This window comes from Sprattus sprattus (assembly GCF_963457725.1).
Source record: "Sprattus sprattus genome assembly, chromosome: 1".
NCBI lineage: Eukaryota > Metazoa > Chordata > Actinopteri > Clupeiformes > Clupeidae > Sprattus > Sprattus sprattus.
Window position 1 is genome coordinate 39,332,022 of NC_137920.1, and position 144,179 is coordinate 39,476,200.

Sequence of the window (144,179 nt, forward strand, 5' to 3'; positions counted from 1 at the left end):
GACAGATTTTTTAGCTTACATTGTTTTACAAAAAGTTGAACGGAACGGAAGTGTAGTGCCCTGCACGGCATACTTAATGTGCTACTCTGGGGGTTAAGTGAAGTAAGCCCTCTGCTCGTCCTGTCAGGTGGAAACGCACTGCATTCTGGGTGTCAAATTGCTGCACATGCGTAGCTGCAGTTTATGCACTGTCTACATGAGAAATACCTAACGGCACCCCTCTTCCTCATATATGCATTTTAAAGCAGGATAGCATCAAGGTTAAATATTCCAGAAGGAAAAATGCAGTCAATAAGTAAGGACATTTCTCCCATGCCTCAACAAACAGCTGTGGTTACAGTCACACAACAAATATCATAGAATTATTATCAGCATTATCATCAGCATTATTGGTAAAGATACCTACTGACCAAAGAAGGAATGGAGTACAATATATTCACTCTCCACACACATTCCGTGAATGCTGTATGCTAGGTGTATTACTTCTTCACACACATTCTGTGCATGCTGTATGCTAGGTGTATTCCTTCTTCACACACATTCTGTGCATGCTGTATGCTAGGTGTATTCCTTCTTCACACACATTCTGTGCATGCTGTATGCTAGGTGTATTCCTTCTTCACACACATTCTGTGCATGCTGTATGCTAGGTGTATTCCTTCTTCACACACATTCTGTGCATGCTGTATGCTAGGTGTATTCCTTCTTCACACACATTCTGTGCATGCTGTATGCTAGGTGTATTCCTTCTTCACACACATTCCGTGAATGCTGTATGCTAGGTGTATTCTCATGTTCACAAACACATAGAGTTGATGCAGTATCAGTGCTACGCTAGCCCCCCTGCCGCACGCTAACTGAGATTTGATGGACAGAAGATTAGGCTCCCTCTCAGGCTCCTCAGCCTTTCTTCGTGCTCTGCGTCAGCGGCCCATTCTGTCCTGGCGGTGGGCAATGTGGTGCGGTGGCAAAGCAGACTGCCAGCTTTGTTTAAGGCCAAGGCAGCCAGGGTGATTAGACACACTCGGCAGGCTTTAAATCTCCATTAATCATCAGGGCCTCCATTCAAACTCTCAGCACTGACACAGATAAGGTCCTTTCGGAGAAAGGAAAAGGCGCGAGAGAGAGATAGAGAGAAGAGAAGAAAAAGAAAAGGAAGGAGAGGGCATGGAAGGGGGGGGGGGTGAAAGAAAAGTGAGGGAGAGAGAAAATAAAAGAGCAGGAATACAGGGGAGAGATCACAGGCCTGTTAAGAATAATAAGCCGTTGTAGCGATGGGAGCCGCTGATTAAATTAAAGACTCATTAATCAGGCTCTCCATGACTCCCTGGCTACTGCTCCTGCTACTGTTCCTGCTACCGCTTCCTCTCCTTCACTCCTCTCCCCGAGATAAACCCACAGCCAACACAGAGCCAACAATGGCAGACGGAGGCCTCGTAAAAAAAAAGAGCTTAATGGGAAAAAGGCGAGACGGTTTCTCACTTCAGACGGTCCGGAACGTCGTCACCCACTCAAGCATCGGATCCCATGACTGGCCACACATGGACCACCTCAAGTCCAGTTTAGCGCAGGGAATAGTTACGTTGGCTATCATTGAGCTGAGAGACACACTGTAACTGACATCCAGCCGAGGGCCAAGAGCCTGAGTCTGAGCTCATCATCCTCCACGCAGTCTATGCTTAATCTTATGGAGGCTGGGAGACATGCTGAGCTGTGCCTTGTGTACAAACAGGAGGCTTTTACGTAAAAAGGCTTATTATACTCATTTTGAAGAAAATCACACCATATTTGAAAAAAACTGAGGGATGAATATACAGCCTGTTAGTTAAAAACGCTCTCTCGTTTTTTCCAGTGACACAACACTGCCAAGAAAGGCCGCTTTATTTGGCTGGTGAAACGCCTTGTACAAGCCAAAATGATACCCCCAGTGGATGGCAATGAAGATCAAAGGGAGCTCTTCAAAAAAAGATCAGACTACATTGTCTTGTCTGTTTGTCAGCCCAAAAGCACAATACCCAAAGCATAACAACAACCTCCAGGCAAAACACACACCTACACACACACACACACACACACCAAATGCTACACACACGCCTTTTCTTTTTTCCAGGGGCTGCTCTGCGCTGTGTAAGTAATGGTTTCCATGGGCAGTCTGACCCCCCACATATCTAAAGGCACAGCAAACAAACAGGGGGAGTGAATTGACAAAGGGAGAGGAGATTGGAGGTGAGAGAGAGAAAGAGAGAGTGAGATGGAGGGATGGAGAGAGAGGGAGGGAGAGAGAGACGGGAGGCTGGCACAAGGGAGGGGAGGAAAAGAAGGAAAAAACAGGCACCCAGCCATGTGTGAAAGACATAATAGAAAATGTCAAAAGATGTAAGGGATGACAGCAATGAACTGGCTGCATAAGACGGCACACTCTGTCAAAGAGCAGCGTGAAGGCTCTCATCTTTTCTTTCCATCTCTCCACTCCTTCCCCTCTCTATCTGTCTCTCTTATCTTCCGGTATTCTTGCCGCACGTGCTCGTGACTTGGGCTAAGCTGTTGTGGAGCTTCTTTTTTGTGCAAATGTAACATGAATGGCTGTGAGTGCACTGAAACACCTTATCTCCAGATAAGAAAGAGTAGACAGAAAGAGTTTCAGTGTGGGTCATGCATCATGATGACGTGGTCATAAAATGCCACAGAATCCAATATTAAAGGAACATTGAACTGCAGTTGTTTTCTCTTCACTCTATTCCTTTCGATCACATCACATTTTGCATGCAAGGGTAAACCCTTTCAGGTAGATTTGCTTTTGGCTGTGTGTTTTTATTTTATAAATCAAATGCACTTGCCTCCGCTAGTTTGCATAATTAGCACTGGATTAACGATATTTGAGTAATTAAGACGCAACAAGGCAGGGCCACAGAGATGACAGTTGTTAAAGCAGCCCGTAAAAGATAATAGAGGGTAAGAAAATCACGCGGTTCCTTGGAAAACAATTGAAATGGAGATCAGTGACAATAAGCCTAATCATGGGGTGGAAACGTTATCATTATCATTTTGCCTATACAATTAAAGTGCATAACTAGCAAAGATTGCATCTAATTTATCAGACTATAATCAGACAAGAATTATAATTAGCACTGGCAACAGCACATTGTTAATCTATGAAAACTGTAATATATGGCGTTCTAAACGGAAGTTCGGGAGGAAATTTGTCACGCCCCTCAAATATCAATCACCCACACATAATATGAACTCCGTTCTCCTTATCAGCTGCGGCGCTTGCTTTAGCGCTCACTCTCAGCTCTTTGTCTCCTAACACAGAGTTGGTTTGCACCTACATACAGTAGCCTGGGACACTACTGCAGAAGAGTTACTTACTTGATGTATTTTTTCCCAGGCAAGTTTAGTCTGCACACTTGTTTTGTGCCGTGAGAAGTTTGGTTGAAACACACTACAACTTATCTAGCTTGCTGTTTGCCTGCATCCCTCACAAGCTAGCTTTTTTGCTAGGTCGCTCTTCCAGCTCATTTATAAGGATTACAGGGTAGTCACTACTTTGCTATGCTTGAAAAGGATACTTGTGGGTGAAAGCCACTCTCGAATGAAACAACACACTTTTGGTTGTGCTCATGATTGTATACATGACAAAGGGCTCTCGTTCACACACCCCTGCATGTTTTGGGGTACCATAAGGTATTTGGCAATTTAGCAATACTGCGCCTACATGCTTGAAATAGCCGTTAGCACTAGTCTACTTTGGACATCTGTAATGATTAATTTCTCTCAAGTCTAACGATGCTAACTGCATTGGAGTGGGATATTAAGCTGAGTTCTCAAAGGTGCGCCTGAGCGTCAATGAGTGTGCATCTAGAATGCCAACTACGGACTTTCCACCAATTCTCTTTTATTTTTCAATGTACGTACATCTAGTTGCTCATTTTGTGCATGGATGGTTAATTCCTTGGACACAAACCTTCACATAAACAAAAAGAGATCAACAGAGAGCTTAAGAATTACTTAACATCTGCATTGCTTATCTTTCAATGTGGTCTCTCTCACACGTACAGACACATCAGAAGCCTTGAATTTAAATCATGAATTTAACATTTAGTCTAAGCTCCATCTTCCCTATTCTGAATTTGCTTTACTTTCATACAGGTCATCCTTTCCTGCTTCTTCCTGGCTTCCTATCTGCTGGGCAAGTTAACTCCTCCACCTTGGCGGCTACAGTTTCCGTTTCTACGTAGTAGAACGTTTGCCCTGGTCAACCAACCCTGTGCTGTTTCAGGGTGCTGAGCAACCCCCATTCTGGGAGGGCGACCACATTTGTCGGGTTGTTGACCCTTCCCCAGGCAACAACTCTGTCCCTGTTTTGCCCCTCTTTCCCAGAAGCTGTGCCGCCACCGTACCCTGTCTCTGTGGCACTCTACCAAACCTGTCCTCCAGTTCACATCCAGGTCAATGTAGGTAATCTATGAAATGACAATTACAATTGTACTGCTCATCATGTTATCCCTCTGCAAAACTCTTTTTTTTTTATCTTCACAAGGTGGACTGTTCTTTGGTTAAGGCTGGCAGGGATAAGCCTCAACCGCTTGCGTCCTCTGGGGCGCCTACGCACGGATCCTGCTTGACTCTCGCCTGCACAGTGAATCCTGCTCAATCCTTGCAAAGCGTTTCAGACCCCTAGCCATAGGTTACGCCAGGCATGGTCTGTCTCTTAACATACATTTCTCAGCTAAGGATAATCCTTTTTCTACTGCTTCTACTGCTCATCATGTTCAAGTCCAACCCACTCTTGCTGAGACTTTTCTCACTCTCAGTTATCCCCTTTGATCTGATCACTCTCACCTTTTACCTCTCCTACGCTTATGCCTTCTGCGTAGAGTAGAGCCTCCGCCATTAAACTTTATCTGGCAGGTACACACAGTGTTTCTTGTATAAATAGGCTACCATAAGGCTCAGACAACCCAGTCTTCTCCAGCATCTGATCAAAGGTACCATGGGGTAGAAACCAGCCCCACCTGATCGTCACCTTCCAATAACTATTCTTAAACTCGCACCTGCCACATTGAGTTTCTCTCCTTGTTCGGATCTACACGTCTAATCATGTTTACATGAGCACACTTTGGGCTGGTAGATACATTGAGTTCACTATGGTTAGATCCAGACCCTTTATTCACATCCAGTTTGCAATCTTTAGATCTTCGATTCAGACGCCATCCATATTTTATTAAACTGTGCAAAACGGATCAGCTTAGGGAAGACCTTTGGGTTTCCATCAGTAGAGTGTGTTGCAGAATGCAGAATTGCTGCCGAATGCCAGGTGCTTCTCCTGCTGTTTATCTATGACTATCTATCATCTCCTCAAACGCCTCTGACAATAGCACAGCCTGACTCCTGCAGGGATTCCTGCAGATGGTGACTCAACTCACTCTTTAGGATCGGTGTCTCCACCACGGCAGCAAATAACGCTCTCTCGGATCATGTCCTGAAACTCTCAGACAGTGGTCATCTGGCACCTTCATGCCAAAAAGATTTACTGGATCTAAAACAAGATCAGAGCGCCCTCTCTTTCTGAGCTGTGCTTGTGTAGTCCTGGCCAGGTAATCCTTATTTGTGTGCATCCTTTGGGGTGTATAGACAGATTAACTCCTACCAGTGCAGTCGACTCAAACCCTGCAAGGTGTTTTAGGACCTTGGCCGGAGGCCACGGCAATAACGCTCTTCTGCTTGAATATCTCGTGCAAATTTGTAATTCAAACTTCAAACAACAAAATCATTAAAAACGGATATTTTTGAAAATGTGTTATCGTTTTGGCAAGTAGCTGTTTAATAAGCATCAAAATGTATAGTCTGGCAATAGAGGACGATACAAGTTCGATCCTGTTTGTCCTGTTGGGATTTATTTTTCAATAGATAGAACAGAGTTAGTAACTATATTTTTTACAATGGACCATGTTTATTGGGCATTGGTAAAACATACATGAACCCAAAATAAAGTAACAAACAAACAAACAATTTAAATTTAACGTTTTAATTTGTCCTTGAAACACAATGGTCTCAATGTGATGACCTTGACATATGAGACACGTTGCCTTTTGCTTTTTAAACTTATGCTTTTTTATTTTATTGCTGTTAAGCATTTTGAGCTGCATTGTTTTGTTTTGAAAGGTGCTATACAAATAAAGTTTATTATTATTTAATATTGCAGCAGAGCATTATAGACATAACAGACCACACGTCCCCATCTGAAGGAAACATGTGCTGCTATGGAAGGCTAGGGTCAGGGATAGAAACACTACTGCCAGTAGAGGACAACTGTTCCTTTTGGCCCATTCAGCCTCTGTGCTGTGTCAGTCAGTGTTCCATTCAGTTTGGAGTGTGTAGGTACCTTAAGTGTTCTGACCCAAGAAAAACAGCCTTTGATTCACATCAATAACCTTACCTTGAGTCAATCATGGTTTTCATTATTACTGCTTTATGAAAAAGCTCTATGTCATTTAAGGAAATGAATGGAACCATAACAGTCAAACGCCCTTGCTTTAGACCCAGACTTTTGTGTCCATTATGTGTATGTGGTAGTAAGTAGGCCTATTTTTGACAGAAAGAAAAAAAAAACATTTCAAAATCAATAACATCATAGCCCTGACAAAGATGAAAAGGTTTGACTGCTTAGCATGAATGAACACATATAAATACGTCTATAGAGTGATGATGTGGATTAACCCCAAAGGTGGAGTTGCACCCCCCACCCCAAAGCCACCTCCAGAGCATCCTCCTGCTTCCCGACAGCGCTGATAAATATTAATATCAGATATGGCAGCGCAGGCCAGACAACTATCTTAAACCAAAAAACCTAAAGATTGCTCAGAAGCGTTTCCTCTTGAGCTCTCAATCTTATCAACGGAGATTTCAAATAGACCCATTCTGACTCATGGTGCAGAGAGACACCGGGACCAGGGACTAGGACTGGTAGGTCACACACGGGCCTGTGTGGTCTACACTGTCCACACACACACATCCAGTCCTAACACCACTCACTGTCCACACACACACATCCACTCCTAACACCACTCACTGTCCACACACACACATCCACTCCTAACACCACTCACTGTCCACACACACACACACATCCACTCCTAACACCACTCACTGTCCACACACACACACACATTCACTCCTTACACAAGGGCCTGTGTGGTCTACACTGTCCAAACACACACATCCACTCCTAACACAATTAGCATCCTCCAACATCCTTGATGCCACTCAACAAGGCTCAGTGGTGGATAGATAGGCAGACACAGAGTGACTGGCGAATGGAACAGCGCTACTATAATAACCATACAACAGAATAGATTTGAGCAGAAAGAGGGAAAGAGCAGAGGAGTTTGCAAACCTTCGACCACAAGTGTACAGAATTGGAAGAACCGATGAGATGCAGCGTCATGACAGAGCAGCCAAGGACCATGTGGTTTGTGTCGCCAGACTCTACACTCAATCAAAGTGGAGTCCAGCGTCTTGAGAGGACGCCGTTCACCTGTTTTTATGAAGTCTAGCAGCAGCAACATAAGGGGCAAGTCTGAAACACAGCAGGTGTGGACTCCCATGGACAATTAGCACACAAGAACATTCCACATCAAGATGGTTTCATTCCACCACGACCAGAAAAACATCTTGCCTTGTGCCTCAAACAACAACACAACACCCCCACCGCGGTTCCCAAGACAACACTTCCCAAGACGACACTGACAGAGTAAACACAGTAAACACGGGGATGAAAGTGACATCTGCTAACGAGGTGACATCTGCTAACGAGGTAAGTGGCGGCTTTGCAGATGTGTGAGCTGCAAACGTGTGAGCCATGTAAACCACGCAATTAAAGAAACTCGACGTGATGACACCTGACCCAAGCCACATTCAGCTTAATGTGACCTATGCACCCTACAAGGCTCTCTCCCTGACAACAATGAAGAGATGATATAGCTCTACCCACCCATATCTGTAGACCGAGGGAGCTGTTTGAAACATAACCTTACATAGAGGCATCTGTAGCTTGCTGACTTCAGAAATAGTAGGCAGCAAACAGGAGCTAGCAAACTGACAGCTATGACAGCTTCCTGACAGACGACAGTATGAGATGCACACACACACAGACACACACACACACACTGACACACACACACACACACACCCACACGTCAGAGACACTCTTTATGCTTTACAACAGAGCATCACTATAACTAGTGATCCTGAAAGTCATTGCTATTCAATGCCTATTGAGGCATCTAGTGTAGTAGACTTTTTAGTGTGGATGAAAGGAGGCACAGCCAAAGTTGTTCCATTCAAAAGAGCGCAGCAAGGGGGGATACATGTCTGGTTCAGTCACAATATTCAATAAAGCCAGAAGGTCCTTCAGAAAATCAGAGGACATTTCATCTGCTTGAAAACAGTGTTTTAGAGCTAATACGTTTCTTTCATTCCGTGCAGAAAAAAAGAAGGGAAATGAAAAAAGGCAGGTAATTTGATAGAGAGATTCCTATGAGGCACAGAAAACACCTTTATAGCCTTTTCCCTGATTCAAAAGGCATTTCATCACACCACTCGATTTACATGATCAAACAGCACACGCGCATTCACAATAGAGACGTATTATGCATTTCTGTGTGTTTGACTGTGTGTGTGTGTGTGTGTGTGTGTGTGTGACAGTGCTTAATGCAACAGAGAGTAGATTAGTCAGAAAGCCAATTCGCACTTTTCCCTGAAGGTGCTTATTTGTCTTTTTCATTCTGCAACCTTCGAGTGGCCGAGTCTGTTTTCCCCCCTTTGTGCATAAACAAATACGGCAGGAAATTTATGGCATCTGCGAGGAAGCCCTAATGAAATGGCAGCGCATGCCAGCCCCTTTGAAGAGCTGTGAGAAGCCCTTAAGGATCAGAGCAGAGAACCTGAATTGTCTTTCCCTCCACATACTCTCCTTCTTCCTTTGTCCTCCTTCTTTCCCTCCTTCCATCTCTCTCTCCCTCTCCCCCACCACCTCCCTCTTTCTAATTTTCCTCAGGACGGAGGAGCCTGGCACATGACATTGATTTCTATCAGCACGCTTGGAAATAACCTCGCTGTTACCCGGGCAACCCACGTACGATTACCTTTCTCCCTCTCTCTCTCTTTTTTGCATTTTTCCCTGCCCCCTTTTTTGCATATCGCTGCCACCAGTTTTTTTCCATCAGCAGCGGCGGCCACGGGCCGTGGAGCATAGAGCCGAGGACGATGACAAATGTGCTCAGGTGGGGCGGCACTGGAGGAGGGAGGAGGAGATGGAGGGATGGAGAGGGAGGAGAGGGGAGAGAAGGGGGGAGAGAGAAGCTGACGGATGGGGGTGCCAGGCAGGAGACGGAGCGGGGCTGTGGCTGGCACTGGGGCAGCAGCGTGGCGGGAGGGGGGAGGAGGAGGAAGAGGGAGAGGTGGGAGATGGGGGCTGGGGCTGGAGATGGATCCCCCACACGAGAGAGAGGGAGAGAAAGAGAGAGAGAGAGGGAGAGAGAAAGGAAGAGGGTGGTGGGCAGGAGGTGAGAGATGGAGTGGTGGGGGCATGGACACCCGCAGCTCCCATCCTGCTAATTAACTGTTGCAGAGCGTGTGTGTGTGTGTGTGTGTGTGTGTGTGTGAGTGTGAGAGAGAGAGAGAGAGAACACACTGGCAGAGCAGAGCTATGAGGAAAAACCAAATGGTCACGCCGCAGCAGGTGTAAGACCAGCAGGATTCCCAAGCATTGCGCGTCTGAAGTTAATTCTCTTACCCCCGACAGCAGAAGGCCGAGAGGAGCCAAGATGGCCTCTCTCCTGTCCGACACCCCTGTCAAGAAGTCTGATTTAAATGCATTACAAATTCATCGACCTCTGGACCCCTCTCTCGCCTATGAGGCTGTGGACAGACAGAGAGAACTGAAGAGGGCTAACTGATGACAGCGGCGCGAGAGAGAAGAACGAGGGATAAAGTGAAAGAAAAACGAGGGATAAAGTGAGAGAAGAACGAGGGATAAAGTGAAAGAAAAACGAGGGATAAAGTGAGAGAAGAACGAGGGATAAAGTGGAAGAGTTACGGCTGATGGGGGGACAAGAAAGACACCCGGGGGCAAAAGAGGCAAGAGACCCCGAAAGAATCCGTCGGCTCGTCTACCTTTCCACATCATCGGCCTAGTGGAAGTGCAGCCGAGGGGAAAATTAATTTCTTATTACCTGATTATATTATTAGGCTGGGAGTGGAGAGTGTCTGTTAAATATTCCACATCAGCGTTTCAGTGGGCAGGCGGGCGGGCAGCGGGCGGACAGTCAGACGGACGAGCAGGGAAGCGGTAATAGTCTGAGATGTGCGTCTGTGACGGCAGGAATAAAGACTGGCGTTTGCAATATGCTGGCAGAAAGCAATTTGCTCAGGACCCCCCCCCCCCCACCCCCCCCCCCCACACACCTTGCGCCAAGTACTTCACCCGTCAGGCCAGATCTCTTTCCCTGACCCCCCCCCCGTTCGTTCCCATAGGCCCGCAGTCACGCTCGACTGCTCCAGTGGTGCGTGGAACAGGCTGGGCAGACGCTCGCTTTCCCCCCTCAAATCCACAGAAACTGACGGAATCTATCAGGCTGCGGTTCAGCTCGACAGCAGGGCTGATTGGGTAGCATGGTGCGGGCGGGGGCGTGGGGGGTGCAGGGGGGTTTAAGAGCTGACCTGAGAAAGAGGAGAGCCTCTCACTGTCCCCCCACCGCTTGCTGGACACAATGAAATAAAGGGAAGAGAGAAAAAGCATGTGCTGCTGCGTCTCCTCTTTCCCACTGTGAGGAGAGATTCTCGAGGAGGTTAAAGGCCCATTAGGCGGTGCAGGAGGCAGGGGAGTGAGACCAATGAGGAACGACACCTGGGAGCCACGGGCGTTAGACATGCCGCCAACGCGACCGCCACCGCACAGCGGATGGACGCACAGGGGCGAAGTGCACACAGGCTATTAAGTAAAAGTAGCCACGGCTAGAAAAAAAAACGCAGCGGTAAAGATTGGCTAAGGCCACCCCCTTGCGTAAATAAAAATGTATCATTACCACATTCATGAGGAGGAGAGAACACAGTGGAGTTGGAGACTGTTTTTCTCCTGGAGGGCAAAGTTATTATATTTTTTTTTAGCCCTCCCCTGCCAAACATGTGTGCTCTGTGACCAAGGAAAGGGCACATTTGCATACTATCCATACGGAAGCAAATCTGATCATATAAATGTAAATAAGAGAGGCTTAGAGTATGTTTTCCTTGAGAAAGCAGCGCATTGATAACATGAGTGAGAGGCAGGCGGAGAGAAGGCCACGGGTGGAGGCAGCTTTAAGGCTTCCCAGATCAGATACGCAGAGTGTCAGAGCTCAATTAGCCTCTGCCCACATGCTGGCTTCTATATACAGCAGCACATACGCTGATTGTAGGAGGTGGGATCAAACACTAGGGGGCACTGTTGCTACACTGGCATATGACTAACCAACACCGCCTCGTTTTGTGGTGAGAGGGCTGCCCGGGGCTGTGTTGCTGAAAATAGTGAGAGGAGAGTATGAAAGAGGTCACCCAGATGTAATGGCTGTGTTTTTCATTTTTCTCTGAATCTGACTCACTCTGATACAGCCTCGAGTTCTTGAAGAAAAACTATATAGTCATTGTGTTGTTTTTGTCCTGGTACATGTTGTTATTTTTACCCCACTGCAGTAGTCTGGCGCTTCGGCGTCTAAACAACACAACACTTTTTCAACGCTGGATGTTCCTGGCGGCAATGATAAGCTTTGCATGAATTCCACATTAGGCCCTGCTATGTGTCTTCAGAGGCACTGTCCTACTTAAGGGTTGAAGTTTGAGGACTTAACATAATCTAGTGCAGTCTACTATAGCTGAATAGCCAGCATTGGTGAATAAAAATAAATAAAAAATCCTAGGAATGATGTTTCAAATGGAGTGGATTGTGTCGCTGAAAAGCTTGAGTGGTTTCCCCTGAACCATCCTTAGTCAAGACTGGTTATGGCCAAACGCTAGAGACTCATCAAAACCATCAATTCCAACCCAAACAATAACACCCGTCCTCTTCAGCAATTCACTGATGGGGCCGCATATTCACCCAACCCTGGCAGCATGCCAACATACACCCCCCATCCCCGCCTCATAAACCTTAGTGTGTTCACCCTCCCATCCATACATCATGCATGCCGCCGCCACCGCCCACCACACACACACACACACACGCACACGCACATGCACACCCACCCACACACCCACCACCCAACCACCTCCACCCTGGGACCCCATCCTCCCACAGGACCAACTTCATTATTCCTGGTGTTAATCTGCTCAGCGTGTCCGACCCACCCGACAGGCTCTCTACAGCACCATGACTCCGAGAAGATAACAGCACGCTGAGCCCCATCACGGCAGTGACACACACACGGGCACAAACAGAGCTAAGCCCCGGAGCATCTCTCCCTCCATAGCCTTTACCTGTTCCATGGGCACTGAAACAAAGGCACTCGCCCACATGTACCTCTTGCCAGTGCCTCCAGCACAGACAGCGGCCCACACACACTCAATAACCTTGCAGGTACATCCGCCCCACCTCCCAGCCTCCCTCAGAGCACATTCCATCACAGGGAACTCCAGTCCCTCTGTATACTGCCATGCTCCCACTACAAGCACTGAACATTAATATAAGCAAATCGTCCCCCTCCAGAGAAGCATGTCATGTGTGAGTGGCTATCTTTTTTTTCCCTGTCTCTCTTTTCCTTTCGCTGACTTTAATTAAATTTGCAGCTGTCTTTTAATCAAAATGAGGCTAATTTGCATATGGGCTGGGCAGTAGTCACACCCCTCACACACACACACACACACACACACACCCCTCCACCCACTGTCTGAGGGGTTGGCTACAAGCCAGCAAATAAACATAGGCGAGCGTGTTGATGTAGGAACAGTCTGGGGAGGCGGAAAAGTGTGTGTGAGACACGTATGTGTGTGTGTGTGTGTGTGTGTGTGTGTGTGTGTGTGAGTGTGTGTGAGTGTGTGTGAGTGTGTGTGAGTGTACAAGAGTGTGTGTGTGTAGTGACAGGAGATGGAGGGAGGGGTCTGTGGGCAAACAAGTAAAATCTAAATTACGCAAACGAACAGATGCATGGCACAAATTAACATAGATCAACAACAAACAAGGACGCGAGCCCGAGGAGGGCGGAGAAATAGGCAGCGAAGTCCTTAGCACCGCTATTTTTATTTTCTACGAAGCGATTACACATAAACACAGGAACCAAAAATTACACCGAACACCAAAAACAGATTTCGCACGGCTAATTAACGGAACGAGGGGGGGTGGGGGGTGTAAGCGTAAGCGGGTGGTGGGGGTAATCCATGCACATTTTTTTTGAAAATGCAAAAGCCATTTAACAAAGCGCAATTAATTAGCGACAAATTACCTTGTTGTGGAGGCTGTGGACAGATGCAGCGACACCCTCGTGGGTTTTGGGGAGGAGGGATGACGATCTTTTGTTTAGTCTGAACCGTTTTTTTTTTTTTTTTTCGCAGACGCTAGACTGGGAGAATTCCTTCTGTGCTCTCTACCTCTCGGGAGACTGGGCAGCAATGGGAGAAGGGGTGAGCGCCACGGGAAAAAGCTGGCACACGTTGGCACAGAGCGGGCGAAACCTCACAGTGACTGTGAACATGAGGGGAAAAGACTTTACTCTTTCGATCAATCTATCTTTTTTATAAAAAAAAAATGGCAGCCGAAGTATATGGTCACAGGGAGTGCTGGTGGTAAAATGCCACAAGGAACGGACGTGGAATACAATGAACTAAACATGACCACTTTAAACACAAGAAACCACTTGTCTGCCATCCTTTGTATGAATACTAGATACTTTCATAGATAAAGAAAGGCATAAGCCTCAGTCCTTACAGTATCCACAGAAAACAATTAGTCTTAGTAAATATTTTAAGAGATGCCCAGAGACACACAGTGGTGGAATATGCCTGCATGGATCTGCATGTGTAAATTGGTGATTAAACTAAGGCTATCATTTCAGGAGGAAATCTGGCTCTGTTTTACCGTAGGGTTTCAGTAGACAAGACACTGTGTAAAACATACAAGGTATGTTCACACGGTCATTTTATTTTTCCGTGTTCATCGTAACATCCTAACTAACCAGACATTACTCTGCCCCTGTAAATTAAAGTCTCTTCTCTGGGTGAGAGCTTGAATGCAGTTCCTCTGAGCTGCAAATTAATTCAATTAAATTTGATTTAATCATGTAGGAATACAAAAGCAGTGCATTTGCAAATAAAAGGGAGAAGGGGTTAGTGAGAGAGGTTTTCTTTAAGGGGGGGGGGGATTTTCCCTCAGCCTCAGCTGCTCATTATCCCTTTTTTCTCTTTCTCTCTCTCTTTCTCCATCTCTCTCTGTCTGTGTATCTCACAGGGTGACCGGCCGTGAGGTGGGGAAAAGGAGAGACTGAATGCCAACGCTGCCACACAAGGTGAGGCGGTGAAAAGGAGGAAGGCGCCATTTTCTAAACTAACGTCTCCATCTCACCATCTCATGCCAAGGCTCCTACTCAGATAACAGACACCCGGCGGCTCCACGTGCACTCTAAAAGTTAACTCTGTCGGCTTACCATGAGTGCCCTACAGACATACTGCCAGGTGAGATGAAAACCAACACTTATCTCATCTGTGTTGTCCTATTTATACCCTAATTTAGTTCAGGATGCTCTCAAAAAAGAGGGCGAATGATAAGATATCTGGCAACAAACTCGGGGGGGGGGGGGGGGGGGACGGGACGGGACTGTGTATTACAGCCTTAACCGCTTCAGCACAAAATTAACTAGCATTACGACCCAAATGTTTCCTTGCAAGTCCACAGTTGCCAGTGGCATAGTTACCATAGACTGTTAACAAGACTTTCGAGTAGTATAACTTTGGATCATTTTTCAATTCTAACATTCTGGTATGGTAATTTTCCTCATTTGCTATTATTTGTTTCCGATCAATAACTTGTATTTGTTTGTCTTGTCCATTTCTCCACAAACAGTATTTGTGTAAAGATTATTAACATGATGGATGGTGGTTTGTATAGTGCTGTTCCTGGGACCTGTTTGCCATGCATTTGTCCATGTTTCCCCGCTCAGCACACACGACTGAACTCATCAGGCGTTAGCTAAATATACTTGATCTGTATTCAGTTGACAGAGCGCAGAGGCAGGAGCTAGCGTATAGCGTACCCTTTATTGATCTGGGCGTGCACTCACTGTTAGACGGACAATGCACAGAGGCAGGAGCTAGCGTATAGCGTACCCTTTATTGATCTGGGAGTGCACTCACTGTTCCAAGGGCTCAGGCCTCCCATGCATCTCCTACGGCCAGCGACTGCGAGGCTGCACCTGCCATCCTGCTTCACAACAGAACAAAATGAACTTGACACAGGTCTACTGGACTTCCAAGATATCAATCTGAAGCAACCAGGGTTTTAAATTACTTTCTCTGTCAGTGATAGTTAGATGAGAGGTTGCCGTTAATACCCCCTCAAACTGTGCCTTATCTAATTCCTCTTTTGGCAGCTGGACAAAGGTAAGGTGTGAGAGTGTTTCAGTATTCAATTGGACCTCATGGAAGAACCCTTTGTATGAAAAGATTTGTTCTTAATTGGCTTATGTGAATAGTTTTTAACGAGAACCGGACGCGTTTACCAATTGCACGCCCATAGAAGGCTTCTGTTCTCCAAATAGGGTTTTGCATGAGGCTCAATGAGTGTGTGTGTGTGTGTATGTGCGTGCGTGTGTGTGTGTATGTGCGTGTGAGTGTGTGTGTGTGTGTGTGTATGCGCGTGTGAATGTGTGTGTGTGTGTGTGTGTGTGTGTGTGTGTATGCGGGTGTGAATGTGTGTGTGTGTGTGTGTGTGTGTGTGTGTGTGTGTGTGTGTGTGTGTGTGTGTGTGTGTGTGTGTGTGTGTGTGTGTGTGTGTGTGTGTGTGTGTGTGTTGTGTCTGCCCACCTAGACTGTGCCATGCGGAGAGCTTTCACTCTCCTCTGAGAGATGTCCATCTCCAGCAGGCGTGGCAGGATGGGCATGGTGGCAGGTGGCACGGGGGTCTTGCGTGCCAGCTCCATGTTGTGCAGCATGCTCTTCATGTCCCACATAGGCCTGGCCTGAGGCGCCCTCTGCACTGGGCTTCTGGTGGTCACTCGGCTGGGAGGGAAGAACCCTCATTAGTATCCAAAGTCAAAATTGTAGCTTTTAATGATTAATGAAAAATACTTCAAAGCCAAAACAAATAACCCTGATGTCCAGACAGCATTTGGTTCTTGTTCAGACATCAATGTACAACATGGAGCCATCTAGTAGTGCATAATAATTCAGGAGCCAAGGGTTGGATTATTATTACTTAATTTCCTCAGAATGGTGCAAATAATTCTATGAAATTGAATGGGTTATCCCAACGTTGGAGGTCTGATATTTCTTCACTTTTTGTAGCGGAAATTCCGCTGCGCATCCCTGCAAATCCCTAGGCTTAGTATATGAAGAGACTGCGGCACTTCCTGATGCCCTTGGTTGGTGAGGGGCACTCTCTCCTACCCGCACATGATTCGGGGGGTGTCCTCTGATCCCTGGTGCCGCAGACGGGCGGGTGCTGTGGGGGGGCGCTGAAGCCGCGGCCGTGATCCCGGCTTTGGTGCCACCACCAGCCCATGGGACCTGATGAAGAGAGAAGGCTGCCGCTGGGAGTCACTGCTGCTGGGGTACGGCAGGATCAGTTGCACCCCACAATCCTCTCTGATCTGCAGGAAGCAGGGGTAGCATTTTGTTATTGATCTTCAACAGCTTTTCAAGAACACTGGTACTGGATCAAAGTACAATAATCTTTTCATAGTGACAAAATACTTTTATTGTTTATAATTTTTTATAACTTTGCATCATGTAAGTATGAATCTTTTGCATACATAACTCGTAAGGCGATGTGATGTCTAAAATATTACACAGTTTAAACCTACTTCTCACATAAATAAAATGTAAATAAATAATAAACTGCTTTTTGCTATTTTGCTACGAACCATATTAATTTACAGTACTGTGGCTAGAGCAACTCCTTGGTTGACAAAGTAAGTGCGTAACCCTGTGACTGACGGAGACCTGGCTCCTGTTCTGACCTGTTTAAAGAGGCAGGTGGTGCGGGTGAGGTACATGACACGATCCTCGTCAGTGGCAGCCTGCCTGGCGCTAAAGCGTTTCATCACCATGCGCTCATATTCCTCCAGCTTAGACAGGAAGGTGTGCACTTCATTCAGTGCCTGGCCATCGTTAAACTCACGAGCAGACAGCAGCTGGACATATAGACTGTGCCTGGATCAATAGGTAACAATATGCCCACGTTACAAAAACTGCACGCATAATGTGACTCAAAAAACTCAAACCAAAGCTGTCTCTTAAAATAGAACCTTTAAGAAGAGAAACTAGCTCTACTTAAAGAGAAGATAAGACTAAAATGCTGAAAGAATTGTCTTGTTTTAACACACTCCCACAATGTTCCATACCCTAGCTTCTTACCTAACTTGCATCAGTGCTTTATGGGCGATATACTTCCTCATCAGACAGGACAGGCGCTGGTCAGCTGCATTGAGAGAGTGCTTGATAGTGTGCTTTGCCAGTTGGTAGAGTTTGGAGGAAATGTCTGCATTTTGATCTGCCTGGTTTAACAACTTCAGGTTGTTCCTCTGTGCGTCGACGCTCAATCGGTGCCTCACTGCTGCCATCTCCTTCTTGATGTTCTCCCCGTCCTCCATCACGTAGCACTCCAAGTCCTCCTCTGAGAACTGGAGCGCAGGAGATGGCGATCTGGATGGCTGCTTAGGAGCTGGCTTCACCTGAAGGACTGAGCTTCTCCTTGGCTTTGGTTCTCTGTCAGGAGCTCTCTCCACCTTGGGTTTAGGCTGAGGCTCAGGCTCGGGCGAAGACCCTAGTTCCTCCTCTTCAGCATCAAAAGAGCGGATGTGAACAGACTCCAGGCTCACCACAGGTTTAGGTACAGCAGTCACGGAGGGCGGTTTCTCAGTGATGTTGAAGAAAGGTTGCTGAAAAGGTGGCTGTAAAGGTGGCTCCATTTCTGCATCAATGGCAGGAACAACCTTTGGAGCTGGCGGCTTCTTCTTTTTGATCTCTGGGGTTATTGGTTGCTCCTCAGGGGTGATGGTTTGAATTACCACTCTCACCTCTGACACGTGATGCACTACTTCTGGCTCCACAGCTGATAGTGCTGGCTCTTCATCCGAACTGCCCTCAGGTTCTATTTCAGATTCACTCTCATCCTTCTTCTCCTTCTCCTCCTCCTCCTCTTCCATCTCCTCCATTACTGAGGCTACAGAGACCTTAGGTGAAGGTGTCACTGTCGAGGGCACAGGTTTATAGACGGTGGCCGCTTCCCGAAGCCTCTTGATCTCTAGTGACAGGGTGGCGTTGTCTTGCTCCAAGCCGGAGATCTGCAACTTCATCTGAGAGATATCCTCGCTCTTGTTGTCGAGGTCTGTCTTAAGTAGTGCAATGTACAGCTGTTCGCTTGTGTCCACATGCTTGGCTACTTGCTCTTGAGCGTCCATGGCCTTCAGGCGCTCCAACTCATCACGAAGATGCTCAGCTCCTTGTGTTCTCTCCACAAAGGCCAAACACATGTTCTGGAGGCCAGTTTGCACAAAACCGAAGGCCATGCCCATTGCTTTCTTGCAGGACAAGAACTTTGCCATGTCGGTCAACATGAAGCACAGGGTTTTGGTGCTCTCGACTGCTTGGGATAAGTCCTCCGTCAGCTGCTCCACTGTGGGGGGCTGAAGTTCCTGGATCTTCAGAGCAGTTTGGCCACTGACTTTGGGCTCTCTCCACCAGCACCAAACACCTTCCTTGTCTGTGCAGATCAAATATTGTACAAAAAAAAAATTGGCATTAGAAAATGTAAAATGTACCTTAAGGGTTCAAGAACTGCTGTCAAGTTTCTTCATGCCAACCATTTGAAGTCTTACACACAGGGTGGTCATACTGTATAGTGTTTGTCAAAATTTTGTTTCTTCTTCTTCTTCGTCTGTACTTTTTTGGTCATCGTCATCATAAACTTAAAATTCACAAATGTATTTATTATATCAAGAACCGTTTCAAGCTAAAATTTGGGAAATTGCTAATACTTGGCTGCATTTGCACACAAGTTCCATTTAGCTTGCTCAACAAAATGGTTACCGACAGCAAGTGAAAATTCAGCAGCTAATACATACTTTTGTGAATGCCAATGTTAGTGGAATTTTGTATCCATAAAACTTGCTGCAGGTAACACCAGGTTTTTCTTATTTTTTTAGAATTTCACATTCTAGTCTGAGAGTTTTTTTTGTAAAATAGTGACCCCTCAAGTTGAAGCAGTGAGCTGTACCAATCAATTGTCATTACCTTTTGACTGTGTCTTGGACTCTTGGATGTCAGCTGTTAAAAACAGTTTACAAAGCCGATGCAGGTGCTGAATGCTTTCCTCTACATCGAGCAATGATGCCTCAATCTTCTCCTCCATCTCTTCCACCCACTCCTTTGTTATATCTGCTAAATCATCTCCAGCCCGCAGAGCCTCGACCAGGTCCATGTCTTGCAGAAGATTTTGTACAAAAGAGAAGAGTGGTTGGGTCTTGTATAACGTTAAACTGACAGCACCTTCACTATGGGCCAAATGCTTCAAAATATTTACTGCTCCAAGATTTTTTGAACCATCAAATGACCTTGAAAATGCTGAATTTGTAGCTAAACCACATTAACTTATTATCCCGTGCTGAAGACCTTATCTGAAAACTTCAAAGATATATTTGTGTAATGGAGTGCTAACAAAATGTTGCCACTGCATGTTTTAGATCGTTGTGGAAGAGCAGCAAGTAAAGGACTGATTTCCTGATGTCAGGAAGGCCACACTCACCAGTGTCGTTGAGCCACTCGAGGACAGAGCTCAGGTGCTCGTTCTTATTGAAGCAGGATAGAAAGCAGGTTTCAAAAGCGGAGCGTGCAAGCTCACGCCTGCTGTTCATATCCTGGCCCGCCGACTGGTCATCATCATCTTCATCATCTTCCTCCTGTTCGGCCTGCACCACAGTGGCTAGATGGAGACGCTGCACAGTGGTGTTCACTCTGTTCAGGATGACCTCAAGTCTTTCGGCGACTTCCTGAAATAGAGCACAAAGTACACCAAAAAGCACTCCCACAACTCCTCCAGTACATACCCATGACTTGACTGGTTTAGATGCTGGAACAAGAAACTGGGAACAAGATATTGATCAGATATTGAAGATGTTAAGCAATGTCACGAGACCGCAATTCATTAGGCCTACACTTCCTGTCAAATTCAGCAAACAGTCCTCTAGCTGTCAGTGTGTGCACACAAAATAAAAGCCCAGAAGGGAGGGGTGCAATATGATTGGCCATTGAGCTGAAATATCAATAGCCTTTTGCCAGAATCTGTGACTCTACCTTTATGCCCAAGAATATTACTTCAGTGGATATGATAAACTCAGCGAATAAGAGCATGTCTGCTCAGCTAGCAGGCCTCTCAAGGCTGTGGTTCACGACACCACTAATCACCTTTCTTTCTTCCTGCAACATACCTCTTGTACAAGCAGTTGATGGTGAAACATTCTGACATTTTGTTAAAGTTGGCTCAAATTTGTTTGAAGGAATCAGCACAAACGTGACTCGGAAGGAACTGTCTTCAGAATCAGCTGTAGGCTACTTTTATGCTGTGGCTTACACACAGAGTCAGTCGTATCAATTTCTTTACCGTTCATTACACTCAGGCACAAGCATTAACAAATTGATGGAACATTGCAAATGGCCACGGGCACAGGACAGAGGGCAAAACAACCAAACATTCGGGAAAAATTGGCATATATTATCCCAAAAGGCTCGCCAGCTCTTGCCCCCAGTGGTCCACAAGCCTTTTGCTATCAAAGATAACACACTTTTGACCGCTGACATTAAAGGTAGACGCTAATATCAAACAAAGACGGAAACAGGAGAGTCCTAACATTTACACGGAATTAATGTACTTAGTTTCACACCGCTTTCTGGCACACATCTATGCCACGCACACCACCCAACACAAGGTGTTTGCTGCACTCCAACATACCAATTTAATTTGATTTGATTATTTGATGAAGAGGGACAGTCTGCATTAATAAACATTTAAATGTAAATGCACACAATTGTAACCAAAAGGCTAGTTTTCATTGGCAGTCCCCCTGCCAGGGTGAAACTGGCTAAAGATAGGGAAGAATTACAGCATAACATTGGGGAGGGGAGGAGAGAAAAGACTACACCCAGACTATGCTCCTAGAGGAATACAGTGTGGGGGAACAGTAAAACACACCTCAGCACATAAGCACATAACTCACAAACAATACATACATGAATACAAAACACCAGAGCTACATGAAAAAGCTGCCACTTGCGTTGGCGCTAGGGATAGCCAGGAGTCTCATGACATACGTACCAGGACATGACAAACGAAAAGACTACACCCAGACTATGCTCCTAGAGGAATACAGTGTGGGGGAACAGTAAAAAAAACCTCAGCACATAAGCACATACAACTCACAAACAATACATGAATATAAAACACCAGAGCAACATGAAAAAGCTGCTGTTGAAAATGATCATTGTCAAACAGTGCCGTGGTGGTCATAGAGCAGAATTGCAGACAATTGTCATTAGGCCCGTGTGCAGGTATGGGTATCATGTAAGATCAAGCATCAAGGCCATGGTGCAGGTGCAGGCCAGTGGAAAATAACAAAGCAGTCAGGGGAGGGGGTCACTCATTCACACCCACACTCACACACACTATACACACGCATACAGAGATACACTTACACATACACACACACATATACACTTCTACATACACACACACATATACACTTCTACATACACACACACATATACACCACACACACACTTACACGCACACACATTCAAACAAACACTCAGTTACACATACACATACACACAGATTCACACACACCTACACACATGGATACACAATCACACAAATACACACATACGCACACAACCATACAAATACACACACACACGATGAGGCCTTTCAATGCCAGACATAGCCTTTCAACATGTGATAACCAAGAAAATTGGCAGGAGGATCTTTCCTTCTCAAAGCAAAAGTCCCCTCGCAACAGGTGAGCGAGAATATTCTGAGTGGCTAGAAATGTAGATAAAATGTGTGAAAGTATGAGGGAATATTCTGATTAGGTCATTTTTAGATAAGGCGATGTCCATGACTTGCATAAACTGACGAATTATGGGTATAAAAGACAATGCATTGGGTCTTAGATTCAGAGCTGTTCCATGGACCAACACTCTCACATTTGGATGATCTGTCTGCAGGACTAAATAAAACTTCAGTTTATCGGACTCCGGACCTCTGACTCTGATTGAATTGAAGTTTTTGGAAACAGTTGTAAATTCGCTACAACACTGCCTAATACAGTTGGGCTGATTACATTCCTTGGAAATGCCAGTTGGTCAATACAGTCTTCTCAGGCTGTCTCTGATGTCTTACGGCTAGAGACATTTTGTTTTTGCCTGAAGAAGAGTTTGTGATTGCTTTTTCTTCAAAGTGTGATTCTCACCTCATTGTCGATAAACTAACTGCTCTTAATATTTGTAGTTTCATTTTTGTATCTGTTTAGGCATTTATACAATGACGTGATTTGTATTAGGCCTATTCAAAATAATAGGCTACATGTTTATAATTTCAATTCACTAACAAAGTTGTGCTTACTACACACATCCAATATGCAGCGTAATTGGAAGCAATACAAATAGGCCCTACGTCAAATATTTTACCATGGTTTTCAGTTTTGAAACAAAGCAAAGGCAAGGCCAGTTACTTACAGCCTTGGCTCGTTGCAGTTTTGCCGACTCTATAGTCTGCAACACGATCTGTACAGAGTCGGGTAATTCTAGAGGATCCGAAAGTACCTCGCTCAACACGAAATTTACGTCCATTTTGTCAATTAGCTAACTAGCTAATTTCAAAAGAAGACAAATAAACTAATGGACTGACTGGCACCGACATTCTTTTTTTCAGTCAGGAATTATGGCGAGGCAGCGTCATAATTGAATTGCGTTACATCCAAAGCACGTTTATATTTAGTCAGTTCTGACATAAAATAACTTATGGTAGATAAAAAGATTGTTTCTTGGCTCCGTGAACAATCGACCAGTGCTATTTGTTTTTTCGGTAGCCTAGTAGAGCACAATAGAACTACACATACATTCCCAACAGCAGACACTCAATGATCACTTAACAGTAGCCTACGAGGTTCAATACAAGTGGTTCAAGGACCTATCTAGTGCAATCCGTTCCAGTGACAGCCTTGGTACATTTAAAAAGCGGTTTAAAAATCACCTTTTTAAACATCATCTACCTAATTAGGTTATGTGTGAGGAATAGGCCTACTTTATCATGATTATTATTGTGATTGTTGTTATTGATTGTTTTAAATTGCATAAAAGCGTCTGCTGAATACCCAAACCATACCCATTCAATAGCCAAAACACATATTACACAACCGTAGGTGAATGGTTTGCATGCTAGTTGCCTACTGTGTGAGGAGGGAAAAGGATGGAGCTCTTCAGAGTGCCGATGGCTATGGGGAAAAAAGCTATTTGTGAAGTCCTAGTCCTGATGGAAGGGACTGGAGGAGATCATGAGCTCGATGTGAGGGGTCAGAGATGACCATCTTTACTCGCTTTACAGTTCAGTGAGTATAGGCTATAGAGATTCGACCGAGAGGAGAGGGTTGCCTATGATTTTGGATGACTTGTTGACGAACCACTGTAATTTGTCCCTTGTGTGATTGACTGTGCTACCATAGAATACCGTAATCGCAAATGTTATGATGGACTTGATGATAGCTGAGTAGAACCAGACGAGAAGTTGATGACTGTATGATTGTATTTTTTAAGCTGCCTAGAAGTCATTGTCAGTGTTAGTTTTCCCTTCAGGATATTGCTGATGTATGTTCTGAGGAATTTAAAGGAGACAGAGTGGTGTCGATGGAGTCTGTTTATTTGTAAAGGTAGTTTGGTATTCTGCATGCATCGGAAGTGAATAATGTGTTCCTGGGTTTAAGCTGTAAGAAGTGACAACTTGGTCCACGTCAATGTCGTACTGGGTTTCACCATTGTTGGAGATGAGGCCTACAATGGTTTGTGTCGTCTGCATAGTTTACTATTTTCAGAGAATTGTCCATGGATGTAAAGGGGGTGGTGTGAAGTAAGAACAGACAGGGAGAGAGAATGCAGCGCTGAGGAGCTCCTGTACTGTGGGTAAAAGGGTGTGATGTGAGGTTATTGACCTTCACTTTCTGTGGCCTGTTCCACAGGATGCTTTGAATCCAGTGGCATATGGCTGGGGTCAGTGCTCATGAGTGTGGTAGAGTTTCAGTGGGTTGATAGAGGTCAAGGCAGAACTAAAGTCTATGAACAGGATGTATGTGTGGGTGGGTGCTGGGTGATTCCAGGTTTTCCAGAGCATGGTGGAGTGCTATGCTGACTGCATCCTCAACAGACCGGTTGACTGGGTCGGCAAATTGATGTGGGTCCATCACTAGGGAGGTAGCGGAATTTTAAGTATGACAGAACGATGCGCTCAAATGCTTTCATGGCCTCAGATGTTAGAGCAACTGGTCTGAAGTCATTGAGGCCTGTGATCTTTGAAGACTTTGGCACAGGTGACGGTAGATGGTTTGCAGCAGTACATTGACTTAGAGAGGTGTTAAATATGGTGGAAAATATTGGGGCCAATTGAGCTGCACAGTGGCATAACAGAGCAGGACTGATCATGTCTCTCCTGATGTTCAGCTTCTTGAACGCAGCTCTCATCTCATCCTCCTAGATGCAGAAGGGGGGCATTGGAGAGGGAGTGGGGGGGGTGGCTGGGCGAAGGTTTTTTTTAAGCCTAAACTTTGACCATGGAACAGTAACAGTTAACGTAATAAAAGTTGTCATCTCCATCAAAGGGAAATATGTCTTATTATCAATTTATGAATTAAAATACGAGAGGCCACATGAGCTTGTCCTCGATAACACAGCTACTACCATTGCAGCCAGTAGGTCTACAGCAAAATAAATGGTGGGCCTATGTATGAAGCCTATGAATGTAGCCTTTGAATGTAGCCTATGAATGGCTGTCTGTTGAGGTGTAACACCCTTTTTGAGTCGGATCAAATGCAGGCAATAACATTCTATGTCAAAAAAATGATATCCATTGATGTCAACGGTAATTCTAAGGTGTTGTAATGATAAAGTCTAGATAACAATAAAATAGCCATCTTTATTTCTTTGAATAATAACATATCAAAGATATATCTTATTACTGTATGTAAGAACAGATATCACAATACGTAGACTATACAACATTGAACAGGAAACATTTTTCCTTTTACCTTTAAACTTTGACTAAGTACATTGATTATCTGATGGCATTCGATGACAAGCCAACCAATCACTTTAAAACATGGTATTCTTTGAAAGGCACCTATGAATAGCATAGGCTACCAAGTTCAAATGAAAACATCTTAAAAAATGTGTTGAATTAACACTGCAGATTTTACATCATTCTCAAAAAGTACTATCTTGTCTTGACACGGTTGCTTGTTTTATGACATAAAATGTGTGATTGGATCCTCTCATGAAAACCCAGTGGTTGTTCTTAGACAAAACACATCGCACCTTTTTGTCACAGACACTGCCATTCCATCTCAGTTGTGAGGATGTCTATGTGCTTTACCCCGTGAGGATAACGCGGGAGATTAAAGGATCTGTTTTCTATGTTTACATAAAATGAATTCAATAAAACATGAGCTGCAGATCAAGCCTAGGATGCTACTGTCTGACATAAATAATGGAAGAACATGAAGCGAGTTACAGAAAGACAGAAACACCCACAAAAATATAACTATTGTATGATAGGGTTGTGTGTGTGTGTGTGTATGTGTGTGTAAGAGAGAGAGAGGGAAGGTGGAAGTTGTTAAAGGGTTGCCACCAACAGTATGGAGTGGGCATCCATTTGAATATAACACAATGACTTATAAATATTTATTTAATCATGAATCAATTCTATGTATCGGCTTCTCTTTCGAACAGAAAGCACATTTATTTGGTTTACATGGGAGTACAGTAGGCACAGGGGAATTAATAGTCCAATACGTGTTATGCCCACTGTCCTCAAAAAAACAACCTACAAATCAATAAAAACAAGATCAGTAACAACAATGCAAACACAACATAGACTGGTGTATATCATGGGCACAGAATACCACAACAGAGGCATGGGGCGGGGGTAATGTGGCGGCTCCACACTGCGTTTACCTGTAGCAGTAGACAAGTCTGCTCCTGCAAACACTAGACCCTCTATCTTCACAACACACTGCCACAGAGCACAGCACTGAACAACTCTACAGACCCTGATCCTACTTTATCCAAAACAACAAAAACAAAACAAACAAACAAACAAAAATCACGTGCAATCTGTGAGGTGTTATATTTTGGGAATATATATTATATACTGTATACTATACTGTATGGTACAGGATATATATTCTGGAACACATGGTTGTACTCTAGCGATAACCACCTAACCACAGTTACACATGACTCATGACTCACATAACAACATAACCAACACTACAGTCATTTTCGCCTCAGCGGTCACTTGATAATCACTCTGTGTCTGTAAACATTAAATTGGCAATGATGGACTGCAGTGGCATGGGAACACTACATAAGTAAGTGGTTGGCACTGATATTCCACATCTACAAGCTACCATCAGGGCTTCTGCCATAATGGACACCAATGGAAATAAGACAAAGGTCTTAAAACTGAGACACACATTTATTATACAAGACCAAAGTAAGGGAGCAAAGGTTTTGTTCTTAACTTTTTTGAGGATAATGAAATGGCACATGGAAAAAGATAGATACAGAGGCCTCAAAAATGAATGCTTCTGATACAAATACTATGATATGATTGCAATATGTTTTTTGATTTGGAAGAACAAGTCTGTTTGTTTTGTATGGAGGGTCCACAGGCTCTCTGGAGTGCATTGTTAGGGGGATTTGGCCGAGGGGTTTGGCCAAGGTGGACAAGTGGCCAGAGAAGAGCTCCGTCAGTCATTGGGACGGACGGACAGATGTCTACATCTCGTGGGACAGAACCTCAGGACCCGGGACCCCATTGGCCTGCAGGGGAGGCTGACCGTTGAGTTGGCCGTTGGGCTGTGTGTTGTTCTCATTGAGCCGGCGAACACGGTACATCTCATAGTGGATGCTGCTGGTGATGTCCTTTAAGTTCTGCATGTGGGTTCTGGACAGAAATAAACAGCAATCAACAATACAGTAAACAAAAAGAACAATCATTAACACTCTGCAAAACAACCACCACAAACAAAAACAGTGAGTTATTCAGGAAAATTAGCCAATTACCTGATGAGAAGATCACGCAAGTAGGCAAACTCACAGTGAGCCGTATTCTCAACTGCAAAGAGAACAGACAACATAATCTTTTAGGTTGTCATCGTTGTAACGGTAATTGGCATGACAAAAGAATTGACACTCAAACCTTAAGCGAGATTAAGAGCCCCCTTTTCAGCACACTTGGCAGAAACTGAGGCCAAACCCTCTGGCCAGTAAGCCGCCCAGTATAATGACAAAGAACATCCCCCTTTAACATAATGAACATGCGGACATTAATGGGTTAATGCGAGAGATGGGCCACTCCGTGGAGGCCAAACCCTCTAGCCAGCAAGCTATTATCAAGGAGAAGTTTATTTTTAATCGAATGAAAACGAAAAAGTAGAATCTTAATCTATGGCGAGAGAAGAGCACCCTTGCCAACCCCAGAGAAGTGATGGCACATGGACTGAGAGAAGCACTGAAAAGACAAGAAACGCTGAAAGGCCAATTTAGCTACACTACAATCAGTTCAAGAACTAAATGACAGTGTCTTCAAATACAGCATGTTTAATCCAACCACCTAGTGAACATTACAATGCTGATGGGAACTGAACAATCAAAAACCCTGCAATTCTCTTTATGACCACACGAGGGCACTGTAGTAACACAGGGGCCAGGAGTTATGACAGAATCAGACTTGACGGCAGCAGCAAGCAAGCAATTCCTTTAACCCAGGATTACAACAACCACTTCAAGTCACATAATATATTAAAAAGGCTCTTTAAAAAGAAGGCTGAAAGCTTAACATGACAATTTTGTGGAAGGAAAAAGTGAAGAACACGTGTATGAAATATAGATTATGTCAGGTTCACAAATGAGAAAATGAGGGCTCTTTATGTGACAGGGGAGTGCAGCTGCTTTGAAATCCTGGCGCAGGAAATTAAATTTCATTTGAGCGCTGTGCTGGAGCCGAGGATGCCATGGAAGCACACGGAGTGGAGTGCGCTGATTAGCTGAGCTGCTTTCCGTTTTAAGTTCAAAACACAGTGTGCTCAGCTAATGACAGGGAACCAGCCGTGTATATGTCAGCACTCTCACGCTCTGTGTGTGTATGTGTGTGTGTACTATGTGACACACACACACCGTCTTGTGCCATCATGAGAGGCGGCTGCTATAATGGATATTCAATTGGTCTCCAGAGTAAATTGGTCAGATAAACACACAGGAAAAACAAGGGATGGGGTGTGTCAATAATAGCTTTGATAACATACAACTCATACATCATTCAAGCTCATTTACTGGACAGCCAGCATGCGTTTCGAAAAAGCACACATCCACACCAGAACCAGGAAAGATGAGAAAGTTTTCCTATCTCTCTCTTTTTCTAATGATTGCCTCGCTGATTTCCTGTCAGCAGAGATGAGTCATGGCGGCGGCGGTCGCAGCAGGGAGCCTGAGCCGAGAGGAATGCAGAGTGCCTGGCATCACACAGAGACGGAGTGAGCGAGAGAGAGAGGGAGAGAGAGAGAGAGAGAGAAAGAGAGGGAGAGAGAAAGAGAGAGAGAGGAAGAGGAAGAGAGAGAGAAAGAGAGGGAGGTAGAAAGGGAGAGATCAAATAAAAAAGAGGGAAAGAGAGGAGGAGAGGAGGGAGACGGCTGGGAGGGAGAAGAGTGGAGCGGACCTCAGCAGCATGGGAAAACGAGGCCCAGCGGCTCTTTTTGACCGAGGCCTCAGTTCCAAATTTATAGTGGCACTGTGGACGTGCACAGTAGTGCGCTCCCACCGACTGAGTCACACAACTACTACGTCCACAAGAATAGCAGCCATTGTTTCCGGCTCGTTTTTTTTTTCTTCCTTCCCACCACCGGCCTTCTTGTTGTATTATTCCCCCTCTCTATATTTGTCTTGCTAATGGGCTCTTTCCAAGATGGCTTGTTTGTGGAGAGCCACGCAAGGGCCCTGCACTCCGCTGTGAAATTCTGCTGCGCTCATATTTGATCAGGGTTATTTCACCGCACGCTACATTCCACACGCTAATGAATTGTGCCCAGAACGTTCTTCAAATGGGGTTGTGTGTGTGTGTGTGTGTTTGTGTGTGTGTGTGTGTGTGTGGAGGGGGTGTAGCTTCAGGGAAGAGTGTTGGTAGCACGGAAGCCTGGTCTGTGAAGTGTGAACACACACACAGATGATGTCAACCTACTACAGAGGCTCAAAACAGACTTGGGTGTCCACAGTGTAATGGTTGTTAAGACAGCGGGGGACACAGCAAGCGCTCATCTCTCAGCAGTTGGACACGGGCCAGAGGGCAGACCAGACGCTGTGACATTCCTGGGTCCCCGCTCGCTCTGCCTCCGCTGTTTACCGATCCCACTGCCTTCCTAGTCACAGCTCTCTCCCAGAGGACGAGCCAAGAACTCCCAAAAGGCCGCACTCCTAGGTCCTGGCAGCGTCACAGTAGTGAACATGTGACAGTGTTTGCGTGCGTTTACTCTTGTGTGTTTCACTCTTTCTGGAACTCTCTCTCTCTTTTTCTGTTTGTCTGCAACTCTTTGTTTCTCCATGATGTCATGCATTTGGACTGTAGTGTGAACCTCAAAAGGCTCATCAGAAAGCGCCAGATCACACTGGTGGCAGGAAAATGGAGGACGTGGGGGTAAAGAGTGGTGGGGATGACTCAGACGAAACGCATTGAGCCAGACGCTTTAAATGTGTGTTGGCAAGTGCCCATCAGACTCTATACCTGACACCGTTGATTTCACATCTCTTTGTATCTCTGTGTGTTTCAGTATGTTTGGAGTACAGGGTTACCTTCTATGGTCTCTTTGTGTGTTTCAGTATGTTTGGAGTACAGGGTTACCTTCTATGGTCTCTTTGTGTGTTTCAGTATGTTTGGGGTGCAGGGTTACCTTCTATGGTCCCCCATTTTGTCTTCCTTCCCAGGAGCTTCTTCCCGTTGACCTGGTACTCCAGGTCACTTCCTACCACTGCAAACGGGATCATCGCCTGAGAGGGCCACAGACACAGAGCACCCAGTATTAACACATGACTAACTCTTATCCTGATAGACCCACAACAGAACACCCAGTATTAACACATGACTAACTCTTATCCTGATAGACCCACAACAGAACACCCAGTATTAACACATGACTAACTCTTATCCTGATAGACCCACAACAGAACACCCAGTATTAACACATGACTAACTCTTATCCTGATAGACCCACAACAGAACACCCAGTATTAACACATGACTAACTCATATCCTGATAGACCCACAACAGAACACCCAGTATTAACACATGACTAACTCATCTCCTGATAGGCTCTCAGACACAGAGCACCCAGTATTAACACATGACTAACTCATACAGTTATTACAAAGTCAAAGTAATTCATAAAAAATATACTTTTCTTAAAGATCCTAATGCATGGTTCATTGTTAATCTTGACACAAAGGAAAGAGTGCATTTAACCAAATGGTTGTCATGATGCATGAGTATGTTTTGAATGTGTTCGAGTTCAGGAGAGACGTGCACTCACTCTGATCTTCTCATTGATCACCCTGTCCTCTGCGTCCTCGTCAAACTCCATCTGGGGGTAGATGTCAATCTCGTTGACGCGCAGGTCTTCTCTGATCTGTGCACAGGAAAGCCAAACCACACTGTTATCAGCCACTTATCTCAAACAGTGTATGGTGGCCAGGGGGGAGAAAAAAACAACCATTTCAAACATGGCTTCCCTCCAGGACAACTATTTCCTCAGATGCCTCTCCCTGTGCGGGGGACACGGACAGCACAGGAACCGGGAAGGTGTAGAAGAGAGGGTCCAGCCCAGAAGAAAAACACTCCTGGCCGAGGACAGATGATGGAAAGAGGACGGCCCCAGAGAGTTTCCCGAGGGTGTGTGGTGGCCCCCTTTCAGCAGCGGATGACAGCAGTGATAACAGCGTCTCAGGAGGTCAGTGTCAAGCAAGGTTACTCATGACTTTCTCAAAACAAACCCAAACGTACAAAGCGGACAACTTTTGGCTGCATCCCAGAGAAGTGTCCTGCTCCTTTTTCCGTAGATTAGTGTTCCCCCACCCCCTGACCCCCCTCCCTCGCTCTGGTTTAGGGAGGCTAAAATAAGGATGAGGTTCTCATCTTGAACACAACATACCTCTACAGGGCTTTTCAAAGGTTGATTTACCTTGACGGTGAAAATAATAGGGCAATAGCCCTAAATACAGTTCAGCAGACCTTAACTCAATAAACAGACTGTGAATTCAAAACACTTAAGCCATCATGACAAGTGACACAATCTTCAGGAACCATGAAAAAAACGAAAACATGGCACCGACTCATAGGACTTCACTGGAACCGTCATCATCCCTTCAAACCACACAGCGCCGGGAGCTTTGGACAGCCTCGGCTTCTGCACACGCCTCTGCAGTGACTGCTAGAACAAGGACAAAGAAAGAGAAAGAGATCGCTGCCAACAGGCGAGCTTTAAATGAATGGCCAAACCTCGGCTGTGACTGCCCTTTCCTCTCCACAATAAAGACTTCTTTTATTTCTTTTTCTAAGCCGCTGTGTATACTTCTGGAAGCCTTGAATCAAGGCAAAATAAACGGAAAGAGAAGAATATAGGCTCCTTTGGCTCAAACCGAGTAGAAAGGAACATATAGTGAACTACCTCATCTTGACATTGAGATGACCTTGACTCAGAAGGCGTTCTGCTGTTCCTTTCTAACGTCTGTCCCCTGAAGGGCTTGGTAGAGCTGAAGAGAGGTGGGAAGGGTGGAAGACACCAGGGTGAGAGAGAGAGAGAGAGTATCCTTTATCCCAGGGTCACTTGTTACCCACGGAGCCAAGCCAAACAGACGGCAAACAAGGCTGCCGGGCCTCTCCCACTGCTCTCCATGTGTGCTTATTGACCAACGCCAAACCTGGAGGAAACGGTAGTCAGTGCACCCAGCGCATTTCCTCAGGATGCCAGAATGTAGGACACTCACCCACACACACAAACAAACACTCACTTACACACACAGACCAGAGTGTGTGTATGTGTATGTGTGTGTGTGTGTGTGTGTGTGTGTGTGTAGGGGGGAGTATCATCCAAACAAAAGAGATGACTGTTTGAGAACACTAAAGCCTGGTGCCAATGTAATAGTGGCTCCAAAAGGATGGTTGTGAAGGTGACTAGTGCCCTGTAGCCACGCAGTGCTTTCCTCAACCCACCGTCTAACCCAGACATGGGCAAAGTACGACCACACTCTGCCCCTGGCCTCAGAGACCACACTCTGCCTCAGAGACCACACTCTGCCTCAGAGACCACACTCTGCTCCTGGCCTCAGAGACCACACTCTGCCTCAGAGACCACACTCTGCCTCAGAGACCACACTCTGCCCCTGGCCTCAGAGACCACACTCTGTGAGTTGCGCTCAATCACTAGCATCTGTCACTGAAGTCAATTAGCCTGTTAAAAAACATCACCTCTTTTCTGTTTCCTCTTCAGTCAACAACTCAATTAGAAGGCACTTAGCAGCTCAGGCTGAGAGGGTGGAGTGGATTTCAGGGCAGCCTGGGCCTTCGGCAACAGCTGTCCTGGGCCCGTATTCACAAAACATTATCTCACCACTAACAACAGGCTACTCTCCAAAGGCGCACTAAAAGTTTCTAACTAAATGTTTTCTCGTAACTCCTATTCTTAAGCTGTCGAGACCAACTCTTACTAAAGAAAGTCCTCCTAAACTAGATGAAAGATGTCGCCATGGCTGACGTCAAGTCTCATGCACGAGTTTGCTTGCAGTGACCTTGGTCATGACTTTGATGATTTTGATTGGTTGGTGAAGAAGCCTTTTGCATTCCTTACAAGCTCTATAGTTATTCCCTTGCATATAACCATAACTTGAAACAGTACCTTTTTAGTAATTCTACATTCAAAAACATTGCAACTATGGAATGATAGAAGCTGCCCTGATAGCAGATCGCCAGTGGCCCACTGTCGGCCCACTGTCCGACCCACTGTCTGACCCACTGTCTGACCCACTGTCTGACCCACTGTCTGACCCACTGTCTGACCCACTGTCTGCCCACTGTCTGACCCACTGTCTGACCCACTGTCTGACCCACTGTCGGCCCACTGTCCGACCCACTGTCCGACCCACTGTCGGCCCACTGTCGGCCCACTGTCTGACCCACTGTCTGACCCACTGTCGGCCCACTGTCGGCCCACTGTCTGACCCACTGTCTGACCCACTGTCGGCCCACTGTCTGACCCACTGTCTGACCCACTGCATTCCCACTGTCTGACCCACTGTTGGCCTGATGTCTGCACACTGTGGGCCCACTGTCTGACCCACTGTCGGCCCACTGTCTGACCCACTGTTGGCCCGCTGTCGGCCCACTGTCTGACCCACTGTCTGACCCACTGTCTGACCCGCTGTCGGCCCACTGTCTGACCCACTGTCTGACCCACTGTCGGCCCACTGTCGGCCATTTGTCTGACCCACTGTTGGCCCACTGTTGGCCTGCTGCCGGCCCACTGGGGGAAGAGCTGGCGGTCCGCTGGCTTATTGCTCACTGGTTTTTGGGCGGTCTGCTGGTGAGTTGCAGACAAACGGCCCACCGCTTTGAAAACATGTATGGTGTATAGATGTATTATTCTTCAGTCATTTTCACCAACTCTTAACAAATTGTATTTATCGTCTCATTTTTCACCGAGAGCATTCTAGTAGACTAGGCTACCGTGAACTTCTGTTTTGAGGCTGATATTTCAAATAAATGTCAAGGATCAAATGTGAACCTTTTCTGGAATTTCTAAATCATGTTATTTTCTTAATATCCAGTTACACTAAAGATAATGGTGGTCCGAGTGTGGACCAGTTAGTTAAAGAGTCAATCTTAGTGAGTTAGAAGACCTCTCGACTAGGCGCTATTTTTCAGTTCTCCCAGACTTAAGTGCTACTTTTAGCGCTAAGGGACTTTGGAATTACTCTTACTCCAAAAATAAGGACTCCCAAAGTTATGACTGACACGGCCATTATTTGTAGGAATGTCCCCTAAATTGGCAAGTTAGGAGCAACTTTTAGCCTTGAGATGCTTTGTGGAGACGGGCCCAGATGTCCTCTCCGTTTGTTTTGAGTTCCACACTGTTTGGCAAGGCTACTACCAGCCCCCCCGTGTCCTACCAGCCTGTGAAGTTGCTGCCAGCTCGCTGCAGCTCAAACGGGAGCCGAAGAAAAACACCCCTGCAGTCGGTGCACTGTTTACAGTTAGGCCTACTAGGTGGAGGGTGTGTTTCCTCACCCGCACGAAGGCCGGGAAAACATTGACTATACGTACTATAGAAGCTGGCAGCCAACAGGATGTACTGTACATTACGAAAATAAAGTTAAAACCTTTTTGGAAAAGCTTTTGAGAAACGGGAGATAGAGCAGTTTATTTGCATTAAGAGGGACATTATTGTTGCTTTACCCTCTGTTTGAAGTAGTCCCTCTCCTCGAGGGTCAGTGTGTCTGCTTTAGCGATGACGGGGACGATGTTGACCACTTTGCTGAGGTGTCTCATAAACTCCACGTCAATGGGCCTTAAGCTGAAGACACAAGAAACAAACAAAGTGGGAGAGTTACGGACACAACAGTTACAGTCAGAAAGACATTGATATTTTGATTAAAGGCACTCAATTGTGTTTGAGATATTTTTATAGATATTTTCTCTCTGTCCAAAACAAGGCCACTCAAGCCTAGAAGGCAACATGACTGGGAAAATACCTCTGAGGCTTTGTGTGATGACTTCCTAAACTCATACTTAACACTAGAGGGCAGTAGAGCTCAGCACAATGCCCCTGCATACCGCTCTGGGTGGTTGTTTATAACCAGATTTTGGTGTTGGCCATTAGAAAGGTCAGACAAACTGGAGCAGGATATGGTCACACAGCTGCAGGTCACCTCAGTGGGGGGGGGGGGGGGGGGCTCATGTGCACCAGCGCGCTTGTAAACACACACACCACATGAGGCAGACTTTAAAGAGGAACACATTCAGTATACTTTGCTCAAGGCCTAATTTTGGGAGATTAAATTGATTAAATTATGCTTTTTGGATGACTTTTTACTTTGTGCATATGTGCATGTGCCTGCGTGCATGTGTCTGTGTGTATTTGCATGCGTGTGTGTGTGTGTGTGTTTGTGAGTGTGAGTGTGCACGCATGTGTTTATGTGTGTGTGTGTGTGTGTGTGTGTGTGTGTGCCTGTGTGTGCACACGCGTGTGTGTGTGTGCACATGCAAGTATTTGTGTGTGTGTGTGTGTATGTGTATGTGTGTGCGCACGAATGCATGTGTTTGTGTGTGGCACTACTCTGTTAAGGCAACGGCTGAGGGAGCCCTCGCTGTGTTTTACAAACATGGCTGCTCTCCATCTGCTGTGTCAGTGGCTGCCTCTTGTTCGTGTGCTGTCTGTAGTCAAGAGTGCTCTCTTGGAAGGGCCTCTGGTAAGTGCTGTTATTTTTCTCTCTTTCTCCCCCCTCTTCCAATTAGTCTTGTGAGGTCATGCGTCACATTTAAGAGCTGCAAACGGCGCAAGATGCTCCCTCGTCAGAGACAGGGCTTAGCCTATGCAGTTAAGCAAACAAGATTTCCTCCACAGCGATGCGTTAAACATGCACAGATGCACAGAAAGCAAGTGCTTCTTCACACGTTACACGCGAGCATACATCAAATGAAGGAAGACGCACACATGCACACACACAGACACACACACGCAGATATACAAAATGCCCCCCTCTCTCTCTCTCTCTCTCACACACACACACACACACACACACACACACAGTGTGACACACATACACAAACAATGTGACACACATACACACAAACACACACACACACACACACACAAACACAATGGCACACATCACATGCCAACGCAGGGAGGGTATCCAAGGGCCCGCGGCCATTCTGGAGCAGTGGTTATGAGGTCACATGACCCCTGGGGGAGCGGAGGGGTGCTGCATGCGAGGGCAGAGTGTTCTCAGCTGCGTGAGCACTGCCTGGGCGATTGCCACGGTAAACACATGTGCCGTCACTGCACATCACGTGTGAACATCACACCTCTCACACCCCCTCCACCACACACATGTGAACTTGTGTGGGTGTGTGTGTGTGTGTGTGTGTGTGTGTGTGTGTGTGTGTGTGTGTGTGTAATGAGTAGAGCACTGAAGCTAATGGATGCATGAAGGTACATGGAAACCCACTTTACTCCTTGACGTTCTCAGTCTGTGTTTGAAAGATCAAGTGAGGCAACTGAGTACAGCTGCCTCACCATCACAACCGACAGTATTAAAGGGAAATGGGTTTCCATTATGGGAACTATGGGTACAATGAACCCAGGAGCATAGTGATGAAAACGTGAACTACTCAAGATGGCAGATGTTTCGATCATTTCCTCTTTCAGCCCAAAGCCACCCAGAGACATGCCCAATTGGACTAATGATCCTTGCAGCTGCTGGACGGAGGACACGCCATGAGGACACCCAAGTGGGATGTGTGCGGGTTCCCCAAGTCATTAATAAATACCGGCAGATCGTTCAATAACTCAAGCAAATCTACTCAACCCTTGCATTTGCGAGCTCGTTTTCAACCCACTTCTAGTTTATTGCGAGCCCCCAGGCCCAAATGCTGACACAGAGATTGGTAATGATAGGTTCTGATGGGTTGATGCTCAGGCAAATTCTTGGGCCAATGGCTATGAAAACACATATCCCCAGCGTAACATGGCAACGCAGGCTTAGAGTTTTACTTAATATTTCGTTTAAAAAAAAAAAATCATTTTTATAAGATATGTGCTCATCAGGGCTGTGTGGCTCCAGCACAAAAACACTGTTTTGGCATTGTGGCACAGTAATTGGTAACAGACCCCCAGCCTTCAGAAAGCCGTTTTTATGAGCAAACTGAAATCGGAAAGAGACAAAGAATAATGGCACTCTTTGGTTTTGTAGCAGTTGTTCCAGAACCTTCTGCAAGCATGGAGCCAGGTTCCTCCTCCCGCAGTACAAACTTCCTGGCGTCAAAGAAAAAAACTTCCTGGCGTCTGAGTTTGAGCTGAACGTTCTGCGTGTTTCAAAAGCCCAGGCACTGATGATACATTTCAGGCTTCATAGACGAGTGAGTCGGACCATTTCATGTTGAAATGCAAGCTGCATCGACAATTGCATTGCTCATAGAAAGTCAAAATTGTGACCATTAAAAGCTTTTTCTCTAATAAAGCAATCAGAGAAGGTAATTCATCTGTTGATTTTCTTTTATTATCAAACACAAAGTAGGAAGTGATTTTAGACTGCTTAGGAAGCTTTTCCTTGTCACAATTTTGACTTTCTATGAACAATCCAATAATCGATGCAGCTTGCATTTCAACATAAATTTAAATTACAAAATCAATTATGAACTTTTCTGAATAGAGAGAGAATCGTTTTAGAGAGAATCGAGAAAAATCGAATAATCGATTTTTTTCCCCCACCCCTAATGGATGGATGGATGGGTGGAAGGGTTTTAAGATGGAATGGAGCAGGAAATAAGCAGATCTCGCAGAGAGGTGTGCTGTGTCTTAGCGACATAAGATCATCAGAACAGTAAAGCAGGAAAAGCTCCCCCCCACACAATCACACACACACACACACACACACACACACACACACACACACACAAATCCATATGCAAGGCTAGGCACACCGATACACACTTCTTCTCAGGCAACAACTGTGACAGGAGTCACAACATATAGGGAACCATATCCAATGACACATACACACACACACACACACACACACAATACAGGTCATGAAAATAAAATAAAAAAATACCTGCTTGACTTCACACATGCACACACACAACATCCAGCTGTGTTCAAAAGATACAAGCAACCTCTTCATCCCAAGGCAAACACAAGACACCATCTTCCCCCCCCCCCCCCCCCCAGCTTTTTAACAAGCAGTTCCCCACATTTCTAGAACCATTTAGTCGCATAACCATTTCCTCTCTTCCTTGTGTCTGAATAACACCAGAGATAAAAATAACAGCCATGATAAGATGCAGCTCCTGCCTTCACAGCCCAGCTGCTGCCCAAATGACAGGCTGGGTGGAGGGGAGCTCCACACACACACACACTGAGAGCCCAGCTGTGGCCTGTCTGCCTGAGACGTGAGGCTAGACTGCAGCCCCCTCTCCACAGAGTGGACAGGAAACTGACTGGGAGGTGGTCCGCTGGCCAGGTGGAGGTGGTCAGACCTCTCCTCAGGTATGGCCTTAATGGAGCACTGGGGGGAGGGGGAATGCCTGGCCGGGGTCTAGGACCTTATTATGGCATTTCTGTGACAAGCAGGGACATAGTCTGTGTTTGTGTGTGTGTGTGTGTGTGTGTGTGTATGTGTGTGTATGTGTGTGTGTGTGGGGGTGTTATGTGTTGTGTGTATGGTGTGTGTGTGTGTGTGTGTGTGTGTGTGTGTGTCTCACCAGTGCCCTGTGGGTGGGATGAAGTATATGCAGCAGTGCACTCTGGAGTCGGGGATCTGCTTCTTCCTGTTGATGTTGATCTCCTCCTGCAGATACTGCTCGTACTGGTCGTTTATGAACTTCATGATGGGCTTCCAGCTGTGGAGCAGAAGTCACATGGGAAATGGAGTTCACAAACAAACACTTGACGAATGGAAAAGAATGCCGTGGCTTGTGCAAGAAACTACACTAACCAGTTCTCGTTGTTGATCTGGTCCCCAAAGCCTGGAGTGTCGATTACCGCAAGCTTCATCCTCACACCCTTTTCTTCAATGTCTATATTAAAAAGTCACCATAACAGAAGTTGTTAGTAGATAGAACTGTTAGTGGACATTATTTTCTTCGATTGCTCTGTATACTCATTATGCATACTCATAAAGCATACTCATGAAGCATACTCATAAAGCATACATCATGAAGCATATTCATGAAGCATACTCATGAAGCACTCATTAAGCATACTCATTAAGCATACTCAAGAAGCATACTCAAGAAGCATACTCATTAAGCAGTCATGAAGCATACTCATGAAGCATACTCATGAAGCATACTCATGAGCAGTGGCGGTGCGTCAATACAAGGCGCTGGGGCGCCGCCCACCCTACAATTTTGAGATGAAAAAAAAAAAAAAAAAATGTAATGTCAAAAAATATTATATATCAAATAATTTAATAAGAAATGTACCGTTTTAAAGCGTTAAATGTGTGCCGGAGACCGTAAGCCCCTGTCAAAAAACACTTAAATATGACCAAATATAATATATTGCCATTCGTTATCATTGAGAGAGAAGCCACTCCCTCCTGTGGGCGCCGACCAAGTGGAAGTCTATGGGAGCCAAAAAAAGGGGCAGGAACATTTGAGCAAGGACAGCTTCTCATTGGCGGATGACAGGTCGAGCCCGGGGCACACATCAAGTGCGACCACAGCCAATGACAGGGCTTCTTATATATCATCCTGACAGGACTGTCCAATCAGAGACCTTTTGTTATTCCCTCACATCTCATTTAAATATCACATATCTACCGGAGCACCATAGCTAGGCTAGCAGAGAATTGGAATCTGAGAGTATGGCGACTGAAAACTCCTTAGTATCTATTCGTGGAATACCTTTTAATCGACGATCAGATGTCGATAAGAAGAGACTAAAAGACATGGGACCAGAATGTATGGATTTAAGCACTGACCGCGGGAGGACGTACCTCGACCGGAGCTGGGCTGTTCAGTGAGTAATGCTTGTAGCGACGCTAGTAGCTTGGTTGGCAGTAACGTTGATATTTACAAAACCAAGTAACTTTTCAGTAGCTAAGCTCTTTTATTGATCAAGTAGCGCAGTAGTGTCCTCGAAAGAATGTATCCTGGACCTTTCTAATGTTCATACATTCCCTGTATCCATCAAACAGACAAATTAAGCAGGACGTCACTTTAGTGGAGACTAGTGAAAAGCTAGGTATCGTAATTTCAAGTACAACAGACGCTGCTCATACATTTAGAATTAATTAATTTTAAATGGGTAGTTTGCATGCACATTCTAGACAACCGGATAACTAGAATGCTGTGGATATTCAGATACAGCTAGAGATGATGAAAGTTAAAATAAAATAAAGTAGAAATAAAGGAAGTCCATGCTGTCTGCTCAGGGTGTCGAATTGGGAAAATGCCAAAGAAAAGTTCCTGTCAACATAATGACATCCAACACAAATATACGAACACACGTACAGGTGATTTAATTTAATTTACCGTTTTTATCTGACTGACAGTTGTGTTGATCACTACAATTGCATTGACTTGGCATGCAGTTTGTTTAACTGAAAGTAGCTACTAAGTTATCAAACTACTTTTGACAGGTTTTTGTAACTTAGCTTGCTACTTCTTTATGAGGTGTATCTTCTGTGTAGTGAAGCTGAATGTATTGTAGAGTAGCTGATAGCTTTGCTCACTACAAATATCAAGAAGCTTGCCCATCACTGCAAATATTCTACTCAAAACCTGTTTTCTTCTCACTGTGGAGAGCTATTTAAACCGCGCCGCCAAACTGCGCCCCCCCTCAAAAAAATTTCACCAGCCGCCACTGCTCATGAGGCATACTCATGAAGCATACTCATGAGGCATACTAATGAAGCATAGTCAGCAAGTCATAAAGCAGCGCACCGTGACTGATGGACTTGATCTCGATGGTCTTGGGGATCCTCTCCTCCTCTTTGGTCAGCACTGACTTGCGGCTAACTTTGGACTTGAACAGGGTGTTCATCAGGGTGGACTTGCCCAGCCCACTCTGACCTGGGGACAGGGACAGAAGGCATTAGTTCATGCACAGAAACAGAAACATCAGCTCCATCTGAGACTGGGTGGAGGCCCCACAGCACTGGCTTTAGAGACAATAATGCAGAAGTGCATCTAGGTGTGTACATGTATCCTATGCACACATCTATGTCATCAACCACATTCAACCAAGGCGACTCTCACACACACACACACACACACACACACACACACACAGCTCTGTTCTTCTTCAGTACGGCCATGTACCTAAAGAAGTGTACAATAACCCTACAGAGATTGAGAGCGTGGGCCTACACACACTGGCACCAGATCAGGACCACTGTTGGCTTTCAGCACGTGCACTCCAGGCACAAGAGGCCAGACAAGGGTCAACCCAGCCTGTAACCTAGTCACAGCTGGACAAGCTGCACACACACACACACACACACACACACACACACACACACACACACACACACACACACACACACACACACAATGACAGAGCACCAGTTGCAGCCCATGAAAGACCTCAGTGTTTTCCTTCAGGGAACGAGCAGAGCGCAACATGGTCCAGCTCCCCGCTGACATCCATCACTGGGCCGCCAAACAAAGGGCATCTGGACGCCGGCCAGCTCGTTTAGCAGCCAGGCTAACCATGGCTAATGGCTGACACTGTACTTAAATGAATGACCACTTCAGAGAGTGCTTAAATGTGGGTTCCAGAGCCCATATTTCTCATCCTAGCGATTCCAAAAACACTATGGATTAATTGTTCCTCACTGGCTGTTCACACACACAAGCTCTTTTTTAAAAGAGTGGAGGCTGTCCCCGCTACACAAGCGCTCAAAGCTAAGCGCTGAGGGACCAGCCACGTTCCGGGTGAATGATCTTGCTCAACTCGACTCAACCCAACATGTTGGAGGCTGCAGGTGTCCTGCGTTTCTCTGCACGCTACCCAAGGGGGGAAAGAGAGCCATTCACTATTGTGCGGTCAGGATGACTTCATTCCCACTGGTGCTTGGAAATCCATCAAGAGCTGAAAATCTGCAATGCAAACCAGGACTAGAGAGAGAGAGCCAGAGAGAATGAGAGAGAGGGAGAGAGAGAGAGAGAGAGAGAGAGAGCCAGAGAGAATGAGAGAGAGGGAGAGAGCGAGCCATAGAAAAAGAGAGGAGAGAGCCAGAAAGATTGAAAGAGAGGGAGAGAAAGAAAGAGAGAGCCAGAGAGAAAAAGAGAGGGAGAGAGAAAAAGAGAGGGAGAGAGAGAAAGAGAGGGAGAGAGAGAAAGAGAGCCAGAAAGAATGAGCGAGAGAGAGAGAGGAGAAAGATTAAGAGAGAGAGAGAGAGAAAGTCTTGTGGGACAGTGCAGCAGGCTGATCTACAGACCTGCTGGGAGATGTGTGGGAGGTAACATCTCTGAATCATCCAGATGTGTCAGACCCCCTACAGATACGTGCTAACACGAGACCATTCAAAGGCCGCCACCAGAACACAAAGTCTTACACGCAACCTCCCATGCTTACAGCTCTCCCCTGTTGGAATGGCAATGCATCATAAAGCTTAAGTTAATTACTGCCCTTTTAATCCATCACTTAACGGTGGCCATGGGGGAAAAACACAACCGGTGGTTTTCCTTCTCAACCGCGTTTGCATGAGAGTCTGCAACCTGTGTGTCACTAAGACAGAGTGCCACCAGCCGATAGGCTTCATGTAGCCACCGCAGTTCTGAGGTTGTGTGTGCACGCGGGCATGCATCCTCTTTTGTCTGAGTCTCTCCTGTGAGCTGCCACCACAGCAAAGTAAACACGGTGCCATCACAAAGTCGTCCTTAGAAGGTGCAAGGTAAACAAACACCAGACGATGTTTACATTCGCGTGTTCAAGCCACAGGGTATACAAATCTGAGTTTCCAAATTAGCCAAATGCTGCTAACAACCAAACAAAACCTCAGCACACAATACAAACTCGACCACTGTGGAGATGAATTAAGAGCAAACCGATGCTTTCTCTCTGCACAACAGTAACGGCAGTTAAACTCTACATCAACCACATGGAGGGAGCAGGAGATGTCTCCAGCACAGATTCATTCCAGCAGGTTTAAGAAATATATACCGCATATTTAAAAAGACTCTGACATCGACAATCAACAGATCTTCACGCCATCCAACAGCTTCAGTGGGAGTTCTTAGGTTCCTGACAGGTTTACAAGTGCAGTGTAAGATCTGGCTGGTTGAGCAACTCATGCATTCATTCATCTCACCCACTGCAAGAAGGCACACGTTCTGTTCCACCGCTTGCCAGGAAAAACACATAAAGATGGCGATGCTCCCTACATCAGACACACAAAGTGAGGAAGACCATAAATCTACCATAGCTCTCTGCTACACTACAATTAAAGAAAGACAGCTATTCTGCCAGTGAGTGTGCGTTTCATTTTTCTGATGCAGACCATGTTCCTATATACTCCCAGGTAAGAGGAAGGTTAGTTTAGGTCGTTTAGTAATCAGAAGGTTGCTAGTTTGATTCCTCACTGTCGAAGCATCCTTGAGCAAGACACTGAACCCCTAATTGCTCCTGATGTGCAGTGTGCCATCAGTGAAGATGTAAAATGTATATACATCCTTGTAAGTCGCTTTGGATAAAAGCGTCCGCTAAATGACTAAATGTAAATGTAAGCTGACAGCTCACTCACTCCATAGAACTACCTTCTCCACCACTGCGAGGCACTCCTCGAGCTGACATTGGCTGTACTCAGCAGAATCCCACAGAAATGCCCACTTCACCACAGTCAACAAAACAAAAACAAGTTCAACAGCATTTAATATGCGCTGCGCTGATTAGATTTGAGCGTTTACGTTTCACTGCAGTTAGTCAGAGTGGCTCAGGCTGGTGTGGCAGGGCACTGACTCACTATCAGTCCTGTTCTCATGGGGTCATACTCACAAGCATGTGTGAACACAGTACACAAACACACAGAAAGACACACAAGAGCACACACACACTCACACATTATTGTCAAAGTTTTAAGCACAACAAAATTGTACATACAGAGCACAACCAGCTTTAATAAAGTCGCAAACAACTGTGCACACATATGTATAAGCATAAGGTCTATCTACTCATAAACCTAGAAATGTGAATCTTTATGTACTTTTATGCCTTATTCCCCCATCAGGATTAACGTTAGTCTGACTATTTGGGCAAAACAAATCCACACGTGCACCCAGACGGCCATGGACTCTCCGTCCACCATGATGTTGAGCTTCATAGCCTTTCTCCTAGACACACACACACACACACACACACACACACACAACCAGGCTTGGACAGGAGAGACTCACCGACCACCATGATGTTGAGCTCAAAGCCCTGCTTCATAGCCTTCCTCCTCATCTGCTCCAGGATGGCGTCGATGCCCACATAGCTGAAGTCCGTGCCACCCTTGTCCCCCCGTGCAGGCGGTGCAGGCTGGGGCGTCTTGGCGGAGTCTGACATGTTCCCGTAGATGCTCGTGATGACCTCTGGCCCTGAAGACACAAGGGAAGAGAAGAACATTCAGCTTTCAACCACACCACAGCGTTTAAAAGGAGATCTTCAGTTGGACTCCTCAGTACTAATAATTACTAGTTACTGTTAGGTGCTGTTGGTGCTCCTACATTGCTATAACTCGTGGCTTTCCTGAGCTAAAAGGCCAAGAGATCGCCATACTAGACAGAGCCAGACAGGTGCTAAAGAGGTGCTGAGTGCAGGAAAACCAAAATATACGATGTGGCCATTACACCACTCAGTGAGAGAGTTTCTCCAAAAGAACGTATTGGAGATGAATTTATTGGTTTCATGAAAGAGCAAACAGTGAGGAGAAGGAAGGCGAGGAAATTATATTAGTCATTCAGAGTCTGTCAGTTCAGTGCAATACAGGGTGTCTTGTTTCCCCCACAAGTCTCATTCAAATGTACGATATATGAATACGTTCTTTATGTTGCCAGTGGGGAAGCTACAGCAGGCATATTGAAGTCAGTATCAATCTCACATTAAATTCCACAGCTGACATCTGTGTAAAGCCTCAAGAAGCCCTCTGTCTTTTGTGCGACGGCGAACAAGAGTATCCCTGCGGCTCAGTCCGTTAGCATTCCATCCAGCAGACCCCTCTCTCACTGGGCAGGAGCCAGGATCGGTCCCTGGCTGCCCAACACTGTTGAAACTGTGCTAGTTTGTCTTATACATAAAGCTAACGTGTCTCAACACCCACATTCTGCAGTAATAAAAGAACATTAACTTTGTAAAAAGATTACGTCAAAGAGGAAACCTTTAGTCTTTGTGGTCTGTCTATCAGACTGCATGTCACCACGTGTGAGACAATTAGGAGACAAACATTTTGGAAAGCAAGAGCGACGATGCCCCTTTGTTGCAACAATACCTAGACAAGCACTCGGAGGACATAAAGCAAGATCAACTTACCGGAGAGAGGGAGAGAGAGTGAGCGCAGGGGAGCGAAAAGTTGAACAGGAAAACAAAGACGTACCGTTTGTGTGTGTGAGAGGATTCAAGAAAGCTGTGGTTTCCGTCAGTGCATTCAGTCTCCTCACACACACGCAAGAACAAACCCACACGAACGATACGTGTGTGTGTTTGTGTGTGTGTGTGTGTGTGTGTGTGTGTGTGAGGGGGGGGGGGGGGGGGGGGGGGGGTTATGACCCAGAGGAGGGAGGTGTATGTAAAGAAAGGGAAGAAACAAACTCAGGTAAAGAGCCATAGAGCCTCACTGGCTCAGACCAAACTAGCTTCTCAGCATTCTCCAAATGGTTACGTATCAAGATTGCTAGCACATTTCCAGGGCACAACAAACATACACCATCAGCTAAGGCCAAAGAAATATGCATATGCACATGAAACCTCTGCTGAACATGGTGAAAGTGCACGACAGCATGGAAACAGTGCTACGTTTGCTTCGCCATGGAAACAGTGCTAGGTTTGCTTCGCCAGCACAATCTGTACACAACTGGGCCACCAGCATGGGGAGTTCTGTGAGTGGATGATATTAGGATCAGTCAGGACTGGTCAAGCTGGATAGACCAGGAAGATCTGACAAAGTGATGTTCCATTTGAGTGTGTTTATGAGGGCTTTTGTTTTTGTCTTTGAAGTCAACGGTGGGGCTTTATCTGTGAAGCTGCTCAGCTAACTCCGCTTCTCGCTTCCTGTACTCGGTTCACTCTCTCCCATTTTCAACCTCCCACAATGCATGGTAATGAACTCCCTCACTCACAGGAAGTCATAGATATGCCAGATAACGGCAAAAAGGTCTGCGGTATATGCGTGTGTGCATGCATCAGGCACTCTCATTGTTTAATATAAAAAGTTCCTTCTCGAATATAGGCCTACGCTCTCATTCTTTCCTTTTTTTTGTCTTTCTCTCTCTCTCTCTTTCTCTCTCACTCTCTGTCTGTCTATCACACAGGAAGTCATGTTTACTGTCTTCACACAAGGCCTCATTTCCCGTCACTGAGTGATAGACACACACACACATTGATACTCAGCACATAGACACACAGCACATAGACACACACATTGATACTCAGCACAGACACACACACATAGACACTCAGCACATAGACACACACATTGATACTCAGCAAATTTGCAGTTTTACAGGGATCAATGCCTCCTGTAGAATTCTATGCAACTAAATTCACGGGCTGACGTTGGGCTGTCAACCAACCAAGAGCCTTGGTAAATATCCAAACTCCATTTATTTTCTGCATTATTGCTAACTCTAGCATTATAGCTAACAGTAGCATTATCAATGTATAGCCATGTTTGATGGCTCACCTTAAAGCTGGGTATAGACTCCCCAGTGCCAGACAGCTGGTGTGAGACAAATGAAAGGCGCGGGGCGAGACAGGGGCAAGCCCAGGGTAACTACACCCATTCCTCCTTTTACAGCCTGTGAACCTCAGGCGTCCCTCTGGAGGACTGCGGTCCTCCTCTGTCTCCCTGACACTTAATCCTGGGAACGGGGCTCCTTATAAACCGCACCTCCTCCCATCCCCAGACACTGGGCTGGGGTGGGGGTGAAGGATGGGCTCCCATTCAAAACCGACCAGACCATTCTAGTAAAAGATTTTACACATGCATATGCATACTCACACGCTCACACCCGCACACACACACACAAAGATGAATTATTCCCAGGAGTCTGATGTGAAATGCCAATTGAAACTGGTTCTTTGTACCGAATGGGATTTTCTGCTTCACCCGCAGATATGAGAGGACACAAAAGACCTTGAAAACAGAGAGGCCAGCACTCAAGCCCCACCCCTTGGAGGTCTTCTCTAACCAAACTCCAGCCTCCAGACGCACAATGATTGATGAAGTCCATGATTCACTTGGCCCAAACTTCCTGGAGACGAGGGGGAAAGAGACTCAAGTTGGAGCTACTAAAGCTGAAATGAATCAATCAATAAAACCTCACCATCACAGGATCCGCCCCCCCCTTCCTTATGGCTCCGTCAAGCTCCAGCACTCCCTTATTTTCTAACATTAACCTAACATTAATGGTTGAGTACTCAATCAAATATGTAATCCACACTGTGACCTAGTTAGAGGATAGGGCTCTTAAGCCAGCACAGCACTTCAAAATGTGCCCATCTTTATTCAGTGCTACTTCCCCTTTCCAACCACACGCTACCAAATTATACTGAGTGGCATACTAGCAAATGGCACACCATGCCTATGGAAGACGTAGGACTGGCACTCCCACGCTGGGGCTCAGCTGAGGTCCGAGTATAGGGTTTATACCCCTGTTTATGGGCATCTTATCAATGGCTGAGATACTGATAACAATGGGTACTTGTGCCACTCTGCTCAGAAATTGTTTAGTGCCCTCCTAGCGTGGGCGATACTGCCAACACATGCAGGGCGTCATCTGCTACATGATACTCACCAACTGGAGAGAAAGAGAAAGGAAGCAGATTAGGGTGTGTGAGAGAGAGGAGGGACCGTGTAAAACATGCAGCAGAAATGATAGTAATGCGAGATAGAGTGCCCACTTTCTCACCGATACGGAATAGGAGAACTTTCAAGAGACACAGTGGGAACCAGACCACCCGAAGAGTGCCCTGTTCCCTTTCGAGGGCAGACCCGACCATAAATATGGGTCTTAGTTCCTGCTTCTACTTCAGCCACAGACTTTGAGGTTGAACATATAAACACCTGAATCTGTCTGCGAAGTATCTCATGCAGATAATGTTCTTTTAACAGAAGGAAATGAAACACAACTTATGTTGTGAAAAGATTGATTTAAACATTTTTATGACTGAACTGTAACCAAAACAGTGATGGAATTCCACAGTTCCAAAATACTAAATTTGATGTTCCCTAGACAGTTGTGAATAGTGTTATCAATGCATAAACACTGCCAAATATGTGTAATATGAAGTATGATAAGTGGCTGGAGTTAAAAGATGGATCTAAAAACAACTAAAACTGTATTTCTATATTTAGTTTGATTGCTAGACAAATGGGATGGCAGGCTTGTGCTGGTCATTTAGACAGACAGACAGACAGACAGAGAGACAAGAGATAAAGTAAAAGAACAAGACAAAGATGAAAAAGACTATGAGGATGGAAAGAAAAATGAAGAACATGGTGATGAATGCAGAGCTGCACAGATGAACAGGCCCACATTTGAAGCAGCTATAGGCACTGCTAAAGGTCGACCCTTTCAGACTGTTTTCAACATGTACTTCACTTGATGGGCAGAACAACAAGGCTTCAGCCTCCACTGACTATCTGCCAGGATCAGCCAAGATACTCTTATCGACTGCCAAAGCAGATGATGCAGAAAACACACCAAAATACAAACAGATGCCACTGCACCAGACCTACACACAGACCAGGGCGCTGATGAGATGACCTGAAGCCTTACTTCTGAAGCATGCCACTGCTAACCATTAAACCACATGGGAAACATGTGGTAGTCTATACTACAAAAATATTCTACAATGTTGATAAAAACAATTAACTACTTGATTAAAGAGTCATGCTGCTGCTGAGACTTACATGGCAACACATACACCACAAAGGAGCTACACAGTCTCGAGAAAGAATGTTTATGGTTTCTGTGATGCTAGCTTTTCATCTGAAAAGAGCCCTTTTCTTCTACAACAGAAAACCATGTCTCTGACACAGAGTTGCTGCATATATATAGTGTTAGTTGCTCATTCAGATGTGAGGGTTTAGTAAAGAGGTTTCCAGACGGACAGTCTAAAATGGCTCTCCTGGGTGAAACAGTCCGAGTAGATTTCCGTCTGGTTATGGATTTTCTTTCTCCCTTCTGAGTGTAACTTCCTATCCTAAACCTTGATGTCTCTCTCTCTCTCTCTTTCTCTCTCTCCACATCTTAAACAAAACAAAACTTTCCCAACAATCTGTAGTCACTTAACCATCAGACAATGTTTAATCTGGTAGACAATTACAATGATCCAGATTTATAAATCCAAAGCACTCCTTCAACCCTGACCCAAAAATCCTGCAACACTGACCCAAAACCAACACTGCATGAGTCACATTCATCATGTCTGTTTTGAGCGACTCCATTTTGCTCAGACCCATGAAGGACTCCCTTTTCCAGAATCAAGACCCTACATTGTTGATTTCCTGTTTTCATTTCATTGTGAGCACCGCAAAGTGGGCTGGTCTGTCCTGAGACTGACCCAGCCTCACACAAGAATGCAGACCTAAAACGCCACAGACGGGGAAAACAGTGCGATAGGCATTAAGATGATTCATTCCATGAACAGTGTGTAATTTTACCCAATCAAGGGCTTGAGGATGTCATCTTGAGATATGTGGAACTGGACTCCTAGCATCTGTCTCTGGACTGGCAGGCCCAAACATGGCAAAGCTCATCCTAACGTATCGCTTGCTGTCCTCCATAGATATTAGCAATCCAACGTTTGCTGGATCAGTGTCCGTATGTTTAAGATGAAAATGCATCAGAGATGCATCCAGCAAACACTCCTGTCAAGCAATGCCGAGAATGTTCACTGCAAAACGCGCCATCTGTTTTCTTGTGACAAGCCTCTAAGAACCATATGCTTTTTTTGTTCCAAGGGACAGCGCTTACACTGATTCCAGGTCAGCTTGTTAGGATGCCTGCGCATTCCGATCAGCTGGCCCGTGTGAAAGCGTATGTCCTCTGCTCCTTAGGTGCACTTGAAGGAGGAAGTTGTTGACCGTAAAAGTTTTATGTCTTGCACGGTCCTGCAGCAGATATATGGAGGGATGGGTTACATGGGACGGGGCGGGAGGTTCACCGCGGAACCTCATTACAATGACAGCAGACAGCCATTACACTCCCCCTTCATTGAAGAACCAGATGCATGATGCTGGGTCCAGTACCATGACTGACCCGTCAGGATTGAGGAGCATACCTGATCAGTCAGAGCTATAGACACCCACGTGTGTAGTGGTGAAACATATACTACACACTATGTGTAATATGTGAAGGGATGACAGCAAGGAAGGACATAAATCAATCAGAGGTTTCAACTAATTTGTACTTGAACCAACTGGACCAGATGAAGGGGAGTTCAGTGGCATTCTGTTGGGTGACAGAGGAGGGGAAGAATGCTACTGGTCCACTTCATCTTTCACTTCTGTGTTCCCTCGTCCCCCCTGAGAATGCGACCTTTGCTACCAGGCTCCGAAAAAGCAGATGGTAATGCAGGGTGTTAAACTGCTGCTTTTCTCCACAGAGCTTTTTGGAAGCACAGATAATGGCCTGTCTCCGGCGATGTGACAGAGTGAAAAGAGGAGGACAGGCAGACTAGAAAGGCATTCAGAGGATGCCAGATACCTTTGTGGATTGGACTTCACAGAGAATATTCCATCGAGGAACAGTTTCTCACTGGGAGTCCTCAGCTTAGAATCTGTGGTCTGGGAAAATGACAAATCCCCAAAAGTTGTTTTTCTTGTAACCTTTGTACTTCTAGCTAAGCCATCGGTAGTAGGACAATACAGCTATGACTGCAAGAAAACGATAAAAAAAAGAGAATATCTCAAAAAAATTTGAGCTGTTTCTTGCTTTCACTCAGTGTGGACACATGCGTCCAATTTCCGATTTCAGTCCGATTTAAATTGGATATTGGACACATGTGACTCCCCAGAACTAGATTCATTGTGTCCAACTTGAGTCCGACTGGACTCCGATGTAAACCCCCAGACACACGATTCGATTCCGCTGGTAATTGGACTGGGCGCGCATGTGTCTCTCGTATCTGATTCAAATTGGACAACAACAACTTTTGCACGTGCTTGAGATCGTGCCCACAGACATATACATGCATCATATATAATGTATATGATATGATAAACGCTGCTAGACGCTCAGTTCTTGTGCTCCCTCTCATTCACGTTGAAATACTGAAAGAGAAAGTGAAACTTAGAAACTGGAACGCAACTGTTTGGGACAGAACGCGCTAATTCAGTGAACAAATATTTTCTTATTACTTTTCCACCCGTTGTTAGTCATGTAATCCATTCATATCGATGTGAATCAATCAATACTAATACAACTTTAACTGTGGTGTGTTTTTGTTTCATTTCACAACGTATTTACTGTATAATCAACGGTTTTGTTTCATTTCACAACGTATTTACTGTATAATCAACGGTAGCAGATGTAAACATTCCGCATTTGATTTGAACTGATCTAGTTTTGTCACTTCCATGTGCTTTGAGATAGAGCAGTTAACCCCCCATGGAGACCCCATGGAGAGAATCGGATAGGATCGGAGTGCTGCCATCATGTGCCCGCACTGACTATCAAATCAGTTCAATGTGCCTGTAAGCTAATCATGTCCTAACCACATGGACACGAAACATGCAATTTTCTACCATTTCAAAAGCCAAGTAGCAGCTGAGGCGATTTCTCCTGCAACATTAACAGGTCTTAAAAAGGGGTTGCAGATGTCTGGAAATCAATCAAACTTCCCATTACGTGGCCTTCAGAATCAGGATTGCCGTAATTACCCATTTGCTCTCTGTTAATGATCTCAGCGGCTGGGCCTTCCACAACATCCACACATGAGCACATGCTACCACTCCCCGCCAAACTGGGAAAATGTGGAGACACAGGTCAGCTGGCAGAAGATGATCGTGAAACAAGACACTGACACGGTAAACAGACATAAACCCAAGACTGACACGACAAAGCTACACTGTTTCTGACTGTAACAAACAAGCCGTTCTAAATTAATTTGAATAAAGTCAGGGTCTGCCAATGATCATTCACACTTGCTAATCAGGAGAGAACACCTTTGCACAACAGGTTTAGCAAAATCCAGCTGAGTTATTCCTCTAGCCTTCAGTTCTGGTCTGTTGAACATCTCATGTTCACCAAATAAGCTACAGAAAAACAGCACACAGCAGCGTGTGTTGCACGGTGGGGTGGGTATCATACTGCAAGAATGTCAGAGATAACCTTGTTAGACATACTTGATGTTTAGAAGTAGGTCAGTATAACATCAGCTAGCATGACTTGGAGCAGAGTTTGTGTTGCACAACTACATGCTGGCACATGCTCACAACATCATGAGACTGTCAGTGGCAAAATGACACATCTGCCTTTGCTCTTCCTTCATAGGACTTCAGTTACACCGCCCATCTTTCTGTCTTAACACCCCCCCACACACACACACCCCCACACACACTGGGTGTGATAAACAACAACCCCACAGACTGCCGTTAGCACCGTCCGCCCTGTTATTGAGACAGGAGAGCTGTATTTATGAACAGGCACATGCACACAGCACCGGTGTTTATGGCTCAACGGGCTTCAGTGGGGTGGTGGTGGCTGGCTTCAGGCTTCAGGCTTCAGGCCGGCCACCTGCAAATGCCCAGCGCTATGACCCCATACACAGAAATCACAGAGCAGGACTATTAAAGAGCTCTTCCTTTTCAACCATCTACTCATCCATCAATATTGACCAGCTGCGGAGATAATTTATAGCCCTATAGTAGCAGGGTTGACTGGCACACAGAGTGAGAGACTGGAAGTCACTTTTTAGTGCAACAACATATTCAGGAAAAAAACCTATTTATAGTTTGAGAAGACAGAAAAAAAAAACAGCCTGTGTAATTCAAAAAGCATCTCCACTTTGAACTCCTACCTCCCTGCTGTGTGGCCTTCCTTGAAAAAGTCTAAACTCAACCTAGGGGGAAGTCTCAAATGGCAAAACACACACACACACACACACACACACACACTTGACATTTCATCTCCCCTTGAACTTCTCAGACAAAATCAGGTGTCTCTGTTTCAGCTACGCAGCGACTGCCAAAACCCTGAATTACCTTAAAACTCTAACACCCCAGGCTGCAGTCCAGTGCACTGGATCGAAAGCAAACTTAGTAACCTATTAATGGACTCAGAAGGAGAGGGAAGAAGGTAACATTGCAATCTCTCCACAGAGCCAAAGCAGGCCCTGGAAACATTGAAGGCATTTATAACAAACATGATGCAGGCACACTCCCCCACCCCCGGATTGATTACAAGAAGCCTGGGGAGAGACGGCCCAAACAAAAGAGAGAGAGGGAGAGGGAGAGGGAAGGAGGGAGAAGAGAATGGGAAGAAAGGAGGAGGTGCTTGCTGAACCCATCATATGTTTCACAGAACAAGAGAGAGAGGCCCATCCTCCCCAAACAAATGTTCAACAAATGTTTGCCACAATGTTGTATTTTCTCTGCTACCCTTACAAACACAAATGCAGAAAGATGACACCTGAAAAACTTGGTGCGAGTAGAAAAAAAACCCTGAAACAACACTTTCTTTGTCTTAGATTGGCCTTCAAAGGAAGGCTTCCATGAACAAGACACCACAAGTAAAGTAAGACACACACAAACAGACAGACAGACAGACAGCCACACAGAGCAGAGGGACACACAAACAGCACAACTCAGTGAAACACAGCACACGGGGATTATTGGCAGCAACTCACCCTTCCCAGCTTTCTCTCTCTCACTCCCTCTCTCTCTTTCTTTAGCCCTCTCTGCCTCCTTCTCAGCCTGCTCCAGCTGGACTCACTGGTGCTCACAGGCCACACCCACTCCCTGGTCACATGACAGCCAAGCATTCCACACCCCTCATTCAGCCAGTGGCAATCAATAAAGAGCAACAGTGTGTCTGTCTGTATTTATGTGCATCCAGCCCGAGGGCAACGGATGCGTGCATACGCTTGTGTTTATGCAAATAAGCAAATTGGTGAGTGTTTGTGTGTGTGTGTGTGAGAGAGAGAGAGATAGAAAAAGAGCGAGGATTGAGAGAGAGAGAGAGAGAGAGAGAGAGAGAGAGAGAGATAGGAAGAGTATGTATATGAATCCATGCAGCACACATGCGAGTGTCCATATGCTAGGTTGATGGATGTCTACAGCTTGTGACTGCTCAGAGACATCTCCTCAAGGAGGGACTGCATATTAATCCAACACTAATATATTAGAAGGCTTACATACTGCATTGAAAACAATGTCTGATCCCTTATATAAGTGCATCTACTTTATCTGGCTGACAGCCACAGAGCAACTGTTGGGAAATAAATCATATGAGCATTATGAAAAGCACACGCGCATGCAAACGCATACATACACGCAAATGAGACTCTCCTTCTTGGTCCTCAGTTCAAAAACACGATTCGAAAAACAGAACCCTGGTGCAAGAAAAACACCTCTTCTGTTCATTTCCTGTTCAAGAAACCAACGACACCTATTTGCCTCGGTGGTTGGTGATTCTAATCCTTTCATCTTTCCAGCACAAAGTGTGTGTTTCAGTGTCTGTCTAGTCATGCACTAGCACATTTCAGCTTTGCTAAGCCCCGTGTGGTTTCCCCACCTGTGTGTATAGAGGTCTGTGGAGATAGACTGTAGAACGTGGATGAAATGGCTTACTTTGCACAGAGGACGCTAAGCCTGTTATGCTTATTACTCAGGTTGGAGGAAAGCAATCATCCTTTCCTAACACTTCAACTTTTAATGTTCAGGCCTGTGACACCAAGATTTGTTTGGCAGGGAGAGCCAGACGTGACTTCATCACCTCGCTACGGCAGTCAATGCTTGAGGCAGCAAGCTGAACACATCAGTAGGGCATGGAGAAAACTGTGGCTCATATGGTTACCACCACAGTCTTACCACTGGTCTGCACAAAAGCTTTGTGGACTTCACTATTTGAAAGGCTTCCTATATATGGTGACAGTGGTACAGGAGGTAGAGGAGTCGTTTAGTAATCGGAAGGTTGGAAGGTTGCTAGTTCTAATCCCCACTCCTCGTTACCAAGTGTCTAAGTGTTCTTGAGCAAGTCACTGAACCCCTAACTGCTCCTGATGTATAAATGCAAATTCCTTGTAAGTCGCTTTGGATAAAAGCGTCTGCTACATGACTAAATGTAAATATGAAGCCACAGTGTCACGATGTGTTGGACTGATTTTAAAATTTCAACCTATTGACTGTCTAATTGCTCCCCTCATTTAAGCCAGATTCCTACATGGTGGTCTTCAGGCACATCACCCACACTTAAGCCAGCCAAGACAGCAACGGCCTGCTCTGCAGCAGTCTTACTCTGTAATATGGCATGAAGTTAACTAAGCCATTGCGCTAACTGTTCAAAGCAATCACATCATTTAGCACAGTGCGACCAATTTGTGTCTTTCTCGGACACATTTCTTCCTGAAGAGCATAATTCAGCAGCTTCCGAGTACCCAAGTCTTCTGCACGATCCCTGTAACTGATTCAGGCCTTCAGCTGTGTTCTTCAGAGACCCGTTTGGCATCGGGAGCTTTTGGTGAGCGAGGGATGCCGGCGAGTTTCCTTCCTCATTTTGATTACAAACGACGATAACAAAAATGAGCCCTTGGAGCTTTGACAGCCCCAACTTCCTTGTTTGCAAACACAAACAAACATTCGAAAGTTGTGGTGCTGAGCCCTCCAGATTAAATTATCCGGTTCTAGGACAAGATCTGGGCTGGATCTACGCGGTGCCTCGCAGCACCGGATCCAATGGGCTTGTTTTTGCTTTTGTTTGTATCGTTTCCCCCCTCCCACGGCCATTTTGGGCTGATGAATATCCATGCAGAAGGGAACTGGAGACTAAGCAGAGCAAGCTCAGTCCCCCGGCGAGTTCTTTGTTGAGCATGAGATCAGGTCTGATAGTGGGAGGAAGACTGTGTGATTAAGGCATATGGAGCTGATTAGCCACCCTGGCTGAGCAGCTCTCAGAGTGACTCACCGTCAGGGCCAACCTTGAGTTTGAGAGAGAAAGAAGATGTAGACTCTCTGTAACATAAGTGCTGTACTTCACGTTTTTCCCCAGGTGTGAGCAAACACAGAATGTTTCACTGTTTCGTAGAATGTTGCTTTTATTCCAGCCTAGAAAGTAACCAATGAAAGACCCTTTCAGTTACGCTCGATGATACAAGAACCACTTTCAAGAGGGAAGAATAGGGAGAACAGCCTTGCTAGGCGTAGGCTAGCATCAGATGTTTGAGAATTTTCACAATGGTTTGGTTCCCCTGAGGCACATTTGGCTTCTTTGCAGTGTTTGACACATTTCTGATTGCCGAGTTTTGTCTTTCCCCTTGAAGGTTACAGGGTCTTCAGTCTTGTTTGCTTTTACGTGAATGCTCTTCTGCACTCTCGTAAGACCTGAGTGCTCTGCTTGAATAGCGACCACAAAGTTGATAAATTGTTGGAAATTTGTGGCTGGAACGGCGACATTGTTTGTGTAAGCAGAAGTCTTTTTCTTGCTGTGTCCTTTCACTATGCTTTAAGCCTCTGAAGCTTTCCCAGCTGTGGTGTGTGAAGCTCCAACTGCCAAATCCCAGGACACAGGGGAGAAGGGAAGAGGCTCTGTGGATTGTCAGTAATCAGAGACGAGTATGCCCCCCCCCACCACCCCAACAGCACATACAGCACTGTCCCACACTACAGGCTAACATGAACACAGAGTTGAGCCTTCAGACTTCCGGTCCTTGTTTGTCTTTTACACAAACGTTCCTGATAAAGAAAGAACCCGTAAGGCAGAAGAAGAGGAAAATTCACACAGGAAGAGGAAATTGACAAGTACACCGTCAAAGAGAGAAGGTCCCTAATCCTTTTTGGAGACCTTAGCTGAAGTTTTTCAAAACAGCGAGAGAAGCCAAGATAGCCACCCTGGGACAGTCAGTAAATCTTCTTCCCCCTGCACAGGGAAAGAGACTCCACATTGTAGCCATGTTTGCCTCTAATGCGAACCAGTTGTGCTGTCGCTCGCTTTGTCAGTGCTGCTGCCCACTCTTCCCCCAAACACACAGTCAATACTCACGCAGAGGCTCCGGCTCAGGGCTCTCGCGGATCTCCACACAGACGGCCGTGTGCTCCATTCCCTTTGCTCGTGGCTCGGAACTTTCTAGAAAACAAAGTGGCTGCTTGTCTGCTGCTGCTGCTGCTCTCCGGCGCTTCCCCTCAGCTCTGACAGCTGCAAGCTCTCGGGTCGCAGTGCACGGATCACTCGGGGGCTCTCTCACTCGCTCTCCGCCTTTAGCCACGGCGATAAACACCTCTTCTCTTCTCCTCTCTCTCCGCTCCTCTCTCCTCTCCTCTCCTCATAGCTGGGCCTTCCGGGGGAATCCCTGCCCCTAATTCAGAGAAGCCCAGGCTACAGGATGACTCACCCCCCCCACACACACACACATGGGGAGATGGACCCTGAGATTACATCCATGTGTGGTCGGCTCACTTATAATAATTATCGGAGTTAGGCCTGCATACCATGGTGATTCAGATTACAGGATATTTTTGAGGGGTGCGTAACCCAAAACTAAGAGATATCGAATACAGTACTAACACAATGTGTCTCTTTAGAAAAACATGTCAGTTGTTGGCGTTGGATGGGGAATCTGCAGTCCAAGCGCTGATCTGATTCATTCAGGAGGAGTAGTCTGGAGTCCCACTGGCTCCTCACTCTGCCGCGGACCTTTCAGCGCCTACAGCCTTATCAGCCACATGTCCATATGTGGAGACTGGCCCGACTGGCTTTCTCGCAGGAGTGGAGCCGCACTCCAGGGGTGTCTTGGCAAAGCTGTTTTCACCCAATAATTAGTCCCAGCGCATCGGCAGAAGCCAATGTTTATGCAACAGAAATCACTCCTCAGAATAGGGTGAGGTGTCAGTCAAGCGTGAGGGGGCATTGGCTACAGTGTGCCTGCTAATCCACCGCTCTATGATCTTCTGAAGTGCTCAAACCAGATTATGTCAGGTGCCCGAGCATCATTTTTGCAGGTTTTTTCAAGATCCTGAGAAATAGCATCCTGTCAATTACACGTTCACCACGTTCTTGTTAAGTATGACATTTGTCATCAAAGTTTGGATGCTAGCAAATTAGTTAAAATGATCACTATGCTTTCAAGTTTTGTGATGGATACATTTAGAGACAGACATCAAAGCCAAAACTAAATTAAAATGTGTCAGTTAACCTGCCATAACCAGGAAGGGATGTGCCTGCATTCATGTGTTCCGTCTGCATTGCATGTGTTCCGTCTGCATTCATGTGTTCCGTCTGCATTCATGTGTTCCGTCTGCATTCATGTGTTAAATACCATAAACACTTAATGGTTGACAGGCTCAAATCAACAATGACACAGGAAATAACTGAGACATTGTGCATGTTGTAGCAATCTCATATCCTTATATGATTATAGCACTAGAGTAGACTATAGTCCTGGCAAGGACATGTTCAATTCCCAGAAAACAGCTGATGAGCCTCACAATTTATCTTCCTGATAATGAAAAACAGTTCAGGCACTGTAATACATTCAGGATACCTGCCCAATGATTCTATGTAATGTCTCCAGAACACTGCTGGACCTTTTCGAGTGTGGGCCCCCTTCTTCAAAAACCCTGCTGTGACCTGGAGTCCTGGTTCATATCTAAAGGCAGCTGGCACCTCCAGCCTCCCTATCCAGCCCTGTTATTAATGGAGCATCTCAGCTCTGCTCTGCTCTGCTCGGCTCTGACCACTGTGTGGACGGCCCAGATCGAGGCCCGCCAGCCCAGCTTCATTTAAGGCTTAGAGGTCTCCCACATTAAGAATAACAGACATGGCCAACACTGCCAGGGCCCCGAGTTCAGCTAGTCCACCAGATGGCTTCAGTATGGTGCAGATGGCACCCTGCCACAACAGACACACACACACACGCACAAACACACACACAGACACACACACACACACACACACACACACAGATACACACACACACACAGGCACACACACACACACACACACACACACACACACACACACACACCCACACAGACACACAGAGACACACATCACGGGACACAGTCCCCACATAACAGCAGCTGCTGAGTGATAAATTCTACATTAAACAACACAATTAGTTTGTCTGGGGAGTGAGAATATCACTGTCAACGGCACTCTAATTGCCAAGTGCATAACAATGACAGTGGCATGACAGTTGCTGTGTTTCAGTCAGTGTTTATTGAAAAAGTTTGTCCTGCTACAGCCCCGAGACACCAAGACCTGTTCAAAAGATGTACTGTTCTTGTGACCGCATCAGAGAGGAAGAGGTCAGGTCAAACCAGGCCTTGGGATCAATGGAGGAGAGTTCAGACTCGGCCGTGGGAAGCCAAACAATGTGAAGGAGGTTTGTGCCACCTCCCAGTCTTGACCTGAGACCCCTGGCCTGACCTGCAGGGCTGGGAGGAGGTGGTCTCCATGCTAGGGCTGAACGATTAATTGCATTTACAATTAAATCGCGATATGGTAAGACACTATTTTCTAACGCAACGTCCGCGATTACAACGTGGTCTAAAAATATATATATACTGTATATTTTAAGATGGTATATTTTGCACTAATTGTTTAAAAAGTGCATGCCTTGTGATTATACTTACAATTACTTTGTTTAATTTACTTAAATGCACAGTGGAAAGCCACTGAAGCCCTACTCCATTCTGATACTGCTTTAGGAGCGCAGACAGCTCGTCTCCTGATCAGTGTCCCTACAGCTCTCAGTGACTCTGGGCTCATTGGACCGCTGTGTCTGATGAGGACACTGAACCTGCTGGAGCTGTTGTTGCTCCAGATAAGGCAAACCATCAGGGCTTCAGAATGCGCTCTATCTCAGACTCTGTACTCTCGGAGTCTGCTTTGTATCCACTGCGCTGAGCATTTCGAAGGGGGATTCAAGAGGGCCACAAATATAGCCTAAGTAAGTCTGTTCAGTAATGTTCAACGGAAATTCACCCTAGAAATATCACATTTCTTGCCTGTCACCAAAGTGTCTTCTTCGTATCTGGTGTCCATGTGAGGTGAAAAAGGCTAAAGGAAGTGACCAATGTCAAAACCCCCACAGGGGCTGACAGGATACATGGTTGGTTTGGGGTGTGTGCGCGCGCGCGCGTGTGTGTGTGTGTGTGTGTGTGTGTGTGTGTGTGTGTGTGAGGGGTGGGGGTGTCGTACTGGGAGACGGTGTAATATAGAGAGACAGAGAGGCCCCTGACTAGAAACAGGGGGTTGCAGCTTTGATAGACCTTCTGCTGAGGTGGGACCTGGTCTAACCCTCAGTGCTGAAAGACAGATAGGATAAACAGATGCTCCAGGAAACACCGTCTACAGGGGGCCATCCTCTCCATGCAGGGACTCCACTCTCTGCCCCACAGTGCAATGCAAAAGTACGAGTGATCTTGATTCAAGGATACAGAGAAGTTTTGATGATTATAAATCTGATTATAAACACAGCTGTAAATACACTATAATGAAGGATAACACAGTGGCACTTCTATTGAATTTGATCTCTGTCTATCCTATTCACATAGTATATATATACTAGGAATGTTCCATTTCCATATTTATTCACATATTTTCATTTTGACAGCAAAGAACAGTCATGTTCTTAATCACTGCAAATTACTCAAACCCAGCCTTACATCATTCTCAATGACATCACCAACATTACCTGCGTTGTAAGCCTTTGCAGAGTCACCTGTGTGTCAGCGCCACCTACTGTCAGGAAGAGCATCCTGCACTGCCTGAGGTGGCATCAGGCATCAGCTCTTATGGCAGCTGATTCTCACTCTGTGGTCCGTAATTACCTGCCTCCCTACGCTCCCCTCACCTCCCCTCCCCTTTCCTCCCCTCCCCTCCCCTCACCTCACCTCACCTCTGCACCAGCAGCCAGCTCTTCTAAAGAGAGCCCAATAAAGCAGGGGCCACGTGGAGTGCGGTGCTGTAAAGAGTCTAAAGTGGGCTCACATTAGCCATGATGATATGCTCAGCGGGGCACCTCCCCTGGCCACTAACCACACCTGACTGCACCTCCTCCCTCCCTCTCTCTCTCTCTCTCTCTCTCTCTCCCTCTCTCCCTCTCTTGTTTTCTCCCTCTCTTTCTATCCCCCTCTCGCTGCCTCGCTGCCTTCTTCTCTCCCTCTTTCTCTCCGTGCCTCCCTCTCTCTTTCCATCCCTCTCTCCATCCCTCCTCTCTCTATCCCCCTCTCTCTGCCCTCCTCCGCACCTCTCCTCTGTGCCGGTGTAATTATTATGTGGCGGGGTGGTGCTGAGTAATGGTCTGAGATCAGTGGAGCGTGCGGACGCCCAGCGCGAGGTTCCGACCTCGGCTGTGCCACCGCCTGAGGGCCCAAGGCTGGCCCCTTGGCTGAGACAGGGGCCCTCTGATGAGGCCATAACCCACGCAGGGGCAGCGTGACCTCATGGGGCCCAGTGCAGCGTGACAGAGATGAGGTCTGATAAATGTTTACAGACAGGAGGCCAAGAGGAGGAAGGACGCTGACTTTCAGCAGGTAGTGGTGCTTTGAGGACAAACAGTAATGAACTTAATACACATTTTCTCTCACACACTCACACACACACAGATACACAGATACTCACACACACACGCACATACACTCACAGACACACAGACGCACACTCAAACACACACACACACAAACACACACCGACAGACACACACACACACACACACACACACACACACACACACACACACACACACACACACACACACAAACACACACACACACACACACACACACAAACACCCAGACGGATTGCTCATAGAACACATATAGCCTTGAGGAGTCAAACATTTTATGTTATGAGTTCACTGATACCCTTCTTGGTTTCCCTCTGTCAACATTTACAACACTAATATAATGGCCTCGAAATCCTATTTTTTTAAAGTATTTCAACATAGCACAGTATAATAAGGATTCTAAACGCTTACACCTGATCAAACTTCCTTAAACGAGTCAGCTCAATCTTGTCGAGAGATAATCAGATAATCAAGCGTAGCACCAATCCTTTTTATTTAAATGGTTTACATTGAAAGGATCGCAGGATAGATAGCAGGAGATAAGTGGACAAGGGAAAGGGAGAAGAGATTATCCTGAGATATGGCTGGAAAACAGCACATCAGTGGAGACAGAAACAGCGTATCCTGAAGCTAACAAACTGCAGTAACTCAGCTAGTTGTTTGCTTGGATGTTTCTAGAAGAATCTCACGTTGTATTATTCCATGCTCTCTTCAGAGTCACTTTACAACTACTACATTCCCCCAGTGATTCTATGCTCCCATTCCTGACCCTCTTCTCTCTCTCTCTCTCTCTCTCTCTCTCTCTCTCTCTCTCTCTTCCCTTCTCTCCCTCTCACAAACCCAATCCCAACTCTCCTTCTGTTCTTTCCTTCCTCTGTCCCTCTCTCTCTCCGGGCTGGAGTGGCGTGGGGTTGCAGTGTTCACACTGTGACACACACACACACACACAGGATGGGGCTCAGTGCCAGACCAAACACAACGCTCTCTCTCTCTCTCTCTCTCTCTCTTCCTCACTCGTTTGCTCACTGGGCCTGCCAGGGAGACACTGCAAGAAGGGAAGCAGAGGGAAGCTGTCTCTCTATGCTGATGAGCCTCTCTGGGAGTGTCTTAGCAACTCCCTCAGGGATGGGGACCCAAGGCGCTCCAAAACCTAAACCAAGTCTAGGGTTACAGGTTCTGGGAGTGGTATTTCCCCTGAATTAATAAGGGTTGGTACTAGTGGGCTCTTTTCTTTCTGTTTGAGCCACTTTGGCAGATGAGATTGATGGTATTTAATAGACTGGCCCTGGGTCGGAAAGAGTGGATTCTGTCCTTTTACAGTGTGTCTGCGCTTCGAGAGGACGTCTTTATTTCTTGTGAAAACAGCCGCATCTGGCTGGGAGAGTAAACTCACACTGGGACTGGTATGTCGAGCTCCAGGCGTGCGTTGGCAGAGGCGCCTGAGGAAGCAGAGCTGAAGGGGGGCAAGCGGCTCAGACATAGCCCTGTGTGCCTGTCGCGCCTCCCATGGTGGTAGAACCAGTTGAACCCTTAAACCAGTTGTTCTCCATCCCTTGGTAATGAAACATCTCACTGCTGGTCTCGCCACCTGGGAAAATGATTTCCAATGTTCCAGAGAAGGTCACTGAGAGTTATAACACATGACAGTGTGACTTTTGACAAAGGTCTTAGCAGGAACGAGTCATGTGAAGCTCTTTTGTCTTTGAAGGTATTTTGTCTTTTCATTGTGAGACCCTGAATGAATAGCAGTGCTGTGCTGTGTCACTGGGGGCCTGAGGGGGTGGGGGCTGATGGGAACACGGCGGCGGTGACGTCAGTGTTACTCCTGCGGGGGCGTCGTAGGCAGAGAGGTCAGCGCAAGGGAAAAAGTCTCGCTCTGGACGTGAGTCAAAGGAAGAGAGGAAGCGGGGGGCAGAGAGTGAGTGTGTGTGTGTGTGCGCCTGTGAGGTCATTTCCTGTTGGAAGAACTGAATGGAAAGGAAATGGCTTATCTAATAGGTTCACTGAATCCAAACAGCTGAGGAGAAACCCCTCAAACCCTGTCAACAATGAAGCCTTTTTCAACAGATTGGAGATAAATCCTCGTCCACAACAAGTGATTGCTGGACATGGGCTCTAACACAAAACTGATCTACTCCAAAGTTAGAATAAGTCTTTCACTCTGTGTTTTGATCAGGGTAGCAAATCTAGAGGGCTAATTCAGTACATTATTTATGTCAATAAAATCCAATGAAGCATCACAATATCCCACCATGATTCATCTGATGATCATCTGGGAAAGACCCATTTGCTCTAATTAGTTGTTGATGTTGGTGGTTGCCTGATGCTATCAGTGCAGTCAGAGCCTGAGCTCCCTGGCTGGCTGGGTGGGTCTGAGCCCCTCCAGGCTGGTCACCCTTAATTTGAGAGGAAAGTGGCCTTAATAAGAGAGCTCCCCCCCTGGGCTGGTGAGAGGCCTGGACCCCCCAGGACCGGAGTGAACCCAGACGAGGGGCTGGGAGTGGGAGTGGGAGAGCAGGGGAAGAAGTGAGCGCTCAAACCAGGAAGGAAGGAAGGGCGAGCGCTTACATCAGGGGTGCCACGGCTGAACATATCACACATGGTTAGATAAGGATGGTTCTGAGCTTCTAGTATTTATTTGTTATGAGATGAAGTTACTGATGTACAAATGTAACTTGCTCTTACACTATGAGTGAGATACAGAATCTCCGCTGTGTCTGTGATAGCTGAGACCCATGTGATTCAGGTGAGAGTTGAAACGCAGTGTTGGATGATGAAACCACAGAGGTTCAGCCCTAAACAGAACTGTCGTCATCATGGCTGATCATCATTGCTGACTCGGCCCTAAGCAGAATGGTCATCATCATCATGGCTGATCATCATGGCTGACTTGGCCCTAAGCAGAACGGTCATCATCATCATGGCCGACTGTTTTTCCTCTCTTCCTCCCTCTCTGTTCTTCATTGGAACTCCAGTGAGCACAGGCCTCTCCCTGGTCACATGACGTGGCCTCTTGATGCGTCTTTTATTTTTCTGTCTGTATGGGATTAGGGAAGTGAAGCAATCAGTCTGCTCTCTCTCTCTGTCTCTCTCTATCTCTGTCTGTCTCTCTCTCTCTCTCTCCATCGCTCGCTCTCTCTGTCTCTCTCTCTCTGTCTGTCTCTCTCTCTCTCTATCTCTCTCTCTCTCTGTCTCTCTCTCTCTGTCTGTCTCTCTCTCTTTCTCCATCGCTCTCTCTCTGTCTGTCTCTCTCTTTGTCTGTCTGTCTGTCTCTCTCTTTGTGTGCACGTGTGAGTGAGAGATAGAGAGTGAGAGAGAGAGTGTGAGTCTGCATATATTATAGTGTTATTGCGTTCAGCACTAGATGTGCTAGTGTGTATTCATGTGAGTCTGCATCTGAAGCAGGAGGTAATGGCCTAATCAATCCCATGGGCTTGTTTTTCCTCGCTTGATGTGTGCGCACGAGGGAAACTATGAAGCGTTGGAAACAGACAAGCAGACGGAGGCAGACAGCGCTGCCAGACTCGACATCAGGACGCTTTAATCACACAGGCCTCTCCCCTTACCCAGCCTCCCTCGGGTTCCAGGGCTGCCCCTGATATGCCCCCGGAGCCTTTAGCTCTCGTTTCACCTATGAGTGTGTGTGTGTTTGTGTGTGTGTGTGTGTGAGTGTGAGTGTGAGTGTGTGTGTGTGTGTGTGTGTGTGTGTGTGAGTGTGTGTGTGTGTGTGTGTGTGTGTGTGTGGGTGTCTGTGTGTGTGTGTGTGTGTGTGTCAGTGTGTGTGTCAGTGTGTGTCAGTGTGTGTGTGTGTGGTTGTGTGTGTGTGTGTGTGTGTGTGTGTGTGTGTGTGTGTGTGTGTGTGTGTGTGTGTGTGTGTGTGTGTGTGTGTGTGTGTGTGTGTGTGTGTGAGTGAGTGTGTGTGTGTGTGTGTGTGTGTGTGTGTGTGTGTGTGTGTTTGTGTGTGTGGTTGTGTGTGTGTGTGTGTGTGTGTGTGTTTGTGTGTGTGTGTGTCTGCTGCATGAAAGCTAATGATCAGTCTGCTCCTTTTGCATCTGAAGTACCTGGAAAATCCTGACTATGGTTGCTAATGATCTGAGTGATGTGACTGAAACACCCATCAACAGAGGAGACAGGTCCATTGATGCCCTCATGTGCAGTGGGTACTAGTGATATATTATACCCTTGAACATGGGTGCAGTTCTGTATGAGGGCTCTTTTAGATGCTGTCTAACGTCTGTAGATGCTGATTGGATCCACATGGCCGTGAAGAGACTTCCTGTCTCTGATTTGGCAACAGGTTATTGCGCAAGAATTCTGTCAAGAAAGAATATTGATCTCTATGAACAATACAATGAAATGATTCACTCAATAAGTTGAAAATGTGTGGGATTTTCCAAGAGTCTGATAAGAAGAAGACATAATGTGGATGCCAAGAGTTTGCTTGTGATAGCGTTCGTAGAACAGTTGTGGGTCTTTTAATGTTGCCTCAGCAGTAAATCCCTCACATGTGAAACGGGTGCAGTCATACACTGGTCATTGTATGAACCCAAAGAAACGCCTAAATATTACTGTGGATCATCAATGCGAAATCTATCTTGTGTACGTTATTTCCCATTACTTAATACAAATCTGGTGTTATGATGCATTTCTTAAGAATTGTCAAATTAGTTTTCAAACATAAGATGCAATAGTTTGGTTCTCAACAATGTCCTTCCTTTTTAATTGTTAGGAAAATGACATAAACAAGCGCTGAACTGATGTACATTTCAGCCCCATGTATAACACTCAAAAAGCCTTTAAGAGGATCTCTCTAAAATACTCTGGGCCTTCATCCCATGTTTATGAGCCCATTCACATACTGTATACACTTGGGGGGACTGATTCCACCACAGTTCCCCCCTACCGTCAGAGAGCCCCCCCCCCCCCCTTCACCCCCACACCCCACTGACCTAGCTTCTCCCTGCTCATCACAGATAATTTGTTTCACTACTTTTTCTCACGAAGAGCCAATTCCGAAAGCTCAGTGGCCTGTGCTCGACTTCTACCAACCGCCAGCCGAGATCAAATGGGCTAAATTCTGGGGTTAACCTCCAAAATCAAAGAGAGACACGGAGAACAGAGACGAGCAGACACAGCCACCCAACAGTACTCGCTCCCTAAAATGGCACAGGCATTTCCCCGTGACGGCGGCCTGGCGGTTTGACGGTGCTGTGGAGGCTTGATTAAAAGACGTGAGGCACCGGTCGAGTGTGGTCTGACTGCCAACAATAAAAACATCTTTAAACTATACACTGGCTTCTACTCAGCAGCATACACAAGATATACATACAGAATCCACAATCCTTTACATAGCTACGCTGGTACTCTCATCGGCATGCAAGGGAAGTGAAGGGAAAGGAAGACCTGAATGTTCTGGATACTGGAGTACAGTATGGGTGAGCGTGGGGAAATGAGAAGAAAGAGGAGGTGAAAGATAGACGTCACAGGTGACTTACGGTGGCTGTCCTGCGGTGACTTGCGTGTAGGGTGGTTGGGGGAGGCGCAGCGGGTGCTGATGGTGGGGTGGTGCTGATGGTGGTGGTGGTGGTTCTCCTGGGTCTTGCTGTCGGGTGCTTTGGTGACGCTTATCTCTGGCCGCCGTGAGCCAGCCACCTCCCCAGGGCTGGGCGGCTCGGTCCTCCTGAAGGTGGTCTCGGGGAGCTTGGAGCTGGCGTGGGGGGCGGGGGCGGCAGCGCGGCCGGCAACGGGCGTCTCCAGGGGCTTGCTGAAGGTGACGGAGTGCTTCTGCATCAGCTCGGGGGTCTTGCTGTGGCCCAGGACCTCGGGCCGCTTCAAGGCGAAGCGGGAGATGCCTTGGCTGGGGGAGCTGTCCACCGACTTGCCGCTGTGGTTGGAGGAGATGTCGATGGAGAGCTCCGTGCGGCGGGACACGGGCTCCGGGGTGCGGGCCTTGGGTCGTAGGCTGTCCAGGGGCTTGGGGCTGCTGGTGTGGTTGGCACGGGAGCCCAGGTCGTTGTAGCTCAGGCTGCTGGGGGCGACGGCTGAGCGCTGGTGGGAGTTGGCGACGCGGCGTGTGTTGGGGGAGGTGGCGTCCACGTCTTCCACCTCAAACGACCTCTTCAAAGCTGTAGGGAGACAGTCGCCATTAACAGAAGACCAGGAACCAACCACATAACCAGCGTACCACAGCCAAAAAAAAGTCAGAGTACAGAGATTAAGAAAAAATCCTATCGTAGTAAATGTATTGTATTTTACTGACTAATTACCCATACATTTACATTTTACTGTAAAAGATCAAGCTTATTGAAGACAAATGTGATCAAAAGTGATACAGTGTGTTAGAAAGATAGTCTACAATATGGAACCATAACCAATTTATGAGAAAAGGGCAAACGGCAAATAGATTTTCCATCAGATCTGCAAAGAATGACTATAGCCAAGACCACAGACCTCCATCTTGTATCATCACATAATCAAGCAAGCAAGGCAATCCAGACTATTCTCAGTTGTAGTTCCACGTTGGTGGAACGACCTGCCTAGCACTACCAGAGCAGGGGCGTCCCTCTCTACCTTTAAGAAGCTCTTGAAGACCCAACTCTTCAGAGAGCACCTCCCTTCCTAACTGGCACCTTGGCTTAACCTGCAATCAAGCAGTAACAGGCCCGCACTTCTTTTTTATTCTTCTATGTCGTTATCTATTTTAATAAGCAGTATTTATTGTTACACCAGGTTCTTAATGCTCTTAGCTTGATTGTTCTCTCCCTTGTACGTCGCTTTGGACAAAAGCGTCTGCTAAATGACTAAATGTAAATGTAAGAGCCAGGACTCCAGAGGAGTATTTCATGCGCCACCATCAACTACACCATCAATTTTACAGTACCGACTCCTGAGTCCAAAACAGGAAATAGAAAGGGGATTGCACAGAGAACTACAGGCTAAGTCAAAACACTATCTTAACCTTCCAAAGACCATAAGATGAAAGCCGTATACATGAGCACACATAGATGAGCATACATAGATGATTTAAACCATCAACAAACATATCCCATCAAAACACAAAACAAACTGAGCCGCAAAGACAGTCTAGGAATACAAACTTACTGTGCTATCACTGACACACTCTCCCACAAGGACTGTGCAGCAGAACAAGAACTGCATGTGAGGAGGGAAAAATTACGGCTTCTCTCCGGGAAACGACGGGCAGCTCTGGACCCCTGCCAGTTGACATCACATCCCGGATGCAAAAGGAGTGGTCCCAAGCGGGTTGTGATGGCAATGGGGGGTCTGTCTGCTCATGCACAGTCGGACTCCAGTGTCTCGTACAGGCCTTAGTGTAGCATTGAGGCCCTGAGAAACTGACACTGCCTGAAGGCACAGCCACTCCTTATTCCCTGGCCTACATTCTGAGCTTCTCTCTCTGACACTCAGAGGCAGTTGATGATCCACTCATCTACAGTAAACATGGCCTCCATGAAGGAAGTATCAGAGAAATGGAAACTATAAGAGTGAATGTTGTGAGTGTATGTGTGTGTAAGTGTGTGTAGGTGTGTTCATGTGTGTGTATGTGTGTGTAAGTTTGTGTAAGGTGTGTAAGTGTGTGTATGTGTGCGTAAGGTTGTGTTAGTGTGTATGAGTGTGTGTATGTATGTGTAAGTGTGTATACTTGTGTGTGTGTGTGTGTGTGTATGTGGGTGTTAGTGAGTATCATTTCTCCATGCCCTCTTTTTAAACTTGGAGCACTTAATAATCGTGCAACAGAATAGTCACTTCAAAAGGCTCCCATAATCCTCTCTGGCCATGGCCCTAATCCAATTTGCTGCTTTAAGCCACTACATTTCAGAATCACTTCACTTGATACTTTATAACCCTCAGGACAAATTTCGTTTTTGCCAAATGCTAATTTGGCGAGCCAGTCCTTCTTTCCAGTTATCCATTGAACATTTCAAGGGTATTAGAACTGGGGTGTCAATGTCCCCCTGCATACGGCAGAAGCAGCTTAAACACCAAATGTCAGAGGTGGAATGAAACTTCCTCTGAGAAGTTCTCTCTCCAATTTTCCCCTCATTACTTGCCCCCTGGCAGAAGAAGACACTTAGAGCTTATAAAATGCATCAGTTACTTAAAGATTTCCCCCTTGCCCTGTGATGTCTAGATTTTCAGTCCTTCTAAACTATCAAAACAATACTGACACCCACATATTGTTTGGGACGAAAGGGCCTGTGAGATAGTGTTTGTTGTTACCTCAACACATGCTGTGACTGCTTCTCACACTCACACTTCATTCTATTCCAACCACTGGGAATAACTGCTGAGTTTTTACAGTGACAATAAAAGTTTCATTGCACATAAAATATAGCAGGCTGCTTCAGTTTAGCATTTATGTTGATTAGCAAACTTTTCATCTTGTTTTTGATTTACAAAAAGGATAAATTCAACTGTGCCTTATGAAAAAAGTTACAGATCATAAACGTATTATTTACAAGTCCAAACCACTTCAGAAATGACTTCAACTTCACTGTGAATGTTTTGATTATTTTCACTGCAGAAGCAGGGATGGAGTGATGTCTTTCCCATCACCAGGGCTGCTAAATCAAAGGCCTTTCTGTTGACTGTCAACAGGAATCAGTGAGTTGTTGCGACGGCTGACGCAGGACGAGCCGAAGCACTCCTGGCTCCTGCAGCTCTGTCTTAGTGTCTGTCCTCCTCTGGGGGACTCCTGCAGCTCTGGCTTAGTGTCTGTCCTCCTCTGGGGGACTCCTGCAGCTCTGGCTTAGTGTCTGTCCTCCTCTGGGGGACTCCTGCAGCTCTGGCTTAGTGTCTGTCCTCCTCTGGGGGACTCCTGCAGCTCTGTCTTAGTGTCTGTCCTCCTCTGGGGGACTCCTGCAGCTCTGGCTTAGTGTCTGTCCTCCTCTGGGGGACTCCTGCAGCTCTGTCTTAGTGTCTGTCCTCCTCTGGGGGACTCCTGCAGCTCTGTCTTAGTGTCTGTCCTCCTCTGGGGGACTCCTGCAGCTCTGTCTTAGTGTCTGTCCTCCTCTGGGGGACTCCTGCAGCTCTGGCTTAGTGTCTGGGGGAATCCTGCAGCTGCAGCTCACAGTCTGGGAATGCTGCCACTGCCACTGCGGCCACTGCTGCCACCGCTCTGGGGCTCGAAGTGCGTCAGGACCATACGCTGTCTGGATGAGCGAGGCAGACCCATTGGCTTACACACACACACAAACACACACACACTGGAGTTCCACAATCTTCTGAATCAAGGACATGATCGTCAGCCAACCTCAGTTAATGTTATCCTGGAATACTCTCTGGCTGTTACTCACAGCACGTAAACCAAGAATAGTCCTGACATAACAGGAGGTGACTGCATCGTTAAAGGGAAGAAATCAGATTTACGATGTAAACTCTTACACCCTCTCTCATACCGCTGTATCTGCTCCTGTGTCATTCTGTCTAATAGTCCACTCTCTCATACTGCTCCCTGTGTTCCTCTCTCCCATAGACTCATAGCATGTTCCCTAAGCCCATGCAGCTCTCAGCTGTTTTGGGAGAGCGGGGAAGTGAGTGGAAGTTTATAAGGCCAGCGCAAGGTGAGGGGAACATGAGAGTCATCCCGTGGGGGGGAGAGAGAGAGGGGCCCCTCGGAGCGCCGAGAACGGCTCAGTTCGGCCACGGTCGTGGATCCCGCCGTGCTGATTGAGGTCAGAGAGGCGAGCCGCGCTCCAGCAGTCACCTCGCGTCACTCCAGGGCAGAGGCTTATTACAGGAGAGCGGGAGCTTCAAAGGGCGGCCATAGCGCTGTCTAGCCTTCAGCTGGCCAGCACAGAGACCTAGCCAGGGAGCACTTGCAGTAATTGAAGAGCCTCTTTCAAGTGACTTCTATATTTATTCAATATGGCCACAGGACCTTGATGATTCTGGATAAGTATAAGTAATTCTTAGTACAGAGTATACACTACATTTGTATGTTCGGTATTTTGCAGTATTGGCACCATGATGGTTAAGAACACAGAGAGGGCATAGTATTTATATAGTATATACTATATACTATATTTATATACTTCTGATCTTTGGGCTTTGAACCCATGACAGCTTGTTTTTTGTCTGTGACATGCTCTGCCAGCTGATCTGCTGGAGTTGCTCTGTGGTGTTTAGTTTTGAGCGTGAGGGCTCGGCTGAGGCGGGAGTGTTTACATGAAACCAGAGCAGAGGGCACAGAACAGCACGCCGCCTCACACGCAGACGCAGACACGGGAGGCCCGGGTGCCCCGCCGGGTCCCTAAAGAACCTCCAGCGCGCCACAGGTCTGCCTCTCATCGCCAGCCAGGGAAGTCTGCCGCTAATTAGTGTCGCCACGGCGACTGCGTGTTTCCGTCGTCGTCTTGAGCTGAGTGACTGGATCCCCCGTGTGAGAGTTCACAACCCAGCAAGCAAGCCTCCACAGGCCCTATACGGGCCCCCTTAGGGCTGGCACAAGGGCCCTTTGAGGGCTGCCCATGCCGGGCCCCTGAGCTTTTGCTCATTGGCAAAGTGCCGGCCCCTCATTGCTGGCCCTGCGTGGGCAGCCCTAACACAGCCCACAGGAGCCCTCACAAGGCCCACGCAGGGCCCCTGAGCTTTTGTTCATTGGCCAAGTGCTGGCCCCTCAGTGCTGGCCCTGCCTGGGCAGCCCTAACATAGCCCACAGGAGCCCTCATTAGGCCCACACAGAGCCTGCACTCATTTTTGGCTCATTTATTTATTGAATATATTGATATATAATAGTAAAACATAAAAGTGAAAGTAAAAAACTGGCAGAGATAGTGGCACACACACACACACACTCTGAATTTGATCTCTGCATTTTACCCATCCAAGGTAGTGACACACACACACTCTGAATTTGATCTCTGCAGTTTACCCATCCAGGGTAGAGACTCACACACTCTGAATTTGATTTCTGCATTTTACCCATCCAAGGTAGTGACACACACACACTCTGAATTTGATCTCTGCATTTTACCCATCCAGGGTAGAGACTCACACACTCTGAATTTGATTTCTGCATTTTACCCATCCAAGGTAGTGACACACACACACTCTGAATTTGATCTTTGCATTTTACCCATCCAGGGTTGTGATACACACAGCACACAGTGAAGTGAAGCACAGCACATTTTTCCTGCCGCTTGGGGATTGAACCGATGACCTTACGCTTTCCAGCTCAACACCCTTACCAGTAGTCCACGTGAGCTTTGTCCACCCAGACTCAAAAGTTATACGTTTTGTACCTCGGAGTTTGGTTTGACAAAGCTCAATAATAATAATAATAATAATAATAATTCATTTTTTTATAGAGCTTTTCTGTATACAAACACACATACACACACACTTGTATTAATAAAGTCTTTAATTTGAATTCCTTTTGGCTATTGTACATTTCTGACTATACAGATGTTAGTTATGCTGTAACTGCATCCATTTAGATTTGCAGAACAAACACTTCTTTCTATTTTTTACTATCATATATAAATAAATTCAATAAATAAATGAGCAAAAAATGAGTGCAGGCTCTGTGTGGGCCTAGTGAGGGCTCCTGTGGGCTATGTTAGGGCTGCCCACGCAGGGCCAGCACTGAGGGGCCAGCATTTTGCCAATGAGCAAAAGCTCAGGGGTCCTGTGTGGGCAGCCCTCAAAAGGCCCTGTGTGGGCAGCCCTCAAAGGGCCCTGTTTAGGCAGCCCTCAAAGGGCCCTGCGTGGGCAGCCCTCAAAGGGCCCTGCGTGGGCAGCCCTCAAAGGGCCTGCGTGGGTAGCCCTCAAAGAGCCTGCGTGGGCAGCCCTCAAAGTGGGCAACCCTCAAAAAGGCCTGCGTGGGTAGCCCTCAAGGGCCCTGCGTGGGCAGCCCTCAAAGGGCCCTGTGTGGGCAGCCCTTAAAGGGCCCTTGTGCCAGCCCTAAGGGGGGCCATATGTGGCAGCCCGCACAGGCCCAGCATGGGTTTCCTGGGCAGCTTAGACTTTGTTGGGCTATCCGGTGACAGCCCGCAGTGAACCCAAAGCTGCAGGCCCCGCTTGGGCAAGCCCACACCGGGCCTGTGTAGGACTGGTGTGGGCTGGCCCTAGCCCACAGTGCCCACACCGGGCCTGTGAAGGATTGGTGTGGGCTGGCCCTAGCCCACAGTGCCCACAGCCTGCCTGCATGGGGCCGGTGGAGGCTTGCTTGCTGGGAAGGGTCATGCCAAGCAGGGGTCCCAGCTGTAGACAGAGCAGCCTCGTACACAACATCCCCCAGCAACACTTTACTTAAACACAACCAGGGGCATCTGCCAGGACTGGATTCTTACATACCACTCCTGTGTGTGTGTGTGTGTGTATGTGTGTGTGTGTGTATGTGTGTGTGTGTGTGTGTGTGTGTGTGTGTGTGTGTATGTGTGTGTGTATGTGTGTGCGTGTGTGAGGGTGTGTGTGTGAGTGTTAGTGTGTGTGTGTGAGAGAGAGAGACAGAGAGAGAGCGAGAGAGAGTGTGTGTGTGTGTGTGTGTGTGTGTGTGTGTGTGTGTGTGTGTGTGTGTGTGTGAGTGAGAGAAAGAGAGAGAGCGAGAGAGAAACTGTGTGTTTGTGTGAGTGAGAGAGAGAGAGAGTGTGTGTGTGTGTTTGTGTGTGTGAGAGAGAGAGATAGAGATAGACAGAGAGAGAGAGAGTGTGTGTAAGAGTGAGAGAGAGAGAGAGCACACCTCTCTCTGCTCAGCCTCCTGATAAGCATCACGAGGAGGCCAGCCACTAATGAATGACTGTAATGGCAGCAAACGTGCCTGACCAGCCACAGGCACACAGAGAGCTCTCAGTGCACCATACTGTGGTTTCTTCAACTAGTCCTTCAAAACTCACTCTCAGCGCTCACTCTCAACACCAACCTCTTCATCACAAACACCTTGTTATGTCATGTCGATCCGTTGTTAGCTTTGCTTATGCTACATGTAGGGGTGAGACTAAGTAAATGTGGGAAAGATGCTACACAGTGCTTTCTAACATAAAACAAGGATCTTGTGGGGTGATGATGCTAATGGCTAATGATGAACTGTTTGCTTGGATGCACCTATACCATCCTCTCATCTCTTTATGGACACCCCAAACGAAGCAGTAGATTCCTGCTTTATTCCCCCAGCATTACTAGACTACCAGAGGCTCCAGGAGTTCAGCCTCCCTCTTCCCTCCACAACAAAGGGACCTCAGGCAGGAAGAGGGAGTCGGAGTGAAATACAGCTTTCGGAAATATGCATGTTTGGCCCCAAGCTCCCTGCCCAGGTGAGGAGGGGCTGACTATACCTCCTCTTTGAACCCACAGGCCTGAACATAGGCCTGACACAAGCAGGAGTTCTGATTTACACTTTGGATAAACCACAGAGAGACGCTTCAAAAGACATAAATGCCACACTGGTTGTGTTTTGAATATGTTAGCATTTAGCCTTTAAGGATGGTAATGCTTTGGTGTACTTAGTATCTAGATTCAAATACTGTCTTTGGCAAGACGGCCGATACCTTTTGGCATTTCATAGGCTTTGCTGACGATGCTATTTAATCTGCTAACCAAGAGCTTTTTCAAGAGGAAGTCATTTTGAGGAAGAATCAGAAATGTGAAACCTCTGCTCTTCACATGTGCCCAGAACCAGCTTTGAGCACAACAACAGGATTGAAACCTCTGCTCTCTCACATGTGCCCAGAACCAGCTTTGAGCACAAGAACAGGATTGAAACCTCTGCTCTTCACATGTGGCCAGACCAGCTTTGAGCACAACAACAGGATTTTCCAGTAAAGCCGACAGCCAGGGCCCGTGATAAGACAAGAGATGTCAGGTTATCAGTTTCCCTCTGACATTTCCTCGTGCGCGAACCCGCCTCAGCTGGGTGCTAGACTGCAGGGGTGACATGGCCTATTCATCCGCTGGAGCTCAAACTCTGATAGCAGTCAGATAACGGCTGTCTAACCCGACAGGCTCTATGACAGTGACAGCAAAACGGCTCAGAGAGGAAATGAGGCAATCTCTAGAATCTTTCACTGAAATACGAAGATAAAGGAGACGACCTCCGTCAGAATATATACCAGCCTTTCAACTGTGTGACATGTAGCTTTGAAAGGCTGAGGAAAAAACAAATGCATTCAGGTGGGAGCAGCTCCACAAAACATCTTGTCAGCCTACATACACGGACCTACGTATGCACACACTATCACACACACACGCACGCACATACACACACACATACACAAACTTTCCAGAGATTGTGCATGCTCAGGAACACACATAATTTTTTGCCCGTTCTTGGCACCACAAAACGTACGCTTCCCATGGAATTTCCTCCCCCTGCCCAAACACCCCCGCCCCCTCCCCTCCCCCCCCCCCTTCAGCGGAGAGCCACACGGGCAGCCTGCTCACTGCAGGAGTCTGACTTCCCTCACAGCAGCTCCACAACACACAAGTCAACACGTCTCTCTATCAGAGCACACAGCATTGGGCTTCAGAGGCCCCAACTCCTTTTACAGTCAAGTGAGGGCATGAGGGAGAAGTGCCCATTTTAGGGAATAGCCTTAAATCTTTGTACTAAATGCACTCTAGTTTAGCCACTTGCGTACACAGCCTGTAACTTGTTAAATTCGGGGCAATAATACCAGTATTGAACATTTATTACAGTAACTGTTGTGCACTGCTAAATGTTTATGTTGAATAAATAATGGGAAACCATGGAAACCACTATTGAAAGCGGGGAAAAAAGGGACAAAAGCTGCCTTGGACTGCTGATAAGACTCGCTGACTTTGAAATTAAATGATTATACTTCTATTTGATCAGCATATCTCTTAGTTAACCTACATAGCAACCAATGTAAATGTGAAGGATCAACCAGCAGCTTGCCTTCACCCCATGAAATGTGCTTGAGCAGTTGTTAAAAAAAAAAACAGGTTCATGGATGAAGACTACAGTCTAGCTTGTCTCCTTCAGCAGATCTTCTTCTAGAACCATCCGACTGGAAAAAGAACCGGTCACGCTTCAGAGGGACAGACAAGCACAGCGTTCATTTGACCCCACACAGAGAGGTCAACTGGAAAGGAGGAGGGGAGGATGGAGAAAGAATAACAAAGGGGAATCCATGGACATGCCACGCGAATGGAGAAGAGAAAAAATGAGTGCTGCAAACAAGTGGAGTTGTGAAAGAGGAGGGAGAGTTGTGTATATGGAGGAGATCCAGGTGTTACCCTGTGGGTAAAAGTGCTTTCTTCTAGCACGGCCTCAGTGGTTTGATCTGGGGAGATTTCCTGTGGCCACGAGCAACTGTCAGTGCCGTCTACTATGGAGGTAGACATGGGGAAATCAATACCAGGCTAAATGAAGTAGGCTGAGGCACTAGACCCTTCATGACGTTATGATGCCCATGAAATTCACTCTGTCAACACAGACACAACAACAGGACAATGACAGTCAGTGAAGAGTGATAGAAGTTCACATATAGACTCCTCATACTTTCATACTCTTCATACTTATTACACTCAACAAACTCTAAAAGACACACTGCCGTTACAATCTCTAAGCCTATTCTCTACATTAAGTGGCAATGAAGAAAAGGAAGAATGGAAGACGACAAACCTTCAAAGTCAGATATAATTCCTTCCAAGTGAGCATTTACTGTTGGATCAGACATCCTTTCTTTAAACCTCGCCGCAGAGGAAGCCCTTCCCAAGGTATCACTGCAAAGGGCAAGCTCAAGATCTCAAACAAATCCCAAATTAGGAGTCACGGCAATTAGAAAAAAAGAAAAGTTTGAGCAGTGCAGCGGCAATGAGACAACTCTCTTAAAGGACCAGTTACCTTTCAATAGCGTCACACTCAGGGCTAAAGAGAGTGAAAGGCGATACCTCTCCTACCCCTCCCACTCAGACTATCTCTCTCTCTCTCTGTCTCCACTCTCATTCTCTCCATCTTCTCTCTCTCTCTTCCTCTGGTGTCCAGGAGTCAGTGAAGCCATACAGAATTGACATATTGGGAGCATGCAAGCTGTGTCTGATTAATGGTGTGACACAATGCTAATAAAGGGAAGTCATTTGGCTGCCATTATAAACATTACAACACTTTGTACCTAAATATGGAATTTAATCAAGTGAAATACACAAGAAATAAAGGCTTTGAAAACCTTCCAAATGACCTAAGTAGTGAAAATAAAAACTTGGGGGAAAGAAGAATGGCCAAATGCTGAATGATCTGAGAAAACAAGATGAATCCATTTTATGGCTGATGTAAGCAGGAGTAACACAACACACATGTGAAAGAACTGACGGACTCTGCAGGTGACCAATGAGGAGATGTCCTGATCGTTATGGTGCAGTGGGAGTCTAGAGGAGTTTAGAGGAGTACTTTAAATTCTTGGGCAGGCCAGATAAGTTTCTATCAGATATCATGAACGTCAGAACATCAGGCGTCAGAACGTCATGAACAATACACAATTGTGTAGCTGCTCTTAACACAAAGATGTAATAGATACCTCACTGCTTCTCACCCAGGAGTTCAGATTCTGGACACTTCATGCACATGTTTTCAGTTTTGACGGACCAATTAGTAAAAAGCAGAACCTTCTGACAGATACAGAAGTCACTATCATCTTCTTAGTCAGGATAACCGTCAGATGAGCTGTCTGTTAAGTGCTGTCTTCATATAGATGAACAAGAAGGCGGTCTGCACCCCCACCATGGCTATTTTAATGCCACACAAAAATACAGGTGGCAGTTTCAGGGTGTACGCATCATGCCAAATGTGGTGACACTGGGTGAGAAAAGGATATCAAAACAGAACAGAGGCCTCTCCATTCAAGGCCAGTCACCATGTGTAAACTGCTCCTTCCCTTCTATGTATCTGAACACCTGAATACGAAATATTCACGTTGACATCGCTGTCCTGCCAAAATAAATATTTATTAACAACATCATCTAATCTGACTATGTGACGGTTCCAAAACACAAACACGTGAGCCGATGTAAACAAGCAGACACATATGGACTTCTGCAGCCACATAGACAAACACTCACATATGCATATCCAAACAGCGCTTCTATAACAACTAACAGCTACGTGTTTAACAAATATACAGATTCATCTAAGATGCACCATGCGTACAAACATATTCAAGAACCCAAAACAACCACCGCATACCCTGCTGCGGTCCATTGAGTAACACTGTAGACGATAAACATAATAAATGTGAATTCTTAACCTCAAAGCATGGCGTGTAATTGAAAACATACAGCCCGTACAAACAAAAAAACACCAGCCAGAAACCACCTTTAAGAATGACTAGCTTTTCCAATTGTGTCATGCCTTGCCTTGTCTTCACGGCGAGTAAGTGAGAGAGAGAGAGGATGAGTTAGGGCAACTCTGGCCCTGACAGGAACCCTGCTTGTCTTGGCTGCTGTTTAGGTTGTCTCAGCCTGAAGTCCAAACAGGGCTGGATGGGCGCTGGCATAAAAATGCAGCAGTCCCTCTCCACCAGTCATTTCCTTAACCTGTGGATCTGAGTTACTCCTGGGCTATTGCACGGTTGAATCACTCTCTCTCTCTCTCTTTCTCGCTCTCTCTCTCTCTCTCTTTCTCTCTCTTTCTCTCTCTCTCTCTCTCTCTCTCACTCGCTCTTTTGAGTCTCTCGACTTTCCAAGAAGAGCGGAAGGAGTAGAAATCTGAGGATATTACTAATAATAGGGCGCTGAAACGATCTTGTCTACAAGTCTGCATTTGATATGCATCGCGGCCCTGCAACTCATTATTGGAATGACAGGCTGAAATGATAGATGACTGATGCAGGGAAAAATCAGTTGGACACAGAGGAGAAGAGACACCTACAAAAAAAAAGGAAAACCTTCAAAGGAAAAAAATACTCTTGTTGTTTCTGGATATAAAAACATGGATAACTTGACACTAGTGAGGTGAAATCAGAACTCTCTCAGCAATGAGATGTGACGATAGCTGCAAGGCTGTTGGTAGTTTCCTGTAGGGACTAGGGACAGTCTCCCACTTAAATGGCAGCAGCCTGGTTGACCACCCATGGGGCACATGTAGAAGAGTAGTCAAGATTGTTGATGTGTAAGTGGGACGAACTAGGAGAGGCACTGGCCAAGGGTGGGAGAGGTGTGCAGTGCGTGTAGGCTACATGCTGCTCACATTTGATTCCCTTGCTGAGGGTTGACTGGTCTTCAAGTTGGTGATCTTTCAGTGTGCTGTCAATTACAGCAGTTCAGAGGAGCCTGAATGGAGTGTTGTTCATTTCATGCCCAGTAATTAAGCAGAACACGAGTGAACAAAATCACCCTGAGGTAACTAGCGTTGTGCTCAAACCTCAAGCCAAAAAGAACACTGCAGTGTACTTACTGTATGCCACAGGTTAAACACTAGGAACAGCCACGCAATCAGGTTTAGGAAATTGCACATCTTCAGTCCAAACCACGCATAAGACTATTGGTGTTCGATGAAAGACAACAAGTAGTTCACCCACTCAAACACTCGACAGGCTTAGCGATCCACTTGGAGGTTTTGGTCAAGTCACACATCAAACGCCACAATACCCGTGGTCTGAACTGACCACCTCTTTCCCCACCTGTGCGTGTCTTGCAGAAAGGACACAGCTGCATGTACTGGACTGCCTCCCGAGTACAGCAGTCTCTCTCGCAGGCAACATCTGGAGGTGAGACACCACGCCAAAATATCCCAACCAGTTGCGTGTTTCAACAGGAACGGGCCATGTCACCCACAGAGAACCTGCACTCTAGCTGCAGGTGTCAGTCCAGCTAATGTATGGAAAACCTGATTCCGCTCAAGCAATCAGCGGATCACAGATTGCAAATGGCCGACGCTGCCATTGCAGCTTCACAAACAGAGCGTGTGAGTTCCTCTAATAGAAGTATTGCGCTTGAGGTGAAGCCAAAGCTTTGGTGCTTGGCTGGCCTGGCTGTCACATCTGATAACAAACCTATTTGGATTCCAGCGGAGCATCCAATGAGCATCTCTCCAACACAAACACCCCAGCACCCCAGTCACATTGGCTGTCCCGCACACAAATCAACCACATGGACACGTTCACAGGCTGCAGTAGCTACTTCAAATGTAATTGCAGTAAATGTGATGTCAGTACTTGTAATTCTGTTCTGCTCGACAGGCTAAATTACCCACCAATCATGTAAGTGCACTCTGGTTTCCTCTCGAACCAAATAGAGGGGATTAACTGTTGCCTTCATTGGACAATTCAGGCTGTTTGTTTTATAAACTTGATTATTCTGACCTTTCCAAACTCCAGACAGTATTAAATCATTTCTCCACACTGCTGTTCTCATCATAAAAATAAACCATAAAATGTGGCATTCCAGAATAGTGTGTGGTCCAACGGGATGGTAAAGTTTCAGGACTGTAAATTTAGAGTGGATGTCTTAGTAGTGAGGATTCTGTCACAACTTGTGTGTTGCTTCTGCTATCAGACAAATATTCCCACACCCATGCCATGTGTGCCCCCCCCCCCCCCAACACACACACACACACAGTGGCACAGCATCTGAAAAAAACCGGATCCACATACTACTTGCCCCGCGTACACAGGTTGGGCAGTACTTTCCCACATTAACACTCCTGGACATGGCGAGTTGCTTGGACAAGAACAGTGGCACTAAAGTGCATATCCTCAGCCAAAGGTGCGGTTTCCAAAGAACCCAGGTTTCCTGCATGATAAAGCCAGTATAAATGTTAATGTTTCTCATGCTCTATTCTTATTACATTAAGAATGATAATAATCTGTGTTAGCATGGGTACAGGAGGCTCAATCATGACTCATGGAGGATATCCCATACAGTCCCTCTATGAAACAGGGACAGTAGGCGAACTTCCTGCCCCTTTGCTTGGGATCAGCATGTTCCCTACTTTATGGCACCTCGGGAGCAAGTGTTACAACCTGACACAATGTATGCGGCCGTAATCAAAATAAAGAACTTGATTACGGAACACATTTCTATGGGCAAATGGGTGATGCTGTTACACGCATGTATGCACACACATGTTTTTATGCCTTCTCTTCATTTCTTTCCCTTGACATAAAACAGTGACCTCTAACACGCATGCACACACACACGCACGCACACACGCACGCACGCACACGCACGCAAGCACACGCACACACACACGCACACATACAAACACAGACAACAGGAGTAGTGCTCCTCCTCAGGTTTGTGTGTTGTCGGTGCACAGCTCCAATCACACAGCTGCTTCCCTCCTCCTCTCCGGCCCCCAGCTGCAGGACATGGACCCATGGACCCATGGACCTGCCCCTAACTAGCGCTGGTAAACACAGTGACCCAGGGACCTGTCCCTAACTAGCGCTGGTAAACACAGACCCAGGGACCTGCCCCTAACTAGCCCTGGTAAACACAGTGACCCAGGGACCTGCCCCTAACTAGCGCTGGTAAACACAGTGACCCAGGGACCTGCCCCTAACTAGCGCTGGTAAACACAGACCCATGGACCTGCCCCTAACTAGCGCTGGTAAACACAGACCCAGGGACCTGCCCCTAACTAGCGCTGGTAAACACAGAGACCCAGGGACCTGCCCCTAACTAGCCCTGGTAAACACAGTGACCCATGGACCTGCCCCTAACTAGCGCTGGTAAACACAGACCCATTGACCTGCCCCTAACTAGCCCTGGTAAACACAGACCCAGGGACCTGTCCCTAACTAGCGCTGGTAAACACAGACCCATGGACCTGCCCCTAACTAGCCCTGGTAAACACAGTGACCCAGGGACCTGCCCCTAACTAGCCCTGGTAAACACAGACCCAGGGACCTGTCCCTAACTAGCGCTGGTAAACACAGACCCATGGACCTGCCCCTAACTAGCCCTGGTAAACACAGTGACCCAGGGACCTGCCCCTAACTAGCCCTGGTAAACACAGACCCAGGGACCTGCCCCTAACTAGCCCTGGTAAACACAGACCCATGGACCTGCCCCTAACTAGCCCTGGTAAACACAGACCCTGGGACCTGTCCCTAACTAGCCCTGGTAAACACAGTGACCCAGGCACCTGTCCCTAACTAGAACTGGTAAACACAGTGACCCAAGGACCTGCCCCTCACTAGCTGGGACTTTTTATCTCCATTAATCACTAATCCTCTAATCGCCTACTCTAAACCTTCCTCTGCAGTTATTCTCCTTCCAACCGCTCCACACGCTAAGAACTTAAAGAAGTTAAACATAAGTGGATAGCAGATGGTTCGTCTACTATACCCATCTGAATCTATTACACCCAACAAGGAGGATGCTGGACACTAAACAGATGAGCACATTCATTGTGCAACACAGGGAGATGATTCTATCCAGGTTTATCTCCCACCACTAACATCCTCTTGATGTCTCTGTCAGAGACACGCAGCGATGTCTGGCATGCCTGTTCCCATAGAAACGCAGCGCCGTGGTGCGGAGCACGGGAGAAGGCCTGAGGTCAGCAGACATTTTGATCTTGTTTCATTAGCCGAGCATTTAGTGTTTATTTTCCATGAAAACCCTGACCACTGATTCATCTACCTTCTCGTACAGAGCAATGTGTTGGCCATATGGACTGATGATGGATGGGTTGCCATATTGGAAACATTAACATAATCCTACAGAAGTGAGGACATGGAGTATAGCTGTTACGCAGTAACATGAGAGCCAAAGGAAACACCGGGGGCCAGAGAGCTCCCACAACTCTCCGCCGATTCGCTTTCAAGACAGAGCCGACCTGTTGCGCTTTGGAGTGTGTCGCCAAGGCAACCGGACCAAACACAAAGTCGAACAGGACCAGGAAGCTGCTCAGCCCATGGCTTCCTTGATGAAAAAGTAGGTTCCACTCAGGATTCAGAACCCTTTATCCACACAATGCTAAGTTAAAGCGCTCTCACACTCACTCACACACAGACACACACATACACACACACTCACACACACAAGCACATACACTGACATTGAAAATTGGAAACCTTAAACTACCCACACTCAAGAGACTCATTTTAAGTGCATGTGGAAATGACCACATTGAGGCCACACTGGTCCTCAGGAACCCAAAAGCTCCAGCGCCACTCTGTGGTCATGCGCTGCACTGCAGCCCACGAGTGAAGCCTGGTGAGCTGACAGATTCTCTGGGTGTCTGCTAAATTTAACGGAAGGCGTCTTGTCACATCACTCCTTCTTCAAGGCCACCATAATCATTCCTGACATAGATTAGGTTTATCCTCTGGATATAGATGTTAGTGCTTCAGACAGCCCATAAACAGTCCAATAAACAGATGCGTCGGAAGCCGTGTGATTATGAGCTCCAGATAGCACAGCAACATTTACTAAGAAAAGCCACAGTGACCACCAACAGGAAATACATGTAGATGAGTGTACAGCCACCACTTTATGGCCAGAGCTATAGTTATAGCTTTATGTGCAAGCTGAGGTGTTCAAAATGTTTAATAACCAGATTAGAAATGAAGTCATTATGTCAGCCACTGCACCAAAGTGAATGTTTAAAAGTCCTTCATGTATTAAATTAGTCTGAAGAGTGAATAAATCAAACTAAACTCAAGACCCTTCATAAGTTACAATGTGCGAGTGTTTACCCTCATTCATGTACTTTGATATCATCCACTGTTTAAACGTAATAGCACCATAACACCACACATACGTACACATGTCCAGAAGACTGTGTGAGAATGAAAGGTGTCAGCTACAGTTTGCTGTCTGGATGAAGGGATCACCTTTCTACCACGTCTGTCAACTCTTCCCATTCAATGTGGGTAGACAGGAAGTGCCCATATACAGTGTCAGTGGAGACCTTCAGGACAGCTGAGGATTTGTCATAGCAACAGCGGGACCTTGAGCCATTCCAGCCATCCCATATTAGCTGCCCCTCCCAGGGACAGTTGGTGCCTATGGTCTCCCACACCCAGCCGCATCACCAGGAGAGTTCCACAACTGTGACTGGACAACTCCACTCCACTCCACTGGCCTCTTCTCACTATGCAAGTGTTGTGACAGAGTAGCGGTAGCTTAGCATTACTGGTGAGATTTAGCTCATTGATGGGGGGGACATTCTGTATGACTGCACACACTAGGGAATCATCCCTAGAGAAGTCTAATCCATTCAGTACAATCACATAAATAAAAAGGGAAGTCTGGAACTACTCAGAGTGGAAAGAAATCCCCACTTACTTTCGTGTTCCAGCTTATCTGCTGCTTCAACAAAAGGCGTCTTTAAGATTTCCTGTCAAATGTCTCCATCCAAAAATAGTCACCAGAATACTGCTCTACAACTCTGATTGTTGATTCATTCAACTCTCAAGCAGCTGTGCATTTTTCATCAAAAGACACTCCAAGTCAGAATAAGAAAGTTACGTTTTTCACCTTAATCCCCCCCAAAAACAGGAAGCCTCATTAATTTACTAAAATGATAATTAGTGTCACACATCAAATGAGATGAACAGCCCAGAAGATACGACTGCAAAAGCAGTCAGTCTCTGTCGAGTTTGCTGTGGTGAAGAACACTTCAGCTAGACTATCAGAAATCCCCTGACTGGTTTGGAGAGATTCTAAGGAGCTAAAGTTAGCTGCACAAGTTAGACTTCACTCACAGATCCACCAAAAAGAAGTGAAAAAGAAGTCTTGAACTTACCAGCTATTTTGTCTCTCTCCATAGCTTTAGCGTAATGTCAAATAGCCACATGTAGCGTCTGCTTTTTTCCTACCTCCTCTCCCCTTTTTTTGAGACTTCCCCTTTTCTCAGCTCTGTGTCTCGCAGCACTTAGTCACTTGCTCTCTCTCTCCCTCCCTCTTTCCCTCCTTCTCCCTCCCTCTGAGTGCCTGCAACATGTATTCTCCCTTTCTCTCTCTCTCCTCTACAACTTTCTCCTTCTCCCAAAAGCCAAGTTTCTGTTCCCTCTCTCTCTCTCTCTCTGTCTGTCTCTCAGCCTTCCTCTCTCTCTCTCTCCCTCTCTCTCTCTGTCTGTCTGGTTCTCAGACTCCCTCTCTCTCTCTCTCTCTCTCTCTGTCTGTGAGTTTAATGTCTTCAGTGTGCTGTCATAATGAAAGCATCCTAGATAACTGCGCTGCCATGTGCTGCTCATATGGACTTCCTCGCCTTGTTTTTCTTTCAGCCTCTTTTCCCTCCCATTTGCCCTTTTTTTTCTTTCTTTTCCTTCTCCTCCCCTGACACTAAAGCAGTATTGTGTCTTTTGAAAGAGAGACCCAGGCCATGTGACTCTGACGGGCCAACTCAAAATAGCCAACTCCACTTACGCTTGAGGCACCCAACATATCAAGCAGATATCTTCATCTTATTTGTCCATGCTATGCTAAGACTGAGCTGAGTATAGAAGCACTGCTATAGGAGGTTGATCTGAGGTGAGCAATGCTTCTTCCAGCCTCGCCCCACATATGACAGCCACGCTAAAGTCCTCCTCCCAAGTGCTTGAGGAAAGTGGGGCCTAATTTTGGCTCTGAGGTCCCTCATTTATCAGTCAAAGCAAACAGACGAGTCACTTGGCCCACCCCTCTGCATTCCGCCCGCCTTCCCCCGGTCAGATCGCCGCTATCCAAGGCGAGAAGGCGGTGATCCTCCGACTGGTGGCACCCGTCACAGACTTGAGTGGAAGGTCGGGGGTCAGCCGGTGAGGCAGGGTTCCGGTGAGTGCTGGCAAACACGCCGTTGTTTATGTCAAAGTTGCCAGGTTACAAAACTGGGTTTCCTCTTCCTCATTCCTTTCCCATCGCTTTGGAGCACACACGCACACACGCACACACACACACACACACACACACACACACACACACACACACACACACACACACACACACACACACACACACACACACACACACACACACACACACACACAGTCACACACACACACACACACACACACACACACACACACACACACACACAAACACACATACACACACACACACACACACACACACAGACACACACACACACACACACACACACACAGAAGCACACACACACACACACACACACACACACACACACACACACACACACACACACACACAGGCCACCCTCAGCCTGAAGGCTCTGCCCATGAGATTAAATTGAATCACTGGGCTAATGCATTCAGAGCATCCACACCATCACTGCAGTCCCAAACAGAAGAGCAACATGTCAACATGGCAATCTGTGAAATCACATTACAGAAACTCCCAGCCACATACCTACTCTTCCCTTTAAAGTGCATCTTCATGGGCAGAATATTCCTTATATCTTTAGGGATCAAGTCTCCACTGGACCACCGGTACTGAAGCGTCTTTTTCACCCCTGACCTCCGACCCCACTGATAATTACCTCATTAAAGGAGTCAGCAGAGGCAGCACAGCCGCTGTGGGAAAAGCTTTGACCAACCCAGCCACTCACGATAGTAAAGGATATTCTAATTGCCAGCTCAAAATCTTTGACAAGACTTTTCCGTTTTGACCCGCAGCTTAAAGCCAATTCAGCGGGAGAATCTGCGTCTGCCATATGCATCAAGGCCCACTAAATCATTCCCATGTAGCCCTTCCCCCGTGAAAAGACAGTCCCCAATCCCTATCGCTAGTAAAAAGGCTCTGCCATGTTAAATAACACAGCCAGGGCGATGGGACTTTGAGGAGGAGTTCAACTGAAAACACATGGCCTGGTGCGACCCCAGGACTCCCTCTAACAACACCCACCTTCATGTGTTTCAAGCTTACCCACTTCACCATGCAGCCCGGAGAGCTTCCAAATATGGGGCATTAGAAAGAGATACAGGTTAAGAGAGAATGCAGAGAGAGAGAGAGAAAGAGAGAGAAATTGAGTGTGAAATTTGTGCGGATTACACAGAAGCTCCGGAGGGCTTCAGCAGACAGTAGAAATGAAGAGAAGAAGGGTACATTCAAATGGCTGTTAGCCAGAAATGACTCAAATGGTGTCCATGCCTATTTAGGCTCTAAATATGTCCATCTGGTGCACCTCCATGGTTTTGGCCAGTTAAAAACAGATGCCCTGCTTCCGCTAATGATAGGTGTAGCCCCCACATACCTTCATATTACCCGAGCTTCGCACAAGACGAATGTTTACAGAAAGGGGCCTTCAAAACCACATCCAGTGAACTTTTGCTGAGGATAGAGACTTATTAGTGTGGACGCACAAAGAAAGAAAAAAGGTAGATATCATAAATTGCGCGGTGGAATGTCATGAATGCCTTCGAGCAATTGCTGTGATAACAGCCCCTTGCCAATCAGGAGGTCCACTCCATTAACGATTCCAGTAAGTCCGCAATTAAATCGTATTTAGACTAACTTGCTAGAGAAAAATGGGAGACATTTCTCCAAGGTGAGACGGACTCAAATTCAGAGAACGGAATTGAAATGGAGGAGCAGGTCTGGGTGGTGTTTGGATAGAACCAGGGTGAGCCCACAGCTGGAGGACACAGAGGCCGAGGCAGAGGCAGAAGGCAAGAGAGAGAGGAGAATAACCCTGTGGCTTTATCTGTGCAGAGTAGGCCTAGCTCATACCTTTCAACACTTCCATCAGGACAACCTGCCTTCCCCAGCACACAGCACAGCACAGCACAGCCCCCCAAGCCCCTCTCCAGCCTGTTATCCAGGCAGATTCCTCTTGCATGAGTGTACATCCTGTAAACATGCATCCATGCACAAGACAAGCACACATATGCAGACATACACACACACACACACACACACACACACACACACATACACACACACTCACACACATATACATTTGCCCTCAGTATATACACTTAACACACAGTAAAGCACGTAGTGAAGCGCGCGCACACACACACACACACACACAAACCCACTCACACACGCACATACACACACCCACTCACACACACGCAGGCATAAAGGCACACACAATATAGTTGTTTGATGTTAGGCACTAGAGCAGATGGGGAAGAGGCACAGGCGGACACGTGCGTCAGTGCATCCATGTGCATAACATGCAAGCACGCACACACACACAAACACACACATGCACACACACACACACACACTCTCACAGGCGCGCGCACACACACACACACAGCCATAAAACATTTAAAAAAGCTCAGAGGGTCGCATTAATGGAGACCGTCACTTTGGTACATGACCTATGAAGAAATGCATGACTCAAGCATGCAGATTCACTTACATAATGGTCAAGTGGCCGTGCACTAGACCAACCAGGACTAAAGGGATGCCTGATGGGCACCCATGGCCAGCCAAGCAGAGGGAACAGTCAAGAGAAAAAAGGAAGGAGAGCAGAGGGATCAGAGGAGAGGTGGTGAAAAGAGGAAGAGGGTGAGGCGGGGGGGGGGGAATCAAAAGAATGCTTAGGAGGAGAGACACAGGGAGACTCTGTCCTGGATATGGAAGCTCACATCTGCGAGAACAAACCCTTGGGGCTCCTGGAAGCTGACGTACATGCAACAAAAATACAGACGCATACACACATACACACACACACACACACATACACACAAACACACACAAACAAATACACACAAACAAATATAGAAGCGCTGATAATGCAAGAGGAGAGTGAGCACAGCGGCGATGAAGGGGGGGGGGGGGGGGGCAGAAGAGAGAGAAATAAAAACAGAGAGAGAGTGAGAGAGCACAAGTTTGGAAGCTGGTCACAGCCACAATGGATGAGCTCATCCTGGCCCCATAGTCCTCCCCCGGGCTCAGACGCAATGACGATCACCACATCCGCCACAGTCAGCGGTGTCCCTGTCATCCCCACATGATCACCACACACACACACACACACTCACACACACACACACACACACACACACACACACACACACACACACACACACACACACACACACACACACACACACACACACACACACACACACACACACACACACACCTCACCAGCTGAATCAACTGAATCAAGCCGATGGCTCTCGCACTGATGGCAGCCAAATGTTCCGGAGCTTGCTGATGGCAACCAAATGTAGAGCAGCCCCCAACCTCCTCTCCTGGACTTGAAGGGGTCTGGGGGAACCAAAACTTGCCTTTCCTCTTCCTCCCACTAACTGTCCTGCCATTTCCTGCCCATGGGAGAAGTGGCACAATCAACCTCACGCACCCATTGAACTTCTCACCACGTGAAATGAAGGAAAAAGAATCTAGGCTTGGATTCAGCCCAGCAGCCATATGGCTTAACCTCAAATCGTCGGTTTTCACATTGAGGTTTGTGTGACTGTTATTTCACTACTATGTTACACACTGCAGTGATGGTACGTCTTAGCAGAAGAGCTTTTACTCTAATTCACCATAGGCCTACATGTTTCATTTCAAATGCTTCACTTTTCTTTTGAAGTGATGCTGTAATACCTCGACTATCCAAAATAGGAGACCAAAAGCATATATCACGGCGTCAGAGCCGAGCCAAAGTACTTGAGCAAACAAACTGGAAACAGCTCAACAGGACTCCGAGAGGACTATAATTTCAGGTTAGAGGAAGGGAATTTTCATCCATAAAATTCAGATATTTGAAAAGTGCTTGGACTGCAGCTTGTTCCTCCTCTGCAAAACAGAGATTTCCTCGCCATAAGGTACTCATTAGAGCAATGGGGAGGTTGGCAGTGGAGTCAGTAGTATGGGATATCCTCGAGGCCATAGCCCCTCTCTAGCGTCTTTAGCTACAGCCTCTGGGCTCACCCCTAACTCTGCCTCACTGGTGACACAACACAGGAAATGCCATTAGCAAATTAGCCTCAATTAGCCATCAGCTCATTAGGCATTAGCCTCTTGTATGGGGAATGACAGGCAGCCTGAACACTGAGTCACTTTAATGAAGTGTTCCCTCCATTTAGAACTCGTCTGTCAAACTCCCAACCAAGTGGAACTCCAAATGAACAAAAGGCACAGCTAAGATTAAGCCATGGGCTTTTATTAGCATATCCACTGCTTTATCATTCACAAGATAGCATGACGTGCGTTTCGATTCCTGTGCAATCTTCCAGGTGTGAACAAATCCCTAGAGCCGGCAGAGCCGTAATGGTGATCAGTGGCCCATTCTTCTCCTTCCTAAAAGCTTTTTCCTCTTCGTAGCTCTGACACGTGAGGCTGTGGGGGAAACCGTGGTGGCCGGGGAGCCTCTTTAATCAGTGTGCCAAGCTCCTGATGTCTAAATCAGGCCAGGCTGCAAACACAGGGTTTCCAATTCCAGACTCATGAGTTTTGTGGTAACCCTTGTGGCACTTTTGGACCTTGGCCACAGCCTCTCACATTTTGGCAGAGCTCGCAGTGACTGTAAGATCTTTGAATGTAAAATACTCCATACGTGGCTTGACCTTGGGAGCTGTATAGACACTTACTGGATACTGACATCGATTGCATTTTAGTACGACTGAAAACACATATTCATCATCAAGCTGTGGATGACAAAAGCCTGAGAAGCATGCCATTGCTCCTATAACACATTAGTGATTAACGATGTGTGTGCTGGCATCCGCTGGGTGTCTTTAAAAAGGATCTAGGCGAGGAGGGTTTAAAAAAAAAAATCATGTTCACGGGTAATGATTTCTTTCTAACATGATCTTTAATGGCATGGCCTATTTTCATCCAGTCTTTTCGCCTGACTGAAGATGACACGTCATCCTTAAACCATATGCTGCATTAGATGACGCGTCATCCTTAAACCATATGCCGCCGCATTAGACCTATTTGTAGATGAACTCTGACACAGTAGCAGATGATGTCATAGCGCACGCCAGTTAGGATAAGAAGACTCATAAACCTGAGGTATGGTCAGATTCGCTCAATTCAGACAGCTAATCTTTCAGATGAAAGCTTAAGCACCAAGAGATTAATTTGGAAGTTTAAAAGAAATATGCAAACTGCTCTCTCTCGTTTCTACTCAAGAAGTGGTTGCTAGGGCTAAACTGTTGCAGTTCTTTTGCTTTGGAATGCTAACTTGCACTGTCTCTGCAGATGAGCCTGTGAACGGCCACTGTGAGAAGGTCTGAGGGAATGACTGAATCATTGTTTGGGCGAAATAAAGCCGATATTTGATTCTGACGTCTCTAGGAGTCATTTCTTTGGAAAGGCCAATTACCCAAGTGGGCCAGAACTGAGTTAAATAAGGTAACATAACAACCCAATTCTATTATAAACTGAAAGGAAAAGAAAGGGGGAAGGGATGGAAAGAGACAGGGGACATACAGTGCAGTGAAACAGGGGGAATAATGCTTGGTACTTCTAAATGTCTAATAATTAGACTCTAATTGACAGGCAGAGCATCTATATGAGCAACTCACTAGTAGTAGCTGACTTATATGCACAGCCATAAACATATTACAGGCTAAATAGAGGCCAACACAGTCCTCCAGCTAAACCCATAGTCAAAGCTCTGACCCAGCAAACCATCACACAAGTCATGAGTCACCCACTTTAACATTACAAACATCTTTGAGCAACCTCATGGCAACCCCTGTCACTCCCTCTCTCTCGCTCTCTCTCTCTCCACTCCCTCTCTCTCTCTATCCCTCTCTCCACGCACATCCACACATGGTCTCACACATGTTCCACAACACACAGCTGTCCCCGCAAGCAGGGGTCAAGTCATAGTCCAGTCAAACAAAAATGCACTTCAGCAGTTGTTTTTAGAAGGCCTTAATTTGAAGACATCGTTGATACTGTTTGCCAAGTCAACCCAAAGAAACAGCAATAAAGATGTTTCCAATAATATCACAGCAACGCAGGTGGAAACCATTCAAGCAACTGCAGTACCACAGCCAGCGCAGCAAATGGAAGCTCAAGACGTCCATATGCCTTCAAGCTCACGCTTGCCTGCATGTATTTCACGAAACTTCTATCTCACATTGACCTGGGTTCGCACTGAAGTGACCAAACGCTTTTCCCATTGGTTGGCAGCTGGCTGAAGTTCTTCATGTGTGACAAACGCATCCACTCAGCCCCAGCTCCATTCTGCCAGCCCTGTTACTCGACATATAACAGAGGGTGCATTAGCCGCCCTGCCAGAGAGATGGGTCTGCCTCCCCCCACTATTTGTTTGTCAATGACCAGGAGGGAAGCAAATGGCTATCTGAGACAAATGCTGCATGCAATACAAGGAAAGCAGAGATGTTTGAACAAAAAAATATCTCTGCATACTACAGCTTTGAACAGCCTAATGCATCCATGTTACTCAGTTAGGATGTTGTAAGGTTTGTGTAGTGGAAAAGCAAAGGCTTTCATGAACACTCCAAGAGGGTCACCTAGTACTGTTTGCTCAAGTCTGGGAAGAATTTGTCTGACAAATAGGACTTATATTCTGACACCAAAGGTTTGAACAACGTTTAAACTGTGGTTGGCTTTTCACAGTAATACTATACTTATTCCTGACCTTTGAACTTCACCCAGTTCCTTACCTCCCGTCGCCCCCAGAAAGGGATGTAATACAGGACTTAAGAGTGTTTTGTCATTTCAGAATCCTGTGCAGACATTCCCCCCCTGATCTCTGTTCTGAAGTGAATGACTGTGAAGTGCTTCTGCCCCAGACCATGCATATGGAAGTCAGGCCATTAGAGATCATAACGGGCTTCTGTGTAAGATCATGAAGAGGGTTTTTATATGGTCAGCATGTTATGGTGCTCCATCAGAAATATTGATGATCTGGGCTCTAGTGTGGGCTCTAGTATCCTACAGAGGATGTCACATATGACTGAAAGACCATATATTTAAAGCTATAGCAGAGAATGTTATTATTACTAATAAACTGACTTTAGCTTCTGGTTTGACAACATTGTCTGGAGTCTGTGGATGACTTCGTTGTATTACAGTACAGAAAAAAACAAGGGCCTTTAGCCACTGTATGATTTGAAAATCTGTGGGGAATGGAGACATGGTCACTGAGTGGTCTGATTACTGCTCCAGAAAGATCCTGGGTATGTGTGTTAATGTACTAAAGATCCTGGGTATGAGCCCCATGTGTGAATTTATTGGCCTTAATTTGACAAAGCCTGTGAGGCAACTCATCAGGAAGAAATGTAATTTGGGGATCTGGCACCTTGGCACTGGCCTACATATACTACTTATTTTTTGTCTTTAAGCCCAGTAACCCATATTTGCATTTTATTAACATGGACTGATGGTTGATGTAATGGTTTTGGTAGTTGTTGGTTTGTATTTGCTATATTAAACAGAAATAACAAGGAAAGCCAAAAATATGCTCATAGCAAATGCTCCTTCACCCCCCATTCCCAGCCCTGGTTTCCATCATGTCAGAGCACCATCCAAATCCATTACATCTGTACAGTTTACTGTCATTTAAACAAACATATACACTAGAATGTGATAGGTAGGGATAAATGGCTTAGTCCAAGGTAAGGTAGAACATGCTTCATCCAGGCTCTAACGTCACAGAATGGTGTTTGAGGGGAGGTTCAGTGTTTCTGCCTCACTGCCACTAAAGGGAGCTCTATAAGATAAACATCTGTGAAATAAACAAATCTGGAGTTGGGAACACACTGCTAGGCCAGATAAAAAGTAGGGCAACATAGAATGCCACAAATCTGTTTTGCTGAGACAAGATTTAAAAAAAAGACATGACTTGGGTATGAAATTGTGAGTTAACGACATAATTTTAGAGCTGCACAATTTTTTTTACCGAGATAAAATGCAATGGAAAGAATGTGTTGAAATAAAATAGGTAACCATATCTTTCAGTATATATTTGGTCTGGAATGCATTTATAAGTCCAGGTAGGTAGCTTAAACGGAGAGAGACAGAGAGTTTGTAACTTGAGTCATTTAGGTCCTAGTGGCTCATGTTAGCACCAAAACAATTGTTCATACACCCTTATCATAATACAACCTATTGTATTTCATGCGCATCGTCAGTTGTTCCATCTCTGTTGGTGCGAAACCGAAACTTCTAATCTCTGCTAACGTGGTCGACCACTGGACAAGTATAGCCTTTTATTTAACCGAAACAACAACGCTGCGAAACATGCAAGTGCTGTAGCTTGTTAAATACCGGTTTGAGTGAATTTAAAAATAATAACAAAACGATTACGATGTAGAGAAGGATATGAACTGCTTGAATACATACCAAAATGTGACGTCGTTTTCTTCATTTTGTCTGCCTATACATAAAGTTTCCGTGGAACTGTGTGTGCACTTGGCGCACTTTGGCGAGCTGCTCTGGATAATACCCAGCCTTGTGTCTTGCGTTGGATTTTTGTCCAGTAAAATACTTAGTGGAGCGAGTGTAATAGTTCGTTAAACATCAGAATGCATGTTTGAGTTCCTGTGTAAAAAGCTGTGGGTCTTTCCTCTTCGAGGGCGAAGGTGCATATGCGATCTCAAGTGCATGGATGGCACGCCACAGATAAATTAATCGCGCGCCTTTTACGCACACACGGCTTCAGGCTGTACCATTATTTCACTGGAGTGCACGCTGCACCATGCACGGTTTCACCCGTTAGCTGCATGCTCGAGCCTGGAAATCCTGCCTGATTGAAAATCAGCATCTAATATTTTTCCCTGTGATGAAAAGACAAACGCCTGGACAAAGAGTTACTATACTTCGTAGACATACAGTAAATCCAAAAGACAGTCATCTGTGTCAAATCTTGAATTTTTATTTTTTTCTAGGTCAACATTTCCTGATTTGTTTCCAAGTCCTGTGTGAAACCCAGGGTTAACGGCCAGTTATAGGTCTGATGTAAATCACTTAAGCTTTGGATACTCATGTATCAGCAGCGTCACCACCTAAAATGAACAGCTGTATGTCACTGTCATACCTTGGTAACACATTTGAACATGTCACTGTCATACCCTGGTAACACATTTGAACATGTCACTGTCATACTCTGGTAACACATTTGAACATGTCACTGTCATACCCTGGTAACACATTTGAACATGTCACTGTCATACACTGGTAACACATCTGTGTCTTAAAGGGCTATTGAACATGTCACTGCCATACCCTGGCAACACATTTCTTAAGTTATTTTACTGTCATACCATGATAGCACATTTGTTAATTTATTTTTACAATGTTTTGAAAACGACATTGTTAACCTTCTACTAGCATGAAAACAAGAGACCATTTCCAATTCCTAAGCAGCAGGCCCGGTTCTGAAGGGGTAGCAACGGGAGCAATTGCACCCGGGCCCGTGTGGAGGGGGGCCCGTTCTATTTGATCCTTTCTGATGTACCGAGTGTGTCTCTAACAGCACAAGATGACTCTGTGGCCTGTGCAACGCAATCTCCCTATTGGCTGTTAACGATTTATTTAAAAAAATTTTATCAAAACACATGTATCACGCCCCCCTCCCCCCGTGGGAAAATCGCGACGCAGGCTGGTTAGTTAGACTTACGCGAGCCTCGCAGCCTGCATTCTATCAACGAATGTTACGAGATGAGGTTACTAAAATATTCTGCATGTCTACTCAGTTTTACAGTGCTTCCCAAGTAAAGGTTTGAAAAGAACTTCAAGCTTCAGACTTTCTGTTAGGGAAGCTGTTATCTATCTGCAGAGCAAATGTCAGGCTCATACAAAAACATTAACGTGAATTAATTGATGCTAATACCTAGCACGGTGTCTATAGGATTTCCCATATACGTTTGCATTAAGCTAACGTATTTTCTACCACAGTAAAACATGCAATACTATGTGATTGTTTTTAGAAAACGAATGTTACGTGATGAGATTACTAAAATGTAGTCTGCATGTCTGCTCAGTTTAACAGTGCTACCCAAGCAAAGGTTTGAAAAGAACTTCAAGCTTCAGACTTTCTGTTAGGGAAACAGCTTTCTATCTGCCAAGCAAATGGCAGGCTCATGACAACACGCGCAACCTTTGGGAGCATGAACTGCACTGAGTTTTTGCGCAACAATTAACCCCAACCTGAAGCAAGCAGCCGCCTTTAGTAGGCTAAAATGTCGGGACACAAATCCGGTTCGCTAAAGAGAAAGGAAAGTAAACGGAGGAGCAAAAAAGGAGGCAGAAAATGCGAAGAGAATTTATACATCTTGGCTGAGTAGTAGGCCTAGTAGACAAACGGCAGAGGATACGGGCCCTGAGACAGATGTTGGCGCATCCACTAGACTGTGCGTTGGCTGTGTTGTCCATCGAAAACCGCACGGCAAGACAAGTGGATTACAGTGACATAATCGCCATATTTGCTGCGGCCAAGACACACGACGCATACAGTTTTAAGGTAGGGCAATGGGGAATCAAGACAGTCCGCTGCGGCTGCATGCTTTCAGCTCAGTTGTGTTGATGTTGTTTAATTGATCGGATATAGACTAGTTTTTTTTGCGGGGGGGGGGGGCTGGCTGTGCGATGTTGCACCCGGGCCCAGGATAGCGCCGGACCGGGCCTGCTAAGCAGGAACTTCACCTAGCTTGACAACTTTCACCTAAAATTTTACAGGGATCAATACAAACAACATTTACATACATACATTTTTACACGTAGCCTATAAATGTACACATGCAGCATTTTCCCGACAATCAACATCAGTCCACTATGGAGGCAGAACACTATAACTGGCAATTGCAAAGCATAAAAGATTCCTACAGAGATAGACCTGTGTCTGTTTACCTCAATAACATTACCTCATTAGTTCTTCCAGACCAGACTGGAAAAAGAGAAAGCTAGACTAATAACTGTAGAAACAATACAGATACTGTCACAGCCCCTGCTACACGCACCTCTGTTCCTGCTCCAGTCCCTGCAGCAACTTCAGTCCAGGTTCCTGCTCTGGCACCATATGCTACTCCAGTCCGTTCATCCTCCTCTGTGTTTACGCCCGACTCACATTGTTGCGTTGATGCAACGGACGGTGGAGGAGGAGTTTGGCGCATAGGGTTCTGTTGATAACGGAGACGTTATAGTGAGATTGACAGGTCAACAAACCAATCACGTCATTAGTAAGCTTTTACCCTGTGAGTAGTAGCATGCTAACCCTAACCCATCATTAGACAGTGTGCTCAGACACCTCGCAAATCCTATGATACGTATTTCTCAGTTACAATAAAGGGGTTTTTACATTGTACAGTGTCTATTTCTCGGTAACTTTTAAAAAATCTAACCAAAAAAAAGTCAAACAACCAACTTGAAGGTACAAATACGACCATCTACGGAGTTTGGCAGCCATGTTTTTTTTTTGAGTTTGCCGCTCTGTAGACGTGAGCATATACGGGATATGATTGGCTAGTGCCTGTGCTGTCAGTTATGCATGAACGGCAATATGATTGGCTGACGCATGCATTGCCTGTCGAAAAGTTGAACCTTCTTCAACTCTTGTCGCGAGCAAAGCATGAAACGCAACGCACGCGAACCAAACGGAGCCACAATTCAGTTCGGCAAAGGATGACGTCACCCCATGCAAAGTGAATGGGGATGCGTTAACCCTGACGCATCAACGGCTTCCAACGCAACAATGTGAGTCGGGCGTGAGTATTTCTCTAACCTGCAGCCAATGTATTAATTGAGTTTAGTTCTCACCTGTAGCCAATGCATTGAGTTCTAATTTAAGCCTTGGACTTGGACAAATACTGGAGCCTTAGGATGTCATTGTATGGTCGTTTTGTGATTGGAGGTTGTAAGTGTTGTAGCTCAATACTGGACCGATTTCAATCGTTTTCATCCCTTGAAAAAAAACTAAATTGACCCAAAAGGATGGGAGAATAGGGCCCAGGTTAAAAAATACTAGATCCTAGAAAAATACGAAATACCTTTAATGTCAAATGGTGGAAAAGATGCTAAAATGATCTTTCCCACTCAGGACATAATTTCAACTGACATGAACTTATGTGCTCTCATGTACAACTCAAAATGATCATGAGCAAGTGTCAGTGTTGTTAATTAGCTAGTTAAATTAAACCAATATAGTTAAATTAACATTATTATGAAATGTTTTCCACTGTTTCAGCTGTTAAATTGCATTTATTCAGGTCCTTCATGGAAATATGTTTATGGTTGAGGTAATTCCAGTCTTGGGAATATGCTTCGCCCATTGTTGCCAAGTCCTTACACTTTTCCTGTCAAGAATTCTAGTTGGCAAATACATGGCCAAATGCTATTAATATATTGTAATTATTCACCAACAAGGTTTGCCTAAACCTTGAGAAATGTGAATATTTATAACATGTAGTCTAGAATAGCCTATAGACCATTTATTTTCTTCTGTCTTAGTAACATGAACTTGTGAAATAACATTTTGACCTTTGGTTTCAGCACCCTAATGCCAGTGTTCTATGTGTATGGTGTGAATATGCCGGCGCCCTAATGCCAGTGTTCTATGTGTATGGTGTGAATATGCCGGCGCCCTAATGCCAGTGTTCTATGTGTATGGTGTGAATATGCCGGCGCCCTAATGCCAGTGTTCTATGTGTATGGTGTGAATATGCCGGCGCCCTAATGCCAGTGTTCTATGTATGGTGTGAATATGCCGGCGCCCTAATGCCAGTGTTCTATGTGTATGGTGTGAATATGCCGGCACCCTAATGCCAGTGTTCTATGTGTATGGTGTGAATATGCCGGCGCCCTAATGCCAGTGTTCTATGTGTATGGTGTGAATATGCCGGCGCCCTAATGCCAGTGTTCTATGTGTATGGTGTGAATATGCCGGCGCCCTAATGCCAGTGTTCTATGTATGGTGTGAATATGCCGGCGCCCTAATGCCAGTGTTCTATGTGTATGGTGTGAATATGCCGGCACCCTAATGCCAGTGTTCTATGTGTATGGTGTGAATATGCCGGCGCCCTAATGCCAGTGTTCTATGTGTATGGTGTGAATATGCCGGCGCCCTAATGCCAGTGTTCTATGTGTATGGTGTGAATATGCCGGCACCCTAATGCCAGTGTTCTATGTGTATGGTGTGAATATGCCGGCGCCCTAATGCCAGTGTTCTATGTGTATGGTGTGAATATGCCGGCGCCCTAATGCCAGTGTTCTATGTATGGTGTGAATATGCCGGCGCCCTAATGCCAGTGTTCTATGTGTATGGTGTGAATATGCCGGCGCCCTAATGCCAGTGGCTCTTAACGCTGCTCCTTCAGTCCCCTGCGCTGTTAATGTTGTCCATCTTTCCCTGCTCAGAATACCTGACTGACCCATCTCTGAGCTTATTTATAACACTCAATCAGGTGTGCTAGGACCAGGGATCAATAGATCAATATATGCAATCAGGTGTGCTAGGACCAGGATCAATAGATCAATATATGCAATCAGGTGTGCTAGGACCAGGATCAATAGGTCAATATATGCAGGGTAGAGGGCTCCAGGGAGGGGACTATGAAGCCTTGTACTACGGGACACAAACTGTGAGTAACTGGTCAAGCACGCATCGCTGTTGCCTGACCAATACTGAGGTGATGTCAGATCAGTGCCACATCTTTATGATGTAAATATGAATCAGATATATGGTTACATCTTCATGATGTCAATGTGAATATAGATATATGGTCATGTGACTGCTGTTTAATGTTCCTTCCTCTGAGGAAACCAGAGAGTGATGCAAGGACAGAGGGACAAAAGACAAACACAAATAACTCACTCACTCATAAGCCCCTTTTAAGTAGTTTGACCCACTCACAAAAACGTACTCTGGCCCTTTATTTCCTGGTCCATGATTTATATCACATGCAAGCCTCCAGCTCTTTGAGACAGGGTTGATTCACTTCACCATCACAAAAGTTAATGCTGGTTGATAGCCAGCAAACTGATTTGACGAATTGTGTCATGGTGTACATCACTCTTAGGAATATATATTGCAACCCTTGGCTGAGTTAGTTTGATTTTTGTCCATGTTACTGGCATGTCAGATCAACGGACTAATAACTCCCTGGTATTAGAGATTGGGATTGTCTGGTCAAAGGGCGCCCTCTAGTGGTGAAGACTGAGTCTGTCTTAAGCATGGATTCAGGCTAAGAGACTGGAAATGTTTTGAAATTATTAAGGCAATGACAGCTATAAAGTGTTGCCACGTATTTAGCTGTGAAACTGGGAGACAAGATGATTCGAGATGCATTAATTTAATGTTAGCACTCTCTTCTGCCTATATTGCTCACTCTATCTTTCTCTTTCACATCTTTCTCTCTCTCTCACACACACACACACACACACACACACACACGCATGCATGCACAACTTCAGAGCCGTGGCAGTGATCTTTTGAAGTCAGCGATACAGATTCGATTTTTTTACCAGGAAGTTAACTCTCTTATTTTCCATCCTCATTCCTCAATGCCACAAAACATTTTTCTCAATTGATTCTCTCTGGGAGCAAAGCATTCAGTCCAAAAAACAATCCTCTTTAAATTATGGAATGGCTTTTCATAGACTTTTTTCTTAAAGATAAGGTGAGCTTCAGAGCAGTACACTTCCAGCAAAAATAACCTTTTGGAGAAAGTCTTATAATAATGTTATTATTATAATAATACATCAGACTTGTAGAGCACTTTTCAAAGACGCTTTACATACTGTGGGATAAAAGAAAGCAAACAGTAAACTCTGTAACAAAGACATAAAAAGGTCAAAAGAAAAGAAAAGAATAAAAACATGGGGTGGGGGTGGGGGGGGGGGGTAGTTTGGGAAGGCAAGGCTGAATAGGTGGGTTTTGAGGGCTTTTTTAAATGATTACAGTGCAGGGGCATTTTTTTATGTGGTGTGGTGATGAGTTCCACAGGGAGGGGGCACCGACCGAAAACGTACTGGTAAGAAGGCGGGCGGCAGAGTTCTGGAGTTTATTAAGGACTTTATTTGTGGTACCATAGAGGATACTGTTGCAGTATTCAAGCCTGGATGTTACAAATGCATGAATGACTGTTTCTGCAGGAGTGGGTGACAGTTGGGGTCGGAAGCAGGCAATGTTATGGAGGTGGAGGAAAGCTGTTTTGGTGATGTGGTTGACGTGGAGCAGAAATGAGAGGTTGGGGTCAAAGGTGGCTCCCAGGTTACGGATTTGGGTGGAGGGGGTGACAATGGAGCCATCAATATTGAGTGTGAAATTCTGAGTGGGGCGGGTAAGGGAGTCTGGGCCAATGATTAAGATTTCAGACTTATTGCAGTTGAGTTTCAGAAAGTTTCTTTGCATTAATATTTTAATGTCCATTAGGCAAGTGGTGAGGGTAGAGTGGGTGGCAGCATTGATGGTCTTGGAGGAGAGGTAGAGATGAGTATTGTCAACATACCAGTGAAACTGGAGGCCATGGTGGAGGAGGATATTTCCAAGAGGGAGAATGTAGAGGATGAAGAGAAGGGGACCAAGCACTGAACCCTGGGGGACGCCATGGGTGACAGGAACTATTTTCGATCTGCAGTTGTTGATTAAAATGAATTGATGTCTGTCAGAGAGGTAGGACTGGAACCAGGAGAGGGCAGTGCCAGTAATACCAATAAGGATGAGGAAGCTGATGGAACCAGAGTCTGAGGATAACAGTAGGTAATTTGTGACTTTGATCAGAGCTGGCCAGACTGAAAAGGCTCATGGATGTCATTGAAGTCGAGGTGGGAACTCTCTCCAGTACTTTTGACAGGAAGGGCAGGTTGGAGATGGGCCACAAGTTATTGGGGGAGTCAGGGTCAAGTCCAGGTTTTGAGTATGAGGGTGACTATGGCAAGTTTTGGTGATGAGTGGACAGAATGTGGGGAGACAGGCCTTGATGAGGGTGGAAGGTAAAGGGTCCAAGGCACTGGTAGATGACTACATACCATAGACAGAAAGCCAGAGTTTCTCAGTTTCTGTACAATCTTTGCAGTATGATCTCAAGATTGTACTGTACTTGGCCTACTAGACCCAGGCTGATTGATAATGTCAATGTTCGGTCTTGTACCGAATCGATACATAATGTCCATTGTTATGGCATTGAATGGCATTGAATGCGCTAAATATTTGTCTTTGTGAAGGTAAATGTGAACTTGTTTGAAGTTAAATTTATATTTGTCTCAGAACTTGTGAATTTCAAAATGGGGAAACGTGCATTGCTGCTCATCGGCATGTAAGTAACCAGCAAGCAACGCTGGAGAAAACCACATTCAGCAGAAGTTGCGATGCACGATGCTGTTTGCAGGGCTGCTGACCATACTGAGGGGGCTTGACTTGTCCTCAGAGCTGACCACAGGAGGAAACAGGAAGAGCCGTGCTACTGTCACGATACCTCTCATGAACAAGAAGCTTTGTGGTCACTTTGTGGCAAATGGCAACGTCTGGAGATGTTTTTGTCAAAGACAGCATGAACACTTATTCTTTAAAATGTATGTGGCTCCAAAGCAGTATGCCGACATAATTAAAGATGCAGTCTGTTTAATCCTCTTTAATTTGTGTCATATGATTATCACCATATATTTGTCATAACAAATATATATCACTGTATAAACATGTAAGCTATCCAAACCCTTATACAGATTAAAGGTTAAGAACCCTAGTCTTGGATCATGAAACAATTTCGACATGCATTTAGAGCACATGTGTCAAACTCAAGGCCCGCGGGCCAGATTTGGCCCGCCGGCTCCTTGGAATGTTGCAAAAAGTTCCATTGATTTGAATGGGCCACGGTGTCATTTTATTTGGCCCGCCAGATAATATGTAAAGTCTATCAGAGCTGTTCTAGTGCGGCCGCAGGTATGTCGCACGCACCACTAATACTGCAAGTCCCACAATGCATTGCAACCGCTTTGGTAGCTTACGTCACCAAAACAGTGTCTCTCTCCCCCCCCAAAAATGGCCAATATTGGCATAATATATGTTTACCTATGTAAAGGGCAAACCTGTTTCTCTCTGTGCGGAGCCGTGTGGCTGTAATGAAAGAATATAATTTCTTATAACGGCACTATGAAACGAAATACCGAGACAAGTAAAAACATCTGGACATGAAACAGAAGCTCCAGAAGGAAGAGGATTCGAAAACCTTGCCGGTGTCCAGCCAGACTGTGTTCGTAAATGCCAACTAAGAAAATTGAGGCTGCTGCGAAGGCAAGCTTTATTGTAGAAGCGGAGATCGCTAATGCAGCCCGACCCTTTACAGAGGGAGAATTTGTCAAGAACTGCATGATAAAAGTTTGCGACATCGTGTGCCCTGATAAAAGGCAAGCATTTTTAATTGTGAGCCTGAGCAGAAACACCGTTGCTGATTGTGCATGTGAGCTTAGCACTGATCTACAACAACAGCTGATGGGAAAGGGAAAAGATTTAGTCGCTTACTCCCTTGCTGTGGATGTGTCACGGAACTGAACACGACAACTGCAGGTTTTCGTGAATGACTGTTTTATTTTGCGAATGGATTGACAGCACAAACAAGCAGGGATACCGAACGGCAGTACAGGGCGCGTTCGCTCCTCGGGAGTAGTCCAGCCCAGGAGGGCCGCAGGCTCACAGCACTGCTGAAAACAAGGCACTGGTTCACAAGAACACGGAAAACAAAACAAAGAGCCAAGCGCCGAAAGAAAAGAGCGAAACTTACAAAAACCAGGAGGGTAAACAAAACACGAGTCTAGCTCGGACAGAACTAAAAAAAACGTGACAAAAACAGAACGGGTCATTAACTAGAAGAGAACAAGCGAAGATAGCAAGGCCCAATCTCAATACTTCCCCTTACCCTTGAAGTTGCGCGTTCATGTGAGAGCTAGTGGTGTCTCAATACCCAATTTGATCAAGATTAAGGGGTAAGATTAAGTAGTGTATGGCCCTCGTTTTTAAGCTGATCGGAGAGCTACCTTGCTCCTCCAAGGGCTATCCCAGAGCACACCGCGAAACCAGCTCGGGAATTTTCAAAAAAACATGGCTGCTTGAAGCGAGGAATATTTTACATGAATAAAGCTATCTACACAACTTTTTATATGTTTATAATGACTCGGTTTGATCTGAAATGTGCTACTCGAACGATGCATAGTATTGTAGGTCTTAACTGAAGCTTTCAAACGGTAGTTTTAGGATACAATTAGCGCGTATACCACCACTCCATTGGCTTATATGGTAGCTTGCCAGCTATCATGCTACATACACTACATGTAAGTATTTTTGGCTTATAATTAATTTAAAAATGACGACAGTCTTGTTTTGTGCTCTACACAGTTGTATACATATATATTTGCAACCATGTTCTTCATTAGACTTTTTTTAAATCGCTAGTTTCATAGCTCATACAGTCACGCATGACGTACCCGAAACCGAGTGGCGTCTCATTTCATAGGGGAAAGATCTCAGCCCTTGGCCCTTACACTTGCAAGTGCTAGGGATAATACAAAGACAAGACTAAGCAAAAGGGGCAAGGAGAAGAATCGAGATTCGGCCCAACTCTTACGGTCAGCAAGATGAGTGGAACGTTTGGCAACCTGTGATATGCGATACCAGACACCGAGTGTGAGGTGAGTGGAGTATAAGAAGGGACTGTGACAGGTGTATGTGATTAGTCCTCGTGAATGCTTCATGCAATGCAGGTGAGTGAGAGTGCAGGTGTGAGTGATCAATACACCGGTGAGTGTGAGCGAGAGAGTGCGGAGGTGGGCGTGGCTGGTGCAGGTCCGGGCTCTGACGTGACAGGATGAGAGCAGCGACACATCTGATACTGCCCAGCTGTCAATCTTCATCCGTCGAGTGAACTCGACTCTGTGCGTTATAGATGAACTTTTGTGATTTAAATGAATGCATGGCCCAACCAGGCCCGTATTAAGGCTTCATGGTGCCCCTGGGCAACAGTGACTCTGGTGCCCACCTACCCCCACCCCGCAGAACACAAACCATACCTATCCACAGTATTTTAGTCCTTGAGTAGAAAAATACTTTCTTACTTTACTCAAGTATTATTTCTGAGTATCTGTACTTTACTGATTGTTTTTTTTATACATACAGTACTTTATTGCATTTTATCGCTTATATCACAGCTTACTTGCGAAAGTAATTAATGCATATGCTATAAATTATGTTTAATGTGATCATTAATGTGAAGTTGCGCGTTCATGTGAGAGCTAGTGGTGTCTCAATACCCAATTTGATCAAGATTAAGGGGTAAGATTAAGTAGTGTATGGCCCTCGTTTTTAAGCTGATCGGAGAGCTACCTTGCTCCTCCAAGGGCTATCCCAGAGCACACCGCGAAACCAGCTCGGGAATTTTCAAAAAAACATGGCTGCTTGAAGCGAGGAATATTTTACATGAATAAAGCTATCTACACAACTTTTTATATGTTTATAATGACTCGGTTTGAGCTGAAATGTGCTACTCGAACGATGCATAGTATTGTAGGTCTTAACTGAAGCTTTCAAACGGTAGTTTTAGGATACAATTAGCGCGTATACCACCACTCCATTGGCTTATATGGTAGCTTGCCAGCTATCATGCTACATACACTACATGTAAGTATTTTTGGCTTATAATTAATTTAAAAATGACGACAGTCTTGTTTTGTGCTCTACACAGTTGTATACATATATATTTGCAACCATGTTCTTCATTAGACTTTTTTTAAATCGCTAGTTTCATAGCTCATACAGTCACGCATGACGTACCCGAAACCGAGTGGCGTCTCATTTCATAGGGGAAAGATCTCAGCCCTTGGCCCTTACACTTGCAAGTGCTAGGGATAATACAAAGACAAGACTAAGCAAAAGGGGCAAGGAGAAGAATCGAGATTCGGCCCAACTCTTACGGTCAGCAAGATGAGTGGAACGTTTGGCAACCTGTGATATGCGATACCAGACACCGAGTGTGAGGTGAGTGGAGTATAAGAAGGGACTGTGACAGGTGTATGTGATTAGTCCTCGTGAATGCTTCATGCAATGCAGGTGAGTGAGAGTGCAGGTGTGAGTGATCAATACACCGGTGAGTGTGAGCGAGAGAGTGCGGAGGTGGGCGTGGCTGGTGCAGGTCCGGGCTCTGACGTGACAGGATGAGAGCAGCGACACATCTGATACTGCCCAGCTGTCAATCTTCATCCGTCGAGTGAACTCGACTCTGTGCGTTATAGATGAACTTTTGTGATTTAAATGAATGCATGGCCCAACCAGGCCCGTATTAAGGCTTCATGGTGCCCCTGGGCAACAGTGACTCTGGTGCCCACCTACCCCCACCCCGCAGAACACAAACCATACCTATCCACAGTATTTTAGTCCTTGAGTAGAAAAATACTTTCTTACTTTACTCAAGTATTATTTCTGAGTATCTGTACTTTACTGATTGTTTTTTTTATACATACAGTACTTTATTGCATTTTATCGCTTATATCACAGCTTACTTGCGAAAGTAATTAATGCATATGCTATAAATTATGTTTAATGTGATCATTAATGTGAAGTTGCGCGTTCATGTGAGAGCTAGTGGTGTCTCAATACCCAATTTGATCAAGATTAAGGGGTAAGATTAAGTAGTGTATGGCCCTCGTTTTTAAGCTGATCGGAGAGCTACCTTGCTCCTCCAAGGGCTATCCCAGAGCACACCGCGAAACCAGCTCGGGAATTTTCAAAAAAACATGGCTGCTTGAAGCGAGGAATATTTTACATGAATAAAGCTATCTACACAACTTTTTATATGTTTATAATGACTCGGTTTGAGCTGAAATGTGCTACTCGAACGATGCATAGTATTGTAGGTCTTAACTGAAGCTTTCAAACGGTAGTTTTAGGATACAATTAGCGCGTATACCACCACTCCATTGGCTTATATGGTAGCTTGCCAGCTATCATGCTACATACACTACATGTAAGTATTTTTGGCTTATAATTAATTTAAAAATGACGACAGTCTTGTTTTGTGCTCTACACAGTTGTATACATATATATTTGCAACCATGTTCTTCATTAGACTTTTTTTAAATCGCTAGTTTCATAGCTCATACAGTCACGCATGACGTACCCGAAACCGAGTGGCGTCTCATTTCATAGGGGAAAGATCTCAGCCCTTGGCCCTTACACTTGCAAGTGCTAGGGATAATACAAAGACAAGACTAAGCAAAAGGGGCAAGGAGAAGAATCGAGATTCGGCCCAACTCTTACGGTCAGCAAGATGAGTGGAACGTTTGGCAACCTGTGATATGCGATACCAGACACCGAGTGTGAGGTGAGTGGAGTATAAGAAGGGACTGTGACAGGTGTATGTGATTAGTCCTCGTGAATGCTTCATGCAATGCAGGTGAGTGAGAGTGCAGGTGTGAGTGATCAATACACCGGTGAGTGTGAGCGAGAGAGTGCGGAGGTGGGCGTGGCTGGTGCAGGTCCGGGCTCTGACGTGACAGGATGAGAGCAGCGACACATCTGATACTGCCCAGCTGTCAATCTTCATCCGTCGAGTGAACTCGACTCTGTGCGTTATAGATGAACTTTTGTGATTTTAAATGAATGCATGGCCCAACCAGGCCCGTATTAAGGCTTCATGGTGCCCCTGGGCAACAGTGACTCTGGTGCCCACCTACCCCCACCCCGCAGAACACAAACCATACCTATCCACAGTATTTTAGTCCTTGAGTAGAAAAATACTTTCTTACTTTACTCAAGTATTATTTCTGAGTATCTGTACTTTACTGATTGTTTTTTTTATACATACAGTACTTTATTGCATTTTATCGCTTATATCACAGCTTACTTGCGAAAGTAATTAATGCATATGCTATAAATTATGTTTAATGTGAACTTATGTTATTAGAAATCATAATACTCGGGTGCCCTGCTTGCACAGACACAACGCAGGAGGCACCACAGACAAACTGAGAAACATAGTGGGACGTTAACTAAAGCGATTTTTTTGGTCACTGTTGTCCCAAATGTATGTACTGTATAATTGCAATTACATGTTTTATTATTATTATTATTATTATTATTATTATTATTATTATTATTACTATATATTAAAACAAAAAAAAAATCTTGTTTTTTGTTGCTTGGGGCCCCTGGCGTCTTGGGGCCCCTGGGCAGTTGCCCAGTTGCCCATATGGTTAATCCGGCCGTGGGCCCAACTACGGGGAAAGATCTCTTTGAAAAGGTTTCCAAATGTGTGAATGAAATGGGGCTGCCTTGGGACAAACTAGGGACCACAGATGGAGCACCTGCAGAAAACAGAGGCATAAGAAATGAATGCCACTGATGTTTATTTTATTTTGAAATTTGATCTCTGTGTTTATAGGCAATAACTAAAAAGCTTAATCTTAATTTAATCTTGGACCTCTGTGAATTTGAGTTTGAGACCCCTGAATGAACTTCCCCTTTACAATGTTAACTGTGGTGACTGATGACTACTTAGTCCCTTCTCGGTAAAAACCTTACTTTTGAAACATGTGAAGACGAAATTAAAGTGTGAACAATATTTAGCATCATGACTAACTGTGACCTGCACGCCCTGCTGTTGTTGCTAGATTATCTAGGCCTGAGAGTCCAAGCTTTGTGGTCATGGTTTGTATGAGCTCCTGGAAGTGACCCTTGCCTGTTTCTCAGTTTCAGATGCTGTGTAACTTTGGATAATGAGCTCGGCCTGCCCGACTGGTATATTTTTGTCACCCCCGTTGCCTGGTAACTGTTTCCTGACCACTGGCCTGCTCTCACTCTGTAGATTCTGCCTCTGTTTGTTAGTGCGTGTGTGTGTGTGTGTGTGTGTGTGTGTGTGTGTGTGTGTGTGTGTGTGTTTGTATGTGCGTGCGTGTGTGTGTGTGTGTGTGTGTGTGTGTGTGTGTGTGTGTGTGTCAACCACTGGATGAACATTTCTCACAACGGCGGTATCGAGTCTGCTTTTGGGTCCAAAGCATCATAACCCTGGCCTCATCGGCTGTGTCAAGTTACTAGTTTTTAAAAGATAGCATATAAGATGAATGACAGATAAACAGTGGTCATTCCTACAGCTGTCAAGGGAACTTACTATGCAGTTTTGTGATCTTGGGCCACACACCCATGTCTCAAAAGCAACCCTGATTATTAACACTTGTTAACCCTAAGCAGATTACTGTTGCCCACAAGTACAAAATACTATGAAAAACATTACCTACACTGCTTTGTGGTGTCACCAACCATAATGGAGGACTACTGAGTTTTTGTTCCCTACTTTGAAGATGATAACGGCTGGCGAAACAGAGGATAAAGTCAGCGGTAAAGGGGTGACCTAAGGGCCCTAAGTGGGAAGCGCCAGGCTGGAGTTAATTGATAAAAGGTCTGGTTAAAGCAGACCACTAGCATCATGGAGCAATCCCTTTAAACTGAATGCATCAGACGAGATTTTAATGTAAGAAGATGGTAATATCGCCATGGGCTCTAGACAGTTTTACAAGGAATAAACTGTAGTGCTTCTTCTGTTACAAACAAATACATTTGTTGAAACATAATGTGTAACTTGTTGTCAGAACTGTTTGAAAATTCTCTACCACATCCCTTCGAACTGACTTATATTGTTTGAACAACACACTGTGGCGTGCTGACATTTGGGTGACAATCTCGAAGAGATGATGGACCAATTTAAATAAGGTACCGTTTTGTCACAGACTTTGTTATGTTGATGAATTTGAATAGCTTGACCATCTGAATGCAAGCTTTGCATTTTGTAACGGCCAAGAAAAGAGATATTTTTGCAGAAAATGTGCTGGTGTTGCGTCACTCCATTTTTTCTTCTGCCTTAGTCTAATTCGACTACAATATGCAAATAGAAATAACAAGATCACGATCGCATCGTGGATGATGCATCGTGGATGACATTCGCTTACTGCTGACTGACTTTTTTAAAAGCCTGCCAGGATGTGTTTACTTCAAGAATGAGCTGGATGTATTGCATTAACACAGATTTGCTCCTGATTCCTTGCTAATTAAAGAAATGCACTAGCCTGACGATGTCATACTCATAATTCTAGTCAGAATATGAGTCTGAGACCGGACCACTGGGCTGTGATTATGGGGCGTGTTTCAACGAACCAGGAAAGAAAATTCCTCTTCGCTGAATTGGATACCTAGAACCAATCAGAGCAACGTAGTATTATTACCATCTGATAGATTAAACTTTTACCTGATCTCGTAGGAAGGACGGCAAAAACATCTTTTCAATCGACAAATGCCTTGATCGCGTTTCTCTGTTCCTCTTTCAAAATGAATGCGCTGTCAATATCTGTTGAGACGTTACTTAATTAGCACTCAAGGCTAGAAGCTACCATTAGTTCTAATGTTCTTTTTGTCTACGCTGTTAGCATAACCTTTCAATAATGGTCTAGAGTGCATAAGTTAAGACCTACAATCCTAGGCAACATTGGTGTTGCGTATACACAACTAACCGAGTCAATGTAGACATAAAAAAAGTCGTGTAGATACCTTAAATCATATCAAATATGTCCCACTAAGCTCCCGAGACGGCGCCATCTTTGTTCGATGTATACCGGTAATCTATCTATGTCTGTCCATCAACGTATAAAGCCCGCCCTTACAATTTGAATGGTCAGATCCCTTTTCGGGGCCGTTTAAACCCTCCCAACTAGCTCGACTCCAGACTGAATCTCCCGGACCAAAAATTTTGTGGGCGGAGTTCAGGCTGGTATCCAGGCTAGAAATGCACCACTCTTCCAAAAAAGAGAACGCGATATTTTTTGCGAGACAGGTGAATCACACTTGAACAGTGTTGTTATAGGTGCATTCTAATGTTTCCTGTCAGAAAAGAATATTTCGCCACGCCCATATTCAAAATTCCACCCCTCGGTGTAGAATTTCGTTTATCGCCTGACTTCAGGCAACTCGCAAGGGCGGAATCTGCCGTTTGCGCCAGCCGTTATTGTCCTCAAAATAAGGGCCCTGGGCCTCGTTTCCCGATAACGACGTATCTTAACGGCCTACGTGGATTTTGCCGACATCGTAGACTCAATAACACTTTCTACTTACGAGCGTTTCCCGAACATCATCTTAAAGTCAGGTGCACGAGCGCAACGTGCACGAGTTCTTAAGTATCTCTTAGGAGCTGTTTACGTCACGTTAACCTGTTTACGTTAATTGCTGTGAAATTAGCTAGCCTATGCGTGCATCGAACGTGCACTGTGCACTGAATTCGGGGCGGGGATAGTAACGCCATCTCCAGGAGAGTATTTAAACTGTGTTCCCATTGTAAGGACATTTATTACGATCTGTCTGAGAGTGGGCTGTCAAAGCTAGCATCATCGAAGTCATACAGTACATACATTCAATAAAATTAACCTACATTTGAGTCCAACTGCATGACCATTCTTACCCTACACTTACCCTTACAATAAAGAAGTGATCCTATTTCAACCATAACTTCATTTTAAATAATTTCTTTCTTTATGACATTTAGTTTATAGTTTAGACAGTAACGTTGACATCTATATTCAACTGCATCCACTACATAATCTCAAACTTTATTTGTTGGTAACTCTCCAAAAAGGCTACCATTAACACATTTCTTAATGAAAAGGAAACATGCATCACAATAATACTTCAGTGTAACCTGTACCTATGTGGAGTGCAAATATGTCTTGCCATTACACTACCCAACAGCTCTACGTCTGCTAACACTACAGAATGCATAATTCCTACGGGCACTGGCACTGCACTAGTTTTGTATAGCCTAATCTTTATTTTCAAATACTCAATATTCTTTATTTCTATTTTGATGGGAATAGGCAGGTGAAACAATCACATTCTCATGATGTGCTATACACAGAAACATCGTTTGGATTTCTTCTATAATAGGCCGAACGACGCCCCTGGTGGATTGCATCGCTAAATGTGAAGTTACTACTGGATTGCATCGCTAAGTGTGAAGTTACTACTGGTCCTGACCACACGTAGAATTCTTCTCAACGAAAGATAAACTTAAGCTAAGTGCCGCGTCGGGAAACGGGTCTGCAACGTAGGATTCCTCTTACGAACTATTTCAAGTCCTTTTTAGGCTAAGTGCGCGTTCGGGAAACGAGGCCCTGATCATTACCGCTGCTGTCCTGTGACTGTTAACTTGAGGTCTGCCCTTTCACATCACATCAAAACCAGGCATGGAACATGAAATTATGCACATCAATCTTAAATCTGAGTAATCCAGGGCCATCAAACCTATAAATCGTAATTTTGATTTATTAATAAAAAATAACTAACAATGAGTAGAATCTTTGTCTCTCTACTTGTTTCTGAAAGATTCTCTAGATAGCTGGAGAACCTTACTAAGAAACAAACACTATTACGCCAATCAACCAACACATGTTGTAAAGTCTTTTAACCATAAACTGTATTAATTTATACAGCTCCATGGAAAGTGTTCAGGAGAAAATGATCTCGCCTCATAATTACATATACCAGAATAATTTCTGTGATGCACGTCATATCGCTCAGAAGGACAAGAGAGCATGCCATTCTTCACAGCAGCCCAACAACAGGATGTTTATGTATTTATAGAGGTATGTAAGTGTCAAACCACACGGGCCATAGTGCAGGGGCCTCGGTTTTTGCGGAAAATCTGAAGCTATTGCAGAGAAGTCCAATCATATTCACTCATTGTGTTCACTCAAGATGACAAACATAAACATTTAGAATAACAATATTTGAATAGGTTGAATAAAAGTGAGGTTTTCACTGAATAGTGCAGTGAATAATGGAGATTATTCAAATTAAAAGCATGCATTTGAAAGAAAAACAAGTCTTTGCAGGCAATATCATTAGTTGTTTCATATTGTGAATAGACACTGAGCAAGGTCGTTTGAACCCCCCCTCAGATAGCCATGCTAAAGGAATGGTCACTTTCCCACTGAGTGGGTCAATTGTATGGAGAGTTTTTAATGGCAAAACAAGCAAATGTCCTAAAAACACTTTTGCTATTGAAAAGAACAGAAAGGTCAACACCTTCCTTATGTCAAGCTTAGACTACCTCCCAAACAAATGCCTCATTCATCCTTTTCTCAATGCTACTCATGTGTTTAGTTTGTTTTTTTGTCACATTAGTTAATGTGTTAAAGCTTTTACACGAAGGTTCACACATGGTAGTCCCAGAGAAAAGAATCAGTAAGACAATTTAAATAGCTAATAAGGTCATTTCTGACATATGAGTCAAACAGGAAACCAGGGAACCACATTGTTAGACAAGGCTTGTTACATTGTTACTTTGCTTGTGTTATTGACCTGGTTTTTGAGAGCAAAACAACAAATGGTGTTTAAAACACCTCACGAAGGCTGCTGGGGGGTAGTCATCGCTTGTATCACTGCACTAAACTACTGACTTTGTAGTCGACTCTGCACTGATGAAGTGTTGCACGCATGGCATGTCCTGTAATTGTTGCAAGTTCCTAAAGGAACTCTAAACATAATTTACCTGTTAAACACTTTTATTCAATGTTTCATAATCCATGCTACATACATAACAATTGCAACACAACTGTGTATATGAAAGGCAAATTGAAATGAATCTATACAATCATATGACAATTAACAAACCACAAATGTTGATATTTAATTCACACAAATATAATTTGGTGCATAATTTGGTTATATAAAACTGATCATGATACATTTTGTGCATATTCAAATAAATGTTGTATTATAAAGTGGCAAACCTCTTTCAACTACCTCATGTTACAGGAACGCACAGTTGAAGTACTGTATGTAGGCAGAAAGACAGCCAGAGGAGAATTGGCTAAGTATATACATTCCTATGAAAGGTTAATAACAACATGACCCTTTGCTCCATGGACCTTGAAGGTCTTACACGAATATTTCACAATCTGCTGCTGCATTCGATCTCAATGACCAAAATGTTTGTGTTACATAAGTGAATGGTACATCAAAATGCTTCACACATTTGATTTAAACATCATTCAAAACATAAATGAAACAAATTGAACTCGGTTTAACAGGGTATTTCAAGCAAGCAAGCTTGTATACACAGGCTAATACATTTCAGTGCACTTGTCAAATGAAAATATGAAGCTGGCGTGCCAGTGGTGATTCTTACGGAAAGGGGGTGGTAGGATGTGGGTCATTTGGGTAAAGCGAGTAGGCAGGGTTGAAGAGTACCTGGGCAGAGGAGGCAGACATAGAGGTAGCTCTCTGTGGAGACATAGAGGTGGCCCTATGGGGAGACATAGAGGTAGCTCTCTGTGGAGACATAGAGGTAGCTCTCTGTGGAGACATAGAGGTGGCCCTCTGGGGAGACATAGAGGTGGCCCTCTGTGGAGACATAGAGGTGGCCCTCTGTGGAGACATAGAGGTGGCCCTCTGGGGCCTCATCTGCTCATAAACCGAATCAGAGCGATGTGATGGGGGTCCTACAGCAGACTGAGGATGACACTTGTACTTTTCATTGTATACGCAGCACCTCTTTACCTGCGAGAACCAGACAGAATCAGAGAGGAAACAAAGAGAAAGAAAGAGAAAGAGAGGGGGAGGTGGAGAGATGAGATACAAGCCCGTGGAGAAGAAAAACAAGCTATGACTCATGGCTCTAGTCGAGTATTTAGTCAGTCTTCGATTCACTCATTGTGTAACTGTAACTGTAACTTCCACAAATCTGACCCGGTTCTCTGTGTTCCTACTGTGTGTGCTGGGCACCTGTGATGGCATGGTGCCAGTGTGTGTGCTGGGCACCTGTGATGGTGGCACTCACCCATATGAGCAGGATAATGAGCACGAGCAGAATCAGTGAGCAGACAGTGACAGCACCCACGATCCACAAGATGCCCGTCTGACTGGGCGCCTCAGTGGTTATGTATGGCCCATGTGTGGGGCACACCTGCTCCGGCCCTGAGTTAAATTAACAACAATAATCAACTTTGTGACAACATTGAAAAACAGATGAAGGGCAATTTAGTGTTAATGCTTTACTAACCCCTAAAATATTTGACCAAAAAGTAATTTCAGAGATCAAAATAAATGCACGCTTACCATTGACCACCAACAATGTTTCACCCTCTTTGTTATCAGTTTCATGGTTTCTTGGTCCATCATGTCTCAAGTACTGGCACCAGAAAACTCCAGTGTCATTTACGGTTAGGTTGCTTATTGTGGCCGTCAGCTTGTTGAAGCCTGTAACTTCAACCTTGTCCTTGTAGGCTACCGTGCGACTCAAAACCTCCTTTTTAAGGAGATAGAACACCGACTGCTGTTTCTTGTAGGTCTTATAAAGATACACTGCATGTTGATTTGTTTTATCAGTGGAGCAAGTTATTTCTATCTTTTCCCCAACCCGTCTCCATTGTACATTCAAACCTTTGAAGAGAATCACATAGAAAGACAGCAATCATTCATGTATGCCAATATCATGTTCATTTCATGCTAACACATCTGTTGTATATTTCTTGATTTAACTGTATCACTCACACTGAAATACTGTTTAAAAATATGCTTAATTCTTCACCTGGTTCAATACAACAACCCTTTTGTGAACTTCAATAATTCAGCAATTTGATAGTTTTGAAGTAAGCTAGAGTACCTGTGACAAAACAGACCCAGAAGGAGACCCGCAGCAGGATGTGGAGGCGTCGCCACAGACACTCCATCATCTGATTTGTGGCGCCTCGGCAGCTCAGAGTGACGGTTATGAAGACAGGAAGTACTGACGCACAAAGTGAGGATGTACCATTTTTGCATATTTCAAAAGTGTGTTGTATTGTTGTTTATTTCTAAGATACGTAAAACTCGGATATTCCTGAGGTTAGATTTGTACAAGTTGTAGTTATGTTAGAATACTTTGTGAATTTCCCTTATTCCCCCCCCCCCCCCCCCCCCTGTCTATTCTATTCTTTGGCTGATAACGCTGTTTGGCCTTCCTAGCAGTGCTTACTCCGATTGCCACTCTGCTGTATGGTGGCTGGGTTTGTGGTGGGGGCGACACAACATCCATTATTCCAGTTGTAATGTACTTGTGCTGCGCTGATGTGTGTGTGAATTGTCTGCATGTTTGTGCCCTGTTTTGTCTGTCACTGACCACTCACTTGGTGTATGTACCATAGATGTACCATATTTAGTTTCTTCTTTTTTGCTTACTTTTCTGTTGGCTATTTATTGTTGCCGTTTTGTTAGTTGCTTTGCATTTATTTTCTGTGTAACTAATAGCTTTCTTAATTTGCTGCTGCCGGCTGGTAGCCTGGTGACACCAGCCTACGTATTTCCGCCTGAATTGATTTCAAGCTCATACTCAGTCTGGCCCAACCCCATTGACAATCGTCTCCAGAACTCAAAATTTTGCAGGACCAATCAGCGAACAGTTCAGAGCTGTGACGCAAAACTCGCCTTGGAGGAAAAGACACGAAAAGCTATCGGAAAAGTTGTCTCAACTCTCGAGAACATCAGAAAATTAAAAGGAGAACAAGAGTATTTTCTTGTAAGTTTTATGATTGGAAAGGACGTCGTAGCTCTTCTCCCAACTGGCTTTGGGAAGAGTTTAATCTACCGAATGCTTACTAAACGTTGCTGATTGGTTAAGGGAACTCCAATGATTTTAAACCTCAAGATAAGCACCTGCCCATCTCGGAAACCAAAATGCATTGGGTTGGCCCAGACTGAAAGACGGAATGAAATGGAGTCACAGGCTGGTAATGGCCAGGCTAGCCGGCTGGGGCTTAATTAGTTTGGTTTTGGTCGTTTTGCTTTCAATATCCTTCTGCTTGTGCTGGGTGCCAAAGGTCAGGTGGTCAATGGTGGTAGTTTCTCCCTTGTGTGCTGTACCAATTGACGTGTCAATTCACCCTTGCTAGGTGTGTGTGCGGTATACAGTATTCTGAACAAGGAACAAAATGCTAAATACAAAAAGATCTTTAGGATAAACAGAAACAGTCCATGACAGGAATCAAAAGTAAGGAACAAAACAAAAAATAGCTAGACCTTGAAATACAAAAGAGCAGGAACCAACACAGGGAGCTGATAGTCTGGAGCTTGATGAAGGAACAGGGACAGACACAGAGTTGAGTCCAAACAGACGAGCCCAAGGGACTGAGGAGACCAAATAGTCTGGTGGAGGGAGTGACAGGTGTGCATGATTAGGGAATCAGGGGAGTGGGAATGTGACCGAGGAAGGTGAGTAGAGCTCAGAGCTGGCGTGACACACAGCTTCCTGTAAAAGATTACATGCAGACATTCCCCTTTGGGAAAGCAAAATCACGTAGTCAAAATAATGTGTGTTTTAATGCCTTGTAATTGTAGCACTGATTTAGCGTTACATTCGATGTACAGTAATTTAAAACGCACAATACATGGTAAACTGCAATTCAGCACCCATCTCTTAGAAAGCCATAACAGCTTCAGAAGAATGAGACCTGAAGACACTTTCCTAATAGTAGAGCTATTGCATTCATTGGACATGTGATAGTAATTGAAACATACAGAAATATCGATTGGCACGAAGTTTGCAATCATGTGTCAGGATGTATCAATACAACTCAAGTGATCTAGGACGAGTTTGGGATTCATGTGAATTCATGAAGACTACAATATTCAGACCACAGAGACCCACAATATGCACACCAAACACTGGTGAAAAACAGACATGTGAAGGCAAGGAAAAGCCTACAAACAGTTTTGCCATGGAACCCAACATTCAAAGGAAGCACTGGTTTATCAATCTGGCTCTGAATGGTCGTTTTGATTCGGTCTCGGTGGATTCTTGAAAATGGCATTGGGAGCACTAGGTGGCGCCAGAGGACCCTACCTTTTTCAGAGATTATCTGACAGTTCTAACATATGTGACAAAAATTAATTTTATACAGGTTACCTACTGCAACTTTAAGTGTCATGAACGGTCTTTTCTGTTGGATAGGAAATAAGTTTGACAAGACAGTCAATACGTTTTCAACATACTGTATTAAAAACTAAAAGATCCATGGGTGAGACATCTCCTTTCGATACAAATCAATAAAACAAAAAAGGCTTCTTTTAATTATAATAATAATAACAAGTGTTGAATATTCAACCAAAGCATTAGGTTTTTTTGTGATTACTAGAGAGCTCCATCTGCCATCCTTCTTCGCCACTGAAAGGTGACCAGTGATGCTTCCTTTTATTTTAGAGTGACTTCTGAAGCTGCTCTACCTCGAGGTTAGTCTGGGAAGTCCCGCCCCACTTCTTCCGGCCAAATTGATTTTGCCTCTGCAGTGGGTCTGGTCTAGCCTGGTGACACCAGCCTACGTATTTCCGCCTGAATTGATTTCAAGCTCATACTCAGTCTGGCCCAACCCCATTGACAATCGTCTCCAGAACTCAAAATTTTGCAGGACCAATCAGCGAACAGTTCAGAGCTGTGACGCAAAACTCGCCTTGGAGGAAAAGACACGAAAAGCTATCGGAAAAGTTGTCTCAACTCTCGAAAACATCAGAAAATTAAAAGGAGAACAAGAGTATTTTCTTGTAAGTTTTATGATTGGAAAGGACGTCGTAGCTCTTCTCCCAACTGGCTTTGGGAAGAGTTTAATCTACCGAATGCTTACTAAACGTTGCTGATTGGTTAAGGGAACTCCAATGATTTTAAACCTCAAGATAAGCACCCGCCCATCTCGGAAACCAAAATGCATTGGGTTGGCCCAGACTGAAAGACGGAATGAAATGGAGTCACAGGCTGGTAATGGCCAGGCTAGGTCTGGTCAACTTCGGATAGCCGTTCATTTCAAGATTTCCAGAATCCTTGGAGCCAATCACAAACTGGCTTTTGGCTACCTGGCGCGCCATTGGCAGATTTAAACTTACCACGGCTACGTTACAAAATCTACTGCACGGAGAGTTTTTAAACATTGGACATGGTGGCCGCCGAAGCACCGCAAAACTTCGATAAGGCAAGTTTTCTTTGAAAACAGAACAGAAACTTGCCCTGGAACAATTCATACAGAAAAAATATGTGTTTGCTTTATTACCGATCGTTGTATCGTTGTATAGTATCGTTGGTCTGATTGGTCTGAAGGCGTGTCCAATTACGTGAGTGAAGTGGATCGCTAATGAGTAGTTGGCCAGACCAACTGAACAAATGGAATGCAGTGAAGGGGCAGGGAATTCCCAGACAACCTCGAGGTAGCAACCTGTTTGAGATCACGGCCACTAGAGGGCGCTGATCAAGTTACCATAGGCCTAATTCACATCCATATCCTTAGAGCAGCAATACGGAGTTCTGTTCCAAAACTAGTAAGCTAACTACCTAAAAGGCATGCAAAAACCTTGCAAACACCACCAACAGCCCAGCTGACGCTGATAGAAGCTTGCCAACACACTAACTGGTGTCTTTTGGCAGTTTAGCTGGCAATGTCATGCGTGTGAAAGCTTTCTTCCATTTTTGCAGGGTGTACCAGCCCGTTACAAAGAACTACATAGGGCATATCCTGGATGGCTAGTGGGGAAGACACAGGTGTTCATCTGTCCTTCACATGACCATATGCTATCAAAATGAATTTGAGGATGGTACCAAAACTAGTTGCCTGTAAAACCATATCTTAAAAAGTGTCAAATTGTTGCATAGTGTTACTTTAAATAAACGCTAACATTTGCTCGGAAACTTTGTATCAAATTACTTAGTACCAAATGACCTGTAGAAGTAGTCCTCCTAACATAGCCTTGGGAATGGTAAGATTCACCGATTCACATCGATGCACCGATGCACAGTTCATGATGCGATTGCCCTGATTTAAAAAGTGTGCACCGAATACAATTTGGGATGAACTCAAGATGCATCGTTTCTAACATTTTTGGTATTGGTAAAAAAAACTATTTATTTGTATATTATTAATAGTAGAGGCCCTATGCCCCTCGAAATGTGACTAATAATTTGTGACTTAAGATTTGTAATTTTAGATTTAGATTGGAGTTCATTGACGTATGTTATCTTTCGCTTTTGATTTAGTTTTGGACAGCTTTGGCTAGAGAATGACTCCTCTATGACTATCATATTTCAGTTCATTTTCTATTTTTATAACTTCTATTTTAGATCAAATGAATGGTAACACTTTATAATAACTACACACACAATTCATCAATTATTTGTTACATATTAGTTAACGGTTTGTTCACCATTACTTATTTATTGTTCATACAAAATATATCATTAGTAAAGCACTTGTTCACACAGTTATAAATGGTTTAGGGTTACTAACTAAAATGAAACTATCTGTTCTGTATCACTTTGAATTGCATACCAACATATTATTTTGCATTGCATTGAGTGAAATGTATCGTCATTGTAGTTTTTCTTTTATTTGAATGTGCAAGAATATTGTACAAATAAATGCCATGCATAATAAAATCCAGTAGATGGTAGTAAAGTTCAATAATAACAGGAACCTGAATGTTCATAGTCCATTTTAGAAATTCGATGACTCTGTCACAATCAACATTCACCGGAACCTGTAATCCTCTTGGATACACACGTAGTTGCTGAAGCTTAATACAGAAAGCTGTCGTTATGGAGCACTCAGGGGCAGTGATTTCACACAAGAACATTTGAGGAAGTGAGCCAGAGCATTACAATGAGAATATATGTGATATATGATCCCAATACGTCTTTGACCTGCTGTTTAAATATGAGTGTATTTATTACAACAAGGCCCATTTCCAATACAAAAGCAAAAATATATGAATTTATTATAATTCTGTTTTTGTCAGAAGGAGATATGAAACTCATGGTGGAAGTGGGTTCACATGAGAGGAAATACCAGGACAGCAGCTCTATTAAAGGAGACACAGAAAAAACATCATTAATTTAATTACCTAGTAATTACTTAGGGTTAGCATTGCATGTTTCATAACAGTTAATTATGGTCATAAGAACGTTTAAGAAGAGACAACAGACTCCCTAAGAGACACTGTCCTTAGGTAACAGAAGCATGTTTGCTGCCCTTTCTTTTTCTCCAAAGATTAGGTCTGAAGCCAAAAGTTACATAATCGAACTTGACACCAAGTTCCTTTATCTCAAGGGGCTGTCAGTGGCTTTTCTTATTAAGGGCGTACACATATTACAGGCATATGTTTCATTACTGCATTACTCTTTTCTGCTCTGAGATCCTTATCATTTTGATCTATGAATCCATTTAGTTTTATGGTGCAGTACTATCCATGAACAACATGTTATGTTCACAACAACCACATCATGGAAGATACAAGAGGAAGTGATACGGATAGCTTGGTATTGGTGTTATGAAAACTTGTTTTTTTGTTGTTCTTTTTCCAGAAACTCTCTGCCTCAGGCTTGCTGGTTATCTCCCACGCTGTCTAAACCTGAATAACTGGGTGCGTCAGCTACAGGTGTCGGTATCTTAGATTGGCTCACTTTTTTGTCCTCATAATAGAAAAGTGTGGGCATTGTTATTTGGTTCAGTGTACTTTCTTTTAAACTGATTTGTGAGTGGGAAATATCTCAATGTCATGCTATAACATCCAACAAAGGCAAATATAGAAAAGATATCAACATAATAAAAGGGCACATTAAATGACAGCACCAGTGTCCGTACCAATACAGGCTTCTTCTCAGGTAACACTAAACTCATGTGAGACACAACATTGCAGAGATTTCAATCTGTGTGGGCTGAGAGCAGAAGACATGGAACATGTGACTATGGTCAGGTGACATGGAACATGTGACTATGGTCAGTTGACATGGAGAATGTGACTATGGTCAGGTAGTTTCATATGAGAGGGATTGGCAGAACAGTGACTTTCAGAGCGTCACAAAATTACTCAAATGAAATGATTGATGAAAAAACAATGCATGTTAGCACTTGTTGAATACTTACCATTACATCCATGTTCAGCAAGAGACACAACAGATCGTTTAAGACCCCCCCCCCCCCCCCCCCTTTCTTTGCAAGCTATTTTCCCAGTGTACTTCCCTGCTCTCATCCAGTTTTAGATCTGAAGCCAAGAAGTACACAAAAGGACTTAATACCCAATCCTGTCTGTCAAACATTAATCCTGTGTTAGAGCAATTAAATGCTTGGCCTTACCAACCATGCCGTTATCACCACTGTATTTACACTGTCTGTAGTATGAGATTACTGGATTGATTAAGGTGAGCTATGAACTATGACAAGTTATAAAGTTCAACTACTCCAACAGTTCCTTGTGCTAAGTTTGCCTTATGCTCTCCTTAGGGGCAAAGCTGACGACATCATTCCAGAACAGAATGTGTGTGCCTCCGGCTTATAATCCTTTGTGTCTCCTAAACTAAGCTAAGCTATCCTATCCCTCTAAAGATAAACAATAATTTTTCATTGGGCTTGTGCCAAAATGTCTCATCAGAATGTCTACATAAAAATGCATTTTCTACAATTAGTTTAGGAGCAAATTCAAATCTCAGACCTGAAATCACAGCTAAAAGGAGAATGGAGTTCCTAATTTGACTCACATTTCACACTATCCAAATGATGCAGTCTGCCTTGTCCTTACCGTTATCTGTTTATTTACCTTTTCAAAATAAAATAAATAATATAATCACTAAAATAGTGAAACAAAATAAACAAATCTAATAATGTGTTAATTCTCTTTATTTTTTAGTTCTTAATTTTTGGTTTGGTAAGTAAATCATGTTCATCAGAACACAGAACATATTCATATGAAATAGAAATACCTAAAAAGCATAAAAAAAAATCACATTTAAATGGCTCAACACACATAGTGCTACAATACACACAGTAGGTCTCTTTTAGCATAGCAAATTTGACAGTACAGTTAATAGACATTTTGTATGTACATCAATTTATCCAAAAAAAGAAAAAAAAGTGCATTGATCACAGCAAAAAAAAAAAGTGAAGCAGCCACATGTTTTAAGTCCAAATAGGCTAAGATAATCTTAGCAGTGATGATGCAAGACAGGAAACAGATTCCATTCGACTCCTCCATCTGTTCCCATCCATATATCTGCCCGAAGGCTTGGGGTCTCTGTGGACCTAAAGGGAAACTTTGGGATCTTTTCAAATCTTTTTGGGTCTGAACTTTTACTATTTACAACTTTTACAATTAACGACCGAAACCGGTCCAGTATTAAGTTAAATTGCTGGAACCAGCAACAGCAAAATGGCTGTACAATGGAATCACAGTCATTATTTTACAGTTTCTTTACAGTTCTTCAGATAAACAGATGCAGATGTATCTCTCTAGGGATCCTTTCTATTTTGCCGGACCCTTAAAACAACATCTGCGATCCCTAGTCCCCAGATAAACTCTCTCTGCTCTCCAGCCAAAGCTTACTGACGTCATCCCAAGTGTTATTACACATTAAGAAACATGGTTGGAGTTTTAAAAGATGATATCAAAGCAGCAGTCTCATTTATATAACACTGGACACATACATAAAGATCCCATGCCCAAGGTTAGGTTTCCTCAGTGTGTTGACAGTATTTGGTTAGTAAGGTGCCAATAAAAGTACAAAAATCCACTTACAGCAACAACCACAACAGGAAAGACAACAGCTACATACTGCAGACTCTTATGTGCACAACAATGGTGAACTGTGAGTTCTGTAGCAAAAGGCACTGTTATAGGGACATTAATCAGAGAACATGTGTGAGTGTTCAAATAGGTACAGGCTCTGGTGTTTGGCTGCTGGCATTGAGTGTCTTATCTGCAGAAGAAATAAAATCTTGCGGCGAGTCGAGTACAACTGGATCCTGGGCTACCTTTTCATAGGGTGGAGGGTTGAGCTCTGGAAAGGCAAGGACAAAGAGTTGACTTCTTGAAACTAAGATCAGATAATTTCCCCTTTAAGTGTGTACGTATATGTCAACACCATTTCTATGATGTTTTAGGCATGACTTAGTGAAATCTGTTGGTCTAGTGTCCGAATAGGTGAAAGGAGAGGGAAGTGGTGATGAAAAAACATGTCATGCAAACATAAAAACACATGCTGGTGACATGCAAAAATGGATTTGCATTTGCATCTGTTCTGCATCATTACTCTGACTGTACCTCTGGCATATTCTGGGTCAGGCGAAGCATAGTCATAGTCGGAGCATTCCTGTTCAGGGCCTGAAATAACAAAAGAACAGGCACTTTAGTCACAGTGCTGATCGCAGGTACTTTAATCACAGTGCTGATCGCAGTCCTGGCTGTATTCCAAGCCTACACAGTAGCTGCATCAACAATAAGAGAGATCTGAAAATCAGATGGAGGAAGGATGTACTTTCCCCCTTCGCTGTTCCTCATTCAGCCAGACATGAAACTCTTCCCCTACTAGTTGAAGCTAGTTTAGAATTAGGTCAATGGCACATTCATGGTTGAATGAACAAGAATGTAGGCTTGACATGAGCATAAACCTGTTAGTGTGATTCTTCTTCCTTGGTCAGTAGTGCTCAAAAGTAAAAGTCAGTGTAGTAATTCAACTTAGCTAGAAACTAGAGGTTAATGAACTAGAGGTTAATTAACTATTTTTAAGAATAGGGAAAGTCCCAAAGGACCCAGAGAAAAGGGAGAAGAGGCGAAACACCAGGACAGAACATGACCTAAAACACATACTCAGCATTGGCTGGGTGGAGGGCCTTCGAAGGGCACCTGTTGATTAAATGGCAACAATGTAAAAACTATATGAAAATACTGCACAGTATTTTTACAGTCCGTCACTGAACTGAAATATTTAAGAAGTTGGCATATTGTAAGTGGTAAACTGGTTCTTCTACATTTATCTCAGTCTTAACAAAAGCAAAAGCAAACTTCCAGTTCCACTGGGTACACAGTAACAATACACAGCCTTGAATAGCTCTAAAATGTTATTTCCCACTAGGCTGAGCCTAAATGGCCCATGGCCAAGGTAAGCAAAGGCGCTTCTCAAATAAAGTTTCGCATTGACATAGTCGAAACAAACACACAGGTTTTGCCACCTGCAGTACCATTCAGAATGATACCTACTAATTACTGTGTTTACAACAGATGTATTTCTCCACTGAGGTCCCAACACATGGAGACATGTTGCATTTGTAATCCAGTTAGAAACATGATTTAGGAGGGTAGATTTTACGGTTTGGCCGGTGGACTTTGTCACTGTCCCAAAGGTTTCCCATAAGGATTGTTTTATGAGGTGAATTAGTTAAGAGGCAGTTATCACAGCTGAGATGTACTCACGTTGAGAGCGTCTCCTACAGATCAGCAATGCGGCTAACAGGCCAACAATAAGAGATCCAATGACCACAGCACCAGCCACTATGGACGTGGTCTCAGTTTTGATTGGGGTCTGTTTGTTCAGAAGGGTGCCTAGATAAACACAAAAAGGAACGCACAGCAACAGAATGGGAAAGTTAATGTGAGTACTGAAATACAAACACATTGAGGAAAGATAATATGAGCACTGAAATACAAACTAATTGAGGAACCTATGCATAAGGGCCTTGAATAATGTTAAAAAAGACAACATTCCATTGAACATCGAGTTAAGGAGCTTGAGATTTGTAGTATTCACTATCAGATTGCCTTTAATGAGTTTGTTGTCAACCTAGGGAAGTAGAAGTGCAAGGACTAAATATCCAGCTGACCTGGTGTCCTAGTCCTATAATTGACCTGGTTTCTCAACCTTTAAAGTCATGTACCAGGAAAGGCTTTAAAGGTTTGATGACGATGACGGCTTTACTCACCCGGCATCGTTCCCTCGTCCTCAGCCTTCCATTCACTGTTAAGCACAACACATCTGTAAGGTGCATGTGAGGGGTCCGCTGACAGATACGTGCTTTGCAGTTGGAAGCTCTTGTCTTCCTCCTGGGTCTCCCTGGTTTCTGTACTGCGGGTCCAGTTTGTACCAAGCCGATCAAACCAGTGGATCGCGCCAGTAGGGTAGCCTCCAGATGCAACGCAGGTCAAGTCCACCCTGTCGTCTTTGATGTCCTTGGAGGTCATCTCTGGACGACTGTACTTAGCTGAAAATTAAATAAAGTTTTTTAATATGTTTTTCATAGAATTTATGGGTTAAAACTTATAAGATTTGTGGGTAGTGCCAAGGAATCATAGATTTAGTAAAAATGCTATGTAATGTTGGAAGCTGTTTCCTTTTGTGTATATCCAAATGTAACAGTATATACAGTTTATCTAATGTTGACTGATTTCTCCACAGTGTTCAGATAGTCCATTTACATATTTTCGTGATTTTCTGATTATTAACTGCAGGTCATAAATATTCGTACAATTCCCTGCAGTTAATACTCTGGTGCGTTCTCTGGTGCAAGATAAGTAAAGCCTATTATGCTACATTTTTGTAGTCCTGGTAATATTTTGCTTGGCATGTTGGTAAGGTTATTAAGAGGACAATGGTTTTGTGCTTTAATGAATGTTTGTTTATTATTACTTATTTTTCAACAAATAACTCAATAATAAATCCAAAGAGGGAAATTAGGAACGTTTTATCGCAACTTTTAGTTGCTCCCGCAATTTCATCAATAAACACCTAAAAGACACAGCAACTTTCATTGCAACGTTTTGGAAAAGCTTCTGCGAAATCAGGATTTTTTTTTGCACTACCCTCCTAAGTTTTTGCACTTGTTTTTAATGTGTAGAAGATAATGTTGTTCACATAATTAAATGTGACATTTAAAGTGAGTTGAGCAGTCTAAGGCTGAATCCCATTTCTCCCCCTACCCTTTCGTCTTTCCCCTTCCCCTCTGTTTTGCGCGTTCACGTGTAGGGGTAGTGCTATCCCAATTCACGTTAAGACAGAGGGGTAGGGGAAGGGGAAGCGCTTTCTACCCCTCCAAACGGAGATTTTCCGAGGGCACACTTCAAACGGAGGGGTAGACTGATTTCCCTCAATGCATTGCGAACCCGTGATCATTAAAGAAGAAACATCGCGGGAGTCAATTTAAAAATGTCGGAAACAGCAGGGAAAGCATCACACAAATGAAAGTATTTTCTTTGTAATTCATGATTTTAAAACTTGTTTGATGAAATGTTGCATTGTGTAAATAACAGCTGCAGGCGCCATGTTTGTTTATGTCTGGTGAGTGACAGCTGTCGCTCTCCGGTAACGTAACAGCTGACGCAGCGTACTGATGACGTACGTAAGTGTTGAAGGGCTATCCCATTTCGAAGGGCTAGCGTTCCCTACCCCTACGTTATGGCTCCGTTTGAAAAAGCGAGGGCAAAGGGGTAGGGGTAAGGGTAGGGGTAGAGATTAGAAATGGGATTGGGCCTTATTCTCCTAATTTTTTGTAATGCATTTGAATATGGGGGACATGAATCGCAATATATCGCAGAATCGAATCGCAATACTCGCAGAATCGAATCGCAATACTCGCAGAATCGAATCGCAAATATCGCAATACTATCGAATCGTCACATTTTTGCCAATTACCACCCCTAGTCATGAACGTGTGTTAATAAGAAGCTGCACAGGCACCCTGAGGGTTTCTACCTTTTCCTACTATAATTTAAGTTAAATCGAGGGGACTATAACGTCAGATAGATAGCAAGTTATCATTTTGTGCAAATGGAACTCTTCCATTTAAGATTATTTAAAAGTTTCCTTATAGTTTCCTTACTTAAATTAGAAACCAGAAAACACGTTTACTGTAAAGTTTAGTTTCTAGAAATCGGCTTACCCATAAAAAGTAGTTGTGGGTTCAAAGTCATGACAACCACTTAGCGTGTGGAATGGCTTCACATAAATAATGGGACATCATTGGAGCAAGGGCTAACTCTAATAACAGTGTAAAAGTAGTAAACAAGGGGGAAGAAATCACCCTCCCCCTTACCCTTCTCATACACATTAATTCAATGGTTTTGATTCCCACTGCAAGCTTGTCAGCAGATTATCGTTCATGGTATTAGGGTGCCTGGGGATCAATTAACGATTCGACTTAAATGTTTAGCGTCCATTTCCACGCACCATATCCCAAAATAAACGCTCAAGAAATGGTTTCGCTGTGAGTGGGAATGAGGTATTTGTGTGTGTGTGTGTGTGTGTGTGTGTGTGTGCAGTGGCGGTTTTAGACACGGGCCACCTGGGCGATGGCCCGGGGCGGCACTTTTTCAAGCCACGTGGGGGGCGGAACGACCAAGTAAATAAATAAATAATAATCTGGGCTGCAAAGCGGTTTTCTATTATCTATCATATCACTGTGTGGGGAATTGGCGAATTGGTGCCCCCTGCGGCTGCAGGCGCTCCTGCTTGCGCCCCTGCTTGCTAAGAAGGTGACATGTGTGAAAACGGGGAAGGGGAGGGAGCGCGGGGGAAAAGTTCACCTTGGAACAGACAAGTGGGGGGACGGGGGGATCCACTGTAGGCTATAGAGCAATACAATTAGTGGGCGCAAGTCAGTCACACCTCGACTTTCTTGCAAAAAACGCACATTCATTATATTATAATTACAGGCCTATAATTCCTGCACGTTTTTTGTTTTTCTGAATTGTGTGAAATGGCTTATACAAATAGGTAATGCTGAACGATTAAGTGTCACCAAGGGCAAGGTGAATTGGTTTAGTCTAAACTTCTGTACGAGTGACAGTGTTGGGGGGATGGGATATTTGTTGATTGTCGAGTGCAAAATAAGCACAGAGATGGATAGAAAAAGGCAAAAGCCATCAGGAGCGCAATTTCGTAAAAAAGAAAAGAAGAAGAGGAGAAACGATCAAAACAAAAAGGTATGCCACTATGTTCTCTCTGTATGATTATTACAGTATCCATGTCATGATGAATGAATGGCTAATGTTAATTGATGGAATAACTCTTACATTTGTCAGCCTGCTAATATGCCTATGATTATACAACAATAATTCGGTTTTAACTCAATAAACACGAGTTCTAATTTCACGATAAGATTGTGCTTTGCAACAAAACTGTTACACGTTCAGTTATTATTTATTTCCATCATTTCGGTTGACGTTGGGCCGTGTAATAAGCCAACGGAATGTTCATCTTCTGAAGGCAGTTTCAAAGACTGAACATTTGCCATTCGCTCCATTTCGTGAGAAAGTATAGTTTACCAGTCATAAGTAAAATCTATAGAATTATATGCAGTAATCAAGCAGCTAATTGTTCCTCCCTGAAAGATAGGTTAATATAGCGTCTTATGGCAGATATTTAGCATGTAGGCAGTAAGCGCATGTTTATTTAAATTAATTTATTTGAATTCATGGATGTTTTGTATAGAGTTATATTGGAGGGGTCTCGCCCGGGGTGTAATTCCATGTAGAACCGCCACTGTGTGTGTGTGTGTGTGTGTGTGTGTGTGTGTGTGTGTGTGTGTGTGTGTGTGTGTGTGTGTGTGTGTGTGTGTGTGTCTGTGTGCGTGCGTGTGTGAGTGGGAAGGAAGTGTAGATGTATTTTTGCTTGAAACGCCCATCTTAACTTCATTCAACTGTTGAATGGCTAGGATTGCTCGCTTCACAACTACACAGTACGAGGTAACATTGAATAAACTGGGGTTAATACAAGGGAGCAGTCAACACACGTTTTTTTTACATAAAATTACATAAAATACTGTAACACTGTTGATATTCAGTCCGGTTATCAGTTGGGGAAAAATAAGGCCGTGGAAATTAAACACACACACAAGGCCTTTGTACTGTACACTGCTCTTTCATAGACAAATTGTAACTTACTGTAACACTGTTTATATTCAATGTGGATAATAGTTGAGGAAAAAGGGTATTCGTTTAATCATTTACCCTTGTATAGTAGACCAAAAAAAGTCCCTGCTCTGGCCTTTATCTAGCCTTGCCTACAACCAGAGACTGCCAAATACATAAAGATACACACAGGGACAAAATGAAACTTGGCCATGTCCAGTTTTACAGAAACACAGATTATTGGCATGATGAAGAAGTAACATTAAAGAGAGAACTGTAGGAGTCGGTATTCAAATCTGCCCGACTAATACAATGTACAGCAGTTGCTTTGACTTGAAACCATTATATATGCTTCCCTTTTCGACATAGATACTTGAAAAAGAAACAAAGGCTTACCTTTGACATCTAATTTGGCATATCCTTTTTTAATCCCTCTGGTAGTTACCACCGTGCATGAATAGATGCCCTCATCTGAGACTTTTGTATCCTTCACAAGCAAAGATATAACCTTGCTTTCCCTCCAGTTGGTGTCTGCAAACTGAAATCGTCCATTCTCTGGGTATTCACTTCCATCAAATGTCAGCACAGACTGGTTATCTTTTTTCCAGTATACTTTCAATATTTTGAGGTCATTCTGTGGTTTCACCACACAGCCCAGCTTGGAGGGTTGACCAGAGTGCCCAGTACTGCTCTGACATTCCACAGTGACAAAATCTGATGAGGGAAAAATAAGGGCATAGAATTTAAACACGGCCTTTGTACTGTCAACTGTTCTTTCATAGACGAATTGGAGGTCAAGCTTTCACTTTCATTTTAACAATGTGTTCAACAACTGTACTTCAGTAATAACTTTAACAATATGACTTTTTACGTTTGACCTTTGACTTTCAGCAATTTACAATTACTTTTTGAAACACTGACTTCATCTTTTTCCACTCACCAGCAGACAATGGGACTATAATGGAAATCCCCACCAACAGAATGGCAACTGCTGAAGCCATGGGAACCTAAGGACAAGTACATACACATGATGAGGACGATTATATATTAATATGTGCAACATACTTACATACTAAAACATTTCTTTTGTACAATGAAACAGGATCAAATTATGGCAAGATAGATAACACCTCAACACTTCTTGGTCTCATCTTATGAAAGGAATTTGAAAAAAGCATTTGAAATTGTCAGGGTCGATAACCAAACCCCCCGCCCACGCAGTCCACCTTTAACCTATTCAACCTAAACCTCCCCTCCCCCCTGTGCAGATCCCTGGTGTACACCACTAACATTCATCTTACATCTGTATCAAATCAAAATCATCTCCTGCTCTCCTCCTCTTTTGCCCTACTCCCATTCCTTTAAAGGACTCTGTTTCGCTGAAATCCCCAAGTCCCCTGACTTCCTAAAGTGAAAGTTCATGCCAGAAAATCTCACTTTCCACAAAATGTTTTGCTGGGGTAAGTTGTAAGAAGTTGACACATTTCATCTGATACGGAGCACTGCCATGATGTGCAGTGGTCGCTCACGATGGGTGAACTCATCAAAATGCTGAATCTCTAAAATCCCCCTCTGTTCCCATTACAGCATAAGGAAGTCACTCCACATAATAAACGTGATTACTCTATATGTTGAATAGGTTATGCGAGGTTATCTTGTTCAATCATTGGCATTTATCTGTCATAGTCCTACACAGGCATGAACTTGGCAAAACTGTGTTAGACCGACATTTCTCGCTAAGCGTAAATTAAAGACAGTGGTCGAAACACATTAGGGCTCGAACAAGTTTGCTACCTGGGCTATTTCTCCTTATCACACACACATAATTTTCATAAACTCGTTTCAATTGAGCAGACGTCACGGAGCAGTATTGTGGTGACCACAGCCGACCGACAGAAAAAAGCCACTAGCAGTAGGCTATAACATATCGTAAAAGGTTGAAAGGTTTATGAAGGTATACGTTTATATATATATATATATTTCACACCGTAAACATAATAACAGCAAAATGTGCAATCTAAATTAATCGACGACTTTCTTATTCGTAGCACTAACAAACCCACCAATGCGAAAAACCTTGTAGGCACCAAATGGATATTGGTTATTAGCTACAGAGAAACTCACTGGTCAAATAACCTACAAATATGTAGTCCCACAGACAGTAAACATACCTCTTAAACGGTCTTGCTCAACTCCACTGTCGCAGTGGAGTCTTGTGTAGGTAGATAGCCTTGTCCTGAGGTCACAATTTCGTTTCGCTTTCGTTATGACACCTAAATGACTGGTTGGCCAAAATGGTGGGCCGAACCCGTTTTTCTTTTCTGAGTTGTGTGCAATTAACAAGCCTATGGAAACATGTTGAAGGGTTCTCCGCGAGTCATGAACAAAAGCCGCTGAAGATTCATTTTAGATTAATTGCGGCTTTTGTTGGCCACAGCCACGCTGCACAACTTGTTACTTACGCTACGGCCAGTCTGTCTGACTGAAGTAGGCTACACCGTGGACCGTAGAGGGCGCCCAAATAGCCTATCAGTATATAGCCTACCTACTGAACCGAACCCTCCTCCTGAATTACAGTATTTCTCTGTTCCTAAAACACATTTTTTCAAAGCATGCCTCGGTTTCTCTGAACACTAAGCCCAAGTGCCAACTCCCTAAACCAATTCTGCTAAACTTTAAGCACAATTCTCTGCTTTAAACACAGATTCCAATTGTTAACCGCACTTTCTTCTAAACACAACACACAATTCTCTGCTTTAGACACAGTTTTCAATTGTTAACCACATTTTCTTCAAAACACTAAACACCATCCTCTCTACTTTGCATACTTCATCAATGCCAAAACTTCCTTGTGTTCAAACAGAAAACACTGCTAATCAATTGGCAAAACTTCCATTTCCAAGGATGTTGTGCAATTTGAAATCAAAACTGTAGCTCCTAGTTTGGAGAACAATTTATGGCAACATTGAAGTGAGTGGTGATCAGAGAGGCAGAGGAGTAAGAGTAAGAGGAGGAGGAGGAGGAAAATGATGAAGAGGAAGAGCAAGACGGAGAGCCATTACTGTATCTCTGATGAGATTCAGGCCAATGTGTTCAAACATGTGGTCAACATGGGTTTGACCATGCAGGAGGCTGGTAAGGCTGGCCAGAGGGTTCAACCAAACATAAGCCGCTTCTCAGTTGCACCGATTCTCCTGACATTCAGAAGAGAGAATGGGTAAGAAACACTACTATGACAGTACGTAAAACACTAACACTAGAGTATACAGTAACACTGGAGATGAAAAGGCATAATACTCCTGATAAGGCCTTCATACTAGTGTTTTCCCATTTCATAGTAGTGTTTTCCATTGAGCACATCAGTGTTCAATCAATGCTTAGAATGTCTACTCAAATAATGGTCTGTGTTTGTTGTTTGAAAACAAAATGCGCTTTTGAGGTGACATAATAGTGTTTTGAAACCAAAGTGGCCTTTTGCAGGAGTTATAAAGGGTTTTACATTTTGTGTGAGTGGTTTTGGGATTTGTGTTTAGAGCTAAGAGAAACCGAGGGCGTCTATCCCCCGCGCTCCCTCCCCTTCCCCGTTTTCACACATGTCACCTTCTTAAAGGCTGATTCATGCTTCCTTACGTAAGCGTAAGCGCAAGCGCAAGCGCAAGAGGCCGCGCAAGCCCCTTGCGCGACCCTTGCGCGACTTCTTACGTCTTGCGTGCGTCGGCCCCTTTTTCTAGACTTGCGTCATTTTTTACGTAAGCCCTTACGCGAGCCTCGCAGCCTGCATTCTATCAACGAATGATACGAGATGAGGTTACTAAAATATTCTGCATGTCTACTCAGTTTTACAGTGCTTCCCAAGTAAAGGTTTGAAAAGAACTTCAAGCTTCAGACTTTCTGTTAGGGAACCTGTTATCTATCTGCAGAGCAAATGTCAGGCTCATACAAAAACATTAACGTGAATTACTTGATGCTAATACCTAGCGCGGTGTCTATAGGATTTTCCATATACGTTAGCATTAAGCTAACGTATTTTCTACCACAGTTAAACATGCAATACTATGTGATTGTTTTTAGAAAACGAATGTTACGTGATGAGATTACTCAAGTGTAGTCTGCATGTCTGCTCAGTTTAACAGTGCTACCCAAGCAAAGGTTTGAAAGGTTTGGTTTTGCCTTAAGGCGGCTGCATGCTACAGCGTTGGGGGTTAACGGTTGCGCAAAATTTACTCGGTGCAGTTCATGCTCCCAAAGGTTGCGCGTGTTGTCATGAGCCTGCCATTTGCCTGGCAGATAGAAAGCTGTTTCCCTAACAGAAAGTCTGAAGCTTGAAGTTCTTTTCAAACCTTTGCTTGGGTAGCACTGTTAAACTGAGCAGACATGCAGACTACATTTGAGTAATCTCATCTCGTAACATTCGTTTTCTAAAAACAATCACATAGTATTGCATGTTTTACTGTGGTAGAAAATACGTTAGCTTAATGCTAACGTATATGGAAAATCCTATAGACACCGCGCTAGGTATTAGCATCAAGTAATTCACGTTAATGTTTTTGTATGAGCCTGACATTTGCTCTGCAGATAGATACCAGGTTCCCTAACAGAAAGTCTGAAGCTTGAAGTTATTTTCAAACCTTTACTTGGGAAGCACTGTAAAACTGAGTAGACATGCAGCATATTTTAGTAACCTCATCTCGTATCATTCCCTGATAGAATGCAGGCTGCGAGGCTCGCGTAAGGGCTTACGTAAAAAATGACGCAAGTCTAGAAAAAGGGGCCGACGCACGCAAGACGTAAGAAGTCGCGCAAGGGTCGCGCAAGGGGCTTGCGCGGCCTCTTGCGCTTGCGCTTACGCTTACGTAAGGAAGCATGAATCAGCCTTTAGCAAGCAGGGGCGCAAGCAGGAGCGCCTGCAGGTCAACAAATTAACATTTAAACACGAAAAATAGTTCCATTGTCAACGTCAGAATTTTGAATTAACGGTTTTCATCAAGGCGCTTTCATCGCGGAGTGATTATTATTAGCTGTGAAAAGTCTTTGCCAAGGCGTTACTGAAGCGTCTGCGCCTGTAAAAATATGCTTGTGTGTGATTAGCGTTTAGGTGTCATTTCGGCTGGCCGCGCACCTCCTCATTTTTGTAACTTGTCGCAGCTGGTGCATGTGCAAAATGAAACATGAGTCGCTGCGGGAAAATTGGGTTTCCCAGATGGCACAGAGGGAGATCACAACAACAACAACTGTACAAACATGTGTGTGGTTTACTAACATTACTTGCCTGATGTAGACCTGAGGGTGAAAACCTTGCACGTAGGCTGTGCCAAAACGTAACGGTCTTGTTTAACTGATGGAGAAAAAAACACTGTTCCATGCAGCTGAGAAAGTATTTTGTTACCATAACAAGTTAGCAGGCTAGTTAATGTACACTAATGACACACTTTAAGGACTCGTCCAGTTAATCCACACATCAATACAGGTGATCCAGTTTAACTATCATAGAACCTCTATCATTTCTCTCAGTTTATAACTCTGATACTCTGTCTCTTTGTACGACTAGGACCTGCATTCACTTCTTCTCCCCCTCTGTCAGCTCTTCTCTCTAGCTTATCCTCTCAGCCCTCTGCCTCTCATATCAGCGGCACCTTACAAACACTCCCTGGCTTAATTTGACAAGAAAGAACAGCATAGGCATGGAACAAAGTAATTCCAACTCAAAGTCTATTTATGGAGCAGTGGGCTTGTTTTCGAGAAAGAGATGAGGATGAAGATGGCATATTATCTCTGTCAGATGAACATCTGGGAATGTAGTGAGATAATACTAACACACACAAACACAAATTATTCAACACAATTGTCTTTTAGTTCAGCAACAGAAAACTACTACAGAGAAACAAAACCACCACCCATGGCTCTCTAAAGAGTAAACAAAGTTGTACATATTTAATAAACTGCATTTTACGCAAGCATTCACTATTTACAGTTTTTTTTACGTTGCTTAAACTCAATTTTTCAAAGCATGCCTCGGTTTCTCTGAACTCTAAACCCAAATCCCAAAACCACTCACAAAAAATGCAAAACCCTTTATATCTCTTGCAAAATGCTACTTTGCTTTCAAAACACTATTATGTCACCTCAAAAGGGTAATTTGTTTTCAAATGACAAACACAGACCATTATGTGAGTAGAAACTCTAAGCATCGATTGAACACTGATGTGCTCAATGGAAAACACTACTATGAAATGTGAAAACACTAGAATGAAGGCCTTATCAGGAGCATAATGCCTTTTCATCTCCAGTGTTACTGTACGCTCTCTCCGGTTGTAAAATATTTTAACTGTATAATGATTTAACTCAAATATAAAACAACTCACAAATATACAGTAACAACTTACAGTAAATATAATTTTTTTATTTTTTAAGTGCTGTAGCCTTGACGTAAATCAGAGCAAACACAACAGAATGTGAAGATGATTTGCAGAGAACAAACAATAGGATATTACAGTTTTTCTCAATCGCTTTGGCGAATTTTTCCATTCACTGTTTACTTTTTCAAAACAGCTCACACACAGCCCTTAACAGAAGCTGAAATGACCAAAACACTATATAATGTTTGCAGAATGACACTACCTTCTCAAAAATGTATCACACACCCATCAAAACCAAACATTTCCTTCAAAAGCTACAATTTGAGCTCAATTGAAAATGTATGTTTTCTCATTTATTTAACAATGGATAGCAAAACTCAAAATACAGCTTTCAATATCAACCTATGAAACCATCACTTCAACTTTTGTGCAACACCCTCACAGTATTGACTATTTCACCACTGACAACGTACTACAATTTGGGTTTTGTACTGAGCACTCTTACTTAGGGAATATACTGTCAGAAAGTATTCAAAATCTGAAAATTTGTATACAGTAAAATATTGTTGTTCTGTTTTTGTATTGCTAAACACTATATCATATATTCTAAACAAGGACCTGTCAACACCATTGATTACGTTACATTTGTTCTATGTGCACAAAATGGCAAAGATTCTGACACAAAAATATTTACAGTATTGCAGTACTTTTTCCACATTACATGTATATTCTGTACGTCAAAATGATAGGTTTCAATATACAGTGAAAAGGTCAACTCTATTCTGCAGTGAACAATCTCCCCCTGCCACCAGTGTGGGCCAGTGTGTTGATTCTGTAAAAATAGTACAATAGGCTGTAAATACTGTTACAATACACGTAATCAGAATTTTACCGTATATGTTGTAAATACTGTAACTTAACATGTAGTGAAACTACAGTATACATTGTATTGTGACAACATCCTTTACAAAAGTATAGAAATTGTTGCTGCCAAGAGTGCAAATACAGTGAAACATACTACATTATATTGACTGTGAAGGCCAGCAAAGTGTTACTGTATTGTCATTGCTGAACGTACAAACAATTGATGCCACAGTATGACAGCTCAGGTTTGAAAGAACCTTTTGGCCAGCTTCTCTCATGGAGAGGTCATGATTCGCTATGGATCAATGACTCTTGCCCTAATTTCATTTGAGCATCTTACACAAATGCCACGTCCCCTGACAGGGGCCCCTCTACCTCTACAACAACCTTTTCCTTGTACTCATCCTGAGGTTGTTGGTGGTGGCCTCCTCGATACATGCTTGGTATCAACTTCAATCTATTGACCCTTTTTTAGAGGTTGAGAACTGCTTGATTACGTAGTTTTGCACAGAGAGTTCACACAGGTGCTGACGATATTTAGAATATAGAGAGCAGTGCCAGTAGGCTGCTACTAAGTGTCTGCAATGTGTTGACAAGGTTATTCAATTAGGTTTTGTGTCTTTCTCTGAGAAGTGTGTAAACTGTTTTGAAAAGTGTGTTAAAACTCAAAGAAATTTGTGTGAAAGCAATGAGAAATGGTTAACCCATTCGCCAGAGAAGACTCTTGCTGTGCAAAGATGATGTGAGCATTAGATGAAGTTGACCCATGATTCGCTAAATGCCTGAAAACGATTGGGAAAAACTGTAATACAGTCAACAAAAAAAGAAAGAAAAATGTAAAATACTTAAAAAACAATATCGACTAAGACAATATCGACAATTGTTGTGTTGTGAAACATCTGAAAATAACATTATACAATACAGTAATGTTTCAGTGCTGATAGGACGTAATCAGTTGTGGAAACGTATATGACTTACTTGCACATAGTCATATCATACTGTAATTTTTTGACTCTATCTGAATTTCTGTCAAAAGGCACCCTGTACACCTGCTTTATTCTCCAGGTGTTCTGCCTTAGAACATGGTCCACTGTGCGAGGCTCACTGTATTGAAGTTGAGGAATATGTCTTGGTCAATGGTTGCACTTTGTATTTGTTTATAATTTTACAAATACAGTACAATGTAAAATACTCTAAATACAAGATATATGCTCCTGATAAGGCATTCAAACTATCGTTTACTGTCATAGTAGTGATTCTTACCCATTCTCTCTTCTGAATGCAATCGATGCAACTGAGAAGCGGCTTATGGTTGGTTGAACCCTCTGGCCAGCCTCCTGCATGGTCAAACCCATGTTGACCACATGGTTGAACACATTGGCCTGAATCTCATCAGAGATACAGTAATGGCTCTCCTTCTTGCTCTTCCTCTTCATCATTTTCCTCCTCCTCCTCGTCTTACTCTCACTCCTCTGCCTCTCTAATCACCTCTCACTTCAATGTTGCCATAAATTGTTCTCCAAACCAGGAGCTAAAGTTTTGATTTAAAATTGCACAACAGCTTTGGAAATAGAAGTTTTGCCATTTGAATAGCAGTGTGTTCTGTGTGAAAACAAGGAGGTTTTGGCATTGATGAAGTGTGCAAAGTAGAGAGGATGGTGTTAAGTGTTTTGTAGAAAGTGTGGTTAACAATTGAAATCTGTGTCTAAAGCAGAGAATTGTGAGTTGTGTTTTGAAGAAAGTGTGGCTAACAATTGAAATCTGTGTCTAAAGCAAGAGAATTGTGCTTATAGTTTAGCAGAATTGGTTTAGGGAGTTGGCACATGAGGTACAGGTTGTGGTCATTGTGTAAGCAACGGAGAAAAACTGTAACATTAGTAGCACATGTCAAACATTATGTTATACTGTTGTTAGAAAGTAGAGGATCATTTTCTTGTGTGGCTCAAGAATATAGAACGGGAGAAATGAGACAAGACAGAGACAAACTACAGCCAAGATATCATTTAGACTCGCTATCCAGTAGGAAGTTAGTCACTTATGCTTAATGCTTGCCTCCAGAGTGCTTGCTCGTGCTGCTCTCACCTACCTAAATACTTTTGTAAGGGCAAATGTTACACCCAGGACGCTTCACTCATCTAGTGAGCGTCGTCTGGCACTGCCACCTGTGCAAGCACGGCAATCCAGACTATTCTCATTTGTAGTTCCAAGTTGGTGGAACGAACTGCCTAGCACTACCAGAGCAGGGGCGTCCCTCTCTACTTTCAAGAAGCTCTTGAAGACCCAACTCTTCAGAGAGCACCTCCCTTCCTAACTGGCACCTTGGCTTAACTTGCATTTAAGCAGTGACAGTCCCCACTTCTTTTTCTTTCTATGACGCTTTCTATTTCTTATAAAAAAAAGTATTATTTATTTTTACACCAGGTTTTTTTGCTCTTAGCTTGACTGTTCTCTCCCTTGTACGTTGCTTTGACAAAAGCGTCTCCTAAATTACTTAAATGTAAATGTAAATGTTATATTATAGTGTGGTGCTCCATACCGAGACCCTCTGGAGATAAGGAATGGTTTATGGACCAGAAATGAAAAATCTCAGTCTGTCTGCCACAGATGCTGAGGGGATGTCTCCACTCTCTCATCAAGTGATTCGCGGGTTCCAAATGGCCCAGGAAAATCAACAGCCTTGGCCTGCATTGAGATCAGCCTAGAACACTGTGTGTGATAAACACGTAAACCTCTGAATTCTGTGTATTGCTCCAATATCCGGCCTTTATTTTGAAATAGTGTGTAGCGAAGGGAGAGCGTGGTCACCCTATCCGGACTTGAACCCGGGTCTACAGGGTGCACTCTGACTGCAACATCAAAGAGCCAGGCTCGGTATGGCAGTCAGAGCACATAGTCATGTGTAGTGACGTCACATCATCACACCGCCCTCACCTAAGGGAAGCACACCCTTGCGCTTCACGCACACAGGCATTCCTCGCGCATCCACCAACTGTACTTCTACTATCCAGAGCGCCCCACACACAAGTGCTTCACCCATCTACGGGCTCCCTCACACAGGGGTAAACCTTCCTGGGGGTCCTTCACACAGTTTTACGGGCACGCCTCCGATGACCTTAAGCAAGCCATCCCACTTCTGACACCATGTGTAGCGAACGGAGAGCATGGTCCCCCCACCCGGACTTGAACCCGGGTCTACAGGGTGCCAAACATGCACTCTGACTACAACGCCAAAAAGCCAGACTATGTGGTATGGCAGTCAGAGCGCATAGTCATATGTAGTGACCTGTTTATCTTATGTGCAGAGCCGATGTGGATGTAATGAAAGAATATAATTAAAGACGACAATATGAAACGAGACACCAAGACAAGTACAAACATCTGGAGATGAAACAGAAGCTCCACAAGGTTGAGGAGTTGAAAAGATGTCAGGTGTCGCAGCAGACTGTGGCCGTAAAAGTTTGCGACATCGTGTGCCCTGACAAAAGGCAAGCATTTTAAAATGTGAGCCTGAGCAAAAACACCGTTGCTGATTGTGTATGTGATCTTGCCACCAATCTACAACAACAGCTGATGAGAAAGGGAAAAGATTTCAGCCCATACTCCCTTGCTAGATGAAAGCAGCAACACATCTGATACTACCCAGCTGTCAATCTTCATCCGTGGACTCGACTCGACTATGTGCGTTACAGATTAACTTTTGGGACTTAAATTAATGCATGGCTCAACAACAGGGAAACATCTCTTTGAAGAGGGGTCTGTCAAGGTATCGCATAGGATACCTACTATTAATGCGCCACTTTAGTGTTGAGTGAGCTGTGGCAGCCTAGTGGCCAGGAGTAGGAAGTTACCAGTGTTCAAGTCCGGGTGGGGTGACCATGCCGTCAGTCAGAGCGCATAGTCATATGTAGTGACCCATCAGGTCTCACCAACATTGTCATCACAGAACCCTATTGGTTAAATGAACTATCATGTGACAGAATCGGTAGGAATTACCTGCGAATGAAAGTGGAGCACTGCCGGTCTTCTGATTGTGACTCACTAGTTTGTTCCGGTCTGAACCCATTACACAGGGGGCTTTTCAGGGTGGCATTTTTCTCCCTCTAATCTTGTGGGCGATAGCCGAAGAGCAGCCTAGGTGGTAGTTGTAATTGAAACAGGAGTTGCTGTGCCATGTCACAGATACAGTATAATGCTTCAGTGATGACTGTATGGCAGGCATGAAGGGACATATGCCTACTCTGACAGTACAGAGGCAAACAGATTGAGTATTTTCTAGGCCACCATACCGAAAACATGTGCCCACACACACATAGCCTACATACACACACACACACACACAGCGACACACACATGCTCACACATACGCTCACACCAACACATACACACACACACACACACAATGCCATGCTACCTGGAATTCCTGCCATGTCCTTGCCCCACTGTATGCAGCCTCATCACCTGAATCAAAGTGTAGCTTGCGGCCTGTCTCGCTCCCCCCAAAAAATGGCCAAAGGAAAGGTGGTCTTTGAGAACAGGGGTTTTCAAGAGAGGTGGGAGGCAAATTATATGTTTACCGATGTAAAGGGCAAACCTGTTTATCTTATGTGCAGAGCCGATGTGGATGTAATGAAAGAATATAATTAAAGACGACAATATGAAACGAGACACCAAGACAAGTACAAACATCTGGACATGAAACAGAAGCTCCACAAGGTTGAGGAGTTGAAAAGATGGCTGGTGTCACAGCAGACTGTGTCCGTAAAGGTTTGCGACATCATGTGCCCTGACAAAAGGCAAGCATTTTAAAATGTGAGCCTGAGCAAAAACACCGTTGCTGATTGTGTATGTGATCTTGCCACCAATCTACAACAACAGCTGATGAGAAAGGGAAAAGATTTCAGCCCATACTCCCTTGCTAGATGAAAGCAGCAACACATCTGATACTACCCAGCTGTCAATCTTCATCCGTGGACTCGACTCGACTATGTGCGTTACAGATTAACTTTTGGGACTTAAATTAATGCATGGCTCAACAACAGGGAAACATCTCTTTGAAGAGGGGTCTGTCAAGGTATCGCATAGGATACCTACTATTAATGCGCCACTTTAGTGTTGAGTGAGCTGTGGCAGCCTAGTGGCCAGGAGTAGGAAGTTACCAGTGTTCAAGTCCGGGTGGGGTGACCATGCCGTCAGTCAGAGCGCATAGTCATATGTAGTGACCCATCAGGTCTCACCAACATTGTCATCACAGAACCCTATTGGTTAAATGAACTATCATGTGACAGAATCGGTAGGAATTACCTGCGAATGAAAGTGGAGCACTGCCGGTCTTCTGATTGTGACTCACTAGTTTGTTCCGGTCTGAACCCATTACACAGGGGGCTTTTCAGGGTGGCATTTTTCTCCCTCTAATCTTGTGGGCGATAGCCGAAGAGCAGCCTAGGTGGTAGTTGTAATTGAAACAGGAGTTGCTGTGCCATGTCACAGATACAGTATAATGCTTCAGTGATGACTGTATGGCAGGCATGAAGGGACATATGCCTACTCTGACAGTACAGAGGCAAACAGATTGAGTATTTTCTAGGCCACCATACCGAAAACATGTGCCCACACACACATAGCCTACATACACACACACACACACACAGCGACACACACATGCTCACACATACGCTCACACCAACACATACACACACACACACACACAATGCCATGCTACCTGGAATTCCTGCCATGTCCTTGCCCCACTGTATGCAGCCTCATCACCTGAATCAAAGTGTAGCTTGCGGCCTGTCTCGCTCCCCCCAAAAAATGGCCAAAGGAAAGGTGGTCTTTGAGAACAGGGGTTTTCAAGAGAGGTGGGAGGCAAATTATATGTTTACCGATGTAAAGGGCAAACCTGTTTATCTTATGTGCAGAGCCGATGTGGATGTAATGAAAGAATATAATTAAAGACGACAATATGAAACGAGACACCAAGACAAGTACAAACATCTGGACATGAAACAGAAGCTCCACAAGGTTGAGGAGTTGAAAAGATGGCTGGTGTCACAGCAGACTGTGTCCGTAAAGGTTTGCGACATCATGTGCCCTGACAAAAGGCAAGCATTTTAAAATGTGAGCCTGAGCAAAAACACCGTTGCTGATTGTGTATGTGATCTTGCCACCAATCTACAACAACAGCTGATGAGAAAGGGAAAAGATTTCAGCCCATACTCCCTTGCTAGATGAAAGCAGCAACACATCTGATACTACCCAGCTGTCAATCTTCATCCGTGGACTCGACTCGACTATGTGCGTTACAGATTAACTTTTGGGACTTAAATTAATGCATGGCTCAACAACAG

The 144,179-nt window shown here is 44.7% G+C and overlaps 2 protein-coding genes across 6 annotated transcripts; both read right to left on the minus strand.

Annotated features, from left to right (window-relative positions):
• Positions 1–25,495: 25,495 nt before the first annotated feature.
• On the minus strand, positions 25,496–85,949 carry septin9b (septin 9b). 4 transcript variants are annotated; one of them, XM_080833384.1, is made up of 11 exons: positions 85,874–85,949; positions 67,695–68,324; positions 44,664–44,849; positions 41,211–41,339; positions 39,257–39,338; positions 39,024–39,161; positions 34,995–35,112; positions 31,078–31,173; positions 30,441–30,537; positions 27,565–27,616; positions 25,496–27,445 (listed from the first exon to the last, which is right to left on the minus strand). In XM_080833384.1, the coding sequence occupies exons 1-11, from the start codon at positions 85,893–85,895 to the stop codon at positions 27,277–27,279; spliced, it is 1,719 nt and encodes a 572-aa protein (XP_080689510.1). In that variant the 5' UTR covers positions 85,896–85,949; the 3' UTR covers positions 25,496–27,276. The 4 variants fall into 4 exon arrangements, with proteins under 4 accessions (XP_080689510.1, XP_080689513.1, XP_080689511.1 ...); XM_080833387.1 differs by lacking the exons at positions 67,695–68,324; positions 85,874–85,949 and adding an exon at positions 63,593–63,679; XM_080833385.1 differs by lacking the exons at positions 67,695–68,324; positions 85,874–85,949 and adding an exon at positions 57,672–57,882.
• Positions 85,950–123,597: 37,648 nt separating this feature from the next.
• LOC308361671 (V-set domain-containing T-cell activation inhibitor 1) lies at positions 123,598–132,859 on the minus strand. Of its 2 annotated transcripts, XM_080834092.1 has the most exons (8): positions 132,784–132,859; positions 131,553–131,619; positions 131,009–131,326; positions 126,691–126,969; positions 126,185–126,313; positions 125,582–125,617; positions 125,036–125,095; positions 123,598–124,772 (listed from the first exon to the last, which is right to left on the minus strand). In XM_080834092.1, the coding sequence occupies exons 2-8, from the start codon at positions 131,611–131,613 to the stop codon at positions 124,642–124,644; spliced, it is 1,014 nt and encodes a 337-aa protein (XP_080690218.1). In that variant the 5' UTR covers positions 131,614–131,619; positions 132,784–132,859; the 3' UTR covers positions 123,598–124,641. The 2 variants fall into 2 exon arrangements, with proteins under 2 accessions (XP_080690218.1, XP_080690219.1); XM_080834093.1 differs by lacking the exon at positions 125,582–125,617.
• Between the last annotated feature and the right edge of the window lie 11,320 nt (positions 132,860–144,179).

Bases quoted from the DNA above. Each gene is read 5' to 3' on its own strand.
- septin9b (XM_080833384.1), bottom strand. From the start codon at position 85,895: ATGGAGAGAGACAAAATAGCTG. The intron at 44,850-67,694 runs GTAAGTCACCTG...TTGTGTCTTCAG, and splicing joins GTCACCGCAGGACAGCCACC to GGCCAGAGGTCATCACGAGC. The intron at 41,340-44,663 runs GTGAGTCTCTCC...CCCTGTCCCCAG, and splicing joins GCTCAACATCATGGTGGTCG to GTCAGAGTGGGCTGGGCAAG.
- LOC308361671 (XM_080834092.1), bottom strand. From the start codon at position 131,613: ATGGCTTCAGCAGTTGCCATTCTGTTGGTGGGGATTTCCATTATAGTC. The intron at 126,314-126,690 runs GTGAGTAAAGCC...GTGTTTATCTAG, and splicing joins GGACGAGGGAACGATGCCGG to GCACCCTTCTGAACAAACAG. The intron at 125,096-125,581 runs GTATGTGTTTTA...TTGTTATTTCAG, and splicing joins CTCCACCCAGCCAATGCTGA to GCCCTGAACAGGAATGCTCC.